Raw genomic sequence first — 109,075 nt, forward strand, 5'->3', positions numbered from 1 at the left:
TGTTTAATTTAATTACATATTGATAACTAAATATGGATCGGTATTATATTTATAAATACACACATTATATTATTATATTACACATTATATTATTATATATTATTGTTTTCACACGGAAAGCGATTATCTTACCTACTTAGTAAAGTTACGAAATTTATCGGTCGGCACATGTTTGTGGGTAGGTAATTTTAATAAAACTGGACAAAGGCTTTTCCTAATGACAAGAAATAATACTTAATCTTTTCCTATAGATAACACTAGAAAGGTACCCAAGCGAAGATAGTAAACGGTTACTATAGAATAAGGACGCCTTCAAAACCAGGAACATCGCAAGCATATTACTGAACAATATTGATACAGCTGATGCCAATACAGAGCATCCCTAGAAGCGCTGACTACCTTACAATAGGAATACAATACCACTTAAAATTTTTATTATTTTACTGTGGTCTTCTTACATAGTACTTTATTAATTAACTACTTATTTATCCGCCAACTCACAGTGAAGCAGCGTGGTGCATTAAGCTCCGACCCTTCTAATACACGGAGAAAGAGATCTGTGGCCAGCAGTGGAAAGTTACAAGATGAGTCTTCATATTTTATCATTTAAACCATATTGTATAAAGTATTTTACTTTTCGGTGCAAACATAAAGACGAAGAAACATTAATTAATGTATATTATAGGTGTAACAACAAACCGGTCTAAAAATAAAGTATAGCAGTTAAAGTTTTAAGGGTTTATTCCCCCTATTGCGAATTTATGACGCAGTAAATGTCATAAAATACCATATTTACAATGCCTATAGTTTGTATAAACACGGTTATACACTAGTCTATTATTAAATTGCGTATCTCTTATAATAATGAGACGGTTCAGTGGTAAAAACATATTACTCGACACTAATGGTCGCAAGTTTCAATCAGGACTTTTATCGTTAAGCTTTTAAAAATTTAATTTAGTTTATCAACTTACGTATTTCATATAATTCTGCGAAAAATCTTTTGTATGTTAGAAAAAATCATGTAAGGTTCGTATATCCACCAAACCATAGAGGCACAGTGTGGACAGAGCAAATATCGCTATTTTCGCAATTCAGTTTAAAAAAGGTGACTTGTCAAGTATTAGAACATTAGACAACTGTAACACATATGAATAATTTCAGTTATATACGATGTCATTAAAATTTTATTGTTACATCGTATGTAATTAAAATTATTCGTATATTCCAGTTGGACATCACAACTGGTTGTAACATCAAACCAAACCTCAAAACTATTGAGTTTTCTAATTGTTATGTTTTGTTTGCATTTAGTTATATTAGATGCAAGTTATATTCTGTCATGGCGTCCTCTGCACGTATACATCATATTTTTTTATAGTTTATTTAATAACTTAATAATCATATTGTAAAATAAATAAAAAAATAACTTAAACATATTTATTTGGGACATATAAGTCGAAATTAAATAAGGATTCATCAATTTTGGATCGAATATTTATTTAATTTGTGTATTTTTTTTTTATAAAATGAATTAATATCGAACATAGTTATGTTTTGATGAAGGTTATGTTTGATGATTATTAGGTAATCTTTTGGTTTCTTTGAGCTGCAACTGTATTTTTATTTGGTTATCAAAATAACCTTTCTTTAGAAGTTTAATGCGAATAGACTACGAACGAGTTCTTGGTACTAGGTACATAACTTAGAAATTTCCAAAAATTAAAACTGCATCCGCTTTGCATGTACAATGGTTATTGTATGTAAGTCTGTACACGTAACGTCTAGACGTCTGGCTGTATGCAAATAAAAACAATTGTGTCGATTTTCGGCTTTCCACTTTGTATTCACCGGCCGGCTCGGATTAAGGCTAAGTGCTAAACTGTTTAAATATCCAGACTGATTGTCTAGCAGTTTCATATCATTAATTGTATGTGTAGCTAGGAAGTTATTGACACTTTATTGCACAATGCATTATTAAATCTAAAAGACATTCCAATCGTCATTTTAAAATTGTGGTGAAACGACTTTTTTGGATTTTATCGCGGTTTATTAAGTTTTTTAAATGCTGGACGTATTGGATTTTTTACAACAACGGGGGAGCATTTAAAAAACTTAATCATCATCATCACATCATCATTGTCATCACATCAGCCTATCGCAGTCTGGACATAGGCCTCCACAAGTTCGAGCCAAAAATAACGTAATAAACCGCGATAAAATCCGAAAAAGTTATTTCATTATAATGAGTAAAATTCGTGTAAACATTAGAAAACAATACGTCATTTTCTAAATTAAAACTATATTTGTTTTTAATAAATCAATTATAGGAAAAGTGATGCTACCACCGATTCCGATGTATGTAAATGATAGATGTGTTGTAGATTTTCGTCTTTTAAGAAATTAATTCTTTTAAAAAGCTGTAACTTTACCTTTAGATTATTTCACTTTTTACCTTTCAGATTGCACAAAAGACTTTTCACTAATGTATTTTTAAAAGATTTAACACCTTCTCCATTGGTGACAAGAGGGCTAGTGCATTTTTTGTCCAGAGAATCGGCATAGGGATTCAACGGGGAAATGTTGCAGCATTCTTGGAACTATTCCATGCGTACATGATTAATGCCGCAACTATCTGCAAATATTTAGTTCTTAAGTTGTTAATTGTACGTATGCATGTGTATATTGTAAATTTTGTAAATAATTTTATTACAATCCAATCTTATTTCTAAAGTAAAAATCCTCCCATTTGCTGAACTTGAACAAAATTATTTAAAACGTGATTAAAAATAATTAATGGTAAATAATAACACGTTTAAATATAATACATTATATATCAGATAAAGTTTGGGAATTACATAAAAACTTTATTTATACAAAATATTATACATATTTACAATTTACAACTTAAGAACTAAATATTTACAGATAGTTTTGGTATAAATCATGTCCGCGTGGAATTGTGCCAAGAATGCTGGCAGCATTTCCCCGTTGAATCGCTATGCCGATTCTCTGGGCAAAAAATGCACCAGCCCTCTTGTCACCAGCGGAGGCAATAAGGCGAGGTGTTATCTCATTTAAAAATTTTTTAGAACTGCTACTCCAAGGTCCAAGTGTTTCAACTGCAAACGGCACAAAGATGTAATTTGGAATTAGTGACGAATATTTGTGCCGTTAAGTCGTTTCAGCTTTTTCCGCTGCAGCTCCCGCTTTTAAGGCTGTTTCCCTGACATGAGACGGAGCAAGTGTGTCAACGCAGGTTGCGTCCCACGAAAGCGCCCGTCCCCTTTCCCAGGGAACCAACGTCAATCCATCAGGTCTCTTGCCATCATTGCGACTAATTCCAGTTGGCTCGATAAGAGCAGGAACGTCGATGGTGGCAAGAGCTCTTTTTATGGTATTAATAAAAAATACATTATATTAAATTTATATTTTTTTATCCTATTTTGGTTTTTAGTTATTATTATATATTTTATGTAAGAATAAGTTATCTATTTAAAATTTTGGATTGTCTATGTAAAAAAACTCGTCTTAGTTCTCATTATCACGTTGTGTCAAGTCCTTATTGTAGTTGTAGGTAGCAGGCATTTGAGTAAATTTTGCCCATACTTACCCACTTCTTCCTTTGGCTACGCCCATGTTCCTAAGTCCTAATAATATGTTATCTGTATCTATGCCAAGCTACAACTCTTTCTAAGTTTTGGCAAAAAATTATAATTATTGATACATTAATTTAATTAAGAAATGATGAAAGTCCAACGAAGCTGTTAGTAATTAAGAAATTGTTACTAGAATACTTGTTATTTCACATATCAATTTCATATAGAGAGTAGTAATAATAATAAATGCTTCACATTCAACGCCCCCCAGTAGGATTATCTCCTGTGTCGGGGGTCCGGAAACACACAATATACAAGCACAAACGCCTAGACCACGGCAAATAGCTGTATCCAATACAAATGTTTGCCATGTGCGGGGATTGAACCCGCAAAGGCCAGCGCAACAGCCACAAATCAGAAACCAGTGCTGTGACCGTTGCGCTAACGCGTCGTCAAGAGAAGCCCAGATGTAATATTTTAATTTTGAAGAGGTTTTCAAAATCGATATTAAATACTCCTATGTTCAAGTTTTGAAGTACTACTGTCTCGTCATTTCACATGGTCAGTGTTATAACTAGTCTTAAATATTTTTTATTTATTTATATTTTTATATATTTTTTTATTATTTTTTGTCATATTGTCATTGTGTGTTATGTGTCTGTAAGCAGTGTATGTGTCTCAAATAAATGTCTTCCATTTCTTTCATTTCATTTCATTATAAATAAGTTTAGTTAATTAAAGCTACCATTTTAAAATACGAGTATACATTCTACTAAGAAATATTAACAATTCCTTTTTTAAATTTTATTTATTTATTACACAACCCATTATATTCATTTATTTAATGTTTTAATGCATATTTAAAAATACATTAAAGAAAACAACATTATTTTAACTTAAAAAAAGTACAAAAATTGAATTCAGATATTGAAAAACGATCTCCCCCTTAACACCTAAAATCAAAGTCTAGACTTCAAATAATTATGCATTCGAATTGATGCCTAATTTCGATGTACCTACACGATTGTACCGTCCAGTTGTCTATGCTAATACCAGACGATGTGACTCGATGATCACCTACTGCTTGTGTTTAATATTAAATGCAGTTTTATATGGTTGAGGAATTTTTAATGTCGTCTGTTCCTATACGAAATGTACTATTTATAGATAGAATTAGAAATATCTAAATAACGTATTCATAAGGAATACTGTATTTGCACCTCTTATTTTTTTTTAAGTTATGACAGGCATAAAATACGTGGACGTTAGTGAAACTAACTCCGAGTTGGACGAAACAAAATTAAAATTTAAGTAGAGATTAAACTAATTTAATCACAAGAATTTCATACAATTCTTGCGATTAAATTAGTTTAATAATGATAAAATTAAAGTAATGACTTTAATTTTAATTTCTTTTCGTGCAACTCGGCCTATAAAGGTTATGCATTAAGTTGACATTAAGATCAATCCAGCATTTATATTCAACTAATTATACAAAAAACTGCATATGTTTAACATACACATACGGTCGTCTGTTCCTAATATAGGCCATAGTGCCTGAATAATATGCTTGAGTTTTAGGTAATGGCTGATTTATAAATACTTTTTTTTATTAAATGTAGCTATAATCTGTTCTTCTATTTAATCGGTCACCAACCCGCCTGCCCAGCGTGGTGACTATGGGCAAAACACGTGAGTTCACGTTATTTTTGGCGTAAACTTGTGGAGGCCTATGTCCAGCAGTGGACTGTATAGGCTGTAATGAACCGCTCTATTCCATTCTATTCTGATCTATTTCGTTCTATTCTGTTCTATTATATTATTTAATCTATACAAATAAATTGAATTGCAGTGTTTGTTTGCAATATTAAAATAAATGCTTTTACTCAATGCAAATGGATGTATACACGATACAAATGTATACCAAAATAACATTTTTTATAATTTTTGTTTGTATGTCTGTGTTTGTTCCGGCTAATCTCCGAAATGGCTGGACAGATTTTGATGGGTCTTTCACTGGTAGACAGCTGATATAATAATGAGTAACTTAACCCACTTTTATTTTAGAATTCTATTTATAACTCTACGAATTAAACAATAACTTTTTTGTTTAATTCCACGCGTATGAAGTCGCAAAAAAGAAATATACGAAAATTTTATTAATTTCAAAATGTTCTTGAATTATTATAGTAATTGATTAATGATATAGATATGGTTTTTGGATCCGAGGGTCGCCGAGTTTATTAGAATTACAGAAACTTGACGTACCAGCTTTAGTTACAATTACTCCTATAACTCGTAGGGTAAGTGAGAGCGGAAGCAAACATCTTGCCCGCCCTTAACTCCCCCTCCCTACTACCCTTTAATTTGCAACGTACTTATAACTCCCGTAGTGTAAATGAACATCATTGATCACTTTTAAAACACGTCCTTTTTTTCTTTTTTCTTAATTACAATAAAGAAGGATATGGATATAAAAATTATACTAACAGAGAGAGTACAATTAGTAATAATGTGTACAGGGAATGTGATCTCGAATTTGTTATATAAAATCTATAGTTTTATTATAGTAATAATAACATTATGATGTGTTATTATTGTTATTATTAAAAATATATACGATTTCAATGAATCATCATTACAGCCTATACAATCCACTGCTGGACATAGGCCTCCACAAGTTTACGCCAAAAATAACGTGAACTCATGTGTGTTGCCCATAGTCACCACGCTGGGCAGGCGGGTTGGTGACCGCAGGGCTGGCTTTGTCGCACCGAAGACGCTGCTGCCCGTCTTCGGCCTGTGTATTTCAAAGCCAGCAGTTGGATGGTTATCCCGCCATCGGTCGGCTTCTTAAGTTCCATGATGGTTGTGGAACCTTGTTATCCCTTAGTCGCCTCTTACGACACCCACGGGAAGAGAGGGAGTGGCTATATTCTTCTTTCGTGCCGTAGCCACACAGCACATTTCAATGAAAGAACCGTCTAAGTGACTGGGTTTATTTGGCAAATTTTTTGAACATGGGACATAATAGGAAATTCAGGAAAGAAATTGAAAAATATATAAGTACATATTCGTTTTGTTTTTTTTTTAATTTTCATTTTCCTAATCATAAGACATTTTATAAACTTAGCAATACAAACAACCAAAATCATTTAATATCTACTTATAAACTGTATTTTACGTTTATCATTTTTCATATTACGTATCATGCTTAAATATATTTATTTATTTATGCTCAAAATTCACAAGACCTTACGTTTTCTATTTATATTAATGTAGTTTCATTTTATTTTCATATCACTTATAAATGTTTAGTAGCTATTGTAGCATTATTATTACACTACCGATATTAATGCGGTCGACAAAATTTTATACAGTAATTTAATATAAGTTTTTAAACTTTTATGTTTAGAAACACTATGATTTATACGCAAAACGGATTTTTTTAAATATTACAAACGTTATACGGTCCGCCTGATGGTAGATGGATACCGTAGCTTATGGACGCCTGCAACAGTAGGACGAGCAACCTGTTACCATCGCGTTGCGGATCCCATCCCCGACGCTCCCCAGGAGCTCTGGTCACCTTACTCACCACAGGAACACAACACTGCTCTCAAGCAGTACTATTTAGCTGTAATCTTCTTAAGGTTGTGGGGGGGATCTTCCATAATCGGGGTGCTCCAAAATTTTTTGCAAGATATTTCCTGATGTGCCTTATTTCACTGTGTGAGATTAGTGTAAAGTAAATATCTAATTTTAACTGTTTGATGTGGTACCACCGTTTCGCTTTTACCATCGCCAACTTCGCCAAAGGGTTAAGTTTCATCTACTTGGATATATGGTTAACAACCAATGTGCGAGCTGCGTGCTATCTTTCCGCATACATGCAAACTGTAGAATGACCTTCCTCCTGAGGTTTTTTCTAACCTCTATAATCTGGGGATTTTTAAGCTTCGAGTGTTAGACATATTTTCCTGCAACTCCTCTTATGTTGCAGATGTCCATGGGCAATGGTAGCTGTTTAACATCAGATGGCTTCGTCTGCTCGTTTGCCCCCATTGTTACAACAAAAAAATCCTTAAATCATTAAATTAAATAACCATATCTCGCCGCAAAGTTCTTAATACAATTAATAATAATGTACATACAAATACATGACATAAATGGTGCCTTTATATAGCATCACAATAATAAAAATATTAAGCGACCTAAGTTTATATACCCTCTACGTAATATCATACTTTAGTTAAATCTATATACTCTTTAATCTAATACATATACTATACTACTATACTACTTACTATATGATATATGATAGTACTTAATATATGATTTAATAAAAATTACTTTGATTAGTAATTATATATGTATAATAAACACCGTGTTTTTGTAGTACATTGTAATTAAAAAGGCATATAAGGCATAATTATATATTATATACTGATCAATAATATGATGAGTGTATTCTAAATTTTCCAGCACATCACCTATAATTGTGATATACAGACGCATAAGTAATATATGAATGCTATTTTACATACAAATAATTTAATAACCAAAAAAGTTGCAATTAATAAGACAATGGTTTGAAAAACATTCGACGGACTTTTTTGTTGTTTTAATATACAGCGTGAGTGTTGAAGAATTTGTAACCAACGGTCAATAAAAAGAGAAACCAATTCATTAAAAAAAAATCTCTTATTTCGTGAGTAAATAAAGAAGAATAAGAAAACGTTTCACGGACAACTGCTCTTTCTTTTTTTTTTCTTTTTTCGAAAAGTTTTGAAACACTCAATTTGACGTATATTTTAGCTGATTAATTAGAACACACAAAGGAAGCTATACACCAAAAGCTAAGCCATTGCCTTCCAACATGACTAGACAATATAATTAAAGCATGTATCATAAAAGAATTATAATATTACTAAGATGATATAGATATAAACATACTGCTTAAGTTATATTTACAAAAACGTAGACCAATACACAACGTTAAGTATGAAGAAAGAGAATGGAAAGAAGAAACGCGAGAAACGGTCTATATATATTGCTGTCTCTCTCCCGTTGCAGAAGGTGTCGTATTGAGGGAGCGAGGCAGACGTACTCGCCCGTGGGTCGACAGAATTCGGAAATATGTGCTGCAAAAATTAAATAAGCCACATTAACGATTATTAACATTATATTTCATTGAAGAAAAGAATCAGTTATTCATTAATTGCAACTTAAGACAATCTTGATCTCATTTTCGACTCAATTCTTTTATTTGAAAATTTGAAGTCAATAGTTACAAGTATTTTGGGTTACAGAATTTTGTTTTTATATAATCTGACTTAAGCATGCTCTACACGTGATTTATACACTAAGTAAAAAAAAAAAACTAAATAAAATATAAACGCCTCACACTCAACGGCCTTCACTAGGATTACACAATACATAAGCACAAACGCCCAGGCTAATAATAATGTACGTTATCTGCTGGGATTGAATCCGAAACCACTAGCGCAAAAGCTATAAGCCAGTGCTGTGACCACTCTGATAAGAGATCGTCAAAGGAACGTATCGTATGTATATATGTATTATGGTAAGTATTTGTAACTATTTAAATTTAATCTGATTATGTATGGAATTGACAATTCTGTCAACATTGAGGAAAGTTCATAACTTCCTAATTCTATTCCGAGAATCTTAAATAAGTGTAAAGTGCGTTTACTTTGGATGAGACATCGTTCGTACCGACGGACTAATTGTCAGCGACGTCACAAATTAACGACTGACTGATAGAAATTGTAGAAATTTGTCGCAAAAAACCTACCGCTGACGTAAAATGCTGTAAAGTTATTGTTCAGTGGACCTTAAAGGAAACGCCGATTACTCATAAAATTAGAGATGATTGTCTGCTATAAAACGATATTAAACATATAAAAGCTAGATAGAACTAGAAGTTCATCCATACACCATCAAACTTAATTTTGTCTGACAGATATTTTATTTTATTGAGTCTACGATACTGAGTTACTGATAGGCTTTCAGTCACTTAAACACGGTGAAACAGAGCTTTGATCCGGTTTTACAGCCAGAATCACGTGTATTTTATGTGTTTGTCATATCTTCTAGGACCTTAACTGTACAGTACTGAAATCATATATAAAAAGAAAAAATTATGTGGTGTCATGGGACACCAGGTAGGAACGAAGTTCCTTCGAACAGTATAGAAGCAACTCAATTTGAAAAAAAAAATGTTGAATTTTATATATATTTTCTAGTTCTTGATTTTTTTTTAATTTTGTTGGTTGGTTTTTAATTAAGTACATAAAAGTATTTAGGAAATTTAGTATTTTAGAAAATAACAAATACCGTAAAATAAAATAAATCAAACAATATAATAATAATAATAATAATAATAATTCAAAGTATTAAGTGAAATAAAAAAACACGTGTCTTTATTTATTTTTGTCGACAGTATAAAATTACATAAATAATTTTAAAAAAGTTTACTAGTAATATTTTAGTTTTATAAACGTCATATTATACAGTCGTGTGACTGATATTACGTCACTTCCGTTATATACATATTTTTCTTAAGGTTTTAGCATCACATTTTTTTCAGTTCGGTCGCCCAGCCAAATGTCAAGCCTGCCGTAAGGAACTTCGTTGCAATAACTTTTAAACAAAAAAATGTAATTGCCGAAAAACCTAAAAAGCAATAAAAAGACGAGTGTGCTTTAGACCACTCGACTGACGTGAAACTTCTTTAGCTAGGTCTGCACTGTGTCTTAGATATACGAAACGTAACTGGGTATGAGAGAAAGAGAAAAAGAAAGTGTGTGATCTCTCTTTCTTGCTCCGTTCGCCTCACATGATCATACTTTTCGTAACACTCTCGTCATGAAATCACCAGCTTACTCCTCAATTCAAGCGTGCGTAAAGAAATTTTACTTCAATAATTAACCTTTTTGAAGTATTTAATAGGACGATGCGAACGGAAGTTGAGAGGAAGATATAAGTTAGTGAAGATAGAAAGAGAGTTATATTTCGTAAGTTTTACTTCAGTCGTGTGGTTTAAAGCACACTCATTTTTTTATTATTATTATTTCACCATAATAACAAAGTTCTTGAAGTAATGTTTAACAAGCAAATTAATTAATTAGGTAAAGCGTGTTGCGCGGTGACGGCGCGGCGCGACACGCCCCTTCGTCGGAAAATGTCGAGCGTTCACGAAGTTAGTGCCAACGAGACAGCAACCCGAACGGGCACTCACGTGAGTGTCCGTTCGGAGAGCGCATTTTTTGGAATTTTGGAGAATTTTTTAGGCATTGTTCATTTGTTTTGGTTATTTTTATAAATTGAAAGTAATTAAGTGGTCTTTGTTTATTAAATGTTTGGCGCCGACTCAAAATTACTTAGGTATACTAACGTTAATTTAAGAACTTAGTTATTAAGGAAAAATGAAAAGGTGTAATTATTTTTGTGCTTTTGAGTTTTTTTTTTTTCGGCGGTAAAAAGATTTTTGTTAAAAGCTAACTTTTGAAATAGCTACCTACATCACTTTAGCTATTAACTGTTAAATAATCCTTTTCTTAATTATGACTTATTTTATAATATAAATACTATATAAAAACAGGCTTTGTATATATGGTCAAATGCGAAAAAGTTAATTAGAAGAATCTAATAATGAAACAAAAAGGTAGGAAACAAAGGGCAGGCATGTATGACTCTGAGTAAAGTAAAAACACTTAAAGGTTATTACTTTATCTGATCAAGAGCCAAATAAGGTATTCTAAAAACCTCGCAATGAACGAGCTTTAGCAGGAATTCAGATACTGAGAGGTTTACACACAAGAAACTGACAGGTCTAAAGCTCATTCATAGTCAGGTTTTTTTTAATACACAACTCAGCATTAAAATCTGTGAGCGACAAATAAATATACCCCTATTATCCTATCTTGTTTTTATTTAAACTCAAATAGGACAAACTTGGAGGCCTGTAAAAAGTTATGCGTGGTCATATATAAAAAAAAATATATATATACGCGTCGACTTGAGTGCCTCCTCCGTTACTTTCGTCGGTTAATAATGAAAGGTTATTCAATATTTACAGCTACTTGGTGTTACGAGCAGTTGTGAGTTTAACTCAGATTAGATCAAATTATTGCTCAATTATTTATGTATGGATTGTGTGTGTTTTCGGAAAATAATTACATCCTACAACCATCGCTTGTTGAATATCGTTAATTTTTTATATTTACCTTATAAGCATCCAACTCTCTACTTAGATCCTCATCGGAGTAGCCCTTCATAGCTTTAGTGGCAACTGGTCCCATGTAGTTGTTGACGACTGCGAACTCGAAGAGGGACAGGAACACAAAAACTGAGCATGAAGACATCCAGACGTCTATTGCCTTTACATAAGATACCGGAGGCAGGCTCTGTTGAGATTGAGTGTTTTGCGTTGCTGGAAAATAATTACAATTGGTCTGTCATTTATGCTTATGTGAATAATTGAGGAGAACGGCGTTAAGTATATTGCAATTGGAAAATTTGTTGGGACTACGTTTATATATAAAAAAAATGAGAATTTACTGAAATGTTCTAACGCCACAATAGTGTGCATTAAACATTTTTTTTACATAATTAGCTATTTATCGAAAAACGAATTACTAATTTTTGACAGACCTTTTTAAGATTTTAAATCATTGTATATTTAAAAAATATTACTGATATTATTATTAATTCTATCTTTTCTTAATTTTTTTGATAAGTTTTTTTAGATAAACAAAAAAATGTACCCTTATGTAAGATGATATGAGTGGTGCTGTCTTTTATGCATGTCAATTATGATCTTATAATATTTTAGTAAGATATTGACCATTCTCAAGCGAGTTTTTTTTTTAAACATAAAGATAGACCTTTTGAAGCTTAGAATTTGTTTGTAGGTATATTTTAACAAAGGATAGACGCAGTCTTTTGCATTTAAAAACTCACCTAAAGTCAAAAGCGATGTAACGCCTAAGGTGACTCGTGCAGGTATAGCTTCAGGTTTAATCCAAAATGAGATCCAGGACATGACGACGATGAGGGCAGAGGGGATGTATGTGTGGAACAGGTGGTAGCCCAACCGCCGGCGCAGGTTAAACACAACAGCAAGACAGGTGAAGTTACCTGAAAATGATATATTAATTAACTAGCTGTGTCCGCGACTTCATCCGCGTAGAATTTAATAAAAATGTTCTCAGAATTATAAAATAAATAAACTTCTAAACTAAAAGTAGCTTAAGTTAGATGCTCCTTATTATATCAGCTATCTACCAGTTAAAGTCCCATCAAAATCGGTCCAGCTGTTTCAGAATTTAGCCGAAACAAACAGGTAGACAGTCAATAGTAGTACATAGAGTAAAACACTCCAATTTTATTTATTTGTCTGGACTAATTAATAGAATAGAACGAAATAGAACAGAATAGAATGGAATAGAACGGAATAGAATAGAACAGAATACAGTACAGTAGATTTGAGTAGAGTCGAGTAGAGTTGAGTAGATTCGAGAAGAATCAAGTAGAATTGAGTAGAATCGAATAGAATCGAGTATAATCGAATAGAAAATCGAAAAGTAAATCGAATAGAAAATCAAACATAAAATCGAGTTTAAAATCGAATAAGATCGAGTAGAAAATTGAATCGAAGATCGAATAGAAAATCAAATAGAAAATCGAATCGAATCGAATAGAATTTAATAGAAAATCTAATTGAGAATCGAATAGAATAGAACATAATCGAACATAATAGAACAGAGTCAAACAGAATAGAACAGATAGAACAGGATAGAACAGAAGAGAATAGTACAGAACAGAATAGAACAGAAAAGAATAGAACAGAATATAAAAAGATGATGAGAAGAGAGAGAGAGAGAGAGAAAGACGGAATGGAATAGAAGAGGATAGCGCAGTTATAAGTTTAATAAATTAACTACTCCTTATCACATCAGCTATCTACTAGTGAAAGTCTCGCTATAAGCGATCAGAGCAACCTATATATCATCATTCATCATCATCATTTCAGCCTATCGCAGTCCACTGCTGGACATAGGCCACCATAAGTTCGTGCCAAAAATGGCGTGAACTCATGTATGTTGCCCATAGTTACCACGCTGGGCAGGCGGGTTGGTGACCGCAGGGCTGGCTTTGACGCACCGAAGACGCTGCTGCCCGTCTTCGGCCTGTATATTTCAAAGCTAGCAGTTGAATGGCTATCCCGCCATCGGTCGGCTTTTTTAGTTCCAGGGTAGTAGTGGAACTGTGTTATCCCTTAGTCGCCTCTTACGACACCCACGGGAAGAGAAGGGTATATAAACGTTTGTAAAGGTTCTAAAACGTATCTTTTTTATGTGTTTAATCAGCAGTAAAGTTTTAATATAAATAATAGATTATTGTAATGTTTAATCTTGACAAAATATATTATAGCCCATGTGCAATTTTGTAGCAGTTGTAAAACAAACATGTCAAATTCGTGATTCAGTAGTTAGACAGTAACTTTTTGATGGCTTTTCATCATGTTGATATGTTATAATATCAAATCTATTGTATTCTCCTTATATTCCAAAATATAATGAAGTATACATTTATATATATATATATATGTTTACTTCATTTCACTTAAAAAATACACACAGAAACTTAAGATAATTAAAAGGTAAATTTAACTCTACAAGAGATCTCTTCCAGTCAACCCATGGTCATGAGAAACTGTTTTATATAGCGAGGCAAACAGTGCAAGAAGTATTAACTTAAAGAAGAAGAAAAAAACTACAAAATAACTACACAGACAGTGTTAATTTCTAAAAAGTTACAGTCTTTTAAATTGACATACTTTAATTGATTTTTCATTACCAGTAGAATACTCGATAGTGCAATCCGAAGTGTAGTTATTAGATATATCAAGTTGTGGCAGTTCGATTTCCGGGTTGACAACAAGCGGGTCGGTTAGATTCCAAATGAAGACGAGGTCGTGAACTGTGTGCGATACTGGAATTAAAACAATAGATGATATTGTAGCCACATTATAGAAATTATAATTTAATTATAGAAATATTATTCGAAGAACTCACGCAGCTTTTTTGAGTTTTCTTCAATTTCACTTTCTGATTAACTATAGTTTTTAAGAAATTCAAAATCAAAACAGTTTTCCGTCAAACTGATTTAGTTTAGGGAAAATTTATCCACGTAACTGAGGTACTGGTTATTATTATATTTATGTTTTCAATTATAGATACATTAGTATAATATAATTGTTGATAGATTTTAGCTTTCACCGAAGTCTGTTTTGAATCAAGTTAAAACTACCAAATGATGATGTTCTTATTATGGATTTATGTTAGGAAATCCAAAAAGATATCATAAACTAAATAAAACTCCTATAAAATATTTACAAACTGGTATAACTTTTAAAGTATAATAGTGAAGTATCCAAACAAAACTTACGACTTTCAATCATCATAGAACAGCTCTGCGTATCATGAGGATATGATTCGAACTTCATCGCGCAAGATAACACCAATGTCAATCTGAAAATAATATTTATTTTAATAACTGTTGTTATTTCTTGATAATGAAACTAGCTTTAATCCCCAACGCTGGGGGCGTAGATATTGAAATTAAGTATCCACTTTGCCATTTTCAATAGTTTATCAATTAATAACTAAATTCATTCCGCCAACCCGCAGTGGAGCAGTGTGGTGGATTAAGCTCCAATCCTTCTCCTACATGGAGATAGAGACCTATGCTCAGCAGTGGGATGTTACCTACAAGCGGAATCGTAACTAAATTTATTAAAAATGTTTTCAACTTCTGAAATACAACTGCGAAATCCACATCTGACTTCAATAGTATTTTTGCGCAGCATTCTTACAAACTAAATATCCCTTATTCTCAATTCTTTAAATTCGATTTTTTTTTTCGTCTTTAAGGAGATTTGGCCACTATTTATTTCTAGTCAATATATTTGTAATTTTGTTATTTTTATAGGCATATTAAAAAGGAAAAGTTTTGTATCAATGGTCTACAAAATAATTGCTACTAAACTAAAAATAATCTCAAAAACTTGTAACAATAATAGCTATTAAGACGAGTTATCATATTATATAGAAATATTGTATATTTATGTCCTTTTTTAAATATATAAAAGACCAAACCAAACTTCCACTACAAATCGTAAAATATGTCTATACTATAGAAGATACTAATAGTAGTCCATCGAGCAGGTATTAATCTCAATTTTTTAATACGACGAGGTCGACAAACGAGGTAAGCAGTTGCTGTAGTTTATAGACGCCTGAACATCAGAAGCATCACAAGCTACTTCCACAGGCGGGCATTTTTTCAAAATTGAAAATAAACACTATTAAAATGTTTGAAGCAGCAAAAATATGTTTTTTTTACTAACTTTGACATATACAACAGCGTCTTGTCATGGTATAGCCAGAGATAGTGGTTCGGTATGCTCATTTCATGAAAGGTGACCTTCTTTGCATTCTTGAAAAAACAATCGGGTCTCCATATCTTATTGAGCCAGTCCACATCGAGGATCCGGTACTCCTCGTGCATGTTCTCAGGCAGACGGAGTCGGGGATCACGCCAAGATTGAGCGAGAAATATATCTGCTACGTATGTCTAGAAAAGTATTAGTATTATTATATCGGACTACCTATGTTAAAATAACTTTAAAATATTTTACAAAGTCACAGAATAATCCAATTATATTTCGCAAAAATTAGCTATCAAAATTAATCCATAAACTTTTTATTCTGCAATTCCCAAGAGATCCCATTGGATTCCCTAGGGAATGGGGAACCTCAATGCCAAAAAGTAATATAATATCTGCATTGTACGTCAAAAAGAACGCTAAAAGAAAATTCCTAAGCAATCAGTTAAACTGAAAAAGTTTTTGAATATATTCATTACATATAAGAGTATACAAAAAAAAAAGTGTTAATAATAGGTTAACTAATTAGTTAGTATATGCATACACGACTTGTATTTCTGAAAATGTTATATTAAAAATTAATAAAGCAACACTCATCACCTTCTAATTCTTATATAAAATTTAGGAAGATTGGAAGTAAATGTGACGAATTAAAAAAAACAAGGTAAAGATAAGAAGAAAAATTACCATACTCTCTTCATTGATTGAATCCAGTGACAACACTGTCACGTGAAAATATACAATAGTGGGTTGTCCAGAAAGTTTAGGTGCTCTATTTTTATCATAATATTTGTCACCCTTTTCTGGCAGAATGTCCCCAATCATTAAACTGGTTTCCGGCCTAAATTCCACTTCTTGATATGTCGAGTTATTGCTGAAATACAAATTGATCAAAATTGTCTTAAATTTTTCCGGGTTCTCAATTGTAACTTTATATTTCTTTTTTAAATTCATTTAAAACTTAAAACTTTTTTTAATTTAAGATTTTTAGAATATTAATACCAATAGTAACAACTGAACTTAATTTGAGGACTCCATAAGAAGTTTAATTGTAGAACAAATAAATACAATTATCCACTTATTATTTTGGATTATGGACTGAATACAGTAAATAAAAATGATACTTACAGAAAACTGACAGCATGAACTCGACTAGCGCTGACCTCCCTCAAAATTAGGGGCATGCAAGAGAATACAGTTATCACAGACCACTTCATTTTGTTAATTATCATCGACTTAACCTTTATTCCATTCATTCACTATCACCGTTCTGACATTTCCAAATTTTTCTGACGGTATTTTACTACAGTAGTCTAATCTTTAAACATCTGCAACATCTTGTTATGCGAAGACTATTGGTTTTGTCTATAATCTCTTTAAAAGCGTTACCTAACTTAATAAATGCATTAACACGTGTAACTGAACATGCAGAAAAGATTCCATTGCTATTATTGGATGTAATACAATTAAAAATCTTGTTAAATTAATATTCAGAAAAAATATTTCACTCAAAGCAAGTCGTAGTGTTAGTTAATTGAGTGCTTACTAGGTTTTTTTTTTCTTCTTAAACTGCCAGGATTAAACATTTTATGGCTAAAATTCTAACCATTATTATTTTACAATTTGTACGAAACCGAATTTTAGCTGTCATATTATATTTTTCAAAATAATTTAGACAAACTTTTTTTTTATCTCTATTTTGTGTTTTTTTTTTATATACGGAATTTCTTTTTTTACGACAAAAATCTTGATAATGATATATTTAATCATTAATTAAGTAATAAAAAAAAATTGTGACCTACTTGTTCTTGTAGGTCTTTACGTGATAAATCGACGCCTTGAAAAACGGATTAAGCTGTCGTTACAAACATATTGAAGATATCAATACCTTTGATTTAAAACTTGCTGTACCTAATACTAATTTAGCTTATGATTGTATTTTTTAAAATAAGTCTTAGAAACATGAGGCATAAGTTTAGCTTAATTTACCTAAAACTTTAGCCCTATTTTTACGATTTGTTTTAAATTACGTGATTGGAAAAGTTATTATTAATAACTTATTTTTATTTATTTATCATTTGTCCCCTTATGATATAAGACTGCAACGATAATAATACATTGCTATTATCGTTTATAAGGCTTCGACGCTTACATCTACGATACAAACGTATTCCGTTATAAATTACTAGAACATTCTAAGTATGATACCTACATTCTTTTTACTTTTCAAGAATATTTTCTTACATACTCCATTACTTTCATTTTTATTAAGGTAATTCTTTAATTATTAATTGCTTAAGTTGATTGTGTTAATATTGACTTAGTGTTTTATTTTCTCCTTATGTTAAATGAATGTGTAAGAACAATTATAAATAGACGTTTATTTTATTATCAAAATATACTACAATATACTTCACAAGTCTCACATTCAATACTATGTAATTGCTTGATTATTTCGACACTTTTAAAGTTAACATCGACAATATATTATTTATGTCTTTAATGAGTGTCTTAAATTACTTAATAGTTTAGACAAACGACAAACGACGAAAAGATATCACGAAACACATCAATGATTCTTACCTAAGTTCAAATAAAAACCGTTAAATAAAATACGATTACAAATCTAGATTATAAAATAAAATGTTTAGTTACACTTTTCACTTTTAGATCCAATATAAAAAAAAAACTATTTATGTAGCCTAAGTTTAAAAATAAGAAAATAATCAAATTTAAATAAAATTAAAAATAGTTCGATTGAAGATGCAAGACTGAAAAGGAATTTGAAAATTTACACACAACTTTTTACGGAGAATCACAAGTAATCACTTTTCAAACACTATGCTATAATGTATGTGAACTGTTATAAAATGTTTGTAACACATAGCAGTCATATTGGATCGAATCGAACGACTGAAGCTAATGCCTGAAAAATTGTCGCTCGGTGTAAGTCACAAGCGGAACGTGTGTGCTGTTAATAATTTTAAAATGCTTAAATGATAAGCAGACCTAAGAAAACTTTTAATAAAGGCAAGAAATTTTGTTGTAAAATTATTTTTAAATCACAATGAGTGAAATTCACGTAAACATTACAAAAAAAAAATATCTATATTCAAATAGGCTTGAAATTAACCTTCTAATCGTCATTTTATAAATTAAAATTTGAATTTTTTTTAAAAATGAAGCTATCAAGGGTTCAGAATGCCGATTCTGCAGAAAAGAAACGGCAAGAATTACCACAGTTATTCTTTTATATAGTTGTTGGGCAAGAATACGCTTGGTTATCTCGGCGTTCAAAACCAAGTTGTTTATTTTAAACCAATCTTGAATTCACAACAAAGAATTGTTCACATCGTCATAATTTATTTATTTCCTATCGACTTAAAAAAAAACGATGCATCATCAGCAAATAACATTATATCGCAAATATCCTTAAAATAAAATGGCCGATTATTTATATATATTTAAAAAAGAAAGGATTTAGAATCGATCCCTGTGGAACGCTCATTTTTAGCACAGATCCTGAAGATTTCGTCTATATCTATCGTTCATTGATACATGTTGAATTATATTAGTTAGATATAATTATATAAAGCAATGATATTAAGAGCTATACCATTACTCGTGCACCGTGATACTCAATATTACTTAATGGAATCCCTTGGTTCACGCAATCAAACGCCTTCGATAAGTAACAAAATACACCAATAGCATTTTTTATCTCTCCCAAGCGTTACATATATGCTGTTTCACACCAACCTCTGTTGTAAAGCGACCTTAAAACCATATTGTTCACTGTGAAAGATGCCGTTGACCATAAAATGGAAAAGAAGTTTGTTTAGCATATTTTTTTCAAAAGATTTATTTAAGAACGACAGGATTGATATTGGTATATGTATTAATTTTCTTTTTAATAATTATTGATATATCTGCTGACTCTTAAGTAGCTTAATCTGCTGCTTCAAATAAGCTATTCACTAACTTACAGTACAGTAAATAACATGTCAGTTATGCTTTAATCATTATCGTTCCTACGAGAAAAAAGTTATACTCGCCGTCAGAAATTATAACCAACAGGCTATTGCGTAATGAAGTACATGTTACCCTTTTCATTATAAATTAAAGTCATTTAGTAGTTGTAAGTCTTTGCAAAGTTCTTTGATTTGCTTTACACTAATTTTAATCGTAATATCAAGTGCTCTATCAAGAAAATGGAATTAAACAGATTTCAAATTAAATTTTTACATTACACACACTTTTAAATAAGTCGGAATATTCTATATCTAGGTACCTTTGCAAGTTTTAAATGGGATTATATTATTTTCAAGGTGTGTCTTGTTTATGCAGCATTATAACTCTTACAATGTTAAATGAAAACCTCCTTTGGGTCTTAAACTTGAATGTTAATTATATTACTTACAATAGTCACATTATGTATGACTTCTAAAACCAAAACATGTATTCATATTAAGAAACAGTTCCAGTAGTTATATATATATATATTTTTTTCGCTTAAGTATATTGAAAATATACATGAAAATATATTTATACATACATAGAAATAAAATCGAAGTGTCTGTATGTGATTTCAAAATACTTAAGTGTTTAAGGGCATATAAATAGTTTAGTACCGTGTAAATAACTATAACTAGCTATTTGCACGGTACTAAAAAACAAACTATACGATTTTAAAATTTTTGTCTGTCTGTCTGTCCGTCTTTCTGTTTGTCCGGTCTAATCTCCGGAACGGTTGAACCAATATTATCAAGCAACGCCTCAACTTGACGCCTCAACTTGACGCCTTCACTTGACGTGTTGGCGTGTTGGAGTTTTGGCATGTTGGCGTGTTGGCGTATTGGCGTGCTTAAGTTAAGCGGACAATAAAAAAATGTCGATGTTTCCGATTTTAGTAATTTTCCAATATGCAATGAATCAAAACTAATGAATGAAAACTATTGCTAACGGGCGTCAGATGTAGCCCGGACGACAACCACTGACTACTGCGCTCAGTCAGGCGTTATACACATTATATAATTTATATGTAGAAAGCCGGTAGAGATAACTCTAGAAGAAGTCTCTTCCAGCTAACCTGCAGTCGTTGTTTTATTTATTTATTATTTTATTACTGGACTTTCATTTGGACAAAATATCTGTGTTGTTACGGCAATAAAATATACAGCCGCCCCCTATCTTCCTGTGGGTGTCGTAAGAGGCGACTAAGAGATAACATAGTTCCACTACCAACTTAAAAAACCGACCGGTGGCGGGATAACCATCCAACTGCTGGATTTGAAATATACAGGCTCAAGACGGACAGCAGCGTCTTCGGTGCGACAAAGCCAGCCCTGCGGTCACCAATCCGCCTGCCCACCGTGGTGACTATGGCAAACACACATGAGGAGCTTGAACTTGCGGAGGCCTATGTCCATAGTAGACTGTATCAAGCTAAAGTGAAGATGATGATGATGATGAACACGGAATCGACTATCTGTTTAAGCGTTATATCAAGTCAGTCAGTCAGTCCACTGCTGGACAAAGGCCTCACTGAGTTCGCGCAAGACATCCCGGTTTTCCGCAATATAACAATATATTTATATATAATTACTAGCTGTGCACGCGGCTTCGCCCGCTTTTAAATCAGTGAGTCACAAAATTTTCCCGGCAAACTTCCAGTGAAACTCAAAATCTCATCAAAATCGGCTTAGTCGTTCCGTAAACCTTCCTCTTGAAGCCCTCTCTCCATTGGTAAAACCGCATGAAAAGCCGTTCAGTAAATTTTTAGGGAATCGATCACATACACTTTTGGGGACTTATTGTTATAATACACTAACTGTTGCCCGCGACTACGTTCGCGTGGTTATGAAGATATGCATTACTATCAAGATGTTTAAGCAAATTATTTTTTATTTCAGTCACTTGAAATGCTTATCACGCTGAGTAATTTTTAAAAGGCACAATTTAGTATAATTTATTAGTTATTTTTATAAAACCTAGAGTTTTATTTTCAGGCTGCAGTATAAATAACCTAGCAGGCGAACTTATAGCTGCTGTATATGTTTCATACAAACTATCAACCCCAATCAAACGCCCTTAGCAGTGGAATGTCAAAAAATCCGTTCTTAGCGGACGTTTACTAACTATAATCTACCTCCCTGCTAAATTTCATCTTTGTCCATCGTGGATGGATGGACCATCCAGCGGTTTTTGAGTTCTCGCGATGAGTGAGTCAGTGACCTTTCTCTTTTATATATATATATTACGATGCATTATTTGGACTCCTTTTCACCATCTATAGAGCATACATTTTAAATTTCGTCTCTTACTTTAAAAACATAGGCCTTTCATACAAACTTCCGACCCCCGTTTTATCTTTTACGTCCTATACAAAACCTACTTGCCAAATTTCAAGTATGTAGGTGTTATATTTTCGAAGATTTCGTGATGAGTGAGTCAACCTACCATCCCCCGTTTTAAACCCAAAAGGGAGTTGGTTTCTAAAGATACATTATTTGGACATCTTCTCACCATCTATAGACCATACATTTTAAATTTCAAGTATCTTACTTCAAAAACATAGGATTTTCATACAAACTTCCAACCCCTGTTTTACCTTCTTAGGGGTCGAGTTTCGTAAAATCCATTCTTAGCAAATGTCTACGCCCTATAAAAAAAGTACCTGCCAAATTTCAAGTTTGAAGCTGTTATCGTTTCGGAGATTTCGTGATGAGTGAGTCAACCTAACATCCCCCGTTTTAACCCCAAAAGGAGTTGATTTCTAAAGATACATTATTTGGACACCTTGTTACCATCTATAGAGGATACATTTTAAATTTCAAGTCTCTTACTTCAAAAACATGGGACTCTCATACAAACTTCCAACCCCCATTTTACCCCCTTAGGGGTCGAATTTCGTAAAATCCGTTCTTAGCGGATGTTTACGTCCTATAAAGAGCCAAATTTCAAGTTTGTAGGTGTTATAGTTTCGGAGATTTCGTGATAAGTGACCTTTCGCTTTTATATATATTATAGATTATAGATATATATATATATATATATCTGCCGGTTAGGAGCTGATTAAAAAATAAGTAAGTTGTCCAGTCATATCTTAAAAGTGACATTTCGGAAGTTAGAAGCAAGAAATTTTACTTTTAGGTTTTTAATTGCATATTAAATTAAATAATATTCCAGCATTAACGTAAATTCTAGGTGATAAAATAGGGGTAATCCCCTACTTCTTATTATAATTCAATTTGCCTAAAAACGGCTGAAGCGGACTTAAGGAGAGACTTCATTTCGCACAAGTGTTCGTCTATGTTATTCACACGACAGCTTTGAGCTGCATGCAGTCTGGTAGTTAGAGCATAAAAAGTCGACAATTGTGGTGAGGTCCTAAATTATCTTATATATAAAATTCTCGTGTAACAATGTTAGTTAAAATACTTCTCTGAAACGGCTGGACCGATTTTTATGCAATTTTGCGTGCATATCGCTTAGGTCTCAGAATCGGCCAACACCTATTTTTCATACCCCTAATTTATAGGGGGGGGGGGTTAAAGAGGTTAATAACATATATAGCAAAACAACGTTTGCGGGGTCAGCTAGTTGTTATATAATATTTAGGGACTACTTTATCACCTCTTGCTAAAGATAATCAATTTTTACGCGAGCGAATATATAATTATAATCTTAATTATGTAAGTAACCAAAAAATTTTTGGTCTGTTTCTGTGTCTACTTTTTAAAAACGTATGCAGTCATTCGAAAAAGATTCTATTAGTGATGGCCAAGTAGCTTCAGGCTTAATTATTTAAACATATTATATTTATCTATCATCGAACGTTGCCATAATAGGATTATCGGGGTGGACTAGGCCGAGACCTTGGGCTCTTTGTTGCGTATAACCTTATTTTTTTTTTTATTACTATGTACATTTAATGTAATATATGATATCAATTGTAATTGTAATTGGTAATTGTTAATTGTAAGAGTTAATTGTAATTGGTAATATCTTCTAAACGTTCTTAGATACAAAAATTTAAGAAATGTCATATCAAAGTGTGGATAAAAAAGCCAAGATACTTAGGTAAAAATTATTTTTAAAAAATTACGCTAAATAAATTTGTTTATTTTAATTTACCTAAGCATCTTAAATAAAAAAAAAGTCACTATTATACATATTATAATGGACATTGTAATATACTTTAACTGATAGTTTTTTCTTTCAACGAAAAATTTAATTTTATTAACAAGGTTTAAAGTCTCTGTGGATTTTATTGTATCAGCCAAAGACTATTTGTGCCCTAAAAAGAAACCTACCCCACCCCAGCCCGCAAAATAATGATATTTGTAATAAAAAAAAATACTAATTGATAGATTTTGAATTGCTACGTTAAATTCAACTACGTTGTCCTTTTAAATTGCTCACCTCAAATTATATAATTAAAAATCAAAATTTAAAAAAAAGAATCAAATATTTTCAAACTCCTATATCTTTCGATGTATACAATATTTTAAATTGCTCAAAGTGTTAAAAAACTGCTCAAGTTGCATTTATAATTGCTCAAGTATAGTTTGGAACAGATCCACTTCTCTTAATTTTTAAATAAATATAAATAGTTTGCACAAATAAAATATTGATATTTGTAAAAAAAAAATACTAATCGATACATTTTCAATAGCTCAATTCGACTACGTTGTCCTTTTAAATTGCTCACCTCAAATTATTTAATTATAAATTAAAAAAGTCGTTGAAAAATATTGTTTTATCAATATTTTCAAACTCCTATATCTTTTGATGTATACAATATTTTAAATTGCTCAACGTGTTAAAGAACTGCTCAAGTTGCATTTATAATTGCTCAAATACAGTTTTGAACAACTCCGCTTTCCTTAATTTTTAAATAAATATAAATAGTTTGAACAAATTTATCGTTTATATCATAAGACAGGTGTATATACGCTGCGCGTGCGCATAGACAATGATGGGAAGCCAAAAAATTGCGGATATTCGTAATAAAAAAGATACTAATCGATAGATTTTCAATAGCTCAATTCAACTACGTTGTCCTTTTAAATTGCTCACCTCAAATTATTTAATTAAAAATCAAAGAAGTCGTTGAAAAAAATTCATTTATCAATATTTTCAAACTCCTATATCTTTTGATGATTCTTTTTTTTAAATCGAAATATGATGCTTGTCACGTAGTTCCATTTAAATTTGATTCAGACTTAACAATAACTTATTGAGTTACCTCTAATAATGCGTATTATCTTGACAATTTTTACGTCTACCAAGTTGTATTACTGGTCGATGTAGTTGAAATCGGTTTTTTTAAAAAGCGAAAACTTCTTTAACCGCGTTGGCCACTTTTTGATACGAGAAAATCTTATGGGTTCGCGTCAACCACATGCTCATGACTGGCGCACGAGCAGCGGCCGGTTGCTGTGCGCGTCTGACTATTTTTGGATGGGTGATTTTTTTTTATATCAATAGGTCGGCAAACAAGCGTACGGCTCACCTGATGGTAAGAGATTACCGTAGCCTATAGACGCCTGCAACACCAGAAGTATCGCAAACGCGTTGCCGACCAAATCCCCAATCCCCCCCAGGAGCTGAAATGAGGGTGAAATCTCGAGCGGTCGCGACACCGACATGATTGATGTTGATAATTTTAATTCAAACATTATGAATTTTCACATTTTAATAGTAAAAGTTCTGAGTTTTTACTTATATTGGTAGTCTCTATAACTACAATTTTTTTTTTCGTTAGCGAGTAAATACAATATTGAGTTGAGTGTTAAAAGCTGTGTTTAAGAATCTGAGACTGCCCATTAACAGAAAAAGTACTCTACGATGAGAGACCTAACGTTAATTGTGTAAGTCATAATTCAATGTAGATTCAAATCTCAAAAATCCTACCACGAAATCCAGGTATGTATTTTGTAATAAATAAAAATAAAAATAAAAATCTTTTATTGTCAAGTTACATAGGCTCATAGTTGGTTAGTACAATATAATTACTTAAGAACTATGTTAGTAAAACAAAATACAAACAAAAAATAAAAATGAAAATGAATAAATAGAAATAAATAGCTACCACAGGGAGATTGATCCAGTCACATTTTGTACATGTAACTTGATAAATCTCCCCATGGTCGGCCCATCCAGTTTTTCTGCAAATAACTTCAGGATGCTGTTGGTGCTTACCCTTCGTATTATGACGCCACATTCTTACGCATTATCGCGAAATAATCGTCAGTGTGAGCATCTGCAAACATGCCTGACGCACTACAGTAATATGGTAGCCTCAACAGCGCCCTGAAGACATTATTGTATTGTACTCGCAAGGCGTGTGCCGCTCTTCGAGTACAGCTAGCCCAAAGGCTGCTGGTGTAGAATGTTTGGCAGTAAGCTTTAAATAGTGTAATTTTAATAGGTACAGAACAACCAGCAAACCTTCGAGCCAGCATATTGGCCCTTACAGCCAACGCCCTACGTTCTCTTTCCATGTCTTTATCGTCTTTTAAATGTTCAGTAACAATGTGTTCCAGATATTTAAATTCAGTTACACTCTGTAAAAGTGTACCACTAAGTTGAACAGGAGGGACACGTGTTGGACTTTTATTTTTCCCTGTAAAGACTAACAACTCACTTTTCTTAGGATTGTATCTTAGGCCATGTTGCTCAGCATATCCTTCATAGATTGCAAGTAACTTTCTAATTCCGCATATTGAAGGACTCAGCAGCACCATGTCATCTACGTAATTTAAGTTATTTACACATACACCATCTATATGGCATCCGACATGTGTGTTACCGAGACCAACAAGTAATTCATTAATATAAATATTAAAAAGCCTCGGGGAGTGAGACCACCCTACCTTATCCCACACTCAAGTTTGTATGGTTCAGACAATGCACTTGACCATTTTACAAAATCTTTCTGTTTGTCATACCAGATGGAAAATATAGATATTAGTGACGCAGGAATTCCCCTCCCCCGAAGCTTCTCCCACGGGATATTATAGGAAACTAGGACAAAGGCTTTTGACAGGTCCAGGAAACAAGCATACACTGGTGTTATCAGTATAATATTTGACAGCGTGCTTCAGTGCAAAAATGGCACTCTCAGTTGACAACCCAGCACGAAAACCAAACTGAATCGTGTAACTGTGTGTATCCACCGAGACGAGAGTCAAGCACGTTGTCAAATACTTTGGCTATCACAGTTGCCAGTGAAATAGGCCGATAATTACCCTTGTCCGCTATGTCCCCCGTTCTGTTTTTTATAATAGGTACAACTATTGTGTCCAACATCTCCTGTGGTAGGTAAGAGTGTCCTATACTATGGACAGTGTGTAATGGAAGACAATATAATATAGTTGTGTGACTGACATCTGGCGCAGTGGAGGCCGTGCAATATAAAAACGGATACACCAAAATGGTGGGCCAGTTTGCCATTGTGCTTCATGAATGGTCATGACGCGCGATCCCTCTCCAGTGCCGTATCCCTAGTCCATCAGGATTTCTTTCTCTTCCTGCGTATAGACCAAGTATAGGGTGTCCTTCTGAAGTTTTGGTATTGGCGCGCCAGTGTATCCATTTATTTTGAGGGAGTGGATCAGGATCAGGTGATCAGTGGATCGGGCAGAGGGGACCTGATCTCTCGGGCGTGCAGTTCGGCTTCCGCAGCGGCCGCTCTACTGTAGATGCCATTCTGTGCGTCCGAGCCCAGATGCAAGACGCGGTGGCTTAGGGCAACGTCGTAGTGGCGGTGGCCAACACCTTTAACACGTTGCCCTGGAGCTGCATCAGGAAGGCGCTCCGCTACCTCGGGGTGCCGACCTATCTGCGTCGTGTGGTTTGTGCCTATCTCTCCAACAGTTGGGTTGGCTTCCCCGGCAGGGACGGGATGGTGAGGAAGGAAGTTATATGCGGTGTTCCGCAGGGGTCGGTACTCAGCCCACTCCTGTGGAACATCGGGTATGATTGGGTCCTGCGTGGTTCGTTGTTGCGGGGCGTCAGCGTCGTTAGCTACTCCGACGACACGCTAGTGCTGGCTTGTCGACCGACGTATCAGGAAGCGGCAGTACTTGCGACTGCAGACATGGCGCAGGTCGCGGCGAAAATCCGGCGCCTCGGCCTCACCGTCACTCTGGAGAAGGCGGAGGGCATCATGTTCCACCGCCCTAGGAGGGCGCCTCCTCACGATGCCCATCTCGTCGTGGGTGGAACTTGCATCGGTCTGTCGGGCACGATGACGTACCTACGTACCTGGGTCTCATCTCGACGGCCGATAGAGGTTCAGGGCGCATTTTGTGCGGCTAGTCCCACGCATGATTAAGGCGGTGGCCTCGCTCTTATATAGCTTTTGCCAAACGTTGGGGGTCCCGGTGTGAGCTGTCACCGGCTCTACACCGGCGTAGTGAGAGCGATGGCGATCTACGATGCCCCCGTCTGGCCCGACGCCCTCGACCGCGAGGACGTCGCCCTGCTACGGAGAACGCAGAGGGTGATGGCGATCAGGGTCATACGGGGGTACCGTACTATATCGGGAGAGGCAGCGTGCGTGCTGGCTGGAGTCCTGCCCTGGGACCTGGACGCGATCTCTCTGGCGTCGGCTTACCAAAGGCGTCGGTGTTTGGCGTTCGGGGCCCCTAGTCCGGCACCACGTGGGCTAACGGAGCACCTTAAGCGAGAGCGCGATACCTGTACTGTACCTGTGTCGGTTCGTTGGGATTGTCCTGGTGAGTCGGCCCAGCACGTGCTGGAAGTGTCCGGCGCGGGAAGAGCTCTCGCTCACCCCTCCCCCGGGGGAGGGGAGGGCTTAGGCGCTTTCCCTTGTGCCACCCCGGTCTTTGCTGACTCATGTTGGCACTGTCCAGGCAGTGCGGGGCAGCCTAAGCACCAGGCAGAAGGCGGTCGATTCCAGGGGGGTTTCGGCGGACCATCAAATTTGCCCGGGTAGGTGGACTCATAAGGGATGGGTCCATCCCGCAAGGTAAGTGTAAGGGCAACGCCGCCGGAGTTTGCAGAAGAATCTGGATTCCTATGACTCTGGCAATGGCGAAGGAGCGTGCACACGCGGAAATTTTCATTCAGTAAGAGTCTGACTCTGCCCCTCATGCTGGAGGGTCTCCATAAGGATTTTCCCCACATTCAAAAAAAATAGCTGAGTTGTGTTGAGCTGAGTTGTATTGCGCTGATAAAACCTATATTTATTTTTCATATAGTGTTTTACTTTACAATTTTCTGAATTGATGGCCGTCAAAGGGCAGAGCATACTAGGCTTTAGCTATTTATGCATTACCGCAGGTGGGACAAACTAGCAATATTCAATTAGGTACAAAAAATCTTCAGGAAGGGGTTACTACCGAGAGGGTAGTACTGCGTACTGTTGTCCTATAGCAATTTGTAAATATCTAGCAAGGCTAGCAATACGACAAACACTTGAAATTTTTTATACGATAGTTAAGCTTTTCTATCATCGATGTATTTTACGACGACTGACGACGCATTAGCGCATCAGTCAGAACACTGGTTTTTGACTGTTGCGCTGGCGGTTGTGGGTTCGAACCCCGCACATGACAAACATTCGTATTGGCCATACAGGTGTTTGCCATGGTCTAGGTGTTTGTTCAGTCTTTGTGGATCTCCCACTGTGGCTCGGAGAGCACGTAAAGCCGTTGATCCCGGTTTCATATCATGTAAATCTAATAGCAGTCATTACTCATAGTAGGCATGGTGGTGGATTAAGCTCGGATGCTTCTCGTACATGGGTAAAGATGCCTATGCCCAGCAGTGGGATATTACAGGCTTAAGCCTTAGCCTATTGTACTACCTACTTGTTAAATTAATTGATATTGCATATCAATGTATAATAATGAGAAATGTTTTTTATACTACCAAATTATTGGATTGTAAGTAAAACCACATATTATTTTTAATTGCGCTTTATATAATAACATTTCAAGCTATAAATATATCTACATAATTATTATATTTACAACTAATTAAATGTCTTCTCTCTCTGCCTGTCTGTAAATAATTGTGCATCATCCCCTCATCTAATGTAAGAAAACTGGACGATCGATGTTTATTATCAGTTTTTTCACAATTCTTGCAGAAATTTTTGTATTTCTAGAACTAATTTGTATGTATACAATTCTGACTTTATGGTTAAAAAAATCCCTTTTTTTGGTTTCTGAATCCGCATTTACAGATAGTACTTTAATTTTAAAGTTCTTCAAGCCCTTTATTACTACTTAAAGTACTTTTCTTCCCAGTCCCATAAATTCTTTGACATAAGTTATAAAATTTCCAATTGTCAAGTTCTTCAGGATTTTCTTTCACCATAGTTCTGTATTGGGACCGTATTTCCGACATTTTCTTGGAACAAACTAAAGGGCTCTTCTTTAATATATCTGAAGCTTCCATCCACAAGTAGCTTCTTACGAATTTCGGGTTCTTAAATTTGTCTAAATGCGCCAAATACCAAGTTAGAAGTCTTTCAGTTTCAATATCCGACCAAGTTTGTTCACTTTCCTCTTCTGATATTAGATTTATGTCCTTATTATTTTCTTCTATAAGTGCGTGTTCTTTTGTCAATATTTCTTGTAAAATTTCTCTGAACGGTGTATCAATTTCACTGTCAAAGCTCTGCTTTAAAAAATTTATTTTGCTGTAAATTTTGTTCACAGGCTCGGAGATAAATTTAGCAAGTTCAGTCCATAAATATTTTTGTTCAAATTTAGGACTCACAAAATCTTCAATGTTTTGTAAGTAATAATTCAATGCATTATAAACTTTTTCATCAGACATTGGTATGTCTTCAAAGGCATTAATCTGTTCCAAATCTTGACTGTTATTAAATTTTACGAATTTGGGTTTAAAAGTGAGGATTTTTTCTATAAGAGCAGAGTACGGAGTTTTAAAATCTGTTCCGCTTAGTTGCTTATGTCGAGTTTTTAGTTTTAAGTACATTTTCTTGCAAGATATGGGCGTTTTTTCATCTAATTTTGATGCTATTTCTGTCCACATTTCCCTTGAATTTATTTCTTGTCCTTTATGCATTCTTAGATAATTCAAGTAAAGAACCAAAAGTCGCTTTTTGCTGCGTTTATTCCATTTAGTTATAATTTGCTTTCTGTCCGTCTCCTTACATAGAATTTGGTCTTGGTCTTTTTCCTGGATGATGATTTGTGCGTTGTTAATATCTTCGCCTTCTGGTATCACGATAATGCATTGGAAATCGTCATCTGTAAAAAAGTGAAGTTTTAGGAGTTATATAATCATTCACAGTTTAAATTAGATACATTTTCCAAATTTGTTATTGTATAAACTTGTAATTTTTTTTTTTTTATATCACTTAGTCGGCAAACAAGCGTACGGCTCACCTGATGGTAAGAGATTACCGTAGCTTATGAAACTGAAACTAGCAACTAGCAGCTAGCAGCCAAAATTAAATGACACTGAAACTAGAAGCCACGCTTTATATCTCTTAAAAAAGCAACAGATTAAGTTGTAACTGTACAGAAATTAGTGACGTTATATCATCTCGCTATGAAAAAGATCTAAAGGGTAAATTCCACCCCTTCTATTTTTATATTTAAAAACCCAAACAGGGAGGTTAATTCGATATAAAAGCAAAAAATCTATGTCTTTAAGCATGAAATAAGGTTAAAATTTAAATCAAAGGTCGTTTAGAATATTAAAAAAAATTAGAAAAAAAAAGGTAAAAAAATAAATAATCCACTTTGATTATTTTTTTAATATTGCAATTTCCCTAAGGAGGCAATTATATTGTATTTGTGAAAGTAATCATATCTCTGCTCGTGGACACTACATTTTGTTGTAACTTCGTAGAAACCTTTCTATTACTGTCTAGAAACGATGATAAAAATTTCAAAAGGGATACTCAATCCCTTCTATTATTTTTTATTTTTTTTTTTCTCTAAGACAATGCCTATATACTACTTTTTCAAATGTCTATATCTCTGCTCGTGGACACTACATTTTGTTGTAACTTCGCAGAAACTTTTATATTACTATCTAGAAACGATGATAAAAATTTCAAAAGGGATACTCAATTCCTTCTATTTTTTTTTATTTTTTTTTTCTCTTAAGACAATGCCTATATACTACTTCTTCAAATGTCTATATCTCTGCTCGTGGACATTACATTTTGTAGTAACTTCGTAGAAACCTTTATATTACTATCTAGAAACGATGATAAAAATTTCAAAAGGGATACTCAATCCCTTCTATTTTTTTTTAATTTTTTTTTCTCTAAGACAATGCCTATATACTACTTCTTCAAATGTCTATATCTCTGCTCGTGGACACTACATTTTGTTGTAACTTCGCAGAAACCTTTCTGTTACTGTCTAAAAACGATGATAAAAATTTCAAAAGGGATACTCAATCCCTTCTATTTTTTTTTTATTTATTTTTTTTCTCTAAGACAACGCCTATGTACCATTTCTTCAAATGTCTATATCTCTGCTCGTGGACACTACATTTTGTTGTAACTTCGCAGAAACCTTTCTGTTACTGTCTAGAAACGATGATAAAAATTTCAAAAGGGATACTCAATCCCTTCTATTTTTTTTTTTTATTTTTTTTTCTCTAAGACAATGCCTAAATACTACTTTTTCAAATGTCTATATCTCTGCTCGTGGACACTACATTTTGTTGTAACTTCGTAGAAACCTTTATATTACTATCTAGAAACGATGATAAAAATTTCAAAAGGGATACTCAACCCCTTCTATTTTTTTTTATTTTTTTTTTCTCTAAGACAACGCCTATGTACCATTTCTTCAAATGTCTATATCTCTGCTCGTGGACACTACATTTTGTTGTAACTTCGTAGAAACCTTTCTGCTACTGTCTAGAAACGATGATAAAAATTTCAAAAGGGTTGTAACTAGAGAAAAAAAAAATAAAAAAAAATAGAAGGGATTGAGTATCCCTTTTGAAATTTTTATCATCGTTTCTAGACAGTAACAGAAAGGTTTCTGCGAAGTTACAACAAAATGTAGTGTCCACGAGCAGAGATATAGACATTTGAAGAAATGGTACATAGGCGTTGTCTTAGAGAAAAAATAAAAAAAAAATAGTAGGGATTGAGTATCCCTTTTGAAATTTTTATCATCGTTTCTAGACAGTAACAGAAAGGTTTCTGCGAAGTTACAACAAAATGTAGTGTCCACGAGCAGAGATATAGACATTTGAAGAAGTAGTATATAGGCATTGTCTTAGAGAAAAAAAAATAAAAAAAAAAAAATAGAAGGGATTGAGTATCCCTTTTGAAATTTTTATCATCGTTTCTAGACAGTAACAGAAAGGTTTCTGCGAAGTTACAACAAAATGTAGTGTCCACGAGCAGAGATATAGACATTTGAAGAAATGGTACATAGGCGTTGTCTTAGAGAAAAAAAAAATAAAAAAAATAGAAGGGATTGAGTATCCCTTTTGAAATTTTTATCATCGTTTCTTGATAGTAATATAAAAGTTTCTACGAAGTTACAACAAAATGAAGTGTCCACGAGCAGAGATATAGACATTTGAAAAAGTAGTATATAGGCATTGTCTTAGAGAAAAAAAAATTAAAAAAAATAGAATGGATTGAGTATCCCTTTTGAAATTTTTATCATCGTTTCTAGACAGTAACAGAAAGGTTTCTGCGAAGTTACAACAAAATGTAGTGTCCACGAGCAGAGATATAGACATTTGAAGAAGTAGTATATAGGCATTGTCTTAGAGAAAAAAAAAATAAAAAAAAATAGAAGGGATTGAGTATCCCTTTTGAAATTTTTATCATCGTTTCTAGACAGTAACAGAAAGGTTTCTACGAAGTTACAACAAAATGTAGTGTCCACGAGCAGAGATATAGACATTTGAAGAAGTAGTATATTAGGCATTGTCTTAGAGAAAAAAAATAAAAAAAAATAGAAGGGATTGAGTATTCCTTTTGAAATTTTTATCATCGTTTCTAGATAGTAATATAAAGGTTTCTACGAAGTTACAACAAAATGTAGTGTCCACGAGCAGAGATATAGACATTTGAAGAAGTAGTATATAGGCATTGTCTTAGAGAAAAAAAAATAAATAAAAAAAAATAGAAGGGATTGAGTATCCCTTTTGAAATTTTTATCATCGTTTCTTGATAGTAATATAAAGGTTTCTACGAAGTTACAACAAAATGTAGTGTCCACGAGCAGAGATATAGACATTTGAAGAAGTAGTATATAGGCATTGTCTTAGAGAAAAAAAAATAAAAAAAAAATAGAAGGGATTGAGTATCCCTTTTGAAATTTTTATCATCGTTTTTTAGACAGTAACAGAAAGATTTCTGCGAAGTTACAACAAAATGTAGTGTCCACGAGCAGAGATATAGACATTTGAAGAAGTAGTATATTAGGCATTGTCTTAGAGAAAAAAAAAATAAAAAAAAATAGAAGGGATTGAGTATCCCTTTTGAAATTTTTATCATCGTTTCTAGATAGTAATATATAGGTTTCTACGAAGTTACTGTAAAATGTAATGTCCACGAGCAGAGATATAGACATTTGAAGAAGTAGTATATAGGCATTGTCTTAAGAGAATAATTGTGTTGCTCGCAAACGAAAAAAAAACCGACTTCAATTACATCGACAAGTAATAAACGTAGATCGACGAAAAAATAGTCAAGCAACTACGCGTTATCAAAGATTACTCAAAAGGTAGTTATCAGATCTCGATAAGATTTATATGTAACCACATGATAAATATCAGCTTTCGATTAAATAAAAAATTATCAAAATCGGTATACCCAGTAAAAAGTTATTGCGGATTTTCGAGAGTTTCCCTCGATTTCTCTGGGATCCCATCATCAGATCCTGGTTTCCTTATCATGGTACTAAACCAGGGATATCCCCTTTCCAACAAAAAAAGAATTATTAAAATCGGTATATCCAGTAGAAAGTTATGTGGTATAATACAACGTAGGTCGACGAAAAAAGCGTCAAGTAAAAACGCATTATTAGATATAACTCGAAAAGTTATTGTTAGATCTCAAATAAATTAAAATGGGACCAATTGGCACACACCACCTTTCGATTAAAACAAAATTTGTCGAAATCGGTCTACCCGGTCAAAAGTTCTGATGTAACATACATAAAAAAAAAAAAAAAAAAAAAAAAAAAATACAGTCGAATTGAGAACCTCCTCCTTTTTTGGAAGTCGGTTAAAAAAAAATAAAAAAAAATAGAAGGAATTGAGTATCCCTTTTGAAATTTTTATCATCGTTTCTAGATAGTAATATAAAGGTTTCTGCGAAGTTACAACAAAATGTAGTGTCCACGAGCAGAGATATAGACATTTGAAGAAGTAGTATATTAGGCATTGTCTTAGAGAAAAAAAAAAAAATAAAAAAAAAATAGAAGGGATTGAGTATCCCTTTTGAAATTTTTATCATCGTTTCTAGATAGTAATATAAAGGTTTCTACGAAGTTACAACAAAATGTAGTGTCCACGAGCAGAGATATAGACATTTGAAGAAGTAGTATATAGGCATTGTCTTAGAGAAAAAAAAATTAAAAAAAAATAGAAGGGATTGAGTATCCCTTTTGAAATTTTTATCATCGTTTCTAGACAGTAACAGAAAGGTTTCTGCGAAGTTACAACAAAATGTAGTGTCCACGAGCAGAGATATAGGCATTTGAAGAAATGGTACATAGGCGTTGTCTTAGAGAAAAAAATAAAATAAAAAATAAATAGAAGGGGTTGAGTATCCGCTTTGAAAATTGTCTTATCTTTTCTTGATAGTAAAGAAAAGGTTTCTGCAAAGTTACAACAAAATGCAATGTCTATGAGCCGAGATATGATAACTTTAATAAATTTTATTTAATCGTCTGCTTAGAAAAAATCCCAAATTAAAAAAATTTAAGTAATTTTTTTTTTCTTCTAATCTTTCTTGTTATTATAAATTACCTTTTTTTTCAAATTTTGACCCTATTTTATGCTTAGTAACATTAATTTTTTAGCTTTTATATCGAATTAACCTCCTTTTTTAGTTTTTAAATTTAAAAAAAAATAGAAGGGGTGGTATTTACCCTTTGGATTTTTTTCCATAGTTAGATGAACAAACGATACTAATTTGTGTAAAGTTACAAATCAATCTGTTGTTTAGAAGCAGAGATATAAAGAGTGGCTGCTAGTTTCAGCGTCATCGTAGCTTATAGACGCCAGCAACACCAGAGGCATCGCAAGCGCGTTTCCGACCCAATACCCAATCCCCCCAGGAGCTCTGGTCATCTTACTCACCAACAGGAACACAATACTGCTTGAAAACAGTATTATTTAGCTGTGATCTTCTGTAAGGTCGAGGTACTACCCCAGTCGGGCTGCTCCAGATTTTGAGCAGGAAATTCCTGCTGTGCCCTAACCTCAGTTAAAATTAAGTAGAAAATTAAGTAGTTGCCAGAGGTCCTTAAGGATAAGATTGTACAGGATGAAAATATACATTCATTGAGATTTCATAAATTTAATTTTGAGAATTGTTTATATATATGAATACTAATATAAATACTTTTCTTCACTTTTCTTTTTATTAAAAAAGTATAACATATTTATTGCCTTAATAGGCATCAATGTAACAAAATATAAAACAATAGCACATAAACAGACAGACTAATGTATAATGATCTTAATGAGACTATATTTATTATTTCATCCAAACACTATTGCAAATAAGATATTATATTAAATAAGACTGATATATAAATAATTTGAAAGCAAACAGCTACAGTAATTTTGGTTATAAAATTAGGTAAAAAACTGTTCTATAATACTAACCTTCTTGTGCTTCCAACTTTATACCACCGTTGTAAACATCGTCATCAACTTCCATAGTTTCTAGAACTTCTGAATTTTGTTCAGCATTTTTATAAATATCATCTAACATGTTAAAATATTTCCACGATACTTTAACATCTGGATTACGAGCTTTCATTGTCTTCAGCTTTCTATAGGACTTTCTCAATTCGAGAAACTTGTCACAACAGCTTGATTCCGTCTTACCAATTTCTTGTGAGATTTCGGTCCATTTGCTTCTTTCTTCAATATTTTCTTGGAAATTATGGAAATTTCTAGAAAAATAATTAATCAATTGTTTGATTTCCTTAGCAGACCAGTCTTCAGCATCGTCTGAATCCATTTTTCCGTTCTTTAACTTGGATTTTATGGCTCTGTAGCCAAACACTTTCTTGCAAAGATTGTAATATGGCCACAAAATGGGCATTTCTGGCTTATTTATTTCCCTTTGAACGTACCCTGTGTAAACTTGTTTGAAATTACGAAATCTATGCGCGCATTCGGTTGCTGAAACTCCTATTTGTCTTGCCAAAACTTCCCATAGGGCTAATTTCTTTTGCTGGGACGATGCAAATTTATCTTTATTTTTTAAGTAGAATTCTAGTATTTTGAAGGCTTTGCTATCACCGGTCCGTTTCTTAGAACGCTTTGTGAATCCTCTTTCGTCATAAGATTCTTCGTCATCTGTGCCATTTTCCATGAATTTATCATCCTTGTCTTTAATGGTGATCTTTTTAACTGTAAATTTGTAAATTATGAAATAATAATTATTGACTGTGAAGTATAAAAAATACTGAGACAATATAACAAAAACGGTAAAGAAATCAAATAACAATTTGTAGAATAATAAACCTCAAAAATGGTTTTAGATAAGGTTAATGTTGACATATAATTTAAAATTATTAGATTTTCATATTATCAAAATAATTATATACTGGCTGACTCGGCAAACGTTGTCTTGCCGCTAAACGCTATTTAAAAATAGGGGTTGGTGCTAGAAGTGTGAAAATTTAGGGTTGTATGTATTTTTCAGCGCCAAATCATAATAAAATAAAAAATAAATAATTTATCTAAAAATTAAAAAAAAATAGTGGTGGACTACCCTTAACATTTAGGGAGATGAAAAATAGATGTTATTCGATTCTCAGACCTACACAATATGCACACAAAATTTCATGAGAATCGGTCAAGCCGTTTCGGAGGAGTTTAAATACAAACACCGCGACACGAGAATTTTATATATTAGAATGTTTAAATTGTTCCTCTAATTAAGCCTACTCTACTTTTTATTTTCAAACTTATTTAACTTGCAACATATTATTATTTTTATTATATAATAGTTCTGATAGCTTAGCTGTAAAGATAAATATTTATAATTAATAATTTATAAATAGAAATATGTAATATGATTTGGAATTGAAGGATGCATTTTGAAACTAAATTACAATTAATATGTAATACATAGTTTGTATAAATTTTAAATACATACCTCCGACTTTGCTTGGTTCATTGCTAGCCTGATTGAGTTCTTTTAACTTTTCATAACCATCCAGCAGGTTGCTATCCATACCGTAATCAAATATTCTATCAAATAAATCAATGTACCTCCAGTCTATCTGCATGTCTGGATTTTCCTTTTTATCCTCTAGGATGCTCTTGTAAAGTGTAGTCAGACCATTCCATTGTTTTCTACAAGATGTAATACTTCTATTCAATTTCCGAGCAAGAGCCGCCCAACAAACATAATAACATACAGTATCCTTTAGCATATCTATATTTTCATAAAGATATTGAACCAATTCATCAATTTCCTCCATTTTCCACTCATCAGTGTCACTATCGGAATTTTTCAACTCGATTTCTACTTCCCTAGCAATTATATTATCAAATAAAATTGCTAATGGTATTCTATTTGCTAAATCATATCCACTTAGTATAAGTTGATTAAAATGTTCATTTTTAAGTTCATTGAACTTTATCTCACAACTCTCTGGTGGCTTATCTAATAATCTACCAACTTCTTGCCATAAAAACTTATTCGGTATGGTTGGGTCCAGGAATTCAGTGAAGCAATCAAAGTAATATTTAACCAAAAACGTTGTTTCTACATCTAACCAAGAATTTTCATTATCCTTTTGTGTAGTAGGACCATTTACAGTATTTGAATCATTTTCCAAATACTTTCTTTGGAATTCTTCATCATCACCGTATATTTGGTCAAAATATTTCATATATGGCCAATTGATGCTTTCAGCACCACTTTCTTTACGTTTACACACCATTCTTATATAGTGTTGTTTGAAATTTAAGAAACGTTTATGCCAGTAATCTACGTCCTCCTCACCTAAATCCATAGCAATAGCTTCCCATATACCTTTTTGACTATTATACTGTTTCTGGAAGTAAGCTTTATGCTTGATGTACGAATTTAACATAGCCTCGACTTGTTCATCTCGATTTTGAACTGTATTTACCTTCTTGACAACTAATATTCCATCTTGATTAACAACATTATTAACAGGCATATTAACAGTAACTTGGTTAACTTGATTTGAGTCATTAAGACACATTTTAACATAACTATCGTCATGAAATGCTCGATGACACAGATCATAAAAAGGGAACTCAACTGCTCCTCCATACATACAAGCTTCAGCATATTTTCTTTTTAATTGCCGTAACTTTACTTCACATGAAATAGGATGTTTACCGGCCAGCATTGTTTTACAGGCAACAGCCCATAGATGTGTTTTCTTTGTCGTTCCACTGAGAAATGTATCTTTATTGTCAATGTAAAATACAACAAGACGTTTGATTTCATCGTCGAGCCAGACTTCATTAGAAGCTTGTTCAGTTGCTTGAGCAATATCTTGCTCTTCAGCTGACTCTCCATCACCAAGATCTTCTTCAATAATATATTTAGTGTCAGGCAATAATTGCACGTTACTTTGATCTACACCATCCAGTACGCGTAGATCTGATTCTTCGTTTTCTGTAAATTGAGCCATACATTAGGATTTATTTTTTCTTATTAAAAATTTTAAATCGAATTCAATCAAGCCGACAATTCAAATTTTTAGTTCAATATGTTTAAGATAATAAGAGTTGCTTTATGGAAAATAATTTTTTATAGTTTATTTACAACAAACTATATCCCTTGTTCTGACGACCCCTCTGGTGTGGTGCATGTGCCGTGTCGACAGTTCCGTAACACTAATATTTGGAGATTTGATTCCCGCTCAGAGTGGGTATTTGTTTATACAAATATTTATTTCCGGTCTGGTTGTTAGTCCTTGTGGGTCTTCCTACTGTGCCTCGGAGAGCAAGTTAAGCTATCAGTCCCGGTTGTTATTCTACTTATGTACACCTAATATTGATCGTTACTCATAGAAGGGAGTACATCCACCAACCCGCATTGGTGCAGTGTGGTGAATTAAGCTCTGATCCTTCTCCTACAGGGGAAAAATGGGGCCAAGGGACCAGCAGTGGGATATTACAGACTAAACATATATGCCTGTATGTTTCTTGAAATTATTTCTAATTGTGATACTAGAGACGTACTTTTACATATGACTCTCTAACTTCTAATAACTGACTGACTTCTAATAAATATTACATATCTATCAACATACACAGCTATAAATATCTTTATTTGTTAGGTATTTTTTACTCACCATCAACATAAAATAGGAGAATGTCACCGTTAGGTTGCACTTCTGTTTTAACCACAATTTTTTCCATATTGAAAAGATGCAGTAACGACTAAGGATTAAGATCAAATTAAATTTCTTGTAAACAAAATTAGTATTTTCACCAAAAAAGGTCCATTGTAAAGTATTAATTGATTGTAAGTATTTTTTTGAAGCTACGATGAAGTTTATAAACCCGTATTGAAACTTTTTTTTCTTTTTCAAATAATATACTATGAACTTATATGCGTAATAATTGTTTTTTGTAACTTTATTGTCTTTACAAAGTTTAGTTATTTGTTATGATTCCTTATTTTGACGTTCGCGGCAAAACGATCGGAAATTTTGAACACCACTTTTTAGAAGCGCAGCAATGCTTCACGTTTAGATCTTATAATCCGCCATTTTATAAAATTTTACGCTGACATTTTATTGAACCAATCGTCTATTTCGATGGTCTCAACATATTTGTTATCTGTGTATAATTAGACGCGCGGAAATTTTCAAAAATAATTTCAGCTTCGTCTGGTTTTAAGTTTTTTTGCTATATTCATCTGCTGCATTCATCGTCACAATTTTTTTTTAGTTTCAGTACGAGAGTTTTTTATGTTATCTTTGTTTTGCCTACAAAACCATTATTTTTTTTATCTCGATTCATTCATCATTCACGCAGTAAGAGTTAGAAAAACTAATCTAATAAAATATAGATTAATCGCTCCGTATAGACATATTGTAATTTTATCTTTTCACTTTACCGTCAGAAAGAAAGAAGACTCGTGTGAGGCTATAGTAGAAATAAAATGGACGATTAAATAAAACAATTTTATAGATTGTTGAAAACATAAATTTATTTAAATTAGATAGTTTGAACGCAGACAATCAGTCAAAAAATAAATATTGATATGAAACTGAAAATAGTAGTAACTTGATGAAGAAATAAAAGTATAAACTTAAATACATACGTACAACATCTAAAAAACTACGTACATATACAAGAACAAGTACAAAACCTAGGTATATATCTAGTAAGCATTTAATAGGTATAGAGTGACGACTAACCAGTATGAAGTATATTCAAAATGTAAGCAAGTATGGTTACATAAATCAATTAAATATTAGTTTTTCATTTTAGAAATGTATCATTGTAAGAATATATGAATATTTAGTCATAACAACGGATATGTTTATAGTAGAACAATTACTAAATCACACATAATTTAATAAAATTGAAGGTGTTCTCAGTCATACTGCATTTACTTAGAATAATAGAAAAAAAACTAATTTTTGTGTCTAATACAGTCATTAACTATATATATATATTGTCTGTATGTCCTTTATAGAATCGTAAACTTTGCATTTGATCTTGTCATCAAAGCAAAGTGTTGCATGAGCCCACAAAGGTTCCTGAGTTGGTACGACCAAAAAAAAATTATAATAAAAAACGTAGCAACGCGCGCAGGGTACAGCAGCTAGTATGACATAAAAATTAAATAAATATATTTAAATATTGTCATAGCATAAAACCTTCACATCACAAAAGTTGTATAGAAAAAATAAACTTGAGAGTTTTAAGATGTCAATACAATGAGAATTCAATTATACAGACCTATTTTAAACCTTTTTACTAGTCATTAAAATAATAAAATATTGATTCAATATATATATAAAAATAAATTTCATACTATTATCAGTTTTTATGAATTATCTCGGACACTTCTGAATTTCCGAGATAAGTTTGACTATGTATTCAAATCACCACTTGTATTCATTAATAAACTTTGACTAAGCACGCCTTATATAAGTAAAATAGTTTTTTACTTTTTTAATTTGAAGTTCAATTCTTAATAAAAATCAAATATACTATTAATAAAATAGATATAAACTTGCGTTTTGTAATATACCTACAATGTTTTACTTAAAATATGACATCAGGGACCATTCTTTTTAAATCGCTTTGTCATTAAATATAGCAGAATATGTTTAATATGTAAAAATTTAAATTCATTGACAAAAGGGCTTTATTATAATGGGTTCATGTTGGCTTACAAACTCAACAAATATCTCAGTCATTAAAATTTGTGTAAAAAAACACAACCAAGAAAATCAAATTGTAATTGTATTGTTTTTAAAGTTAGTTAAAAAAACGTAATATTATTATACTTATTAACAGTCCCTGCTACAACTATAATAATTTTGATGATTTTTGACTAGTTCTATTTAACTGCAATTATCTGTCAAATAAATATCTATAATTATACCTAATATAATATAAAATCGTAACACTAATACTGTTTAAAATCTGTACTATTATATTTAACTTAACTTTATATATTCATATACTTATACTTTATAAAAATGTTTAATATTTCCAGCCACATTAAGCAAATATATGTTGTAGAAAAAAGTTGACAGGTGATGAAATAAAATTTATATTTTTTAAGTTTTTTTTTTCCTGTTTCAAATGCCTTTCATTTTTGAATGAAAAAATTAATATATTTTTACCACAGACATATAAGAGAAACAGACTGTACACAAATTACACAAACACTTAGACAGTAATAAGCAATATCTCTATCTTGTTCTCACTCGTCTGAATTTTAAATACATCTTTCTCTGTCTTTCAATGTAGTAACACAGACACATACATAGACAAAACCAAAATTGAAGCAATCCGCCATGTTGATAGATGATGATAGAAGACACATGGCTTCCTAGCAAAATCGCTTAAGTGATTTTGTTTCTTATAAATATTGAATATTAATGTGTAAATTGTGAAAATAGGATGGATTAAATATGGTAAAGTGCAATTCCCCACTTTATAGGAGTGCTACATATAATAAAACACCTGACATAACATTTCATAAGTAAGTATTGTTATGCAAAATAACTTCGCATAAGTTTTTTTGTTTATTTTGCCAATATTCATATTTAATTCAGCTAAATATAAACATCAAGCATTTAGTTTACGTGTATATTTTAGAAATACGTATGATACCTAGCAATTTCATCTAAGTTCAGTTAAATAAAATAACATTTTACTTCCCTGAAAATCTGTTTGACAGTTTTGGTACTTAAGTTATTTGGAGGGGCCGGATTCAGATTTACTTCATATATTTTATTAGATTTATTTTATTTTAATAGTATAGGTTATTTCTTTATTCTTGCTTGATACATTTACTTTTTTCAGATTTTCAAATGATGTCCACTGGAGAAATTCCTGCTTGGCAAATATGAATATGACAAATTAGAAGCCCACAAAATCTTGTGTGTTATGTTCAAAACATTTTGAAAATGAATAAAGTAGTAAAGTGTTTGATTTGTCTATCATTAATGATAGGCGTAAAAGAAAATTTCTTGTGGTCATTAATAAACAAAAAGATAGAGGAGGTTTGATTTACCCATCAGATGGTCTGATTAAAATTATTCAATCATGTAAGAAGGTTTCGCAGATGATTAAAGGAAAAATATTAATTACAATTCTATGATTTCATATGTTGGTGATTATTTAAATTATGATACATTTGATTCGCAAAATATCACTATAATAACTTGCATTTATTAATTAGAATTATAATTAAGTTTTACGTAGATTTAAGGTGTAAATACGATGCAAAAAAAAACTAACAACTGAACGAAATTATTTAAAAAAAAATAGTCTTATTTAAAAATAAATAATTCGTAAATTCTGTTTGGTTTCATTTATATTGTCCAACTCCATCATATTTATAAATTAATAGCTGTCCCGACTTACGTTTTCCCTCTTAACTAGGTATGAGCTGGAAAAAATAAATCATTACAACCTATATCTACAACTAAATTTAGACCTATAACAACACTTACAACCTATACCTACACTTTTTCCAATATTTCTCATCATTTAAAGTGTTAATACTTTCCCCGCAATTATTTCAAAATTTGTCATCGCTGAAACCTTATCTGTACTGAAATGATCATTTTAGGACCAAAATTAGTCAAACCGGTCCAGCCGTTCTCGATTTCAGCCAGACATTGGAATTGCAATCAATTTTTTTTATTAAGATAATCTGTGTTGTAATTTTATAAATTGATAAGTACTGAATACGGCCCAGGAATTGTTGATGTGTGTGTAGATGTGTTAGTGTTGTATAGTTGCCACGGTTTTGTAGCTGTCACCTTCGGTCTGTTCCTCTTATATGTCTGTGATTTTTACTATTATTTTAATTTATTACATTGATTGATTGGTTGGTTTAATGGCTTTCAGTTGTGCCAGAAGAAGCACGGTTGATTCCGCCAATGTCACGTAGAGTGGAGAACACACGTAGGAGATTGATTGATCGGTGCAGTTGAGATAACAGTCTCAATTTAATTTTGAAAACAGGCAAAATAGTAAGACTTTCATTGTTACACCTTAACCTAAAACAACACAAACATTTATAATTTATTACAAGTGACTTGCAATAAATTGCTTGCAGTAAGTCAAAATTAAAATGTCAAAGATTTGATTTTCTAAAAATTGACAATAGCTTTAATACCTGAAGAATTATTTTGATTGATTTATTGATTAATTGATAGATAGGTTTTTAATGACTTTCAGTTGTGCCAGTAGAGCACTGTTAATTCCACCAATGTTACGTAAGAATCATTTTGTCCATCCTCCTTCTCTGTGTATAATTTGATATTGATTGATTGATTGATTGGTTTAATGATAATTTGATATTAATCTTGACAATACCAAATTTAAATCAAATGTCAGAACTGTCATACTTCTTTATTTCATCACCTACCCGCAATATCTAATCGTAAATGTTACATGTGAAAATGGTTCTAGCTACTAGACATTACTATAATGGCTTGAAATGGGTACAGTGAACCTACACATGATCAATTATTTTACTTAAAAAATTTAAGTAGTGACGGGCCATATGCAATAAAATATTACAATATTCAATCTTTTTTATATTATATACAATTGAAAATCACTTCAAAGAAACTATTAACTTATTAAATAATTAGTAAACATAGTAAAGATTACAAAAAATATACAATACAACTTAAATCTTTATCACAAACGGTAAGTAATAAATATAAAAGAATATAATAAATAACATAAGTGAAATTTTTTTTTAAAAAAATTGTATCAAAAATCGACCGTTCCAGCGGGGATCGAACCTGCATCTCCGACTGACCGGTGCTCTAGCCAATTAAGTTATGGAACGATGTACTCGCTAGATCGAAAAAAATGTTTAAAATTTCCTAATGTGTGGGTAACACAAAAATAAAACCGTACAAACATAACTGAACGTTAAATTACATAATTTAAAATTAATAATTTATTAATTTTATTATTATTTTTTTAAATTACATAATTTAAAATTAACAATTTATTTATTTTTTTCACGTATGTAATTACGATTATATAATGGATGAATTAGAAAAAGGTGATGCTAGTAGAGATATAGAAAGTTGAATCTTATTGTCAACTCTTAAACAGCTTTTATAACATAGTTACTTCCAGACTGTGACACAACGAACGTAGATAATGTTATACATACTTTTTCAATTTATCACTATGGTAACATTATGCAACAAAATATAAATACTTAGTTATAAGCTATAATGTGTAAAAGAGATTAATTCAACATATTTGTAAATAAAAATAAATACAAAATACAGTTTAATAACAACTATTTACTAATTATAATAAAAACTCTGTTGGTATATGGATGGATTATAAAAGTAACTTTCAAGGATTAATAAGGAAAAAAATATATAGAGATGAAATTTTTAACTCATATTTAATATCGTATCGTGTCGTAGTATTATTTATTTGTGCGTAACTTACCTGAATTACTAAATAGCAAATTTAACAAAGACAAAAATTACACAATTCTATCACACATACATTTGTATTTATTTACTTAATATGAACTACGATACACTTTTAAAATAAATACAAATATCAATTTTTTTTAAAAAATAATAATCACACAAAAGTTATACGTATGTTAAAAAGTATGCAACTGAACGTGTAAAAACTAAATAACGTTAATTTAATTTCACTTAGTATTTACTTCTGTTTCAATGTTTATTATATACTATATACATACATAAAAAATAAATAAGATGTAAGAGGCAAATTATTAATTACTTTGTTTGGTCCTCACTGCAAGGCAAGACTACTTTAACTCTATTTCCAACTTCTTTTCAAACTAAATATTATAAAAAAAAACAGTTACCTTTATAATCAATTGAAATATTAAATCATACTGTCTAATCATTTCAAAATTGTATCTAATTGTCTAATTATAAGACCATCGTTATTTGTTTAAAAATTATGGAGTGTAGAAGGGAGGAGTATAATGCCCAGTGCTAATAACAGTTCAAATATCTTCCACAATCGCGCTAGTGTAGACAAAGGGTATGGTATGAATGTAGCAATTATTGTCCAAAATTCGACCGAAATGACGCTAATGTCACCAAAAATATGATATGAAATGAGCAATTATAGAGAAGGTGATATTTAAGATTTATTTGTTTGTTTATTTATTTATACTTTATTGTACACCACAAATACATTTTAATCAATAAACACATTAAAACATAAATAATAATAAAAAAAAAACATGTACAGACTGTGTGAGTACAATGGGCGGATTTATGGCTATTTAGCCATTTCTTCCAGACAACCCAACCACCCCAACCCATTTACCTACCCTGATGCTAATGTGGCGCAACACTAATTTAATACATTACGATGAACCCCCTTTTAATATATAAAATTTATTTTCTTTCCCTCTACCCCCCATATTAAAAATGTCAAATCACAGTTTTGACCATTGAGGTGAGAAATATATATTACATCATTGGTTTTGACGGATCCAACTGATATTTATTATATTTCTGTTAGAATGGTTTTCATGGCTAAATTATCAATGTTTGTAACTATAAACTATATATAATATAATATTTTAATAATATCACAAATTAAAATGGTAAGTACTGCATTAAAAAAATTGATAAATATAAAAGATGAGTGTACACTTTGTTTTCGTTATTTTGTAGATATATAGCTGCTCAGATTTAAAAACTAAACATACACCAGAAATAAAAAATAATCAAACATTTTTCTACTAAATACAGCAAGCATTTACAAAACACCTATTAATACATAAATATATTCACGTCTATGGTTATTTACGTAAATATTTTGTCACAATTTCCAATTTGTGGTCTGTATCAGCTGTTCATACCATAGACATATCTTTATCATTTTACCATATACATATTCTTAAGTATTAATTATTACAAACTACAATATACCCGTTTAAACATTGCTAAGCTCTCGCAACTCACTAGTAAAATTTTATTTAATTGAAACATACATCTTTTGGCACTTTTTATAATAAATAAAACTAGTCTTTAAAGAAATATACTCAACCGTCTATGTATTTGTATTGACTGTATAAAAAATAACGTTTAATAATCTATGTTTTAATTTTTTTTTAAATTTTGTATGCGTTTGATGTATCAGCGTAGCTGAAGCGTTATGTAAACCACCATTTATGGTAATCTACCAAATTTCACATTTTGATTTAGGGTTCATGTTAGAACCTAAGGGGCAATTAAATTCACGCGAAAAGTCTGGTAGGTTTGATATTGGACCAATCACTCTATATTTTGCGACAGTATGATCGTCCTTTTCTATTTGCATCTTCGTAGATTCTTTGGTCATAGCCGAGCACCATACCTGAAATTTTTATATATCTAAGTATTTCAGCTACACAAATTTATTCTACATGATTTAAATACATCAGTATTGGTCGTATCTTTATGGTTAGAAATTACCTAAATGTATTATTTATTATAGTCAACAATGTAAACTTTACTTTTATATTGTTGTTACAATTTTAAGGGACGCCGCGTTGGCGCAACGGTCACAGCCATGGATTGTATCTGTTGCGCTGGCGGTTGAGGGTTCGATCCCCGCACATGACAAACATTTGTATTGGCCATACAGGTGTTTGCCGTGGTCTGGGTGTTTGTGCAGTCCTTGTGGGTCCCCCCACCGTGCCTCGGAAAGAACGTTAAGCCATCGGTCCCAGTTGTTATCATATACACCTGACAGCGATCGTTACTTATAGTAGGGAATATATTCGCCAACCCGCAGTGGAGCAGCGTGGTGAATTAAGCTCTGATCCTTCTCCTATATGGGCAGAAGAGGCCTATGCCCAGCAGTGGGATATTACAGGCTGAAGCGTAACAATTTTAATATGAAACATTTAAGATGTCACTTTTGATACTCTTATATAAGTATAAAATTCTCGTGTCACAATGTTAGTTAACATACTCCTCCGAAACGGTTAGACGGATTTTTATGAAATTTTGTGTGCATATCGGCTGAGAATGGGCCAACATCTAATTTTCATACCCTTAAGTTATAAAAGGACCGAAAGACAATAACATATATTGCAAAACAACGTTTGCGGGGTCAGCTAGTAACAGTATAAAGTTACTTAAGAATTTATTGATCACAATTTGCGATTTCCATAAGACTCATATTATGCAATAGATGGTGTTCCTCAGGGTTCACCACAAAGACCTTTTTGAGAATTTACATCATTTTTGCAAAAGGAATAATCTTCTTATTAACAAAGTAACGTGAAATTTGTATTTATCATTCTTTTATTTAAGGTAAACAAGTAAAGTATGAACATATATTACCTGTGCGAAAGATATAAAGAACAGCTGTCGATGATTATACTTCAAACCAGGTAATGTAAGATTGACTTTTGCGTTCTTGCTATATTCAAGATAGGCGTGAAATGAGGCTTTGAGACCGCCATTGTCTGCTATATTCTCACCTGTAAAAGGGTTTAAACTTGTTTATAGTTCGAAACTTAAAACTCAGAAATTATGAACTAATATTGATTTTTCTAATTAGAATTATGTCTTCTGTGAAAGCGGTTAAGCCGTATTGTTAGGTAATATTGAAAGAAAGAACAGAGCTGTCACTTTGAAAGGTTATCTTATACTTTTTAAAAATAATAATAATAATTTAATTTTTAAATTATTCATCTGAAACACAAATATAAATTCAGGTCTTGAATGTTGTAAATTTTTATTTATATATTTTAAAAAAGATTTATTACCTAGAGTTTGCTTGCCATTCAAGTTTTGTCCTTCCATCTTATATTTAGAATACTGATCCTGAATACACTCGGTTCGTTTCTTAAATTTATTTATCGTTGCGTTGTTCCACCAACGATTAAGGTTGCCGAATCTAGGAAGAAATATCAGTCACGATGAAAAAAATATAAGTTACGGTGACTTTGAGCACCAAAAAATTAATAATTGTGTTTACTCGCAAACAAAACCGACTTCAATTACATCGACAAGTAATACAACATAAGTAGACGAAACAAAATAACAAACGCACTAGTCGCAACTAAGATTTTCGAAGGTTCCTCCGATTTCACTGGGATACCATCATCAGATCCCAGTCCCTTTATCATTTTACCACCCTTGGGATATCTCATTTCTAACAAGAAAAGAACCAGCAAAATCGGTTCATAAATGACGAAGTTATCCGCGAACACACATTATAAAAAATATATACGGTCGAATTAAGAAACCTCCTCGTTTTTTAAAGTCGGTTAAAAATTAATTATTTAAATATATTTTCCTTTTTAATTTTTCGTACGTAAGTAATTTTTATTTGTTTGTGTTAAAACATATGTCTGACAATAAAAAAATATAAATTTTCTTTTTTAAATCAGCACATTTTCATTGAAAAAATATATGATATAAATTTTACCTGTCATACTCTCGTCCCTGATCATCAAAAGCGTGTGTCAGTTCGTGGCCCATAACAACTCCCATAGCGCCATAGTTTACACTTTTAGGGTTATCGCCGTCATAAAAAGGTAACTGTAATATGCCAGCGGGGAACACTATTTGGTTCTTGGTCGGTGTGTAATAAGCGTTAACAGTTGATGGAGTCATTCCTACAAAATATATAACTTTAGACTTAAGAAAACAAATCAACAATAGTAATACTTTTAACAGAGCTCTCATGTATGTACTACTTTATATTTATTGTATTTACAATTAGGGTAAACCATTAAAATAGTGTGGAGAAAAATCTGGCAAACCCCTCTAAAATTACTTTAGATGACATTAATATAATAAACCGTTAGATTTACAAGTTTATAATGTAAGTTTCAATGAGATTTTCAATAAAATTAGAAGATGAACTTATATTTACCCCATTTAGTTTTATTGACAGGTTGATCCAGTTTACTAAGGTCGTGTTTTAGGCTGAATATGTTGTATTCGATGTTATTCGCGAAGTACTCGTTTGGTTTTACAATTAACTCTTCGTACTGCTTGTCTAACTCTTCTTTGTTCAAGATATAATCGGGGAATCCTGAAATAATTTTACAGAGTTCTTAAAAACATGTAAAATATTTTAAAACCTAAATTGAGTTATTAACAGTTAAAAAGCTTTTGACGGCATTTGACGAATAGGCAGTTTTTAATCTTCTACCTAATCCCATTAAGTATCAAACGCTTAAAATCCTTTCTTAATTCTAGTCTCCTCTAACCAAAAAAACTTCTATCGAAAATTTCAAGACTTTCAAGATCGACTCAATAAAAGTTAAAGCTAAAGAGCTTATTCTGGAATATTTTTTTTTGTTTTTTATATGACTAGTTCGGCAAGCGATTACCCTGGCTTATAGACCTGCAACACCAGAAGTATCACAAACGCATTTCCGACTATACCTATGACATTCCCCATGAGCTTTGGTCACCTTACTCACCATAGGAACATAAAATTATTTGAGAGCCGTATTATTTAGCTGGAATCTTCTATAAGGAGAAGGTACTTCTCCAGTCAGCTTGCAGCAGAATATATCCTGCTATGCCCGACCAATTCTTTTTAACTTAGTTAAATAATTCCTTACCTATCATATCAGTTATGGCATCTGCCTTAGTTTCAGCTGCCTCTCTAGTTTCAGCGTCCATCCAGTCTAAATATTTGAGATGTTTTTTAAATGCTGCACGTATATTATCAATCATTATTTCACCTTGCGTTTTTGCTTCACCGTGAAACACTTCACGGACAAACATCGCGCCGACTGCAAAACCTACAAGAAATTACAGTGTAGGCATTAATTGTGATTATAGAAACGCATCTGCTGATTTCGAGGTAAACTTATTCTTACATGCTTTCTCGCTAAACTATTTGATGCAAATATATCTTCAATGGAACTATTCTTGAAATTAGCGCACAACTTTTCAAGCATAAGTTTGCTCAATTCAGGATTTGATGTTTAAAAATATCAGTTTATTTAGTTTACAGAATATCGTAAAGCTTTAAGAAACAGTTATATGATCCGTAGTTCAAATCTTACCGATAGCATTATTAGTATCAGTGACACAATACCGCCAAGACTCTTCTGTGCCTTCAGAACCAAAGAGAGCTTTCCTTAGGATCTTTGTGGCATCCCGGAAAGATTTAGACAAATATGTAGAAAGAGATCTGGACACTTGCCACATCATGTAGCTTGTGAGAGTTCTGAAAGTTATAGGGTAAAACATAAATTTGTCCATTTTTTGTGTTGTTCAATATATCTCCAACTCAGAACGATAAAGATTTCAACAGGAATTCTTATCATCAGTACATAATACAAAATAGTGCATATAAAATAGGCTATAAACTCTATAAATGATCTAACCCCGATCTATCTCCGCCCGGCTGGACCAACGATTGACGTAAGATTTCCGGTAGAGGCTAGATGATTGTGGTTTTTTTTTAATTGGGGAGACCTATATAGCCTATAGATCTAGTAGTGGACTACAATAGGCTGAACTGACTGACTGACTGCCTGACCCATTGGTTTAAATTTAGTTATTTCTTTGGAATTTTTAAATTTTCGAATAATAAGCAGATTAATTTATTAGAAATCAGGAAAGGTAATTCTGGAAACTAAAACATACTATTGAGAAAGGCAACTTAAGAAGACTAGATGCTGTAGGCATTTTGAATATGTGCAGGAAGAGTAAAGTTGGCGTCTTGAAAGAGAACTATTGTCAGTAGACAAAACTACAAAACGACGACAAAATTGTAGTAGGTGATAATAAATAGCAAAGGTTCATTCAACGGTAACAATATGTTTTTGGCGTTTAATACCTACAGGTAATTTTTTTTTTATGTGACTAGGTCGGCAAACAAGCGTACGGCTCACCTGATGGTAAGCGATTACCGTAGCTTACAGACGCCTGCAACACCAGAAGCATTGCCAGCGCGTTGCCGACCCAATCCCCAATCCCCCCAGGAGCTCTGATCACCTTACTCACCAACAGGAACACAATACTGCTTGAAAACAGTATTATTTAGCTGTGATCTTCTGTAAGGTCGAGGTACTACCCCAGTCGGGCTGCTCCATATTTTGAGCAGGAAATTCCTGCTGTGCCCTACCTCAGTTTTATACTAACATTATTTTCTTTTCTTACTACATAGATAGACAAATATGCCGTGATACTTACTTTTGGTCCTCTTCCGTTTTACTGTATTTTCTTATAAGCTTTGTTAAATTTTTAAAGTATTCAGGAGCGTAAACCACTATTCTTTCATTATCTGGTATCTGGAAAACAAGTAAAATCATGTCAGAAAATAAATGCCTAGGAGTTTCGTAAGGATAAACGGCAAAACGTCGAAATTTTAAAGTATCTTAAACAAAAAGCTATATATCTATTGGTACTGCAATGGTGTATTGGTATTGCTACTAGACATTTTGGAATGGATGAAGCAATAGAAAATAATAATATAAGAATAAGATGAAGTTTCTATCTTCGATACTATTAATAAATATAATAATATATCCCACGTACAGTTCTATTAACAAGCTTAAACGCATCATTGAAGAACATCGACCAATTCAGGAATGGTGCCTCTTTTTGCCATTGTTTTACAGTATAAGGGTTATATAACCCCTCTTCATCCCTTCTGTCCTCAGCAGGTATAGTAATATTGGCTAGTTCAGTTTCAAATAGAATGACTTTGTTCATTTGCGCACGCGCTTCAGTTTTATTAGCTCCAAGTAGAACGCAAATTCTAGTCATGTAATCTAGATAGGCATCTAAGACTTTTTTATGCGCTGTTCTGTTCAGATAATTGTCGCGAGTTGGAAGGTTCAACCCGCCTTGATCAAGCTAAAAGTACAAAAATATTTCTTGATTAAGAAGAGTCCCTTATTGATATTTTTGATTCTAAACTTTTTAATATTTTGATTGTCATTCAGTTGTTTTAACTGTCGATTGTGATAATCTTTATTTATTCACTTCAGTAAAACTTCTAATGCTAATGATTTAAGTTTGTCGTAATGCATGAAGAGGCAGAAAAATTTAGGTAACAAAACAATGAAACTTTTGTCCATGTTTCTGTCTTAAGTAATTAATTTAAAAAATTGTATACTAACAACAATCACATGCTTCGACGAGTTCCTATCATCTTCAGTAACAGCCCAGTTAAAAAGTCCGCCTAAATTGTACCTGAAAATAAAATATTGTAGAAGAATATAGTTAAGCGAAAACCAAAAAAGAGAAAAAAAGAGGTGTATTTTTATAGGTCGTTTTTCATAATGTCACAGCTTTTTAATGACAAAGTAAAATAAATCCTCTGGTATCGTATGGTAACATTAAAAAGACATTAATAGGCAACATAACGTTTTAAGTCTTTTTGCTATAACTTTAATCGTTATCGACCATGTCCTCTTCGCGTATGTTATATACAATCGTATTCGCTTGTACGTCTTCTGTACTTTTTCTGAATGAATAATGTGAATGAAAAATTCGATTAAAATTAATTAAGTGAATTATACACTATATCTAATATATAAAATTCTCGTGTCGCGGTGGTTATAGTTAAACCCCTCCGAAACGGCTTGACCGATTCTCATGAAAAAATTGTGTGCATGTTTGGTAGGTCTGAGAATCGAACAACATCTATTTTTCAAACCCCTAAGTTATAGGGGGGGGTTAAGAGGGTTAATAAAATATTATGAAATTTGGCGTGCATATCGGGTAGGTCTGTGAATCGGCCAACATCTATTTTTCATTCCCCTAAGTTATAAGACGGGGGGGGGGGGACTGAGAGGGTAATAAAATATATGGCAAACAACGTTTGCAGGGTCAGCTAGTTCATCATCATCATCATCATCATTCCAGCCTATTACAGTCCACTGCTGGACAAAGGCCTCCACAAGTTCGCGCCAAAAATGCGTGAACTCATGTGTGTTGCTGTTGGAATATATATTAAATAAAACTATTTATAACATATTTAAGCCGTGTTTACTTCATATCCAACATACATTAGTCTTAAAAAATTACAGAGTCAAATAGTTGTCATAGGAATGTGTTCTATTTACAAAATATATATAAAACCTTCACTCCTCCTAACGCATTCCTATACTATTGATCAGATTCTCCAATCTTTGGGATGGCAGCCCTTTAGTTAAAATATCAGCTTCCATCCTCTCTGTATTCACATAAATAATATAAACTGTTTTCTCCTTAACGTGCTGTCGAATGAAATGCGTTCTCAAATCAATATGCTTGGTTCTATTGCTCACAATTTCATTCTTGCACATCTGTATTGCCGCTTGACTGTCGCTATATATAAGTACACTATTTTGTTGCTTACAGGCAATGCTATTCCACAACATTTTTAAATGTATAGCCTCCTTTACGGCTTCTGTTAATGCCATGTACTCCGCCTCGGATGTAGACAAGGCTACTGTTCTTTGTTTCCTTGACTAATGCATCCACCAGCTAATTTGAAACAATATCCTGTGTAGGATCGTCTGTCAAGTGTACACGATGCCCAATCTGCATCTGCAAATCCATAAATGGGACATTCAGTTTTCTCGTAAATTATTCCGAGCTGTAAAGTTCCTTTGAGATACCTTAGTACCCGTTTCGCACATTTAAAATGTTCTTCACCGTAGTAATTATTAAATTGTGATAAATAACTGACAGCAAACATTATATCTGGCCTGGTAGCCACAGCAAGAAACATCAATGTTCCAATCAAATTTTGATATGGTAAGTTTTCTACTTTCTTTTCTTTTTTATTCAATTTTAATCGTGCTTCTATGGGTGTACTTACTGGTTTACAGTCCTCCATCTTATATTTACAAAGAACTTTCTTAATATAATTTTCTTGCGATATCTTAATTTTTCCCTGTTTTATATTAACTTGTATACCTAAAAATTCAGATGGTTTTCCCAAGTCTTTCATATCAAACTTTGTTGTGAGAAAATTCTTTACCTTTTGTAACTTCTTTTCTGATTTATACGCAATCATTAAGTCGTCAACATAAAGACAAATTAATATTTTATCTCCTCCTTCTTTAAAAGAATACATACAAGGGTCTGCCGGTGACGGTTTGAAACCAAAAGATTTTAATTCTGTGTCCAACTTTTTGAACCATTGTCTTCCAGATTGTTTCAAACCATATAATGCCTTTTTTAATTCACAGACCTTTTCTCCTTTTACATTCCTTAAGTCTTCTAACATTCTTTTCGCTTTAACTAATAAGTTTGAATTTTGATTGCTACTTTCATCGTTTATAATTTCAATTAAATATTTTTCTAAATATTCTGGTGCTTTCATTTGAATTTCCTCATCCAAATCACCATTTAAATATGCAGTTGTGACATCCATCTGATTCAATAAAAGATCTTCTTCTACAGCTACTGCTAGTAGTAATCTTAGTGAACTCAACTTTGCAACAGGTGCCCACGTCTCATTATAATCCATTCCAGGTCTCTGGGTAAACCCCCTTGCTACGAGGCGAGCTTTCTTTCTCTGTCCTTTATCTTTTAGAATCATCTTAAAATCAATAACATTTCTACTTTTATCTTTAGCTTTAATTTTCCATGTACCGTTTTTTACATGTGACATCATTTCTGACTTGATAGCTTCATGCCATTCATCGTCCATTTCTGAGTAGGCTTCCTCGTCACAACTATAATTATACTCGTTACTTTGTTTGTTGTAAAGAACTTCTTCATAGTCATCTCCTAAAAAATAGCTTTTAAACCAATCTGGTTGCTTTCTAATTCTTTTAGGTCTTTCATGCCTGTCAAGCATAATTTGATCTGGTTCTTCTTCAGGACATGAATCATAAATTTCGGGTTCAGAATGTGAGTTCTCTACACTTTGATCCATTATCTTATTTTCTCTGGTTTCTCTTTCTACTAGGACAGGTAAGTTATTTTCAGCATCCTTTTCAGCAATTAAATCTTTTTCTTTATTGTTTTCAAAAATATTTATTTCTATTTCAGGTTCCTCACGTTCCGATTCTACTACATCAATTTGTTTATCGTAATAAAACATTTCTAAAACTTTCACGTCCCTACTGACAATAACATCTTTCTTTTTAGGCAAATATATTCTAAATGCTTTGGCATTTGATGCATATCCCATAAAAATACCTTCTTCTGCCTTGGGTGTAAATTTTCCCTTCCTTTTCTTATCGAGGACAAAAGCCTTTGCACCAAAAACATGTAGGTGATTTTCTGAAGGTATACGACCAGCCCATTTTTGATATGGCGTCTCACCTTTCAATGCTTTTGCCGGGCTTCTATTAATTAAATAATTCGCTGTATTTATAGCTTCAGCCCACAAGAATTCTGGGATATTACCTTCAATTAATAAACATCTTGCTTTGTCAAGAAGTGATCTATTTTTCCTCTCACTTAGACCATTTTGTTGAGGCGTATAAGGCGCAGACAGCCTTCTCTGAATACCATGTTCCTTTAAAAATTCATTAAAATCATTATTACAATATTCCGTTCCATTATCCGACTGTAAAAATCGTATTTTTTCTTTCATTTGATTTTCTACCTCGGTCTTGTACTATTTAAACTTATTCAATACTTCACTTTTATTTTTCATAAAATATACGTAACCATATCTTGTAAAATCATCGGTAAAAGTGACGAAATATTTATTTCCAGCAATAGTTTCTCAACGCATAGGCCCACAGACATCAGTGTGTATTATTTGTAAAGGCCTTGTAGATTTCAATGCTTCATGTGTATGAAACGGTAAAACTGTCATTTTCCCTTTAATACAAGTTTCGCAATTACCAAATTTTTCATCATTGTTAATTATTAATCCGCGCAGCAGTTTATTCCTTGATAGTAGTTTTAAGTCACTTTCATTTATATGACCAAGTTTCCGTTGCCATCTCAGGATATTATTTTCTTTTCCAGGTACTAAATTAGCATTTTCAATGACATTTTTATTGACATTTTCAACTTGCAGATAATAGAGTCCATTTTCTCTGACAGCCGTAACTAAAACCTCCCCTTTGTTATCTATAATAAATGCTTTATTTTTATTGAACAAAACTGTATTTCCTTTATCAGTAATTTTTGCCACAGATAGTAGATTCACTGATAATTCTGGTACATACAATGTATCAAGGAGGTTATACTGCATATTTTTTATTTTTATTTCAACTTTTCCTTTACCTGCTATATCTGTTGTGTGATTATTTGATGCTAGTTTAAGAGAACCTTTTTCATCGTGTATATTAGAAAAATTCTCTTTCACTCCTGTCATATGGGATGAGCACCCACTATCTAGGCACCATTTATTATTATTTTCTTTAGCTGTGCTATGCAAACAAGTCGGTAATATGCCGAAGCTTTTCTGCTTCTCAACAGAAGAATCTTTTCCGTTTCTTTTGATAAATTTACCTTTCGACCAGCACACAGATGCCTTATGCCCCTTCTTTTTGCATTTAAAACATATTAGTTCAGTAGAATTCGTTTTAGAATATTTTTTATTCTTATTATAAAATGCACCTTCAACCTCTCTGCTTGTGCAACTCTGTCGAGCGTCACTCTCTTCTATGATTTTGATTTTTAAATCTTCAGGGTTCGGCAAAACATCCCTCGATTCTATCGCTATTCTAAAGTTTTCGTAGGAGGTTGGTAAACTATAAAGCATCATTATACTCAGCAGTTCTGGGTGAATACTTACTTCCATGTTTTGCAATTTGTCTACAATATCCATGAAATTATTAAGATGATCCCGAACATCTTCATGTGCTGTCATCTTTTTTACAACTAATTGTTTTAACAAACCGGCTTTTCGTGCAGGCCCAGAGCTTTGGTGGATAGACTTCAACTTATCCCACACCTCTTTTGAAGTAGTGCAGCCACTTACTTGCTTTAGCTCATTAGGTGACATAAGAAGTAATATCTCAGCCTTCGCCATCATGTCCTGTTTTTTATCGGCGACTTCGCCTGTTACGTATTTCCACAACTCATTTTTAATAAGGATAGCTTGAGCTTGTACGCACCACGTGTCGTAATTATCCTTTTTCAACGGTTCAATCCGATAATTTGTAGACGTCATCATACTCGATTATTTTTGAGTTTACATGCGACTTTTCGCTTCTACAATTACTAACCACGCTCTGCTACCAAATGTTGGAATATATATTAAATAAAACTATTTATAACATATTTAAGCCGTGTTTACTTCATATCCAACATACATTAGTCTTAGAAAAATTACAGAGTCAAATAGTTGTCATAGGAATGTGTGCTATTTACAAAATATATATAAAACCTTCAGTTGCCCATAGTCACCACGCTGGGAGGTGGGTTGGTGACCGCAGGGCTAGCTTTGTCGCACCGAAGACGCTGCTGCCCGTCTTCGGCCTGTGTGTTTCAAAGCCAACGGTTAGATGGTTATCCCGCCATCGGTCGGCTTCTTAAGTTCCAAGGTGGTAGTGGAACCTTGTTATCCCTTAGTTGCCTCTTACGACACCCACGGGAAGAGAGGGGCTGGCTATATTATTTGGTGCCGTAGCCACACAGCATAGTCAGCTAGTTACTATATAATAAACAAAAATTGTCTTATTTTTTTTTTTACTTATAACCTTTTATCTTACGCTTAATTTACTCTCTTTGGTCTTCGCCTGACTCAAAAGTGCTTGAAAAATACATCTCTTAAGTTACAGTTTTGATCTTACTACTTACTTGAATGGCGTATAAGTATTGTAAGAATATTCATCAACTATAGGAAATTTAATAAGCATTACTTACGTATTTTGCACATCCTGAAGCAACTCTTGCAAGTCCCATTTGCGCTGTTTTATCAAAGTATTCGGTAGTAAGTGCCATCCACCCAGTTTTTTTATTACGCTGATCAAAGGTTTTTCCCCTAATTTTTCTATAGTTTCATTTGTATCTATACAAGCGTCATAATAGACGCGTGCTTTCACTTCTGCGCTCTTTGGATCGGTAGCGTTAATTTTTTCTGTAACATCGAACAAATAACTATAAGTATATTTAATTTTACAAGATACTCAAATTTAATAAAAATTAAATCCTATCTTTTGTCTTTTGTTTTTACCAATATATTAATTAAACAACGCTTTTCAATTCTTTGTATTCAAGACAAACAAAACTTTGAATTCAATAAATATTTGTTTTTTTTTTGTTTTTTTTTTTTGTTTACCATTTCACTGACAACGGTAGTTTTTATTATGTTCGAAAAGTACAATTTATGAACTTAACTAAGTAACTATTCAAAATATATAAAACTATAATGATAATAAACAATAAAATATATGAAATATTTAAGTTACTAGAAAATCTACTGACGTTATGACAATCGCCGCTAGCAACTAATTTATTATCACGTCTGACAAAAATCCAAATTTACCGCGAATATGAACCTCTAATCGATACCGTACAAGTCTTTTTACGCATGTGCAACTGTATTATGAAACTTATAACCACATAAAAACTTAATATTTCACGGAATTTTCGTTTGAATATTTCCCACAAAACTATTTGACGAACTAATTTGAGAATATATTCTAATTTAAAACAAATAAGCAAACGTGAGCTGATTATTTGTTATAAATTAAATAATAATAAACTATGAAAATATTTATCAATCAATGACAATGTATATTGTGTCAACCAGTTTTTCATATTTATACAATAAAATGGTAAATCATATTTGCTTTTACGTATAACATGCTTGATATTTAAACTAATAAGTAAGTTTGACCACAACAAGAATTTAGGTACGTCTTTCGTATGAAGATAAATCTACAACATTTACTATATAATAACATTTTTCCACATCTTCACAATTAATACGAGTCAAGTAATTTAGGCCACTTAACGTGCCATCGCTTTTAATAATAATAACAGTAGTAAAATCATTTATTGCAATTCAAACACCTCAAAAAATACAAGTACACAATTACAAAGTAAACAGATAAAAAAAAACGTAGTAAATGAAAACGTAATAACAAACTGCAAAAGAACATTCGATACTTTTTAAAACTGCATATTGCTGCAGTATTGCTAATGCTACCTGCCCTTATTTTCAGTCGCTACCTGTCTAGATTGCGGACCTAACCAGTATTACCTGTAGCTTCTTTAACCATTTGACTTAAAATTACATTGACAAGTGCTAACCATTGCCAACCACCCGTATTGCCTCTAACAGTTCACATATAAAAGAAATATAATAATAATAATTTCTTATTTTCCAATAAATATACTTTGACTTTTGACCTTAAATTAAACAAAGATTGACATGTATTGACATTGTATTGGGAATGCGCGCCCTTGTGCCTTGGGATAGAGATTCGGGCTGAATTTCTTGATTTACTGCGTTAATCTTTTGTCCATTTTATCTTAGTAAAGAGGTATGCGTGGTGAACATACACGAGGCCATGTTCAATGTTCGTCGGACAGACATATTCAGTAAGCCAGCATGATTTAGACGAGGACCCACATGTGAGCATAGCTTAGAAGAAAGTAAAAACGAGCAGAGGCATTTTGGACACGCTGTATCATTCACTCTAACAAACACGGGCCGTTTGCAGATTCAGCGTAATTCCACCTTGATAGTACGAGTGACTCGCACAACTGAATCCTTATATCAACACTAACGTAATCTTATAAAGAGTTTTTAATCTATACAAACGGTTCTTGACGACATTCGATATGTGGTTTTCAAAGTGTAAGTTTGAGTTAAAGATCACTCCCAAGTTCTTGGCCTCCGAGACTCTTTGAACCATACCGTCACCTATCCCGACCAATTGTTGAAATGCTTTAATTGACTTGCACATCCTTTTAGATTCCAATAACATAAACTTTGATTTTTGTAAGTTTAATATTAGTGAACTGTTCTCTGACTAGGTAGAAATTCGCTGTAAATTCTCATCAATTTAATTAAAGTATCCGCTGTATTTTGAGGTACAAACAAAAAATACAACTGGACATCATCTGCATAGAGGTGATATTTGCAGTGAGTAAAGCATTTAACTATATCGGTCTATAAATAAAGAACATCAAAGGACTAAGCATAGAGCCCTGAAGTACTCCTCTACGGACAAGGGATTTCGTGGAGAACCGTCTAGAGCCGTTAATATCTGTGCTACTAGTGGGGTTACTCACTTTTTTATGGTGGCTTTACAATTGAAGTTTTCCAAGCCCCAGAAAATATACCAGTGGGTAAGGATTTATTGATAACTAGGGTCCCGCCCCGGCTTCGCTTTAACAAAAATTACAAAATATTTTTTCCCCTATTTTTTTTTTTTAAATATAATAGAGCCTATGTCACCAGCGGATAGTGTAGCTTCCCAACAGTGAAATAATTTTTCAAATCGGTTGAGTAGGTTGGGGCCTATCCGATCTGATGATTATATGAATAAACATAACAGACGCCCATTACCAGACTTATGATATAAGGTCGGAGAAATAGGTGTTACCACTCTGATAGGTGTCGCCAAAATTAACTTGAGTAGCATTCGATGTCCTTCCCGTTGCCCTGTGTTAATTATCTAATGGACGGTGTTGTTATAAAAAAAACATCTGACAATCCGACAGCAGCTATTCTCTTCAGTGAAAATATCCAGTGAATTTCCAACGTGATTCTTACAGTTTATGAACAGATGTTTACGTGACGTTACGTTTACGCTCACTTACAGCGACACCATTCTGAACAACCACTATTTTAAGCGAACAATACACGCGTAAATTTATTTTATAATAGCAAGAATGAGTCAATTTTATGTCTTTTATGAAAAAAAAAATCATAGTGTTCGATCTTAAAATGTGTTTTCCGAAGTCATAATATATTTATATAATTAATATTTTATCATTAATAACGCCCGATAGGCGTTCTTGCTTATATTCAAAGATGATATTTGATTTTATAAATAATTTTTCACACATTTGACACAAGTCTAGCAATATATAGTCATATAAATTTCATATTTCTTTTACGGACGGGGGTAGTCTATAAGAAATCACTTCCAGACAGTATATGTACTCGTACCTTTCTTGAATTTACTTTTAAAGTTTGCTATAAAGTATTAAATAAATAAAACTTTCGGTCTTGTTTGTTACTTGACACTTTGTCCAGAATTAGGCATTGTTCAATTTAGACGTGTTATCGATTATTTTCGTTTAGTATTCCATTAATACACTTAGAAAGTTCAGAGACCAGCATCGAATCGAGTTAAATTTTGACTAGACAAAGTTCTGAAACAAGGACTGTTTCTTTTTTGTTCAGATTTAGTTTGTTACATAATATCTAATTTTTATCGAATTGAGAGCAGTTATGGTACCTTTTCATATTTCTGACTAATCAGTTGCGATTTAAATGGCTTTCAAATAAAAAATAAAAATAAAAAATTGTATAAACTTTTCTGGTAGATCTATTGTATTATTGTAACTTTTCAACGAATTTATTTAAAAAGTTTATAAACTATACCGAAATCATTTCGATTTTATTCCTTAACGTCCAATAAAATTTAACTTTTAAAATTTTCGAGACTTAGAATTAACGTATTTGGCCATTTAGATTAATATCATTACTAATTCATTTTTAGGATGTGTAACCTTAAATTAGTAGAGGTGAAAAGCGATTACACCTAACACCATTTCAATTCCTATTGATATTATATAATATGAACCTTACCTATTGCCGATCTGATAATGAGCTGGTTCTGAAGTTCGATTTTGCTAAAAATACCCCAACTAGATTTGCCCTCGGGTATAGGGTTGTTTCTTATCCAACCACCGCATGCAAATTCATAGAAATCATCACATGGGTCTTGTTTTTCATCCAGGGCTCTTATGACTTCACTAGCTGTGTAAATACAGGAACTGGACAGACAGACGCTGCTTTCCTCTGAAAGAAATATTAATTTTAATGTTACATATTTTTCAGTGCTTAATAATTAATTATTAACATAATAATTCTCATTGTAACAAAAATCATGTATAAACTATCGGTTTGTCGCGATTGTTTTACACTTTAAAGCTACTATGTGTTTAAGTAGAGCTGGAAGCCAACATCCTCATCACCGTATTCGTTTTCTAAGGGAGCATTGGATATAGGACCGATGTTCCAGTTCAGTATTGGCCATACACGTGTTTGCCGTGGTCTGGGTGTTTGTGCAGTCCTTGTGGGTCTCCCCACCGTGCCTCGGAGAGCACGTTAATCCGTCGGTCCCGGTTGTTATCATGTACACCTAATAGCGATCGTTACTCATAGTAGAGAATATATCCGCCAACCCGCATTGGAGCAGCGTGGTGGATTAAGCTCTGATCCTTCTCCTACATGGGGAAAGAGGCCTATGCCCAGTAGTGGGATATTACAGGCTGAAGCGTTCCAGTTCACAGTACTGACGTAAAACATTCTAAGTTTCATTTAAATTAATAACTAAATATATATATTGAATTTCTGTGTGATTGTAACCAATATATAGACATATAGAAAAATTTGAAAATCAATTTGGATTTCAATATCGATCTCATAAAACCCTTCAAAAATTTTTACCGAAATTCTTCAATGCGCAAAAACGGACCTGTCACAATTTTATCACTAGCAAAGAGAGCATTACTTCCGTATTTACAATGTTAAGTATAGCAGGGATATCATGCGTTCCACATTAATGCCTTTCTGACGGACAGATAAAGTCATGTGGGCGTTGTCACGATCTATGAACTACACGCGTCTATCGGTTCAATTGTTTTATGTTCATTGTATAAAGGCTATAAAACTAGGTTCGGCGTTTGATGGGTTGGGTTATGAGAAATCGATGATAGACATATAAGCACTAATTACTTTGAATTATATTTTAGTGTTTGTCGTATCTTGTAGGTACATAGATACTTTCATTGATAAAAAATATTAGGACGCATTAGTCAAAAAAGTTGGGACCTTGTGCGTACCACTGTATTGGTTTCAGGACGTACTGCTCGGCATAAAATAGTTATAATACAAAGCTAAAAGTGGTAGTTTAGATTATCTATAAATCTAATATGCAGTACCGAAAAACATTACTATAAATAAATAAATGTATTTAACATATAACATTTGCGTGTGTTCCTAAGGTAAGGAAACTTAATGGTTAATTGAACTTAATACTTGTAAAACTATAGAAACATGAGAAATGGAGCAATATAATAACAATAAATAAATATCATTCCTCTTATCATACTAGAGATACAAGTAAAGCAAAGAGTGAAAAAAATATGACGTAGGGCTATATACGCCTACGCAGGAAGGCGTGGTACCTATGGATCTAATATTCAATAATGGCAATGAGCAAAAAGAATATTGTAGTCGAAATATACAGTAGCCGAATAATGTATCAAGGTTGAAATTTTTGCGACGCAATACGTTTTAAGAGTCCTGGGTTTGAAGGAGAAGGATATACCGGTATACTTGCTCAGCCAGTAGTGTTACTACAGGGGGCACCGTCTAGTAGCGGCGAGTTAAACATTCTTACTAAATTGAAATTAGATTACTAAGCTATTTTTGGTGGTTAGAATATTTGCAAAATTATTTGCTATTCAAATAAAGTAGACGATTGCTACCTTTAGACAAATAAATTCTTTAAAACGAAATATTTACCATATTATTTATTGTGGAGCTTAAGCTTTAGGTATAGATAACGCTGAATAGTGACAAATGACAAATGAATCTAAATCTTCGTGTAACACGATGTATATGTAATAAATCCAAGTGACGCCTAGTAATGACCTTCTGCGCGCACCCTGTTTCAATTTATATTTCATGTCTTGCCGACTGTTTACGATGCTGTAAACTATATTTTCATATCACCCTTCTGTTATTTTCCTTTATACAAAGATTACAATGCTATTATTATTTATTAAACATCAAAATGTATTAAAATTAATGCAAAGTGTACAGTTTTATACATTGCTGATATCTTGAGGAAGTTTTAGAGGGCATTCTCTATAATCGATACTGAAACCAAATGTAAACTTCTTTTCACTTTCATTTGACTGTCTGTCTGTATCTTGGTCGATCACAACACCGCTACAGTTCACACTAAAAGCTAGAATAATGCATACTTTGTCTTCTGAAATTCAGCACAGTGTTCTTGGTAGATGAAATTGTTATATATGTAGGTACATATATATTCTTTTATATTGTATTTACCAGGACTGAAAGTTGTATACTCGTATTAATGTACTTAGCTGTAATTTCAGTATTTATTTAGGAAAGGAGATATTTTAACGGTACTTTGTTAATATGTCACGGTCTCTGGTCGTTAGGTCAGAAATTAGAGGTGTTATAATTCTCATCATTACAGCCTATACAGTCCACTGCTGGACATAGGCCTCAACAAGTTTACGCCAAAAATAACGTGAACTCATGTGTTTTGCCCATAGTCACCACGCTGGGCAGGCGGGTTGGTGACCGCAGGACTGGCTTTGTCGCACCGAAGACGCTGCTGCCCGTCTTCGGCCTGTGTATTTCCCATGTATGTGTATTTCATATGTAGTATGTGTATCTCGCCACCGGTCGGCTTTTTAAGTTCCAAGGTGGTAGCGGAACTGTGTTATCCCTTAGTCGCCCTTACGACACCCACGGGAAGAGAGGGGGTGGCTATATTCTTTAGTACCGCAGCCACACAGTAGATACTATTCATAGATTAAGTTAGTTCATACCTTTAGGTTCAGGTTGGTAGCACGGCAGCACTGGTATATACGAAGGGCTACGAAGAGTCAAGAGCACGCCAGTAGTTAAAATTACCGCGACGAAAAGTACAGCAGTCGTCACTAACAGCACTCGTTCTAACTTTGTTCGCTGGTGCCATCCTATAAACGAAACGCCCTGTAACAAGGAAAATATTTCGATTTTATTTAAAGGTTCGCTTATTAATAATCGATTTAGTTCTAAAAACAGAGAAGTTTTCTTTTGTAATAGGGTGGTAAACAAGCGTTCATTACGCCTTATGGTAAGCGGACACTGTAGCCTATGAACACCAATACCAGGAGCATCGCGAACGTTTTTCCCCAGGAACCAAACTTTCCTTCTAACCCTCCTTAGGAGCTTTGGCTTTGCCCTACTCACCTCGGGAACCAATACTACTTGTGAGCAACAATATTTGGCGATGATCTTTTGTAAGGTCAATCACGCATTTCAAATGTTGAGCAAGATATTTCCTGCTGTGTCCTACCTCAATTCAAAACTATATTTAATATCAACATGCTCTAAAAGAACTGGCATTAGTTTCAAACATCACGCATTACACTTATCCTACTGGGGATTTATCAGGTCTAGATATCGACAGGCCTGAGACTGCTTTGTAAAGCTACGACGCAGTCCGTCTCCTTATGTCTCTGTTACAGTAAAAAAAAATATCTTTTATTGTCAGGCTACATAGGCTCATAGTTGGATAGTACAGTAGCACACCTTGAAACTTAAAACCTTTTTATTAATAGTCGTTGGTTATTGACAGATTTTATATACTTGGCATTATATTGTTTCGTAATGGTGTCATAATATTGTCATTTTCCAATTGCTGGTCTAACACTGGATATTAAAAAAAAGTTTACCTCATAAAGAGGGTAAGATAATATTTACTATTTTACGGATTACGCGAATTATGTAAATCGTGAACTTGACCAAGCACACTGTACGGAGATTAAGAGTTTATAAATTTTCTCTAGGTCACTACGTTATCCTAAATAGTTATTTTGTACTCTTGTTTAACATGTGTTATCTTATCATGTTAGTTAAACAGTAGAAGTAGCAAAAAGTGATAAAAAAATTCTGAACCACTTTATTTAAATAATTGTGTTTGCGGGCAAACGAAAAAAATTTCCAACTTCAATTATATCGACAAGTAATACAATAATAATACGCATTATCAAAGATTACTCCAAAAGTTGTAATCAGATCTCAAAGAATCAAAAGTTATGCGGCTTTTCGAAAGTTTCCCTCGATTTTTCTGGGATCTCACCATCAGATCCTGGTTTCCTTATCATGGCACCAAACTAGGGATATCCCCTTTCAAACAAAAAAAGAATTATCAAAATCGGTTCATAAACGACGAAGTTATCCCCGAATATACATAAAATATATATATACGGTCGAATTAAGTAATCTGCTCCTTTTTTGAAGTCGGTTAAAAATAAATATAAAGAATGCATTTTTGCAAAAACTAATTTATTTATTAACGGTTGATGTCTAAATAAAATTAAAAATAAAACAAAAAGCAGAATCAAAGTTTGAACTACAACAGATGCTCGACTTTCGTCGTTCAGACACACAATTAATATTAAAGATTTGAATAAACAATGCCATGGTTAGCCTGCTGTTTAAAAACAAATTGATAGCACAGTTCCTACGGATTAGAAACAAACGTAAACACGATATCGTGTATCCAAGTAGGCTTCAACAACCCTATTAAATCGTCATCTTTAAAAATTATAATTATATGCATTAATCTTTTATTAGTTAATTACAATTAATGTGAATTTATCACTGATTTGAATAAAGATTCTAGTGAGAAGAACCGTCAAGAAACTCAACAGTCATTCTTTTCAAAATCGTAATTATTGCTCACGTAGTGTAATCTCCGCGTTAACGCCGCGTTGGCGCAATGGTCACAGCACTTGTGGCTGTTGCGCTGGCGGTTGTGGTTCGATCCACGCACATGACAAACATTTGTATTGGCCTTACAGATGTCTGCCGGGGTCTGAGTGTTTGTGCAGTCATTGTGGGTCTCCCCACCGTACCTCGGAGAGCACGTTAAGCCATCGGTCCCGGTTGTTATCATAATACCTGATAGCGATCGTTACTCATAGTAGGGAATATATCCTCTAACTGAAGATATTACAGACTAAAGCTTAGTGTAATCTCAGTCACATGTAACTTGTCCTGCATGACAACCAGCGTTACGAAACCAATAAATAATATGAGTATATAACATATATATAGCATAACAGCATATAATTATAAAATGAACATTACATATAACGATATCGATTCATTTAAATATACCATTAGAATACAACCAGATGTCTGGTTTGATTCTATAAATAGTATGAAACAATGTCGCTCTGTTGTCTGTCTTTAAAGTACTAGATGGATTTTCATTTATGTTTTGTCTGATTCGTTTTTAGTGATAATGGGGCCTCTTGGAAGAGTTTCTGTCAGTTGGTAATTTTCGTCACATCGACTCCTTTCGTCGTTTCGTGTTTTAGTTAATCTTAAAGTTTCTTATGAGTAAAATATATGAGTAAAGGTGCTTGGAGTTATTTGTTTTCTTCTTTACTTATCAAACTTAGTGTAAGTATGAAATAAAACGCATTTTCCAGTGAAATAATCACAAACGTGACTAATAAATTTGCAGGCAGAAACCAATTACTAGTCATTTGTTTCCAGTAAAAGAGATTTTATTGTAAAAAAAAAAAGGTAAACATTGGTCGAGTTACAAAATGTACCGACTATATTAAAACTGTTTTGTTTACTTAACCCTTAACCTTTAGCTAAAGGCTTAAAAAAATTTGCGTTTAAAAAATCTGTTTTCCGAGAAATAACCTTACATTACGATACAGTACCTACAGTAAAAATGAGTGATAACAATAACAAACGGGGTGAGCTAAATAAAACCGTTTAAAAAACAAAACAGTATTCATATAAAAATAACATACCTTACACTTCATAGAGAAATGTTCCTTACTATGTTTAATAACAGAAGATACTTTACGAATAACACTTCTACATGCGCAGAAGATAAGTGAGGCACTAAATCCAATCATCGACTAGCGCTTATCCTATTGTAGCCTAATAAAGAGCTATTTAAATGTGTAGCTATAGATGGTCACAGCCTAAACGCATTTATAAATTCTAGTACACTTATATGTCCTATAACAGTTATCTGTAGTCACTCGCCTCACTATTTTTAATTTCTTTGTGCGATAGTATTTGATACTCTTTCGTGCGTAATGGATTTGGAGGGTAGGTGACGCGCAGTTATTCATTTCGTAGGTACGATGATAGCCCTGATGTAGTCGATCCCAATTAAATGGCACAAAACTTATATTACCGCAACAAAATTCGTTATGCATTAGTGTAAATACTATGATACTGTAATCGTAAATAAAAAAATATATAAACTGAAACAAATTTACAATCGTAGATGCGTAAAAGAATATACATAAATAGTCTTAAAAACCCGTAAGTTCATGAGATAAGTAGAATTGAAAACGGAATTAATAAAATTATGATATTTCTATTATTTATATAGTTTTTGTAAAATAGAAAAAGCGTCTTCGGTGCGACAAAGCCAGTACTGCAAAACCACAGACCAAAGAAATACACTACTCTGTGAGCAAAACAGATGAGTTCACGCTATTTTGACGCGAACTTATGGAGGTCTATGTCCAGTAGTGGAGTGTGATAGGCCGAAGTCATGATGATGACGATAATAAAACCAATATACCATATTATGTCTTACTTTGTGTGTTAACGAAAAAAACACATTTTAGAATGTAAATAAAAATACATTTTAACATACTGATAACATTATCCTACGGTCACGACGTACATACGTCACAAAAACGAAACGGGCATTGTATAATAGTTATTTTAATGACTTGCATACGTAACAGTAAAACAATAGGTACATCATTTTATTATGTTACTAGCTGTGCCTTGCGGTAACACGAGCGTTAATTTGAGAAAAAAAATTGCCTATAGACATCCTTGGGTACATTACAAACTTAGTTAACGTGCCCAGTGTTATAAGCAACCCCAACTTAGTCACAACATTTAAATTACTCAAAATCCTAATGTCTCGGTGAACACTACCTTCCTATTATATCCTCGGCTTTATTAAATATTACAAAAAATAAATATAGCAATGTCCCAAATGTGTAGGCCAAACGAAAACAGGAAATTCTCGGAACTCTTTTAAAAAGTCAAAAGTCAAAAGTCATTTCAAGACAAAAACAACGAAATACATAGCACAACAAACACACCAAAACTTTGTATATAGTTTAACACCTCTAATAACTGATAAAGATTTAGTCACGCTTCTAAGTGAAACGGGAGCAACATTTTTTACAGATAAATGACATTAGTAATGTTACATAAAAGATAATGTTCTTTACTATACACTGACTTTAATTCGTAGCTTTGTTCGACTTTTATTTATCAACATTTTGCTTGGTACCCACATTTATTTTATCTTTTCAAAATAATATGAATTATAAAATATATGAAATACATATTTGTTCGTTAGTAAAAATGTACACACAATTAGCGAATTATTTTTAATGAATATGGGGTATTTTTTTTTATAGCATTTAAGCATTTCAGTTTAAAAAAGTACCTACTTATATATATTTTTTACAAAACATCCCGATGAGCGGAGTCGCAGAAAATAAGCGGGTTCTACGAAATCTATTTAACGATGATATTCTAACTATATTAATAACATAAAAACACATTTACTTAAAGAGCAATTTACATGAATGAACTAAACATTCACTGTATTTTTAGAAACGATGTCCAAAGTACGTCTTTCTGTTCGATAGGTACATCACGGCATCACGTATCCATCCTATGATCTGGATTACTTACATTAGTGCCAAAAATAGCTCATCGATACTATTGCAGTGACTATTTCAAAACATTGAATTTAACACGATTTGAGGAGTGTGGAAAATTTTGTAAAATAATAAATTAATTATTAATTGCGTTAAATAGTTAAATGAGACTATCCGCGAGAGAACGAAAGTAACCACATAGCCAATAGAATTAGCAAGTTGAAGTGGCAGTGGGCTGGTAACCCGCGTTGTAGGATCGATGGCCGCTAGAGCAGACGTGTCCTGGAGTGGAGACCGCGTCTTGGCAAACGCAGTGTGGGACATCAAATATACACAATAATAGCGTGAACTCATGTGTTTTGCCCATAGTCACCACGCTGAGCAGGCAAATTGGTGACCACAGGGCTTTGTCGCACCGAAGACGCTGCTGCCCGTCTTCGGCCTGTCTATTTTAAAGCCAGCATTTGGATGGTTATACCGCCATCGGTCGACTTTTTAAGTTCCAAGATGGTAGTTGAATTGTGTTATCCCTTAGTTGCCTCTTACGACACCCAAGGGAAGAGAGAGGGTGGCTATATTCTTTACCGCCGTAACCAAACAGCAACGGTGAAGGGTAACTACAGGTAACTGTTTAACTTTCGCCCCTTTTGACGGATTTAGTAACTAATAGACGCGAGTTGACTTGAAATAGGCATTTGAAACCCATCGAGACAAGTAAATATAAAACAAGGCAAGTTTTATCAAAAGATACAAGCTAAGATTTTGCTAACATTACGAGGAAAATGTAAGAATTTAGGAAAAACACTTTTATATAAATATACTGCCATATTAATATTTTAGTTTTAAAGAGCATACTCAATTTGTTTGTATCCTGGTGTTAATTCGTGTCTACTTTTTGGCGTATTATCTATATATATAAAAATGAATGTTTGTCTTATAGAATAGTAACCTATGCATTTGATCATGTCACGACTTTCAGAAAAGTGTTGAGCATGAGCCCACAAAGGTTTCTGAGTTGGTACGACCAAAACAAATTAGTTATCTGTAAATAAATAAATATCTATCTAAAAATCTAAACTAAACCATATCATTTCCATTACACCTTACATAAACACTAATACCAGAGTTTTTCTGTTCAGTGGCTTACGTCAGTTCTTACATTCACTTGCTTACAATAGTCTTAAAAGTTACAAATAAACGAAAAGTCCAAACTAAACAAACTTTGGTGTTAACGACTGAAAATCAAAACGTCCTTGAACTTGTTTGCTTGACGTCATTGACTAAACAAAACAAAGAAACAATATTTCATTTTTACCATATTTACAGACAATTAGTATTTCTCTGAATAAAACATAAATTATTAGGTGAAAGACAATTTAAGCAATACGGTATGATATATGCCACCAAAACATCAATTTATTGTTGTCATTAATTATATCCTACTATACTGAATTAAAGACAATTATATCCAATGTTGTCACATGAATTCAACGTATTATATAACGTATATTCAATCTTTAGGCGACATGATACGAAATATCGCGATACAAATCAACGCATTGTAATATGTAAACTATGTGATGCAAAAAGTATGATCATGATGTAAATTATTGCGATTCATACCAATTTAATGCATTTTGTCATGTAATCGACGCGACATGAAACGCTTCAATATTATACGAAATATTGCGATTTAAATGAATACCACGTATTCTCTAACGCAGCGACGCAATGCGAAACGGTGCGACAAGAGGCGAAATTTTGTGATTAAAATCGTTATCTCATGTAATGGATGCGATGCGAAACATTGCGACATGATGTGGTATACTATGCGTAATAGCTCAAGAGCCCTGAATTAATACAAAAAAGTAGAGCTGCTAATGATTTAACCTTTTGGTATTTTCGCATCATGTCACGTAGCTTTGCAATATTCGTTACTTGTCACGTTGAAGAGCAAATAAGCATTATGTATAATCGCGATGCCTCTTATGGTTTTTCGTTTCCAAAGTTACCCGGGGGTTAATAGTATATATCTATAAAAATAAACGTGAATATCTTAATAAAATGAAATACCTACCATTCAAATAGAATTTTTGGTAGTTGGAATAATTGAGAGAAATTGATCTTAAGTTGAATTTCGTATGTGTTTTCCGTAGAATCTGGCTTTCGTTTTTACGACCAAGTCGACTATTTAACTGTGATATTTGTTATATCAAATTCAAAATTTAAGAATGATATTTAATCACAGTTTGCATTTATGATTGATATTACTAGATGACTACATAAATGCAAACTATAGTTAAACATTGTTGGATTAGCTAGGTAATATAGCTGGCTAATGTTTTAGCTGAGTAATGGTTTCCGCTTATGTTGATTGAACGTTGATTAAAACGTTGAATGAATGATTTGAAGCTTAATTGATCTTGTTCAAGTTTATATTGCCAAAGCCGAAACCGATAACAGAAATGTCTTAAAATACGTACTTTTTTTGATTGGTATTCTAATAATTTCAATTTTGTCTCAAGTGAGGTTTGAGCCCGATTAGTTTCATTATTTTAAAAGCAAATAAATCTATATCAGACAGATATTATTATTGAAACAGTCTGGAAGGTAGCTAGTATATTTTAACAACAAAAACAAATTTCCGTGTCTGAATGAATGATGGCATATTTTTTGTTCTCGGTGAATGGTGAGAGGAAATGGGATGAAAAAGGGTGTTGTGATTATTGGCCAAATCTCCGTCCTTAATTATAACATATTGATGCATGTGTACAGATGTACATATTTTTTTTTATATATGAAGTTAATGTTTCTTATTTATGTATTCAACAAAGTATAGAAATAAATGTGTAGTTGTGGTGAGCAGGATGATAGATTAAGTTTTTAACTTCACCATTGTCCAGTAAAAGGCGATACGTAGACTGACAATACAATATACCTACAATCAATATCTCCGTAGATAAGTCTTAATGTACGATGCCCGGAATAACGTAGACAATGCTTTAAAGAACAAGATAAAAATGGTAAACATTTTAGAATATATTTATCTTATAGTCCTTTTGAAACCTGGATAGACTAAATTTTTCTTTTTAATTTAATTTACATTACCGTATAAAACGTTTAATTTAATTGTAATAGACGAGTAGGAATCATCCTCTAATACATAATTGGACGGTGTATTGGACTAATATAATGCTTATTACTCCTTAATCGATATGTGTATACTAAAAACAGGTCAGCTAGGTATATTTAATAGTATTATAAAAGTAAATATAAATTGAAATAAATTGTAAAACATATTTTTTATAAAATACCACAAGTTAAGATCGTCAAAGGTTTATTAGAAAAAAATTGGATTGACATAGGTTAATATTGACATTAGACGATTTATTTATTATATGTTTGTTACTTTTTATCGTTAGCTTTTCTCTATATTATTGTAAATGCTCATGGTGTAACTAATATGTAATATGAATGAATGTAGGTATACTTTATGGATGTGGATGAACGTTAGGCATATTTAATGTAATGTAATTTATATAATTCTTTGTTTGTATTTTCTTTATTTCACGTAACCTATTTTGTATGCTTTTCTTTGTACCTTGGTCTGAAATAAACTTATATTATTATTATATTGTAACGATTTATTAGGTAAAAACGGTGAATATTGCCATAATATGGGTGGTACATACATTGTTATGATAAAATGTATACAAAATAAATATGGCAAAATAAAAAGACTAATGATAAAGCTGAGTGATAAAGAATGAAGCGCTTATGTTGCTTATATTTTCTGGAACAAAGATATTAATTCCATTTTTTTCTGGAATTTAAATTTCTAGAAAAAGATTTTTCTGGAATAAAAATAGGGATTTTGGAAGATAATTTCAACATATAATTTTTATCTGATGGACTTTTACGAGAGATAGCTTTATGTGCAATTAACGGGACAAGCTCCAAATTTGTGAACAATTGCGGTTTTAATTTTTAGACTGATACCTACATTGAATAAATAGGAAACCACTCACCACTAAACTCTGTAGGTTCTTATAAAATAGCATCGCAGACAACCTTTGTGAATTTACTTAAATAAACAATTGACGTTAAACTGTTATTTCCAGGTTCACTAGAAACTCGTCACAGTAATAACTGTGTCCTAGTACAAATGTGGCTTCTACATACTCGTAGTCGCTTATAACAACATAGTGTGATTGTAATTATTATTAATGACTGCATCCTAAGAAATTGTACTATTATGAGTATATATAGTTATCATTAAGGGTTGCCTTTATATTTCATAACTAGCGACCCGCCCCGGCTTCACACGGTTGCAAAAACTATCCGTGTTCCTCTACTATAACATGCATGTATTATACATAGAAACCTTCCTCTGGAATCACTCTATTTACTAAAGAAAACTGCGTCAAAATCTGTTGTGTAGTTTTAAAGCATACAGATAGCGGGAAGCGACTTTATTTTATACTATGTAATGATGAGGACAATATTGATAATAAACCTTATTCTCCAATATATAAGTTCCCGTTCTCCTTTTATGTGTATGTATATATATGCTTTTAAAATTTGCAATCTTTAATAAAATGTTTTTTATTCATCTTAAGTTTAAATATTTTTATTGCAGTGAATGACGTTTGATATTAATTCAGTTTTTTCATAAATTAAAATTTCAAACAAAAATTTTCAAAATTATGAATTTGTTAACATAAGTAGTAATTTACTTATTATATATTATATTTATGTATATAGTTCATATAAAATTAAATAATTATAACAGTAAAATTAGTTTTGAATAACGTATTCAGTGTTTCTTTTAATTTTAAGTATTTATCATCCCGTCTTCATTTTACGCAACAGTCACAAGGATCAAAATGCGTTATGTCAGTTCATATAATTGTTATCTCCAAAATTATTTCGTACAAAGTTGATAGCCCTATCGTAAACCCTTTCATAGTATATACATAACGTGTTTTATATTTTCTTCTATGAGTCGGAATAATTTATAAAGTGTATAATAACTGTAACTATATAAAATATTACAAAACGATTATAATAAATTTAAGAATGGACTTTTATGATTATCGTCTACAGTGTTAATAAAACAAAGAGATATATAGATGTAATAAATAATATATATATGTACACTTGTAAATATAAATGAATGTACGTAGTTGGTACGCGTATAAATTACGAAAGATAACATCAATTTGGATAATTCCTTTTTTGTTTTCTATATGGTCCTTGATTTGACAATATTTGTATAAGAGAAAATAAAACAGAATGTAAAAACGATATTTTAATTAATATTTACCTCAGGTTAGGAGTTAAATAATTAAATGTAAAGGGGACTATCCATTTTCGGCCCAGCGTGAACAGAATTTATACAAAAAAACAAATATACCAAAAATTTTCATATATTATATCATGATTATTCGTGATTTTCAGTTGTATCAATATAAACTGATAAAAAGTTTATTTAATAAGTATTTTAATTCATTAATTATATACGTCTAGTTTATTTCCGGTTGGTGATTTGATTATACCACGTTGCCAGTCTTAAACAAACAATTATTATTAACGAACAATCGATTTTAAAATATTTTTAAATCAATTATTTGTTAAAATCGATTAAAAGTATTGTTAAATCGAATTATGTAATAAGAAAAAAGTCTATAAAAGTGTATTTAGTAAAAAAAATAACTTTGATGAAAAATAAACTATTTTAGAAACATTGTTATTGACTACATAAAAAGCAAGCAATTAATTATATTAAATTCGATTATCGATTTAATCGATTTATTTTGTTTATTGAAAATATTATTTGTTATGGCAACCCTAAACTACAGACTTTTGCGTCATACATTCATTTGACTTCCTTATTCTTTCATAGTGATATAGCAACCTACTGAAAGGTTTTCCGTCAACCGAGAATTCATCACTACTGCGACGTAAAATACACAGTAGGCATATTTATAAGTAGGAAAATATATTTTGTATTTATTTTATATGTAAACAATAAAGGTCAGGCAGAGAAGCCATAAAAAAATATTATTGCAACTGCATGGTTAGTCGACGGACAGTAGGTTGTTGTGCCCATGTCATGACAATTATTTGGTTTTTGGGCTGGAAATGGTTTCAAGATTTTATAAATCTACCTGCCTAGTTTTTAGATAACATTCTGTTAACGTACGAATCTGATTAGTAGAACAAAAATAACAAAAACAATGATTTTTTATTTCAGAAACCTTCTTGTAATTATCCACAAAAAAACAAAAAAGAAACACCTGGACACCAAACTATATCATTTTTCTAATTCCTACTTGTTAGTACTACTAACTTAATATATAATTATTATTCTCAGTGACTGTCCACTCGGGGCCGAAACCCCCATACAAAGTGGACAGTCCCCTTTAAACGTAATGTCCAAGGCTTAACCCTTCAAGCGCTCGGAACACCATAGATATTAAAAGAGCTAAATTAAAAAAAAATATCAAACCAACGCTTATAAACTGTACAATATTAATATATAAGTATTTAGATCTGTTAAGTATATATAGTGAGTCATAAAGATTGAACGACACACCTAATAACCATAAACCAAATCTAATAACATATCTTCCATGATTTTGTGATCGTGACGTGATAGCTTATTTCTTGATGCAAAATCAAAGTGACATTAGGATTGGCAATTGTATTTATTTAAGCCTTTTATACTTTTTAACCGACTTCAAAAAAAGGAGGAGGTTCTCAATTCGACTTTAATTTTTTTTTTTTTTTTACGTATGTTACATCAGAACTTTTGACCGGGTAGACCGATTTCGACAAATTTTGTTTTAATCGAAAGGTGGTGTGTGCTAATTGGTCCCATTTAAATTTATTTGAGATCTAACAACTACTTTTCGAGTTATATCTAATAATGCGTTTTTACTTGACGCTTTTTTCGTCGACCTACGTTGTATTATACCGCATAACTTTCTACTGGATGTACCGATTTTGATAATTTTTTTTTTTTTGTTAGAAAGGGGATATCCCTAGTTTGGTACCGTGATAAGGAAACCAGGATCTGATGATGGGATCCCAGAGAAATCGAAGGAAACTCCCGAAAATCCGTAATAACTTTTTACTGGGTGTACCGATTTTGATAATTTTTAATTTAATCGAAAGCTGATGTTTATCATGTGGTCACATATAAATTTTATTGAGATCTGATAACTTCTTTTTGAGTAATCTTTGATAACGCGTAGTTGCTTGACTATTTTTTCGTCGATCTACGTTGTATTACTTGTCGATATAATTGAAGTCGGTTTTTTTTTTCGTTTGCGAGCAAACACAATTATTAAGATTACGATTAAGTCTGTAACATCCTACTGCTGGGAAAAGGCCTCTTTCTACATGTAGGAGAAGTATCGGAGCTTAATCCACTACGTTGCTCCACTTTTTTTATACAACTAGGTCGGCAAACAAGCGTACGGCTCACCTGATGGTAAGCAATTACCGTAGCTTATAGACACCTGCAACACCAGAAGCATCGCAAGCGCGTTGCCGACCCTATGCTCAATCCCTAGGAGCTCTGGTCACCTTACTCACCAACAGGAACACAATACCGCTTGGAAACAGTACTATTTAGCTGTGGTCTTCTGTAAGGTTGTGGTACTACCCCAGTCGGGCTGCGCCATATTTTGAGCAGGAAATATCTTGCTGTGCCCTACCTCAGTTGCGGGTAGGCGGATATATTCCCTACTATGAGTAGCTATCGTTATCAAGTGTATATATATGATAACAACTGTGACCGAGCGCTTAACGTGCTTTCCGAGACACGACGAGGAGACTCACAAGTACAGACATCCTAACCGGAAATAAATATTTATACAAACACAAATATTCATCCCGAGCGGAAATCGAACCCGCAATGGCACACGCACCATAACGTAAGAGCGGTTGTTAAAACTTTTTATATACTAATACAATAATTGTGTTTGCTCGCAAAGGAAAAATACCGACGTCAATTACCTCGACAGGTAAATACAACGTAAGTAGGCGAAAAAAATAAACAAACGTAACAGTCGTCACTACGATTTTTGAGGATTCCCTCGATTTCCCTCGATTCTCTGGGATTACGTCATCAGATCCTGGTTTCCTTATCATGGTACCACACTTGGGCTATCTCCTTTCCAACAAAAAAAAATTATCAAAATCGGTTCATAAGCGTAAAGTTATCCCCGAAAATACATTCATACACTCCTCCTTTTTTGAAGTCGGTTAAAAACGAAACTAAACAACGAATATAGAAAGAAAAATTTAGAAGTAAACGCCAAAAAGAAAGCAATGTATGACGTACAATACATATAATTGTAACATAAACACATCTAGAATCTTAATGTTTTTGTTTTCAAAATGCTGCTATTTCGCAATTTCTACTTAGTTTATTTGTGTCTAAATAGCACTCGTGCTAGTCTTAGCTCTATTTTGAGATTAAACGAGCAACGCAACGGTAAATACGCTTTGAACCCGCCATTTAATTATGTAGTCTTATTTAGGGTAAGCCAAATTATAAGGCGAAATGAGAATTTTCATTACCTACAAACTAAGAAATGACCTTTTTTATTTTATGTTTTAATTTGTGTAAACATTTTCTGTTCTTTTTTTTTTCATTATATCTTTCAGCTTATTTGTCTAAAAGAGACGTTATACTTTTTCGCACATTTTTTTAAATTGTTACTAAGCTGATGTTGCATTTTGTGTAAAATAAAGAGTAGTAATAATAATATATAAATATATAAAATAAATAATGTATTTAATAATATATAAATATATTAAATAAATAAACGCTTACCTAGAAGTAACCTATTCACTCGCGACTAAAGATCCCCAGGTTATAATTTTCTGGAAACACAGACGCTGGTAGAGAGTTCCATTCTTTGGCTGTACGGATCAAGAATGTACTAGCGAATCGCTTAGTACGTATAAGGGGAATGTCAACCATATAAGGGTGGCGTAACGCAGAGCGTCTGGTTGTACGATGATGGAAGGGGGAAGGGGGAATCAAGTTATGGAGTTCCTGCGCACACTCTCCGAAGTGTATCCGATAAAAAACCGATAGACCGGCCACCCTTCGTCGATGATGCAAGCTTTGCAGCTTTGCAGCGACCAGTGCATCATCACCGATGAGCCTCCTGGCTCGTCTCTCAATCGACTCGAGAAGCTCCAGCTGGTACTTGGCTGAGTCATCCCAAAGATGAGAGCAGTACTCCATGCATGATCGAACTTGCACTTGATATAAATTTAGAAGCTGTTCCGGAGTGAAGTACCGTCTCACTTTCGAGAGGACGCCCAGTTTTCTGGCAGCTGTTTGAGCCTTTGTCTCTATGTATGAGCCGAAATTGAGGGTGGATGACAAAGTAACGCCAAGAAGCTCCAGGCGGCCGGTTATGGGCACGGGCACACCTCGGAAAGAGGGAGTCAGATGGAAAGGACTCCGCTTTGCCGAAAAAAGACACGCCTGGGTCTTAGAGGCGTTGAACTTGACCAGGTTTGCGTCACCCCAATCGGAGACAGCTTTAAGGGACAAGTTCAGACGCTGAATCATAGCTTCCCTCAGCAATTGGATCTCAGACCATATTTACGCCTGATACACTTATAATCTAACTAAACTATATCGGTCTTACTTATAAACGTTTCTTAATTTTTAATCAATTGCTTAGCAACGGATTAGCAAAAACCTCACTTATAAACACTATTTAGCGTTAAGAAGTCGTTAAGTAGTGTTTAAATAGCCGTCAAATTTAAACACTGCCGAGGCATAGTTTAACTCCTGCTAAGCGGCAAGATGGCGGATTTCACATAAATCAGCTGTTATATTGTGACGTTTGATCTACTTACTTGCGTGTGTTTGTTAGAAAAAAAAATTTCATTCTTTGTTTGTTTCTTAAATAAGTAACAGCTAATCAACGTTTATAAGTAAACAAAAGTTAAACATGGATTTGTAGCTTAAGAGCGGTTTAACTAAGCGGTGGCTAAGTATTGCTTAGCGAGATTTTTATAAGTAAGACCGTTTAATTATACATTTTTGAACTTTCATAGTTCCTAGCATTATTAAGAACGAAAAGTTGTAAATATCACATTTCTCGTTAATGGTTATTGGTGCCTATAAAAAAAAAGTTCAAAATTATCATCATTTTTCTTACGTCATAGTAAAAAGCTAATTTTCATATACGTATGTTACTTGAATAGCTAATAGAGGATATTTCCTCAGTAGTCGGACCATTTCGCCCAACCCTTAGCCTAACAAACATTTACGTTTGCCGTGGGTGCGACCGCGAAGCAATTTTTATAATATGACGAAAGTGGTCTTTTAATAAAATTATATATCATAAATTGATTTAAGAAAGAGTAGAGATATCATACAAATTAATTATTATAAAGTCAAGTCTACAAACTACTACGAGTATTTAACATATTTTTTTTTTATAATATACATATACATATAGCAGAGCTGACGCACGTAATAACGTAAAACAAAAACATATTTACATAATTCATATTAATAACGACGTCAGAACGAACAATTGACTAAAATATTTCAACTAATTTTAGATAGGTAATGTTAAATTTATATCACTTCCGTTTGCTAGATAACAAAAGATTACAAAATCATTTATTACATAGTAAATTAAAAAAAAATTCCTTCAGTTTTATCAGAGAATCAATTAATCAAAAAAAATGAGATTTATTAATATTATGTCATCTATTAAGAATTTTTATACGTTTTTGAACTATTTGAAAAACATACGCATGGTTTAAAGAGGTCGCATTAAAACAATATGAAAACCACCAAATGTCTATAAAAATATTTTGTCATAGGTTAGGATGGAACCCACAACCGTTGTGACATGAGTCAGTTATAACCATTCGCTAATCTGTCGTCAAAAATGAATCGAATATTTCAATTTACTGTTTACTAAGGCTGAGTTGATAAGTAACGATGTTCAAAATATCATAGTCGTAATAGCAAATAATTTACTTTGTTAAAAAACGTAAGGGTTAAAGTAAAGGTAAGGTGGCCAGATCTGGTTTACCTTACCTTTCTTTATATTAACCGAACTTCTGGGGAGGGTCAGCGGTACGGTCGGGAACGCGCTTGTGATGCTTGAGGTGTTGCAGGAGTCTATAAGCTACGGTAATCGCTTACCATCAGATAAGCCGTACGTTTGTTTGCCGACCTAGTTGTATACAAAAAGCCGAAGCTGAGGTTATACTTGTATATATTTTAATGTCTAAATACAGAACAAATATTTTTAAACGCTCGTTTAGATAAACTTGTAATCATTATCTGTAATTTTGTTAACGCCATACTAATTAGTAGATAGTTATGTTTAGAGACAACACGGAAATATTAAATGGTATAATAAACTATAATATCATCATATAGCATATTTTTGGTTCATTTTCTTTTATATAAACCTTGTCCTAGCAATAACAAACAGAAAAAAAAAGGTAAAGCTTTAGATTACGAAAAACCGAATTTCGGGACCGTGGGAGAAGGGGGGGAGCGCTACCCCTGGTACCACTGTCACACTTCGAAACCCCATGATTATGGAGATATCCATGGTTAAAGTTTTGAGGTTAGAAAAAGAATTTCGCGGCTTTCACACGTTATTTTCACATTTCACACGCGTTTTTTTTACATTTTACACGCTATTTTCACATTTCACACGTTATTTTCACGTTTCATAAGTTATTTTCAAAATAAAAACGATCTCGACTCCAAGATTAACAAACGATACAACTTATGTTACTCATGCTCCGTTCCGTAGTTTTCACATGTTATTTTCACATTTCGCACATGATTTTAACATTTCACACGTTAATTTAACGTTTTCATACGGTTTTTTAACAAACAATACAACTAGTGTTTAACAATTGAGAAATAGATGCTTTAGTAAAAAATGACAGACCACTTATCGTTTCGCTCCAAAACAATGTAAGCATAAATTCATGTTTAAATAACTGTAAAGGCAAAGGTTTAAGACCATACAGCCTTGTTTCCTGGGGCCGGCCGGCGCACACGTGGCAGCGGACTATCGACGCCGAGCTGCGAGCGGCCGGGCTTAGTTGGAGAAACGTGGAGCGAGAGGCACAGGACAGGAGCAGATGGAGACGTCTCGCGAGGGCCCTTTGTACCACTGGGGCACCATAGGACACCGACAACAACAACATAGACATAGTTTTGTCACTAAAAAAAAATATCCCTAACATATCTAATTTAAAAATTACACTGTTTATCGACGTAATTTTATAACAGTAAATAAAAATAAAATAAATTTAATTAAAAAACATAACATGAAACAAGGCTGTATGGTCTTAGACCTTTGCCTTTACAGTTATTTAAACAAAAACAATGAATTTATGCTTACATTGCTTGGGAGCAAAACGATAAGTGGCGCGCCATTTTTTTAACGCATCTATATCTCAGTCATTAAACATCAGTTGTATCGTTTGTTAAAAAACCGTGTGAAAACAATAACTTAACGTCTGAAATGTTAATATCAAGTGCGAAATGTTAATATAACATGTGAAAGCTACGGAGCTAAGCATGGTTACCGCAAGTTGTATGTATCGTTTGTTGATCTTGGAGTCGAGATCGTTTTTGCGTACTCCTGTTCGAAAATAACTTATAAATATCTACGATTTTATTTTTGTGTTAAACGCCGCTGGAGCGGTCAATTTTTGATATGATATTCAAAAATATTTAGAATTCCTAATGTGGGGGTAACACAAATATAAAATCGTAGATATTAATAATAATAGCATGGTGTCGTCTCCTGTCAAAGATTTTCATTGTAATAGGAAACTTTGAATAGTTACGGGTTTCTGTAAAGAGCTCACTATAGACGGCGCCACGGTTCGCTTAAACTGAATATAAAAATCATCATATCAAAAATTTCGATCCAGCGGGTATATCGTTCCATAGCTTAATTGGCTAGAGCGCCGACTATAGTTTCTAATAAAGTTAACGAAAAAATAAGTGACGACAACGACGCGTACCTACCGTTACATAAATACGCGTCATCAATGATTACTCATTATATCTCGATCAAATTTAAATGAAACTACAAGACAAGCACTAGCTTTCGATTAATACAAGAATTATTAAAATTGGTGAATCCAGTGAAAAGCTATGCGGTATAATACAAACGTAAATCGACGAAAAAATAGTCCAGTAAATACGTATTATTAGATATAACTTGAAAGGTACTTGTTAGATCTCAAATAAATTTTAATGGGGCCACGTGACACGCACCACCTTTAGATTAAAAAAAGAATAATCGGAATCGGTCCATTCAGTAAAAATTTCTGACGTTCACGTTCCGTTCTGCATACATAAAAAATATACAGACGAATTGAGAACCTCCTCCTTTTTTGGAATTCGGTTAACAAAAAAATTACGCGCACAATGCAAGTTGAAACCTGTCCTACCCGTCGTTACGGTGGGCGCGACGTCAAATATCGTTTTCAGGTCACGCATCGGTTGAGTGAGTAAATAAAGATCCGTATCCGTATCCGCGGATCTTGACACTAGGTATTTACTAAAGAAAACCGCATCGAAATCGGTTGCGTAGTTTTAAAGATCTAGGCATACAGACAGCGGGAAAAGACTTTTTGTTTTATACTATGTAGTGATATAGTGTGCTCTTCAATCAAGGGAATTGCATGTTATGTTTATTAAGAACAATAATAAGCTACATAGCATATCATATGCTATATTTCATAGAAGTGGAGTTATAACTATGTCATAAGATCTGTAAGATGATATGTACCAAGGTGGTCTTATCGTTCTTAGATGCCACGTCTTTTTATACATGCATTAAATCTGGTTCGTTTCTTTATGCTGCATAGTAAATATTTTAAACATAAATAAAATAGAACTGAGAAATCATGAAAATCAAATTGAGTGAAAACAAATGCAAAAATTCAAAAAAATTCAAGTAGGTTTTAATGGCACATTTGATAGGTCAAAAGACATATATATTACTCTAAAAATGAGTGTGCCTTAGACCTCACAACTGAAGTAAAACTTCTTTAGCAATAGGCCTGCACTGTGTCTTAGATATACGAAACATAACTGGTTAAGAGAGGAAGAGAGAAAGAAAATGTGTGCTCGCACCTCTCTCTCTTGCTCCATTCGCCTCGCTTGATCACATTTTTCGTAACGCTCATGTCACGCAGTCACCAGTTTACTACCGAAGTCAAGCGTGTGTTAAGAAGTTTTACATCAAAAATATAGTTAATTTGAAGCTACCGCCGATTCAGAATAAAACTCAATAATCCTAATTTTAAAAGCTTCAGTCATTATAAATTCTGTTATTGAAATTCAGGGTTCACACAATTTAAGATTGTCAAGGATGTAATTAATTGACAAAACATATTTATGAAAATTATTATATTTACCTTGCCATATCCTTGAGTACCTTCCGGTTTCGGCGCAGCATCGAAAAGGTTTAATCTTGAATTTTGAAAAAAGTCAGAACTAGAATTTTCTCTTGTAAAGAGTTCGGCCGTCGAACTCTCCCTATTCAAAGTCGGTCGGGCTCTCACGAATGGATTGCTTCTTGCATTTTTCGCGTGTTTTAGAAAGTTGAATTTATTTATAGGTTCGGGTCCCGGGGTTGTTGAGGTAGTGTCATCTGATGTGCTACTAGATGTCGGGGAGTCGGGAACAGACGCCATTGTTCGAGAGCCAGTTTCAAATAAATCCTATTTATCTTTTTGAAAAAGTTATATTGAATGTTCTGTGTTGTTTACGTTATTTCTTTTTGTTGGTTTGTGCCTTTTCAAATAATGTCACGTTTTGTTAGGTATCGTTGCTACTGTTTGCGTCGTAAATTAATTAAATTGAAATTTATTTAAACATTTTCATTTATAACAATTAATCAGCAGATTAAAAATCTTGAACTCATAATAGTTAACCCTGTTTGTTATATCACTATAATTTTCATCACACTTATACTGTACTTCAAAATTATGGTTTTATATTTAAAAGTAGCTGGTGAATATTTTTTATTTAAATGTTAAATATTGGGATTTTTTTGTTTACTGCTTTCGATAAATGTTTTCATATAAAAAAATTAAAAATATGAATATTTTTACTAAAATATTTAATTTTTATACGTCCGTACGCGTATAAACACGACGCGGTACTGTCTGTAATGGGACAGAATCAGAACGAGAGCGACTTGCGCACGCGCATTTTACATTATGTTTAAATACATATTTCAGTTCGTTATTAAAGATAAATTCTATACATACTGCATGACCCCCGTATCTTTGGTATTTATCTGTATTCATCGAAGGCCAAAAAATTCTCGATTTTTAATGGATGTATTTTTTAAATATTTCTCATTTATTTATATTTCTCTTAATAATTAAGACATTTACATAAAATGAAAATGATGTACAAAAGATTTATATATTATTATTTAAGAAAATCGTTTTGACAAACTGTGGACAGAAACTGTCTAAAATTCTAAAAGTATTTTGCTTGGCAAAGAAATATTATATAATTACAGGATTTTGTCTTATTAGGTAAACTATGTAGTAGTAGTCCTCATCGATTTCGATGACGGCGACCCAGGGAGTCATGACTAATTTTTCTGATGGGCCCTAATATGGCTCGCTAATCCACATTTAGTTTTAAATATCTCAGAGCAAGTGCGGCAGTAAAGCTGACCCGCAAAGTTGTATGTGTAAGTATAGGAGGGTTTAGGTCTCTGTTTATTAACATGGCGTTTTGAATCAAGCGCTAGAAGTCGATTTTCTTCAAATGATTTAATTTTATTATTGATAGTAGATCGCCAAGATGACCTATTTAATGCGAGTTCCTCCCAGCTTTCGGGATCAATAGCACAAGCATTCAAGTTTCTTTTGAGCACATCCTCATACCGTGATGTTGACCGCCATGCCTTCGTTTACCCTCTGTCATCTCAGAGTAAAAGACCGGTTTGGGTAGACGGCGGTCATCCATGCGAGGGACATGCCCACACCATCTCAGTTGTCTCTGGATAAGCAAAGCCTCCACTCCACACATTCCACAAACCCGTAGGACCTCGGTATTTGGCACATGGTCTTGCCATCTAACCCTCATAATAGATCTCAGACATTTTAGGTGAAAAGTGTCAAGCTTTTTCACATCTGATTTGTACGTGCACCATGTTTCTGTACCATATAGGAGGATGGGAATGATTAGCGCTTTGTAAACACTAATTTTCGTCTTTAGTTTGAGATCATGAGACCCCCAGACACGACCATAGAGGTAAACTATGTAACGTAGCTATATATACATGGTCTGGCCATAAAAACTGTTACAATTAAAAATAAACAAAATATTACATTTGAATTTGGAATCTGTCATTTTTATATGATTGTTCATTGTTTTCCCATTTTCGCGCCAATACATTATAAAATATTTTGTGATATTGAAATGGAATGAGGTGCGTGAGGATTTTTAAAACTCTCATATATATATATATATATATATATAGTTGGAGATCGGGACTCGTGGCGTACCTTGATTGGCGGCTTACGTCCAGTAGGCTAATGATGATGATACGTAATAGGCTGATGATGATGAGATAATTGAAAGTCAAGAATAACGCAGGAATATTTTGTTACAAAGTTTTCACAGGGTCAGAAGTCACGCAGACGAAATCGCGAGGTCCACAGTTAATAATATTCCTAATTCCTTGATAGCATCCCTTACAAACTAGCCTCTATGAGACGAAGATAATGACAATTTCTATGGTAACGCGTCAACTAACTCATGTCGTGAACGCTTGTATTAAACAAAAACGGACGCCCGTTTAGGATCGTAATGGTAATTGATGAGGTCTAGACAAGCCACTGAATAGCAATGTTTCATAATTTGTACTCGTACACGACCGCCGGCAGGCGGAAATTTTAATTTTGCAAAAGGACTGTACAATTATTTTTTTGCCTACTAATATTAACACGGTTATATCAGAAAATACTGATTCAAATTGAAAAATTATTTTAATTATGTATAGACTATACATCGAGAAAGGCTATATGTGTATGAGATCACGCCACAATCAATAAGGAGTGGAGGATCAATGTAAAATGTTCCAAAAACCTAAAAAAAACATTTCTATGGATAACATCATATCTATACTAATATTATTAAGCTGAAGAGTTTCTTTGTTTGATTGGTTGAATGCACTAATCTCAGGAACTACTGGTCTGATTTGAAAAATTCTCTCAGTGTTAGATAGCCCATTTATCGAGGTGGGCTATAGGCTATATATTATCACGCTAAGACGAATAGGAGCAGAACACCAATAAAGAGTGTTTCGAAATCGGGTTTTTTTTCCTTTTGAGAGCTTCCCCAGCTAGAACAACGAAACTGTTTCATGCGGACGAAGTCGCAGGCAGAAGTTAGTATGGCCTAGCACGAAAATCTTTATGCGAAAGACGGCGCGTTTAATAATATGTTTATAAAGTAAATTTAGCTCTGGTTGTTTTTTTTTTTGTCAAAATGTTTTAAGCAATAAGTACTGACACCTACTCATACATGCTACGGCTTGAGAGTTACTTGCGTTTTTTGCGTTTCGTGAGCGTTTGTGACTAGTCTGTAGACTCAGTTTCTTGTGGCTTACTACTCCGCCGGTTGCTGGTTTGACTCCCCCTGAGTTTGGGTGTAATATTAGTAATTATATATTTATACTAGCTGACTCGGCAAACGTTGTCTTGCCGCTAAACGCTATTTAAAAATATGGGTTGGTGGTAGAAGGGTGAAAATTTAAGGTTGTATGTATTTTTCAACGCCAAATCATAATAAAATAAAAAATAAATAATTAAGCTAAAAATGAAAAAAAATTAGGGTGGACTACCCTTAACATTTAGGGGAATGAAAAATAGATGTTTTTCGATTCTCAGACCTACCCAATATGCACACAAAATTTCATGAGAATCGGTCTAGCTGTTTCGGAGAAGTTTTTTTATTTTTTTTATTTTTTTATTTTTGTTTTCTTAACTACAAACACCGCGACACGAGAATTTTATATATTAGATAATTATGTATTATTTCTTTGAATATTTATCAAAAAAGAAATAGCTATAACAGTCGGTCGTTACCTATAACACAAGCATTAAGTTGCTTACCATAGGAACAGACGACCATATGTGTATGTTTTAAGATATTTATTTATTTATAGATAATTATTTAAAAATTTTACTCTAAACATGTTATAATAGTAAAAGAATACATGATAAGTATAATAATGAAGATTATACACAAAATATATTTTAAATATAAGCTTAATTAATAGTTTTTGAACGAATAAAATCAAACCGCGTTGAGTTTTCAACTTGTAAATATAACAAAGCTAATTTTAGATAGCTTTAATTTCTTTTTTTACATTCTGAGAATTCTTGGACGCTTCTAGATTTTGTTGTATTATTAATACGGTTACTAGCTGTGCCCCGCGATTTCACGCGTTAATTTTAAGAAGAACCTTAATTAAATACTATGTAGACTATAATAGCCTTTCTCAGTAAATGGGCTATAAGTGATGATAATGAGTGATGGGCTATCCAAAATATAAAGATTTTTTCAATGCACACCTGAGATTCACTCACTTCAGCTTACCGCAGTCCACTGCAGCACATAGGCCTCCCCAAGCTCACGCCAAACATACCGGTTTTTCGCAACCCTCATCTACCCACCACTGGAAATCCTACGTAGATTGTCGGTCCAGCGGGCCGGAGTTAGCGCGTTTAAAGAAACAAACCAAATCTTCAGCTATATAACATTAGTATAAATATAATCGAGAAGATCTTGATACCACTTACTAGATTAAAGACCCATTCTCTACTTTTTAAGAATAAGTATCATTACTTTGTATTTATGAAAGCACTTTATGGACGAAGATACGTTAATGACTGAAGACACATTGACAACTCAGTAGATAGTATGATGTTTCTTAAAACTCCAAGGCTTATTACTTTGTTTAATGGAATTGGTAAATAAAACTGAAGGGCAAATTGTCCATAAAGCTATAGATTCTATTTTTCGTTACCTAATCGCGTTAATATTTTTAAACTTTGAAAATTGCATTATTTGCGATCATTTTAATGTAATTGTACTTAATGTTTCAGGAGTGACAATATCTATTTGTACCTACATATTTTTATTTCTGGTTTGGGTATTTGTGCTTGTGCGTCTCCCCACTGTCCCTCAAAGCGTGTACGTAAAGCTATCGCAACAGTGTATTATTAAATATATATGATAACATAAAATTATTATCTATAAAGCTCCAAACTGTCTTCCATAAAAGAAAATACCCTTGCTCGGTAGTTGAAAGGAAAGCGATCCTTCAGTTCAGATCACAATCCACTATACACTATCACTATTATTTCGACTAAGTTAAGGTTGCATATGTGTTATCACTGGGTATATTACCTAAGTTTGTAATGTACCCAGTGTTAAGATATAAATTTTTATTTTATTGTCTGATTTTTTTGCTGCCTTAACTTTCTTTTATTATTTTCGAGTTTTTTTTTAAATGTATTTGTATTTTAATTTTTGTAAATGACATTATTTTGACTTATCATTAAGTGTGTATATCACCTTATGACGAAATAAATGTTTTCATTTCATTTCATTTCACATTATTTTCTTCTTTTGGTTAAATTGCTTACAACGGTGCCAAAAGAGTATAGACATATCGATGAAATACTGACGACTCTGGTTTACTTTTTAAAGTTTGTATGTTATCAATGGTCAAGGGTCTCTTTATTATATGTATATTTGAGATTTTTTTAAAAGTAGATGACCTTTAATAATTAAGTTAAGGAAAGGTTATACACAAATAATGTAATTTTCCTTGAGATGGGCTTGAAACAGCACCAAACTTATTATAAAGTCTCGTACGACTCGACACATGATTACCATAATTTAAAATTTTTGGGCTAAACAGGCTTTGCTTGAAATATAGACTGTAATTATTTTTGGGCACCAATGCATGAGAAATTAAATTTTATTTATAAAAAATTTAAAACGCTTACTTTCTAATCTAATTGAATAAGCAAATCCCCCCCCCCCCACACATACACACACATAAAAAGACGTCCTTCAGCCTATCTCAGACGATTGCTAGTCATAGACCATCGAACGCGAGCTCGGAAACGACCCCAACTCGCGCTAAACATTTCGGGTTTACTCAACCCTTACCCACGCTCCAGATAAAAAACATAAAAAACTAATCATGAAAAAATCGTAATAATTATTAACATTAAGGAAAGCTATGAGATTAATAGTATAACGATTGCTCGTTATGATTTAAAATAATTTAAATCTTATTATTGTAGATTGAACAAAATGAAACCATTTCATATAGTTCCACCATGAAACGCGTGAATAATTGCAATTTTCCGGTTACAATTAAAACTTAATAGTAAATTAAAATAGCGCTGAAGTTAGCAGTTAGCCTACTGAACTACTTAGCTCTCATAGGTTAAAGAATTAGACCATACTAGCTGTTTCTTGCGGTTTTTATCGCGTAATATTTGAAAATTTTTCAAATTTACAAAATGTAAGATAAACTAACATTTGGTTTCACAAATAGCGAATAGATAGCTTGGAGTGAAAAACATATAAATATAATAGTAATATCTAAACAATTATTTAATATCATATCAAAAATCGACCGTTCCAGCGGGGATCGAATCTGCATCTCCGACTTACCGTGTCGGTGCTTTAGCCAATTAAGCTATTGAACGATGTACTCGCTAGATCGAAATTTTTGATATAATGATATTATCTAATTTTTTGAGGTGATAATATCTAATCGACCAACATACTTACGTCAGATAAATATTTGATACTTTTCAGCAAACCAGTGAAGCTCTATATACAGTTAAATATAAGTACTGTATTTTTCCGGAACAACACATACCTAAGTTATCGAACACATGAACGAAATTGTCATGGTATAAAACTTTCTTAAATTTATATACATGCGTATTTCCTTAGGATAATCAGTCTGCAAGACATGTTATTCAAAAATATTTAGTAATAATAATAATAATCTTTATTAGTCACAATAATAATTCATACAATAAATAGATTACCCTGATTCCTGCACTAGTAGTACTGTGTATCAGAAGTCAGTATCCTCCCCTTGATTACATGTAACAACAACTTATGCCCTTAGAAATATTAAATCATTGATGACATTAGACGTGACCTGATTATAATGTAAGTAATAAAAGTCATTATTACATCTGTATCCTATGTTGTCCTTGTTCTCTAGATCGTAGGCCAATGTCATGGTCATTATCAAATTACGGAGGCCTGAATCACACGCGTCAATAATGTTACTGTTGTGTTCTACTTACAACAGCAATGCTGTTACATTCTTTTTAATTTGGTTCCATTTTCGAAGTAAAACTTCTTTACGCACGCTTGAGTTGGTGGGTAAGCTGGTAAATGCGTGACGAGAGCGTTACGAAAAGTGTGATCGGGCGAGGCGAACGGAAGTTGAGAGGGAGATATAAGTTAGTGACGATAGAAAGAGAGAGAAAGAGAGTTACGTTTCGTAAGTTTTACTTTGGTCGTGTGATCTAAATCTCACTTTACTACTACACATAATAATAATACTACACATAAAGTTCACTGTTACTTAACTTACTTACTTAATATATTTTTCAATATGAAATAATATTGAAACAAAACTTTCCGAGCTCCTTTTTCTAAGCCTTTGACCATAATTGTGTAGGTCTTGTATGATATAGATGCATAATGACATCCAATGCAATTTCGTTTTAGGATTTTTTAAATAGTATAGACAGCAACAATAATACATTAAAAAAAAAGAAAAAATGTAACATGAGTGTCGCAAGAACGTATGAGACTAACACTACATTTACTAAGCTTTAAGTACTTTTCATGTCCCCTGTTTAAAGGTCGTCTGAAAGACACTTAGCGATAAAGCCTTTGTTTTATCTACATCTTTTTTGTTTCGATATTTTTGGTTAGGTTTATAATATATTTTTTAGGGTTGTTTAGAATATTCCCTGACTGATGAAGTGAACTGAAATATACTCTGTAATTTTCAGGTCAACGACATCATTTCCTCATAGAAGCAGTATACGAGCTCGAAATGTCAAGTTTCACTGCAGGTATCAAATAATAAGGTGTTAATGCTATTTACTATTGACTTCGTGTTCTCTCCGAAGCACGGCGGAGATACGAGGAGAAACACGAAGACAGAAAAAAAAATATTGTACTCGCGACCTCAGTGGCTCGAATTCAGTGGCACTTTAATCCTACTATACCATAGGTGGTCGGTACCAAAAAGCTTTACAACTCTTACATCATCACTGATGTTTAAAAATCAAAAACCAAAATTTCACTAATCAATCATGTAACAGAGTATAAGGAACGTCCCCCAATAGGATTTACTCTTAGCGGAGAACTCCTAGTACGTCGAAAGTTCGGACGTACACAATACACAATTACAAACGCACAGATCACGAAACAGAATAGATCAGATCAGAAACACCATCTATACAAATGAACGCCATGAGCAATGATCGGATCGAATATATGGGACCGCTGTGTTAATGCTTCGTCAAAGTTAAAAAAGGTTGAAGAAAAATACGCACTAGTTTCAATGTCGATGTAATCCGACCCTTATGTATCACAGAACTCGCAGCGTTGTTCTGATTTAGACGTAAGAAGAACCGGAAAACAATTGCCTATTTTGACGCAGCCAAGGCCGATACGTTTATCTTATTTAGATATATTTTTCTTACTTATTTAGAATTGATTCAAATAAATCAAATTTTGGGATTACATGTTTTGTTTCTCAGCAGAAATGTGTACGTATTTTCTGTGTGTAATTTTACCTTTTGTTTGTCTAAATGAATCATTGTTTATACTCGTGATTTTTATTGTTGTTGTTTGAAGAAAGAATTTTTTGCGTTTTAAATAATATATTGTAACTTTTTTTTACTACACCCCAACTTATGGACACTTTTTCACGGCCATTTAACTACCCACACGCATTCACCAGCGTACTTTCCAAGTCGAGCGTGCGTAAGGAAATTTTACTTTAAAAATAATTCGTTCACGCAAAAACGCTTAAACCATTAATTACCATTCCAGTAAAACGAATAACCAAGCCATCAATTTCCTCAGAACACTATATCAACTAGTTTTACCTTCACGGCTGGACTTAAACCATCTGCCATGAACGATGACGTGTTTACGTCAATGAGTCGATTTCGTGCGTGAGGGATCACGTGAGTTGAAGTTCAAGGTGTTCACACTGAAGGCGATCCGCTGAGGTAAATTATATATTGATTTGATTGGTGCTTCAGATTCCAATATTTGACTCATCATTATCATCATTACAGCCACAGTCCACAGCTGGACATAAGCCTCCACAAGTTTACGCCAAAAATAACGTGAACTCATGTGTTTTGCCCATAGTCACCACTCATATCATTTTCAATATTTGACTCGTTGGTTGGATATTGTTTTTTGATGTTTCCTCGAATTTCACTCATATTTACAGGTTTCGGTTATTTTACAGCAGTCATGGCCACGGAAATAAATATCGGGCATCTACAAAACTTAATAAACTGCGATAAACTCCGAAAAAATGTTGTTTCATTATAATCATTGGTTGCCTTTTGTGGTAAAGTTACTAATCTTTGGTAATGATTTTCGGCGTAACATTTTATAGTAAGTGGCTTGAATTCTTTAATACCTTCCAAAGCATCTTTGAATCGTCATAGTGAATACGCGATATCTTTTGTAATGTTATTATTTTAGAGTAGTATAATCAGCTATCTCGGCGATCAGTGTAACACTTTCATAGCAAAGCCACGTGAAGTGGATAGGCACTACAGCTACTTCTCCATATCGGCCATATCTCTTTTTTCATCCATATCTATAAAGAGGTTTATTTCTCATAAGAACTTCTCATAAGGTTTATGTGCATATTTCTTTAAAAAAGTAAGAATTATTTTATTAATATTAATTTAAAAAAAAAAACAATCAAAAATTTGTTATTCTTTTTAACATAAACAGCAGCAAGAAAGTATATAGAAACACTTTTTTCAATGAGTTCTCGAATTTTCAAGGAATCTAGTCTGGAAATAAAGTAACTGCAAACAAAAACTCTTGACGTCAATATTACCGACACAATCAACGATTTGTTTATTAAATATTTATTCTAATTCGGAGGTCTTCCTAGAAAACTGTTCTGTTAAACAAGATTTTTCATGAAACAGATGAAACTTATTTTTTTAGTATTTCTTAAGAATAAATATAAAATAGATACATACATATAGAAGACAAACATAATCACCAGGAGAACTGTTAAATCTGTAGTGATTTCAAAATAAATGAACGCGTATTGATAAATTTCCATCGAACCCATAGAAATATACCTATAATGTTGAATACAACTAAAAATTTATAAATATGAAGAAAATTCAGCCATAACACTTATAGTTTTTTTTTTTTTTTTTTAAATTAAAAATGAGCATAAATATTGAAAAAAGCGTGTGCTTGCGAGGCCTATGTCCAGCAGTGAACTATATTAGGCTGAAATGATGATGAATGATGAACTGAAGAAAGCGTAGAACGAAATCATCGAAATTTTTAAGCATTAGACAGTAACCTACATATACAATACATAAATCATATTTAATTTATTTTAGCAATATGTCCCCCGAACGATACAATTTTAGGGACCTTAGAACATACAATGCCAGCATATTATTAGTGCGTATAACTTATAACCGAACCCCCTACAATGCGGATGTTTATAGAAGACAGTCTTCGCAGCAATCTTTGTACAGCTACAGCATCGGACACCCGACAATTATTGGAGTTGTGTGCTCTATAGAGACCATTAATCATGGACCATTGATTGACATATGACAGGTATATCCGTACTTCCATTCTGAGATACTTCAGAATAGGCAGCAGTCATTTCATTATATTATCTATTCTTCCGATTTAGAGCTATAAGTTCAAATTAAAATATTAATTTAGCCAAAACCAACCGAGTGCATTATTCAACCGATTTAGACTTTCATAATTAGAATTCCTATAGCGAGCTAATTTTTTCAGCTGCAGCTTGCTAGCTTCTTTATCAAATAAGATCGCTACTGGCTACTAACTAATCCAATTAATGAATGTGGCCGATATTACAATTGTCCACAACAATGTATATTTTGTCCCAAATTCCCAATCCTCCCACTTTGAAGAAGAGAGACTTGAGTATTCATGAAAAAGTGACGAATAAAAATGTAGCAGCAGGGAGAGTATCAAGAATTCCAAACAAAGCTTATAAATTTCTAAAGCGTACAAGCTCAATATTAGAGTGTGTCGTCTGAATGTATAAATTTGAAATTCATTCGCACGCTGCAGGCCAAATTTTGTAAAGCATGCATGTATGCATACATTAGCAGCCCAAACCGAGTTTCATTTCCTATCAATTTAGAGCGGTTCGTATGTGTTTGCTACTAAATCACGGTATCGCTACGTGAAAATAGGAAACAATATAGTAACGAAATCACAAATGACAATGTATTAGAAATAATAACAACATTTGCATCACAATGAGCATTTATATAGATATATAAATGACCTTAACGAGATAATTAAATTTTCTCGACTACAACACTGCCGTAATACTTCTTTCATTCCTGTCTATTATATTTATATGATGACAAACATTAAGAGCTGCTGAGGTTTTTGCTGGTAGGCTAAAGAATTATCTCATTACTTATAAGAAAAAAGTGTAGCAATAAACAAGAGCATATATATTATTATTTATAAAAATTTAATCGTCTGTAAATTTTAGAAGTATAGATACGTCTAATCTAATGAAATGGTGGTCGCCCAGTGGTCGAAATTCGATCATAATTTAAATTATAAGTTTGAACATTATTAAGGTTCTGTTGTCAAAGACTATACTTTTATAATAATAAACAAAATGCGTACATATGCGTGTGTGTGTCAAATACATGGTAATGTGTGTAATGTCTTTTTATTGATTTAAATCAATAAAAAAACATTGTATGCAATTTTTATGCATAATTTTAAGAAAATACTAGCATTCTGCACTCTTTCTATATAAACTATCGGTCTGCAAAATTTCATACTCCTCCGTCCACGCAATTTTCATAAAAAGGGATAAGAGGTTTTTGCTTCCCGTATTAATATATAGATAATCGTCTAATATACTAATATTCACAGTCGCATTTTAAAATGTAGAACGCTCAACTCAATCTATTGACTAAAAGACGTGTACCATATATAAACAGTGATAATTTTCAGCTTTAACCGTTCCCAACCTAGGCATAAACTCTTCATTTTATTAAATAATCTGGCCTTACAATCAGACAGATCAGACTGCTGACTGTTGAGCTGGGAGATTGTTATCGTTTATTTTATCTTTCACTTTTTAATTTAATTTTCATTTTTAATTAAGGTGTCTGTCCACGTTGTTTTAAAGTATTAATCAATTAATTCTCAGTTATTGATTAATATATTATTATAAATATATATATTACACTACTAAGACAAAACTATTACATATATTTTTTTTTACATTGTTAATACTCCAATGGTGGCATAAGCGCGGTTAACATAGGCAAGGAGCAATATTACACAAGCGCCGTTGCCCATCTAACCACGATATCTTGTCACGAATAAAAAATAATAAATGTATACCAGGATCTGGGTATAAGAGCATTTACAAGATATTATATATTTACACTGCATTTCTCACATTAATATCTAATGGAAATATACCGAAGAACAATAACGATTCGTCTCGTACTAAACGTTAAGTAAACAGTTCACGCTAATGAGAGCAAGGTGTCTGTTCGTGAAATTAGTTACGTAAATATACGAGAATTGAAATGTTTTATGTAAATAATTGTTTTTTAATTTTTTATTATGTAGCGTTGATAGTGATTTTTTACTTACCTGATAGTGATTTTAGTACCTATTAGCTTTGCGCCACGGGTATAGCCGCGTTTGGCAGTAACTACATAGTTAAAATTTTGTTTAGTACATGTCTAATATATAAGTCTCATATTAAGAATTTTGTTAGTGCTTTTTTTTCTATTCCAACTATCATTTATTTTCTTTGTTTAATTTAATATTTTAAAGCCTCGACTTCGTAGCTCAAGTAATATTAAGATCTCGTGATAAGTGAGCGAAAGTAAGTGACCTTTCACTGTCATATTAATAGAACCTATCTTCTAAGGGGATTAAGGAGATATAGTTAACACATTGATTTTACCGACTTTTACAATGATAAATATATATTTGTTATATATTATTTGTAATAAAATTTAAGTGATACCGTTCATTCATTTCATCTTTCTATTGTTTGTTTTTAATATAGGTGAAGTAAAAAAGTTATATGGGTATAACTATGATGTATATCGAAACTGTATGTTTTTCTTATAAAGATAAATAAGTAAATAGGGTAAATTGGGCTTTGAGGTTGCCCTATACCCTATATAATATACAATTTCACGGTTTTTTGGTAATTACAATAACCTAAAAAAATATTTCATACACATTTTTACGTTTTTAATACATGAACAATTTCGGACCTAATTTCGAAAAATAAGTAATTTGAGCTTTGTGGGGACCAACGTTTAAGTCGACGTTTGATTTTATATGAAAATTGTGTTCAAATATTATTTGAAAAATTGTAAGATGATATAATAACATGTCAACTTTCAAAATTCATTAACATTTAACTCAATTTTTTTAAGAATATACATTTAAACACGTTTTATATAATTAAATATTCGTGTTTAAGTAATAAAACTAAATTTTCTTCATAACTACATATTTATTATTTCATGATGTAAATAATAAACATGCCTACCGAAATGCTCCTGACTAAAACTAACACGCAATGTTGCATGTATGGGGTTTGATATTTATAAAATTAATGAAGGTTACAATAACGTTTTATGAAATAATTTTAAGTTACCTTGTTTGTATTTGACACGTTAATTGATCATAAACAATATTTGGGTATGAACAATGAATTTTAAATGTTTGTATTTTTCCTATTTTAACAAGTAGTTATTTACAATTTTTACGGTCTTTAGAATTCTGTTAAAAATATAGCCTTTAATGTACCCATTAATCTTCTTTGTGTTTTCTCTATCCTTCGTAACGTTGGTGAAATTATACGTGCTTTTTGGAAACTAGTAAAAGTTATTATATATGTCTGTCATATTCACACAAGTAACTGTGTACAGAGGAAAAAAATACTTGGACTGGCAAGGAAGCCATATGTAAATAACTGTCTGAGTTAAATAGTCTTATTTACGTTGTAAAAAGTTATGTAAAAAAATCGTTCGCTAAAAAAACACTGCGCATATAATTTTTTCTTTTTTATTCACTTCAGCCTTTCGCAGACATACTCGTAGGTATATAACCGTAGCTATATATAAGGAATTTAGCCACCCCCTCTCTTCCCGTGGGTGGAGGTTCCACAACCACCTTGGAACTTAAGAAGCCGACCGATGGCGGGATAACCATCCAACTGCTGGCTTTGAAATAAACAGGCCGAAGACGGGCAGCAGCGTCTTTGGTGCGACAAAGCCAGTACTGCGGTCACCAACCCGCCTGCCCAGCGTGGTGACTATGGGCAAAACACATGAGTTCACGTTATTTTTGACGTAAACTTGTGGAGGCCTATGTCCAGCAGTGGACTGTATAGGCTGTAATGATGAATGATGAGAGTATAAAAATGTTTTAATTTAGGAAATTATAATGAAAAAACGAGACTCGATCTTTACAATAATGAGCAGTGTTAATAACCTCTGCCTTTACCTCTGTAATGGATAAACTAATTTTCCACAGAATATTTCTTAAATATATATATATATATATATATATATATAGCTTGACAGTGTTCTTTCCGAATTCGCGCCAAATATCCCGATTACCCACAATTCTCATTGATACTCTACCGCTGATCTTGGTTTAACTACATTTTCTTCTAGAACGCTGTAATTAACTAACATCTGGCAAGAGAGCAGACTTCACATGGCGAGGACCAATAATACCTGAATCGATTGATTCGTAATTCAATAAAAATAATTTTACTTACCATGTGGTATCGAATGTGCGTCCCCCCGGAACGGACCCCTTCGTTCAATTGTATGGAGCTCACACTGCCCGCATCGTCGTCCATAAAACCTGTCTTCTTGTAGCGTGCCATCTGGAACAAAATATATGTCTCAATAAGATTTAACGTAATGAAAAAAGTTTACTCGAGTCCATAATTCTCATTTATTGAAGTAAAACTTTTTTACGCACGCTTGACTTGGGGAGTAAGCTGGTGAATGCGTGACGAGAGCGTTACGAAAAGTGTGATCGGGTGAGGCGAACGGAGCAAGAGAGAGAGAAATTGGCATTTCAATCAAAACACAGAAATTAGCGACTCGTAATTGAGGCTACAATATATATATAGTGTAGGGTTTTGACACGCGGACATCGTTTCCCACTTAACGGAAAGGAAAGGGTAACTTGAGAGACTTATGAAAAATATGTATTTCAATAAAATGTTCCTGTCTCGCTGTATGCCGCCGCCGCGCCCTGAGCCTGGAAAAGGGCAACTGTAGCTCAGACCGTTTTAGGTAGATAATTATTAACCAAAACAGCATTTCGTAGTCGACTATTTTCTCCCCAAAACATGCCAATTTTAACTAAAAATAATCTTCAGCCATACCCCTATGTTCTTGTTTTGTTGTAAATAAGGATATTTTTTTTGAGTGTCTGAAAATGTACAAAAAATTAGGCAATATTTCTAGTTTTTGAAGACTCCTACTCCCTATGATAATAAAAATATGAAAAAAAAACAAGACATAGGGGCATGGTCATGGCAGTTAAAGGTTTTATATTACAAAGATATTTGATCTAGTGTCATTATCCAGGGACGAAACCGTCGACTTCGTTTATATGTTGTTATCCTACCCCATATACTGCATAATTGTTGTTTATTTATATTTTGATTTGTATTTCTGTACTTAATATTGAGAACAACTGTGACTTAGAGATTGTAGCACACACAAATATTTTAATATATTTCTTTTTTTATTCTAAGTTTTAAAATATAGAACTTCAAATGTAAATATGCCAAGACAAACCGAATAAGGGTTTAATGGCATTGTTACTGTTGAAATAAAAATATGTATGTATATATAAATAAATAAATAAAAAATAAATATGAGAAAGAACCGGGATCCTTTCCTCTTAAGCAGTACAAACTATTTTATACGTTACCTATTATCAAAGCTCGTTTTTGGGTTTCTGATTCACTTAATATCAAAATTAAAATCAAAAACAACTTTATTCAAATGATAGTACTTTCGAATTTTCATTTTACAAATTAAAATTTTAAAAGTGATTATCATTTTTAAAAGTGAAGCTACAGATTTAGAATAAAACTAAAGATTTAGAATGTAGATTCTTCAGAGAAAAATTAGCAAGACACTCCGTAGTTATATTTTTTACGACCTAGTTATACAGGATGTTAGCAATTACAAATTTCATAGCTCGGAAAAGATCAATTACTTTGACACAAATTGATAAGTGTGTCAAAAGAGAGGAACATGTTTCTGTTCTTAAAATTAGAAGTTTTTATTGAGTAATGAATTGTGTTTATAAATAAATAAATAAGGGCTTCACACTCAACGGCCCCCAGTAGGATTATCTCCTGTGTCGGGGGTCCGGAAACACACACAATATATAAGCACAAACGCCCAGACCACGACAAACATCTATATGGCTAATACAAACGTCTGCGCACGTCAGCGTCACGCAGAAGGGCTGGCGTCATCGAAGAATACGTACGGGCCAAGGAAAAATATAAACAGGCGGCAGACGAAGCAGCCACTCAGAGCTGGAAAGACTTCTGCACGGCACAGGACCGTGAAAGCGTGTGGGACGGCATCTACAGAGTCATCAGGAAGACCTCTCGTAGACACGAGGACGCATTGCTAAGGAACGAATCAGGCGAAACACTGTCACCAGAACAGTCGGCTAAACTCCTAGCAAAAACGTTCTACCCTGACGTCCTGAGTCCCTTATTACATTTTTTTTTTGTTATCGCAGGGGAACCCATTTACGGGTGATATCCAGGATGACCGGGTAGGCATTCCTAGACCGTATGTCAGCTTCAGCACTTGGGGGTGTAATACCAACCAAAATCCCTGCGGGAGCCTTCAGCTGCTTTAATTGGAGGGTCCCGGATCTGCAGGCAATAGGATCCCTCCAGCGACAGGCTGGCCTCGGCGAAAAGACTAGACTTCTCTTCCATGAGGACTGTCCGGCTCACCTCTGAACAATCCCGATGACGCCGTGTCTAGCAGGACCGGGTTACTATCCCGGCCCGACACGGACACAGGGGCGTTACTGGAGACGCATTAGGTAGCGCCTCCTACGCACCCCCGTTCGTCGTCTGCGGACGGAGGCCTCATCGGCGGCCTCCTCTCTCATCCGCTCATCATTCTCCTTCTGGGACATTACTATCTCGGAGAAGGAGACCATCGCCTCCCAGGACTCGTCGTCACCGAGCATCACGGTGATGACGTTCGGCAGTGACAAGTCCCCTCCGAGGACTGGCGTCAGATCGCGACGCAGCGCCGCCCATCACGGGCACACCTCGAGGGTGTGCTGGGCCGAGTCAACCGCCGCGCCATAATCGTGACATCCAGTCGTCGGCTCCCTTTGGGCCGTCCGATACAAGTATTCACCAAAAAGTCCTTTATTACTAAGATAATCGAGACTAATCATCCTTTATTATGAAATTAAATAGTCACATATATGTTAAGCTACAATTTGTACAAAATAAGCGTAGATAGAATCGATAAATAGAATTAGCTATGGGCCGGTCACGTAAATCGCCAGATGAACTTGATAAGGATTGCGGACAACGGATTAAATATTGCGAACTTAGTGAAGCCTAAGTCTAAAAGTAGACTGCGATTGGCTAAAACAAAGAGAAGCGCAGTAGAACTTAAACCGTTTATAAAATTTTCACTAAAATTCAGTATGGCACTCAACGGTCATAAATATTAAATTACCTTTCTAACTTTAGTAACTACAGTTCCATAGTGCTTTATGAAACCTATTTAAATTAAACCAAAGAATCAAATCGTTTCTCGGAAAATTTATTTATTTTAAGATAAAAAATTAAAAATTTACCTAATTCTTAAAATATTTAGTGTACGATAAACAAGAACTAGCATTACCGGCGTCTACGCAATTTATTGTAGGTATACATTGAATCAGCGCCAACGTATGTAAGTGTATACACATACATTAGGCGTTAAAATCAGGACCTCTTAATCTTTAAACCAATGTACATATAGACTTTAAGATAATCGCGGATTATGAACTAATACTACAACACACCAGCTATACCAGCTATACCTACCAACTATACCAGCGAAGAATATTTGTATTGTATTGTATTACCTAATTTTGTAAAAAATTTATAATGTCACTGCATTATAAATTTTTTAACAAAATTAGTAGTGTTTATTCACCATTCAAAAGTAAGTTCAAAACTTTGATTTAAAAATATACAGTATCTTTACATTAATAATTCGGATACCGTTGAATGAGAGGCCTGTAAAGTAAAAACTTGTCGGTAAGCCTAAGAGGAAGTGATTTCAGGCAGTAAAACGGTTAAAATCCTTATGTATCCCATAAAAAGATTCTATCACCTAAATAGTTCTTTTGTAAGTTTAAAATAATGTTTCCAACATAAACAACAACATTCAGCCTGTAACATCCCACTGCTGGGCATAGGCCTCTTTCTCCATGTAGGAGAATGATTGAAGGTTAATCCACCACGCTGCTCCACTGCGGGTTAGCGGATATGTTCATTACTATGAGTAACGATCGCTATCATGTATTTTAATGATAAAAACCGGGATCGACGGCTTAACGTGCTCTCCGAGGCACGGTGGGGAGTTCCACAAGGACAGACATCCAAGCCGGAAAGAAATATTGGCACAAATACAATTATCACATATTGTTTAATATTAAATTGTTGCGTTATTAACTCAGTTTAGTTGAAAAGACAATTCATTAAAAGTTACCGCATAGTCTGTATCTGTGAAATGATTCGACCAGAAAGAAATGAGACTAACTCAATGTAAGATAAAGTGGAGCGAATCAGCTGTTTTGAAGCAGTTTTCATATCCGCTTCAAGGATATTATATTTCTAAAGTTATTTCCATATAGAAATGCACATATTAGAGTGAAATGCTTGCATAGTATTATGTTATTGAAGGAGATATTATCCTATTGTAATAATTATACTATCATTAAAATTCCAAAAAAATTACCATAATCTTTTGTTGCACATAATACTACATACCAAAACTCCATATGGAGTTTATATGGATAAAGAGAAGACTTCGCAGTGTTATTATTAATAATGCTAATATTATAAATATTAACAACTAAATAAATGTATTTATTAGTAATTAATTAAATTAATACACTCTTTACATTTCATAACCGTAGGATTTTCATGTGTTGTGGGGAACATATTCAACGCAAAACTCACAAAACACAAGTCTAAGCAAACCACGACAAACATTCCATTTTTAATTCAGTGTGTACTATTCCAAACATTTACATTTTCCCAACTTGCAATTTAACAAAAACCTTCTATCTTTAGAGGAGAATTCAGTTATTAACCGTCCTGCTACATTGGGAGCATACGTTAAATTCCTTTCTAAACATAGAAAGCTATTTACAGCAGCTGATGTCTTTGAACGCAAGCTTATTTCTTTGAGCCTAAAATACATTATGCCAGATATTAATTTTAGCACAATTTGCAATTTGTAGTGTAGTGTGACAGTCATATCGAAAACAGTGAAAGACAGAAAATTTATGCTGAAACGTTTAACAATTAGTAGAATTTAGTTCGTGTTAACGTTATTGGTGTTTAGTTTCAGTCTGTAAATGGATAGTCAAACTACAATGGACTTTAAATTTTTGCTTTGTATATTACAGAACTTAGCTAAAAACTTAATTACGGAAAATTATTTGACACATTACTTCCACTATTACCTTGGAACTTAAAAAGCCGACCGATGGCGGGATAACCATTCAATAACATTGAAATACACAGCCCTAAGACGGGCAGCAGCATCTTCGGTGCGGCAAAGCCAGCCCTGCGGTTACCAACCCGCCTACTCAGCGTGGTGACTATGGGCAAAACACATGAGTTCAAGCCATTTTAGCGTGAACTTGTGGAGGCCTATGTCCAGTAGCGGACTGCAAACGGCTGCTGTGATAATGATGGTGATTTGACACATCATAAGAAGAAGAGTTGACAATAACATTAACAACAATTTTGACATTGAATCGAAATTTCAGCACTCAAAGCACAAAATTGCGCAGCTCTGTTCTCCAAAACAGACATCGCTGACTGATTTTCTCCAGGGTTAACCACTATCATACGAAACTATCGATCCATCAGGACGTAGGTATTTATTTTTACAAACATAGAGTGTAAACAGGTACGCCAATCTGCTATTTCCGTCGAGTTCCAAATCCATCTACTGTGGTTGATTGTGGGTACGATAATGAAAGTTTTTGACAGTTTCGATACTCTAATAAATCGATGTGAGTTAATTATAAAATATTAATTGTCAAAAGCAATCATTATTATCACAATAATAACATATTGTGATAATAATAACAACATATTTTTGGCGTATCATATGTCATGTTTTTAGGGTTCCGTACCCAAAGTGTAAAAACGGGACCCTATTACTAAGACTTCCCCGTCTGTCTGTCCGTCCGTCCGTTCGTCTATCTATCTGTCACCAGACTGTATCTCAAGAACCGCGATAGCTAGACAGTTGAAATTTTCATAAATTATATATTTCTGTTGCCGCTATAACAACATACAACATGGAGGTTTCCATACAACAAACGCCGCGTTGGCGCAACGGTCACAGCCATGGATTTTACTTGTTGCGCTGGCGGTTGCGGGTTCGATCCCTGCACATGACAAACATTGTATTGGCAGTCCTTGTGGGTCTACCCACCGTGCCTCGGAGAGTACGTAAAGCCGTCGGTCCCGGTTGTTATCATGTACACCTGATAGCGATCGTTACTCATAGTAGGGAATATATCCGCCCGCCCGCATTAGAGCAACGTGGTGGATTAAGCTCTGATCCTTCTAAAGAGGCCTATGCCCAGTAGATATTACAGGCTGAAGCGTTATACAACACGCTTTTTCCCTAATTTGCTCGATATCAATAAATGGTAGCAGGTAGACACTTGAAATATTCAGAAAATACTTAATTGTATATTTAATTTAATAATAAATAATAAAATAATATTTAAGGGAAATATTCACAAAATATTTAGTTTTATTTAACAGTTATATATTTTACAGAATATTTATTTATATTTAGTTTAGTCAATGGTACGGAACCATTCGTGCACGAGTCCGACTTGCACTTGGCCGATTTTATTTTAGTATAGAATGCTTAGATCTTTAAGCAAAATGAGTGTTCCTATTAATGCGAAGTATGATGTTAATATTTGAAATTGTTAATTTTTTGAAAAAAAAAATATATTAAATTGTATTTTTACATTGCGTTGTGTCTTCATCTAAAATAAATAAAAATGGAGTGGTGGACTAATACCCAACATGGGTATTTTCAATTGTGTTGTATTCTGTCACGTGTCTGTATCCCATGTGACCGTAAAATCTTATCAACTTTGATATTACTAGATACACGAGATTTTTTCCCCCTTGAATACATAAAAAGTTTTACAAATCATTTCCCTTGTAAAATTTTATGTTAATCGCAATATTATATAATAAAGCTCAAGTAGACACCGACAGTAAAATTTGGGACGACTTGACCTCGTTCCGATTTCAGGGCCCAATTGTAAGAGCGGGGATTACCTAGACGTACTAGAAACGTGAATCTGTGAAAAATGCCTAAACAAATGTAACTAGATGTATTTAGGAATATCAACAGCGTGCGTGATAACTTAATTTTTTTTACTAATTACCAATAGAGTGTGAGTGGCTACCAAGCGTACGGTCCTCCCGTTGGAAAGCGTTTACTTATAGGCTATGAACCGGAAACATAGGCTTGAACTCCGGCTACGTCACTCACCACAGGAACAAGAGACCAGTTGAGAACAGCATTTGAATGTGATCTTCTGTAAGGTTGTAGTGTTTTATTACTTTAAAATCTAACCCTTACGATTTCACCCGCTTTATGATTAATTTATATTTTTCAAATTAATTTCCGTACTAAGAATCCAATTTCGTGTTTTATATTCTACTAGCTGACCCATTGTTTTGCCAATTATGTTATTAACCCCCTTAATCCCCCCCCCCTTATAACTTAGGGATATGAAAAATAAGTGTTGGCCGATTCTCAGACCTACCCGATACGCATACAAAATTTCATAAAAATCGGTCCAACCGTTTCGGAGGAGTATGTTTACTAACATTGTGACACGAGAATTTTATATACCTATATTCTATAACCTCCTTAATAATAGATATTTGAAAATAGTCTCGGAAATACTGCGTTTTTTTTAACACTATCTATCAAATCTATCTTATACATAATATTTATTTTAGGCAACTTTAACCTAGATTTCCTCTAAAAAACTCATAGACAAAACGATTTTTTTCTATACTGACTAGCCCGTTAGCGCAGTTTGTAGTGCCCTGCTTTCTGCTCTGGGGGTTGTGGGTTCGATTCCCACTCCGAGTCTGGGTGGGTATATTTATACATATATATATATACATATATATATATATATATGTATTATTTATAAGTATGTTTATCGGAAAAAAATATGTAGCTATACCAGTCGGCTTACCTATAACACAAGCATTAAATTGCTTACTTTAGGAACAAACCAACCGTGTGTATTGTTAAGATATTTATTATTTACTTATTTATTATATTACTAAAAAACAAAAATAAATTTCCCTATACAAATGATTATATCAGAATCAATAAAATCATTCAATCGAAACGAATGAAAGAAGAAAACTCGCAAAATAACATCAATGGTATCAAATATTACACTCAATATTTTTATACCGTGATAACATTATACGGTGAAGTGGTATCCGTCGAGCGGCTGACTGAGATAGCTGAAGAGAAAATCAATACAACTCTCTACCTATAATCTACATGTGCGTATATTTTGTCTCCGGGCCTAAAGCGATTATGTAGTAAAACTTTGTACACGCTATATAACATTTAAGAAATATTCTGTGGAAAATTAGTTTATCCATTCCAGAGGTAAAGGCAGAGGTTATTAACACTGCTTATTATTGTAAAGATCGAGTCTTGTTTTTTCATTATAATTTCCTAAATTAAAACATTTTTATACTCTCATCATTCATCATTACAGCCTCTACAGTCCA

The 109,075-nt window shown here is 33.1% G+C and overlaps 4 protein-coding genes across 4 annotated transcripts; all 4 read right to left on the reverse strand.

Moving 5' to 3' along the window:
• Window positions 1–8,021: 8,021 nt before the first annotated feature.
• On the reverse strand, window positions 8,022–17,294 carry LOC123666442 (glycine receptor subunit alpha-4). The gene is made up of 8 exons (XM_045600534.1): window positions 17,206–17,294; window positions 16,765–16,951; window positions 16,039–16,265; window positions 15,078–15,160; window positions 14,487–14,621; window positions 12,588–12,764; window positions 11,852–12,057; window positions 8,022–8,743 (listed from the first exon to the last, which is right to left on the reverse strand). Exons 1-8 carry the CDS (start codon window positions 17,292–17,294, stop codon window positions 8,570–8,572), a joined length of 1,278 nt encoding a protein of 425 aa, XP_045456490.1. The 3' UTR covers window positions 8,022–8,569.
• An 8,997-nt stretch (window positions 17,295–26,291) lies between these two features.
• Window positions 26,292–26,828, reverse strand: LOC123666443. The gene has a single exon (XM_045600535.1). The coding sequence runs from the start codon at window positions 26,826–26,828 to the stop codon at window positions 26,292–26,294; it is 537 nt and encodes a 178-aa protein (XP_045456491.1).
• A 3,185-nt stretch (window positions 26,829–30,013) lies between these two features.
• Window positions 30,014–40,698, reverse strand: LOC123666444. The gene is made up of 4 exons (XM_045600536.1): window positions 40,608–40,698; window positions 38,423–39,925; window positions 36,916–37,671; window positions 30,014–31,334 (listed from the first exon to the last, which is right to left on the reverse strand). Exons 1-4 carry the CDS (start codon window positions 40,672–40,674, stop codon window positions 30,313–30,315), a joined length of 3,348 nt encoding a protein of 1,115 aa, XP_045456492.1. The 5' UTR covers window positions 40,675–40,698; the 3' UTR covers window positions 30,014–30,312.
• Window positions 40,699–48,004: 7,306 nt separating this feature from the next.
• Window positions 48,005–86,910, reverse strand: LOC123666565 (endothelin-converting enzyme homolog). The gene is made up of 14 exons (XM_045600674.1): window positions 86,004–86,910; window positions 66,648–66,813; window positions 63,640–63,852; window positions 59,733–59,946; window positions 54,083–54,155; window positions 53,496–53,816; window positions 53,151–53,248; window positions 52,016–52,179; window positions 51,566–51,748; window positions 50,866–51,027; window positions 50,416–50,605; window positions 49,751–49,881; window positions 49,323–49,462; window positions 48,005–48,348 (listed from the first exon to the last, which is right to left on the reverse strand). The coding sequence occupies exons 1-14, from the start codon at window positions 86,280–86,282 to the stop codon at window positions 48,172–48,174; spliced, it is 2,511 nt and encodes an 836-aa protein (XP_045456630.1). The 5' UTR covers window positions 86,283–86,910; the 3' UTR covers window positions 48,005–48,171.
• Between the last annotated feature and the right edge of the window lie 22,165 nt (window positions 86,911–109,075).

The sequence above is a fragment of the Melitaea cinxia genome, chromosome 26 (genome assembly GCF_905220565.1).
Source record: "Melitaea cinxia chromosome 26, ilMelCinx1.1, whole genome shotgun sequence".
Lineage (NCBI taxonomy): Eukaryota > Metazoa > Arthropoda > Insecta > Lepidoptera > Nymphalidae > Melitaea > Melitaea cinxia.

Bases quoted from the DNA above. Each gene is read 5' to 3' on its own strand.
- LOC123666565 (XM_045600674.1), bottom strand. From the start codon at position 86,282: ATGGCGTCTGTTCCCGACTCCCCGACATCTAGTAGCACATCAGATGAC. The intron at 53,817-54,082 runs GTTAGTATACAA...TTGTACTTTTAG, and splicing joins CGTCGAAGCATGTGATTGTT to CTTGATCAAGGCGGGTTGAA. The intron at 52,180-53,150 runs GTAAGTATCACG...TATAACTTTCAG, and splicing joins AAAACGGAAGAGGACCAAAA to AACTCTCACAAGCTACATGA.
- LOC123666442 (XM_045600534.1), bottom strand. From the start codon at position 17,294: ATGAAGTGGTCTGTGATAACTGTATTCTCTTGCATGCCCCTAATTTTG. The intron at 12,058-12,587 runs GTGAGTTTTTAA...ATTATTTTCCAG, and splicing joins TACATCGCTTTTGACTTTAG to CAACGCAAAACACTCAATCT. The intron at 8,744-11,851 runs GTAAATATAAAA...TAATTTTTGCAG, and splicing joins GAGAGTTGGATGCTTATAAG to CACATATTTCCGAATTCTGT.
- LOC123666443 (XM_045600535.1), bottom strand. From the start codon at position 26,828: ATGGTGCTGCTGAGTCCTTCAATATGCGGAATTAGAAAGTTACTTGCA.
- LOC123666444 (XM_045600536.1), bottom strand. From the start codon at position 40,674: ATGGAAAAAATTGTGGTTAAAACAGAAGTGCAACCTAACGGTGACATT. The intron at 39,926-40,607 runs GTGAGTAAAAAA...CTCAATTTACAG, and splicing joins TCTCCTATTTTATGTTGATG to AAAACGAAGAATCAGATCTA. The intron at 31,335-36,915 runs GTTAGTATTATA...ACTTTTTTACAG, and splicing joins AAAGTTGGAAGCACAAGAAG to ATGACGATTTCCAATGCATT.